Source organism: Achroia grisella, unplaced genomic scaffold (assembly GCF_030625045.1).
Source record: "Achroia grisella isolate CSIRO2021 unplaced genomic scaffold, CSIRO_AGI_Agris_v1 utg204, whole genome shotgun sequence".
Lineage (NCBI taxonomy): Eukaryota > Metazoa > Arthropoda > Insecta > Lepidoptera > Pyralidae > Achroia > Achroia grisella.
Genome location: NW_026712703.1, coordinates 3,028,801 through 3,154,325, shown reverse-complemented (window position 1 = coordinate 3,154,325; position 125,525 = coordinate 3,028,801). Strand labels below are relative to the sequence as shown.

At 31.3% G+C, this 125,525-nt stretch overlaps 9 protein-coding genes and 1 long non-coding RNA gene across 15 annotated transcripts; 6 read left to right on the top strand and 4 right to left on the bottom strand.

Annotated features, from left to right (window-relative positions):
- Positions 1 to 3,785: 3,785 nt before the first annotated feature.
- On the top strand, positions 3,786 to 11,836 carry LOC131842009 (ATP-dependent DNA helicase Q5-like). The gene is made up of 11 exons (XM_059190441.1): positions 3,786 to 4,173; positions 5,153 to 5,799; positions 5,952 to 6,057; positions 6,353 to 6,513; positions 6,803 to 6,993; positions 7,312 to 7,521; positions 7,696 to 7,900; positions 8,289 to 8,498; positions 9,114 to 9,270; positions 9,368 to 10,906; positions 11,594 to 11,836. Exons 1-11 carry the CDS (start codon positions 4,080 to 4,082, stop codon positions 11,692 to 11,694), a joined length of 3,621 nt encoding a protein of 1,206 aa, XP_059046424.1. The 5' UTR covers positions 3,786 to 4,079; the 3' UTR covers positions 11,695 to 11,836.
- A 519-nt stretch (positions 11,837 to 12,355) lies between these two features.
- LOC131841953 (condensin-2 complex subunit D3-like) lies at positions 12,356 to 32,717 on the bottom strand. 2 transcript variants are annotated; one of them, XM_059190362.1, is made up of 21 exons: positions 31,907 to 32,717; positions 30,817 to 30,977; positions 30,374 to 30,493; positions 30,107 to 30,250; positions 29,095 to 29,173; positions 28,621 to 28,775; positions 27,940 to 28,134; positions 27,295 to 27,444; positions 26,646 to 26,798; positions 26,350 to 26,531; positions 25,274 to 25,433; positions 24,892 to 25,021; positions 24,166 to 24,246; positions 23,601 to 23,744; positions 22,392 to 22,566; positions 21,793 to 21,942; positions 19,385 to 19,521; positions 18,764 to 18,979; positions 17,918 to 17,991; positions 17,286 to 17,423; positions 12,356 to 12,651 (listed from the first exon to the last, which is right to left on the bottom strand). In XM_059190362.1, exons 1-21 carry the CDS (start codon positions 32,556 to 32,558, stop codon positions 12,439 to 12,441), a joined length of 3,609 nt encoding a protein of 1,202 aa, XP_059046345.1. In that variant the 5' UTR covers positions 32,559 to 32,717; the 3' UTR covers positions 12,356 to 12,438. The 2 variants fall into 2 exon arrangements, 1 of the variants encoding a protein (XP_059046345.1); XR_009357474.1 differs by lacking the exons at positions 12,356 to 12,651; positions 17,286 to 17,423 and having other exon boundaries at positions 19,372 to 19,521.
- A 1,107-nt stretch (positions 32,718 to 33,824) lies between these two features.
- LOC131842033 (transmembrane protein 177) lies at positions 33,825 to 35,798 on the top strand. The gene is made up of 4 exons (XM_059190465.1): positions 33,825 to 34,091; positions 34,631 to 34,767; positions 34,864 to 34,955; positions 35,145 to 35,798. Exons 1-4 carry the CDS (start codon positions 33,934 to 33,936, stop codon positions 35,712 to 35,714), a joined length of 957 nt encoding a protein of 318 aa, XP_059046448.1. The 5' UTR covers positions 33,825 to 33,933; the 3' UTR covers positions 35,715 to 35,798.
- Positions 35,799 to 48,299: 12,501 nt separating this feature from the next.
- On the top strand, positions 48,300 to 51,514 carry LOC131842004 (lipase 1-like). The gene is made up of 5 exons (XM_059190436.1): positions 48,300 to 48,464; positions 49,212 to 49,416; positions 49,887 to 50,266; positions 50,373 to 50,531; positions 51,128 to 51,514. The coding sequence occupies exons 1-5, from the start codon at positions 48,300 to 48,302 to the stop codon at positions 51,512 to 51,514; spliced, it is 1,296 nt and encodes a 431-aa protein (XP_059046419.1).
- Positions 51,515 to 54,016: 2,502 nt separating this feature from the next.
- LOC131842038 (tetraspanin-13) lies at positions 54,017 to 62,701 on the top strand. 2 transcript variants are annotated; one of them, XM_059190471.1, is made up of 7 exons: positions 54,017 to 54,412; positions 56,024 to 56,191; positions 57,101 to 57,199; positions 57,439 to 57,564; positions 57,878 to 58,009; positions 59,322 to 59,437; positions 60,373 to 60,458. In XM_059190471.1, the coding sequence occupies exons 1-6, from the start codon at positions 54,353 to 54,355 to the stop codon at positions 59,394 to 59,396; spliced, it is 660 nt and encodes a 219-aa protein (XP_059046454.1). In that variant the 5' UTR covers positions 54,017 to 54,352; the 3' UTR covers positions 59,397 to 59,437; positions 60,373 to 60,458. The 2 variants fall into 2 exon arrangements, with proteins under 2 accessions (XP_059046454.1, XP_059046453.1); XM_059190470.1 differs by lacking the exon at positions 59,322 to 59,437 and having other exon boundaries at positions 60,373 to 62,701.
- An 812-nt stretch (positions 62,702 to 63,513) lies between these two features.
- Positions 63,514 to 81,999, top strand: LOC131841879 (uridine phosphorylase 1). Of its 3 annotated transcripts, none has more exons than XM_059190238.1 (10): positions 63,607 to 63,642; positions 71,903 to 72,081; positions 73,446 to 73,569; positions 73,967 to 74,128; positions 76,175 to 76,360; positions 76,587 to 76,725; positions 77,402 to 77,478; positions 78,203 to 78,319; positions 79,276 to 79,349; positions 80,156 to 81,999. In XM_059190238.1, exons 2-10 carry the CDS (start codon positions 71,909 to 71,911, stop codon positions 80,262 to 80,264), a joined length of 1,161 nt encoding a protein of 386 aa, XP_059046221.1. In that variant the 5' UTR covers positions 63,607 to 63,642; positions 71,903 to 71,908; the 3' UTR covers positions 80,265 to 81,999. The 3 variants fall into 3 exon arrangements, with proteins under 3 accessions (XP_059046222.1, XP_059046221.1, XP_059046220.1); XM_059190237.1 differs by lacking the exon at positions 63,607 to 63,642 and adding an exon at positions 69,681 to 69,899; XM_059190239.1 differs by lacking the exon at positions 71,903 to 72,081 and having other exon boundaries at positions 63,514 to 63,642.
- Positions 82,000 to 86,246: 4,247 nt separating this feature from the next.
- LOC131841877 (homeobox protein 4) lies at positions 86,247 to 99,235 on the bottom strand. Its single transcript, XM_059190236.1, has 2 exons — positions 98,907 to 99,235; positions 86,247 to 88,508 (listed from the first exon to the last, which is right to left on the bottom strand). The coding sequence occupies exons 1-2, from the start codon at positions 98,937 to 98,939 to the stop codon at positions 86,838 to 86,840; spliced, it is 1,704 nt and encodes a 567-aa protein (XP_059046219.1). The 5' UTR covers positions 98,940 to 99,235; the 3' UTR covers positions 86,247 to 86,837.
- Positions 95,725 to 100,351, top strand: LOC131841881 (uncharacterized). Of its 2 annotated transcripts, none has more exons than XR_009357468.1 (5): positions 95,725 to 95,794; positions 96,150 to 96,188; positions 96,587 to 96,774; positions 98,605 to 98,778; positions 100,261 to 100,351. It is a non-coding gene; the product is annotated as an uncharacterized LOC131841881 (long non-coding RNA). The 2 variants fall into 2 exon arrangements; XR_009357469.1 differs by having other exon boundaries at positions 96,150 to 96,192.
- LOC131841880 (uncharacterized) lies at positions 99,520 to 101,300 on the bottom strand. The gene is made up of 3 exons (XM_059190240.1): positions 101,233 to 101,300; positions 100,106 to 100,431; positions 99,520 to 99,674 (listed from the first exon to the last, which is right to left on the bottom strand). Exons 1-3 carry the CDS (start codon positions 101,273 to 101,275, stop codon positions 99,549 to 99,551), a joined length of 495 nt encoding a protein of 164 aa, XP_059046223.1. The 5' UTR covers positions 101,276 to 101,300; the 3' UTR covers positions 99,520 to 99,548.
- Positions 101,301 to 105,831: 4,531 nt separating this feature from the next.
- Positions 105,832 to 122,286, bottom strand: LOC131841996 (coiled-coil domain-containing protein 170). Its single transcript, XM_059190427.1, has 11 exons — positions 122,209 to 122,286; positions 119,233 to 119,322; positions 118,421 to 119,159; positions 118,153 to 118,325; positions 117,648 to 117,848; positions 116,862 to 117,005; positions 115,262 to 115,366; positions 113,518 to 113,685; positions 109,675 to 109,925; positions 109,096 to 109,293; positions 105,832 to 105,916 (listed from the first exon to the last, which is right to left on the bottom strand). Exons 1-11 carry the CDS (start codon positions 122,284 to 122,286, stop codon positions 105,832 to 105,834), a joined length of 2,232 nt encoding a protein of 743 aa, XP_059046410.1.
- Positions 122,287 to 125,525: the final 3,239 nt, after the last annotated feature.

Here is a 125,525-nt window from a genome sequence, read left to right as displayed (position 1 = left end):
TAATATAATTATATATCTTTAATAGTTAGTTATTGTTTAAATGACTCTTCTGTTACATTATTATTATACTATATTTAATATTATTTACATACCTCTAGCAGTTTGACCATCAATATTATTTATGTTTGTTATTAAACATTCAATATCATGTTTTAAAAACATATTTCTCGTGCATTTGATGAGGTGCGGCGGGTCTAATATTGTGACAACTTCATGTCCATCATGCACAAAATAAGGATTCTCTTTTGTGGAACCAAGGATATCAAGAGCCTTTATGTTGACTCTTGATAAGTCGCATACTGTCGCCACTACAACTAAACCTGTCTTCCAACATTCATGTAATATCTGAAAAGTAATAATATATTAAAAATACAATAATATTTACTATACATAATATAAGAAATTGATTAAAAGAATATTGTATGTAATATTAAAAAAAAAACATACTTCTTTAATTATGACTGATAATCTGTCTGAGGTTACAGACTTCCCAGAAAAATAAAATGATACTGGTTGCTTCCATTTTTTTCTTAAACCTGTCAACATGAACATTAAGGCATTACAAGCTATTTGATTTGTTCTGTTATGACTACCATGATCTTGGAATCCTTCAATAATATCTGTCTTCTCATTATAATACAGATGTTTTTTTATCGTCATTTCATCAAATACTAGAATACAAAGATTCTCATCCTCCAATTGGCCTTCAGCCATTCTCTTCAAACTTTCGAATACTTGTTTGTTAATGCCTGTTTTTAATGGTATTTTATTCAGCATCTTTTTTAATGTACTCTGACAGGGTAACGCAAACATTCTTCGTAAAAGTCTGTAGCATGCAGGTGACTTTTTGTACAATGTTAAAGCCATAATTTTTTGATCAACATTATATCGTCGACCTTTTAACTGTCTTTTACAATTTTGCAACTGGTTTTGCAACAATACTATAAATGTATTACTCAACTTCAAATCAGTCAATTTTTGAACATTTTCATTCTCACATATTTTTTCTAATTTGGCAGCTTTCTTTTTAGATTTTAAACTTTTGCGTAATCTACTTATCTCCTTAAAACTCTGACTGCAAATTTTATACAGTTTTTTCTCTCTAGCACTTAATTCAACAAACTTCTTAACATTTATATTTTTTAAAATTCCTGTGGATATTTTTTTGGTTTTAGATTTTGATAGATTAGTTACACAGGATGGTCCTGGTTGTGGACTTATTTCGCAAGTTACTTGTGCTACAGTTTCAATATTTAGTGCAACTTGATGAGAGCTATCTACTGCAACATTATCTTCAGTAGGCACTGAATACCTTCCTAATTGCTTTTTTGTAGTGTCGGTAAAACAAAAATCCTTGAAGTGTCTTTTACATAACACTTTATTGCTTTTAAAAAGTTTGGATAAATCATCCAGTGACGTCCAGTCTTGGTCTGGCCAACAAAAGTTAGCCCAAGCTCTTGCCCTGTAAAACAGTAATAATAATATAAATATTTTTATTTACAATTATATGTTTACTTTTTCTATCAAGTTTACATATGTTAGTTAATTTATTTGAACAAATTTAATCATTTAATAGAATAACCAAAATATTCAATGGTATTAGATTTTTTATTGTTACTGCTTTTATGATAACTATAAATTTTGGTTCTGGCCATTAACAGTTTTATCACTAAATTAAAATAATAAACTAATATAGAAAAATCTTTATGATAATTATTAGGAATTTTAATTTCAGTTTGTTAATATATCTTTTGAAAATATACTAATGTGTTTCATTAGCAAACTTAGTCATTTCTCCCTAAAACATGTCATTTAGGTTTCTATGTGAACAATTCAATTTCTTTTTATTAAAATTTTATGTATGTTACATAAGGGGAGGTGTGGGGGGGAGGGCGGCTTAAGAATTTTAGAAATGCAAATGTGGACATGGCACAAAAACGGTTGATTAAATTATTACTATATAGATATTACAATGGTATAACATACCCGGTAAATCATATCCAATTCGACTGTGAGGTGGAAAAATCAAATGTATGTATGTATAATAAAAGTTTACTATCATTTGGAATAATATTATAGTATAATTACATTATACTATAATATTATTGAAAATACTACCTGTACCCGTGGTTTTACCCGCTTGTTCTGATACATAGGTATATTATTGTAAAGTTTTATCAAAATCCGTTCAGTAGTTTTTGCGTGAAAAAGTAACAAACATCCATCCATCCATCTATCCATCCACACAAACAAATTTTCATGTTTATAATATTAATACGATAATAAGATGTGAAAGTCACCATACCGTCCGACATTTGTTATTCCAGGTTTAGGAAACCGGTGGAATGATAGTGCCCCATCCTGAATAGCAGTTATTCCACATTTAGCACACTTTCTATATGCATCCGTAGACATAGTTGATTATACCCAATATCCACAATATGAATAAATACAAGTCGTTGCAGCGAATCAATTCTAGCATACAAACAACTGCTATAATATTCAAAACATAAACACAAGAGCTAATTTATTCAACACAAGAAACAAGAAAAGAAACAATTTAAAAACTTTCGAAATGTAACGAACTTTCTAAAATGTGTTTTTTTAAATTAATATTACAACTTTGACTTTGACACTTCCATCGAAGCAAATAATCACTACGTTTGAACATGCTATTTTTGTTTATTACAAAAATAGCATGTTCATAACGTAGTGATTTCAGTAGTAAAAGTAAGTAAACAACATTTCAGTAGGTAATATAAGTTTCTTTGCTAATAAAGCATTTAGCGTGTAATCATTGCAAAATATATGCAAAAGTATGCAGTATTTTCTTTTTTTTCTAATAAATTAAAATTTAAAATATAGTAAATTGAAAAAAGTTATTTTTGATTATTAATTATTCCATTTCGCAAGTATTTTTGAAAATAACTTCAATAATCTACTAAAATAAACAACTTATTACGAAAGCGAAACCACAACGTAATGATACGCGTGGGTAAATGGAAATAATTTATTATATAAAAAACTGGTTCGCTGAGAGCTACTTCCTATCTTCATATTATATTTTTATCTCATAAGTTATTTAATGAAATTACATTATTTTGTGGAATTCCGCTACCATACAAATCTGAATTATATAAATCCATAAAGTAATGAAACGGACTTCAGCAAAATAACACCTAGTTCTATAAAGCAGTATACCATCGAATCCGAAATGGGTTCTAAAAAGCAAGAACCCATGAATATTTTTTTTTATAAACTGTCGTTCAATGTTATACTCTGTTAACATTCATTCATTGTCATTCATTGAATGTTGTTGATATTATTGCAAGAACTCAAGAGAAAACAGCACAGTTTTGTCATATTAGATGTAATTTTGTTCAACCGATCTACAATCATGATAAATGGTTTAAATAATGATTATATAAATAAATTATTATAGTTTAGTCACATTATTATTTAAATGTTAATTTAATTAGTTTAAGTATATTATACGTACATTACCCATGAAATTATTTCTTTTTTTTATTATAGCAATAGTTAATATTCCGCAACTCACACATAAGCAATTGTTCATTGTCAAAAACATCTGTATGAAAGACAAACACCCCTGGTGTGTATTAAGTGCGAACACAGCCAACATGAGAAAAATTTTTGTCAGAAATGACAGATATCTCAGATTTCAGTTATTGACAATGACATCAACGAATACAAGACTATATGCACTCTACTAAACTATTGGTTACCTTATCTAATAGCTGCCTTTACACGACACTTTTACGCTGGCGTGCGAATTTTTTGTGTAAATTAGTTTTCATTTCTGAAAAAAACATGGCTAAAAACCTACATCCCAGTCTTATTGGTCTGTGGTGGTCTGTGGCCGACCAGAAATAAAATCTGTGAAATGGTGTGAATTATGAATGAAAGTTTACTTTATTTGAGGTTGTAAATAAATAGAAATTCTTATCTTGTACCTTGAAACTAGTAAATAACACAAAATAGTATATATAGTGATGGTGCTTAATGTAAAGTACAAAATAAAATTCATTTATACGATATTTGTGTGAAAAAGAATTCAAATGGATAACGTCATCGAGAAATTAAATCATTATTTTGGCCATCGCAAATTTAAAAGTGAACTCCAGGAACAGGCTGTTAGAGCGATTGCTAGAGGTAAAATTATTTATATTAAACACAAAAGACTGTACTTGCTCTTGAAGTATATAATGTTTTCAATGTAATATATTTTAATAATATTTATAAATATTTTTTCTGTATATTTACCCCGTAAGAAATAGATTAGATTAAACATATCTATCAAAGATTATTTTATTCAAAAATACAATCCAATAAAGAAGTAATCAAGTAACACGTTTAAAATAATAATATGTTGTGAATTTCATATGAATTTATTAAAAATGTTTATAACAATATTTCATAATGATATAAAAAATAATGAGATTACGATAGAAACATTCTAAGGTAGAACTAGAATTTTCCTGACAAGACCATATACATATTACACTTGTACATTATTTCTGAAAGCTTTATATAAAGTTTAGACTTGGAAAATTATAAATTTGTCCTAACCTCATACTAAATGATAAAAAAAAATGATACCCACATATAAATAAAATGATAATGGTGTATAGAAGATCAAAAATCTCCTACTCATAAATGGATTCACATATAGTTAACAACCACAGTGGATCATCTCACATATTTCTATTCTAGACTGTTTGTTGTATCTTATACACAAATTTTACATTATCTTAACAGAAATAATATTTGGGTGTTCAGTATTGTGTAGGTGTATGTATAGTTATTAAAAAAATATATGGTTGTCATTTTAAAATTGATTTTTTTGATTGAATATATGTATTTAAAACAATGCCATTTGTATGTTTCTAGTTTAATACTCTATAAATTACTACAACAACTACTAGATATAATACTATACTATAAATATAAAAATGTGTACAGAAACTACAAAAAAAGCTTTAAAACTAATCATCTAAAATAACAAAATTAAACACAAAAAAGTTTTAGAATTAGTACAGTACTTACTTGCTCCTGAAGTGTATAATGTTTTGAATGTAATATTTTTGAATGATTGTATCCAAGATTATTTTTTTTATAATTTTCTGTGCAGGTGTCCATGATGTGTATGTATCAATGCCTACAGGTTCAGGTAAATCCTTATGCTTCCAATTACCTGCAATGTTGCAAGATAACAAAGTTGCAATTGTCTTTTCACCATTGCTGGCATTGATAAAAGACCAAATTGACCATTTGACAAAACTAAAGATTTCAGCTGAATCAATAAATTCAAAAATGACTTCTAAGGATAGAGAACGTGTTTTAAATGATCTAAGAAATATGAAACCTAATACCAAATTCCTTTATGTGACACCTGAACAAGCTGCAACTGGAACTTTTAAATGTCTCATTGAACATTTAGTCAAATACAAAAAAGTTTCCTATATAGTAGTAGATGAAGCTCACTGTGTAAGCGAGTGGGGCCATGATTTCCGTCCTGACTACTTGAAACTAGGCGATCTAAGAGAGAAATATAAAAGCATACCATGGGTAGCTCTTACTGCAACAGCTAGTGCAGAGGTTGCTAAAGATATACTATCAAACCTTAAGTTATTACAACCTGTGGCAAAATACAAAACACCTAGTTTTAGAAAGAATATTTTTTATGATATTATATATCAGAATTGTATAGATGATGAAATATCACATCTTTTAGAATTTTTAAAAAAAAGTTTGGGTGAAGATGAGAATGTTAAACCTGTAAGTAATTTTTTTTCTGTTTCAATAAAGAGATTAAGCTTGAGTATTTGTTTTTTTCAAATAACTTGATAATTGTGAGCTAGTACTAATAGTGGTAGTCAATTTGCTATTATTATTATCTAGTAAATAAATAAAGACATGTCATGTTCCAGAAAGATAAAAGTGCAGCTATTGTCTACTGTCGAACAAGAGATCAGACTGAAGAGTTGGCAAATATGCTTATGAAGAAGGGTTTAAATTCATTGGCTTACCATGGAGGTAATTTTTTGTCATAATAAATCATTAATCATTTGTAAAGGTGTATATATATATATATATATATATATTGTTTTTCATAATGGAATATTAATATTGAAAATATTATGGACAGGTGCAGTTTAATTTACTTTTTTCATTCAGTTTTATTCAATATATTGTTAAGAATTACAGTTGAAAAAGTGATAAGTTCTTACCATTGTTATAAGTCAAATGCTTGACGATCTTACAGCCATTAGGTTACAAACACTAAGAAAATAATATTTTAGAAAAATGTGAGATAATGTCAATTTCACAGGCATGAAATCATCAGAACGTATATCCGTTCAGGAGCAGTGGTCGCGTGGCGAGATTGCTTGTGTATGCGCAACTATATCATTTGGTATGGGAGTGGATAAAGCAAGCGTGAGGGCTGTCGCCCATTGGGGCATTGCCCAAAACGTTGCAGCATATTATCAGGTAAATATCATGAATATGAAATCATCATTTAATATTTTTGAAATTTAGCTTTAAAGATAAACTATACATTTTCATCATTTGTAATTTGTGAGTTAGTTCCCTATTGTACGATGGAGCGATTTATTTCCATCGAGCCAAAGGTTTTTTGTCCATTATTTCCTCCCGATCGAAAACTTCTAGCTTAGTGAAAGTCCACTATGGTTCAGAGGGTGGGTTGCGGTGTAGTATTCTCACAAACATGTAAAAAAAAGTCTTTTCCTCTCTATAGTAGGTAAATATTATTCTCTAGGAATCTGGACGAGCTGGACGAGATGGGAAACCTGCATTCTGTCGCATCTATTATTGTCTAAGGGAGCGTAATGCTGTTGATTTTTTGCTTAAAACTGAATTGGCCCGAGCGAAAACACCAGAACAGAAACAGCGATGTAAAAATGCATATAAAAGTTTCGAAATAATGGTGAAGTACTGCGAGGATGTTAAGTAAGTATAATTTATTTTTTCATATTACTAACTTAGGTGCCATAGTAGAGTCGGGGTGATACACGGTATCGGCGTTGGTTTGCATCTGCTAGGGTGGCAAGGGATGAGTGGTGAGAAAGCTAACCTGCTACCATTGGAGGTAAAGTGGTGTGCTAAACCGCTAGATGGCCTCTGCCATCATTTCAATTGACCGCTATGATTTCTAGAGCGGACCGCGTAGGGCTAAATTAACGTATTGTATTGCTAGCGATAGGCCCCATAGTCCCTATTTGTCCTATTACTAACAATCCCCTGCGCTACTGATGCTTATTGCGATAGATGCCGACATAAGACTTTCGCGGAGTACTTCGGCGAGGAACCACCGGCGTGCCGTGCGCGCTGCGACGCGTGCGCGGACGAGCGCGGAGTGCGGCGCGCGCTCGACCAGCACCAGCGCCGCGCCATGTCCTCGCACCTCGAGCGCGGCGGCTTCGTCTCGCACCAGGACGCCACCGACCTGTACGGCGGCGGCCGCGCCTCACACAACACGTAAGTACTTTTCCATCTTATCTTCATCGGTTGCAGGTGTGATTATTCTCGGACGTAGAGAAAAGTGAATACAGCCCACTTCCTATGTCAAAGGAAAAGTTTTATTTCCAAAGGATGATATGTACTACTATTAGAATTGATATTCCAATAATATGATTGAATTTAATTCAATAGAGAAACTGAATCATACTATGGCGTCGATAGCGGCGAGTCAGATGGAGAGAGCCGGCGTCGAGTTGCGCAGGAGACTAAATCACTTATAATGAAGGAGTTTGCTAACAGAAAAAAGAGCATTGAAAATGGAAAGGATAAACGATGTAATGATACAGAATCAGCCAAATATTCTAAGTGTAAAGCAGCAAGTAGTACAGGAACGAAGGTAATATTTTAATATCTAGATGTTTATCGTATACCTTATGGGGTAGACAGAGAATAATAAGACCGCTACCATAGTCAATCAGTTGACAAGTTGCCCTAGTGTAATGGTGCATTTGTTTACTACTCTCCGCATCATTGGAAATGCGCCAATCAGACGTATCGGAACGTTAGCCACATTTGGGCAACCTAATCAATGTCCGTACGGTATGTCATCGGCTTATGTGTAGTCAACAATTGACTCATGATTGACAACAATGGTGATAATATGTATGTTAGGAATTTAAAAGAACAAATTTTTTATATTGTACTTCTGGTTGTCATATTGAGTTTTCTTTGTAGTGTTCTACATTCTCTGTAGCTATTTTTGATATGTAAATTGATTTCTTCAGGTAAATGGATTAACTGTGGCAGGGCGCGAAGGTTATCTGTCTCTTCTAACTGATGCTTTAAATAATAATTTACAAAACATGGAAAACATAGATGTTCCTAACAATCGCTTAATGCGGCATGACGTGGAACAGTGCGCTGTACAATTGGAATATGAAATATTTTCTACAACTACAGTTATTACTCTCTACAGACGCTCAATGTCCAAATTGGTAAGAATATGTATTGGTATAAATAATTGTAATTAAAATTAAGACATATGTATAAAAACTATTTTACTTACGTAACATTGAAACAGATGTAATATATCTTATATCATTGAAATAAGAATATATAGGTACATATTAAATAAACTAAACTAACCAAACACTAATTTTTTCGACTCTTGTTATTGAATGTTTTCTTTTAAATGAATTTCTTTTGAGTAGTGTTATGTTCCAAAGCCTAATTGCAGTAACTGTCAATGAGTCAATGAATTAATATATATAATATGTAATAACCAAAGTTAAAACTGGAACTTGCCTTTAAGCGAAAAGCCAAATAAGAGAAAAAGAGTTATAACCTTGTGTGTACAGAATACTTAGCCTCTGAAGTAACGAATTGACAACCATTTAATTAGAAAGTAATAAAAAATGTACACAATAATTACAGTTGTGAAAAGACAGTCTAATTTGTTTAGATGCTGTTCCAAGATGCCTAAAAGATACTTCGATGTAATCAGAACGCGGATATTTGTAGAACAGAAATTACAACGATAAAGAACTTATGTTAGCAGAGGTAATGAGTAACGCAGCCTGATCATAAAAGAAAATTGCTTTATTTTTCAGATTTCATCAATAAAATCGTCTACACATCATCTTTTTCCGCAATTAAAAATGTTTGTGCCTAGTAAACGAAATACGCTTAGCGAATTCGTAGAAGAATTTGAATCAGAAAAAAAAACAAAACCTAAAGATTTTGTTGCAGCATCACAACTAGAAGCTGGTATGTATACGATTTCATCTATTAGTAAAATTATTTTATAATTGTTCAACTAATATTGAATATTTATTTTATAAAACTATATTGGTCTATATTTTAGCAAATATTGATGGTAAAAATGAAGCAAGACCTTTGTCAAAGGCAGATAAAGAAACAAAACGGAAAGCGAATTCTTTTAAAAGAGATCCTTTACAGCAAACAAAATTACAAAATTTTTTTAAAAAAAAATCTAATGAATATCCTAGTTCTACTACAGAAGAAAGTGAAGAAGAATCTAGTCTGGTTATAGACTTGGATACCGAAAATAAACACGATAATACTACATTAAAATTAGATGATACCATGAATTCGGACAAGAATCACAATAATACAACATTAAAATTATATGATACAAGTACTACAAAAGAAAATGAAGGAAAAACTTTTGTTATAAATATTACTCTACAAGGTGTACCTAGCATCAACAAGAATAAGGAAATTGATACAGAAAAAATGTTAAAATCGCCTAGAAATATAAATTCCACAGCTAAGAGAAAAATTAAAGCACTTTTTGGCGATTCATCTGAGAGTGATATTGAAACAGAAGAACAAAATGTATTGACAATCAATGAACATAGGCATAAAGTAGCTAACAAACATAATAATAAAATCAGTGCGAATTCACATCACAAGCGACATAAGAGTGATAAACACGATAATAGGAAAAAGGTAAATATTCAAGTTGAAAAGGAAACAAAAAATATAAAGCAAAAAGAGACTTCTCCATTATACAGAATAAAGACAGAAACAGAGACTGAAAAGAAATCAATAAATATAATGCAAAAGAAGCCCTCTTCGAAATATGAAAGCGAACAAGAAAATATTAAAACAGAAAAGGAAACAAAAGATTTAATGCAAAAGAAAACTTCTCCTTCATCATTATTTGGTGATTTATCGGGCAGTGAATCTGATAGTCAGTTAGTTATTGATGAAGGTATATTACAAACCAATGATTTGATCGACGATAATTCAATAAATGAACCTTCTTTAAAGATACCTGAAGAAAAGGATCAGAAATTCGAAGAGGCTTATAAATTAAGTGCTGAAGCTGATAAGGTACTAGAAACTTTGAAGCAATTTTCTGAAACTCCTAAAATGGATCAATGTAACAATATAAACTCAATTATAGCAAATGACAATAATTTAGAGTTGAAGAATGAAAACTATGAAAAACCACAGATAGCCGTTTGCAAAAATGCAGAGAATGTATGTCAGAATTCAAAACAATTGTCTAAAGCGGAGTCTATATCTGAGAGTAACATTGATGTAAATAACAAAGTTGTTACAATAGTATCACCACAATTATCTAGAGAGCATAAAGTATCTAAACATAGAAGTAATTTAAGCCTGACCAAAATAGTTAGAGAGAGACATTCATCGAAAAGAAACGAGAAATGTAGTAATAAAATTAAACCTGAGCGTAAGGCATCAAAACAGAAAAAAGGTTCATCAATAAAGAAAGCAGAGAAAGTTGATCTTGCAGGGTTAGTGGTGAAACTTCTTATGCCATACTATAAGAAGAAAAAGATAAGTAGTAGAGATCTGTTTAAAATAACAGCTCGCCATATAGTTCATCAACTATTGGCTATACAAGTTACTGGTTAGTATATTCAGTTAGATAATGTGAAGTTTTTTCGATTACTTTTGTTTGTAATGTCACAACATGAGTCATTCTGGTGTTATATAGACATTACATTATTGGGCTCATTAGAGTATCATGTATTCCGAAGGACTAACATCTCATGCCTCCATATCATGTAATTTTACGCTTTATCTCACCCTTGAACTGAAACACATTGTACAAAGAAAGCTGCTTGGCTGACATAGGTACCTATGCAGATGACTAGGTACAATGTCTTCTAGCCTTAGTTGATTAATGACAGAGTCGAAGTTGAATCAAATCGAAATTACAAATTACAAAATTACAAAAGTATCATTGGCAGAAAACCAATTAGTATATACTATGTAGCGCTTGTATAATTACAGCAGACCTGATGATTGTCGTGAACCTATTAAAACATTGAGACCAATACAAATATGCGTAATATTACTTTTGACATGAGCGTTATATGGATGGGAATAAAACATTTAGTTAGTGCTGTTTTATGGTGTTTATATTTTTTTGAGGTCTATTTCACAAACATATAATTTAATTATTTAACTTTAATCTCTAATTATATTATATAGTAAAATTTTACTAATTATATATTTGGACTAAATTATATTTTTTATTTCAATTCAAACACCATGTGCCTATCGCCTTCTAAATTAAACTATCATTTTCCAGAAGAAGCTGCTATAGATATTTTACTGAAAAAGGCATTCAGTAAAGAATTGAAAATTGAGAAAGAAGACGACTTAGCAGTTAAATTAGATTTAAGCAAGTGATACTAATATATAATGAATTATTTATTAAATGGCAAGTTCTAATGCCTAAAGATAATGTAAGTTTGTTAATTGCTTATAATTTTGTTTTATATTTTGATGTCACTTTTCATTTATGGTTTGATGGATTAAATCGAATACAAGAAATACATGTGAGAGTGTTTTACTAGTTGCATATATCTGTAAAATCAATATAGACTAATTATTAGACTGTCAATATGAAACAAAAAACAGTTAAACCAATTTGAAAACAGTTTTTATACATATCATTAACAAAATCGTAATTTTAGATCTCGTATCGTATCTAACCTACTTTTTGTTATGTTTATTATTGTTAGAATTTATCGTTGTTGTTCTCATTTGTATGGAAAAAGACATATTTTCTCGTTACGATTACGATCAAGTTGATTTCAATCATACTCATCGAATCGAGATTTCGAGACCATCTAATGCAAGGTGGTGCAGTGAGAAAAGAATAATTAATTAAAATACCCCAAGTAAATAATTAGCAACGTTAATATTCTAAATAAGGGTTGAAATGAAAAATATTTAAATTTATTTAAATATATATTTACTTTATAGAAGTATTTTGCAATTTCTCTAGAAATACCTATCTTTAAATATAGACTCAGATTAGTTTAGAAATATTACAATACTGAGCGTATTAATTAAATTTGTTTCGAGAATGGTCTCGTGACTTGACTATTATTGCACGTAGTAATACTTCTCCGGCGTGTCGGCTCGCTGCTAGATACGTAGCGCCCGTTTCTTGGGCGGTCGTGGGGTGTAGGTGACGGGGCGAGGGCGTCGCCGCGGGGCGCGGGGGGTGTCTGGCTCAGGAGGTGCCGATGACGTCACCAGGTTACGCATATTGCCGAACGAAGGTTCCAGGCCGATCGTCCCTTGGAACTGCTGCACGCGCTCCACCAGCTCCTCGTCGTTCTCTATCAGTTCTTCAATCTGTAGAATGGTGCACTTACTATAATCAGTGGGGATCAATGGCATAGTAGCCATTTTTAGTTCGAAAAACGGATTTAGATGGCGTCATTGGTATCGAATGGAATTCAACATTGTTTTGTAATCGTTTAAAACCCAAAACTATGTTTTTAAAAAGGTTTAATCTATTTTTAAAAAGTCATATATAGATGTTAAAATGAAATAATGCGTTTTGAAAAGTAATTTTCATATATTTACTCATTTTGTTGTTGCCCTGTATTTGTTTACAATTTAATCATTGCTAATTGGGGCTTATTGTTTCCAAAATACTTTCATAGATGGCGCTGTTTTCATTTGTATCACCGTATTTTAAATGTTTATTTTATATTTTCAAATAATAAGTACTTACTATACTATTATGATAAATTAAACATAAAAAAAGTTTAAGTAAATATAAAACAGCTAAACAAGAAAACCATATTATTCCAGTAATACTTATTTAGAAAGTGTTGCCATATTAAAAATAAATGCATAGATTTATCGATTTTTTCGAATAATCGATAACAGGATATTACAACGCATTATTCGATGGTGCTTTTAATTAGTCTTTGCAAACAGTAAAATTTCATCATTTTGTATTATACTCTTATTTGGAACGAATTGCAATGCATAATTTTTACTTGACGACGGCAAAATAGAGAGATTTTGACAGGTATGCAAGTACTATATATTTATCTGTTCGCTCATAACTTCGAAACTTGAAGAGGGAAATATTAATTAGATTGATCTGATACAAGTGTACTCTATTATATCAACCTCCACGCGGTCACCCTGGTAATTATAGCAATTAATGACATAAGTGACATAGTTCTTCTATTAAAAAAAATAAATACCTACTTATTGTAATTTAATGAACGAGAATTGAATGTGGTATAGAGTATATAAGGTCAGCTATACCTTTATGAAACCTCAATAAACAAGTGTTATATGGTATCTAAATTACTGACATTGATAGCTAAATATGAGGATCCTCGAATTTTTAAAAATACTCATAAGAAACTTTACAAATACTCGAATTTTGCTTTTGTAGAAGGATATTTTCAACCTTACTAAATTGTACAAGGTTTTGAAACGATAATCATTCATAATACTATGATATATTACTGATCCTAGTACCTACTATTCATGATAATTAGTTTTTTAATATCTCCATTCAAGGGTAGGTTATTAATAATTTATATTATTAGATTTCATCACAAATAAAAATATCGATTTAAAATCGTAGGTTGGTCCATATTTTTTTATTATATCGAAATGACAACGAGTACTGGCAACATAAATGAAATGTTAAATATATAAAATATAGGAATAAAAGAATAGGATAAACGACTTTAAGTCAAATACTTAAAACATATTTTCACTAGCATTGGATTTTTTCTCTTTTTTCATCATTTAAGTTAAGTAGGTACTTCAACTTTTGAATTGTCCCTGTTCAGAGTTCATTGAACTTCTTATTTTTTGTCAAACTCAATAATTTAAATGTGTCTAAGGACTACTACAAATATTTAGTAAACTATCGTGTCTTTGAGGATTATCTCATACCAGGTATAACTATAAGTTGTTAAAAACTTGCATATGTATGCGTGTGTATCTTTCATATTAAAATATAATAAACATAGGTACTTGGTGACCGCTTTAATGTGGTATTATTATGTTTTTATTATTGCTATGAATGTAACTTCAAAAAACTAACACTGATTTTATAATTTTTGATTGATTGAGAAAATACTGAAAATTATTAATCAAAATAAAGTACTAAACAGTAGTATTATTTTTATATTTTATTAGAACTGAATGAATATGATGTATGAATAATATGTTTATTGTACTAATAAGGTTACAGTTTAGTTACTTTCATGTAAATTCATTCATGTAAGTTCATGAAAATGTAACATGGTATATGATATTGTTTTCAGATTTTCCTGACATCAACAACTTAATACTGAACAAAGTTTAAACAAATAAGAGATGATATTCTAAATCTCCTAGTCATTCAGATGAAGATAAATAACATTTTTACTGTAAAGAACAGGAGTTCAAAAGAATAAGAAATATATATATATATATATATGAACATTTTACTGTATAAAATAATAATGCAAGTAAAAATAAGAGAAAAAAGCAGAAGAAAAATCTGTAAATTATTAATCACAATGCAATTAATAATATAATTAAATAAGTAAGAAAGCAACGGACTAGTGATGAGAAGAAATTCCAAGTAATTATATTATGTGTAACCGACTGCAAATAAGTTTATGATTTAAGCTCATGATTATTATTATATTGCTTCATCAACAAATCCAGGAATATTTTGTGTACCAGGAATTAAATATGAAATGATTTTGATGAAATATTATGTCTTGATATTGATTTATTTGGAATATACTATAAAAATAACAGAAGTGTTTGAAGTTTTAGTGGTATAACAGACAAGCAGTGAAAGAACTATTATTGTAAATTATTAACAATTGTTTATTCTGTGATTAATAAATTATTTAAAAGTGTTTTATTACCTGAAATGAAAATGTTATGATCTTCAAGTGTTGTGTTCATGCAATGTTAGTTTCACCTCATTCGATTTAAAATGTCAGGAATTATTTACTACATAATGATTTTGTATTAGATGGTAATCATATATATTTTTTAATGCAATGTGTATAATAATTCCCATTTACATCAAGAAACTTTGTGTAAATCTATATTTCTCTGTCTATAGACTTTGGTCGTGGAATACTAATAAGAAACAAAATCTAGAGACTAGTATATCACAGCATCCCAGAACCTTGTATTTAAGTCATATAAGGACTTAGTACCTACCTAATACTTGCTACTTTTTTAATCAATTAATTAATTTGATCTCAATCATCATGATGAACAATGATGATAATGTTGAGAATGCTGCCAATGATGAATTTTATGGTGGTCATAAATAAATACCACCGTCACTATCGTCAACAGTCATTATTGATCTCATCATCATCACCGTTACCCTCCTTCATCCATATTGTCAAAAGTTACTACCTACTATTATTAACTGAAATGGTAAATAAGCTGACGATCCATCCAACCACGACGCTATCCGCCGTACATACATACACATATATTATTAAACAGCATTACGTCATCATGTCGTGCCCGCTATATCCCGCATACGTTATCATTCCGGAGAACATAGATGTTATGTCCAAATATCCTGTAATTTCGCAGCTTAATTTCAACTGAATAACAACTTACATAAATACCAAAAAACTAGCAGTAAAGGCGTAGTTTGTAGATATCGAAGGTTCTACAAATAGGTATAACATCAAAATAAGTACCTACATGTCATTAGCACCGATGTAGTATCCCTGAAAGAACCTACATATAACAGATTGATGTTTTGCAGATATTATTTTCAGTTTTACAAATTGCCAGTTTACCATAATTAACTACATATTGAGAAATAATTATACACTGAAAATTATATGAGGTACCCATATGCACATCAATTGATTATAGCTAAAATCTATCACTATCACATAACAATTTAAATAAAAAAAACCGTATTAAAATCGGGCTATTCGTTAAGGAGCTATTGCTCCTTAACCGATAGCCCGATTTTAGTGCAGACGCGTTACGACATATCTTCGTCGGGAGAAAAAAAGTAGGCATGTAAAAAAGTAACTGTAACATAGTACATAGATACATAGATACATAGGTAGCCGTGTCTGTAGACTGTCAGCGAACAATATTATACCTACATTGAATTTTCGATTGTACCCAATCAGGAGTTCGATACAGTTATATATCTATTATGTACGTATCTTTGCAAAACAGATGTCATGTAGACCGAATTCTCTGCCATCTATTTTCATGCTTTGTTACTAAGCACCCACTAGTAATCCAAACTGCTTCAGATATAGCGACATCTAGCGCCTACGGCGGCGAAATAAAATAGCCCGAAGAATAGCCCGAGTTAGGAAGGAACCATTTTCTTGTATGGGATGGGGTATCTGTATGTAATATTATATTATCTGTGCTATAATTGTATTTTGAAAGTAACATTTATTAATTTAATACATACTTTAAACAGAGTATTAAATTAATAAATTACTTTAACAAAACCAAATTCAGACATGGTAGAGCTTAACATGGGGATTACACAATATAGATAAACAAATGAGAAAAATTTTCAATCCATTTATCACTTTCTTTTACAAAATACTTAAAAATAATGTTGCTACTGTATTATAATAAACTAGCAATACAATATGCATTCCTAGTTTATTATAGGTACACCATTACACATATATTATAACCCATTGATAACAGTTTACTAAAAAAAAACGATAAAAATGCAAATTTGTTTTAAGAAATTGCTGAAAATTTTGAAAATATATTCCCATGGAGAATGTTGCGTTTTATCAGCGACAGGATCTATAATTATTACGGCCGTGCCAAACGAAGACGGGTCTCTAGCATGTATATGTTGTCGCCGTCAGAGCCGGTTAGATTCGATACCTCCAGCACCGGCATAGACGCTTACAAGTATAGTGTACTTTTTAGAGAGGTTCGTTTGAAAATTTCCACAGATTAAAAAAAAAGCATGTATAAGTTACCTCGTGACGGTAGTCGTTGAGCAGGTCAGTGGCGATGCGCACGAGGGACATGATCAGCTGTCCGCCGCGCGGACGCATACGCGCGTACAGCTGCAGAACCGACGGGACCACCACCTCCGCTACCGTGCGTTTCATTTTCTGACCATAGACAATGTTAACAGTAAAAAGGACGACATTGAGATAGAATCTTCTCTTACTAATATTATATACGCGAAAGTTTGTGAGTATGAATGGATGTTTGTTACCCTTTCACGCAAAAACCACTAAACGTATTTTTATGAAACTTTACAGTAATATATAATAGCTTACACATCAGAATAAGGCATAGGGTATAAACCTAGGGCACAGCTAGTGAAACCTATTTACAATTTTTACAACCATATCTACAATTTAAACCATAAATTCCAAATACGTTTTGTTTTTGTTAATAATCAGGTAATTACCATAATAATATTTTATGTTAATTATCAAACAAAGTTTATAAATAGACTTGTTCCTCCTTCTAAATCCTTGAAATGGTATTTGATCAAAAATGTTGAATCAATTTCTGATGGGACGGCTAATAAAATAATGTGACTTAGTTTGTTATTCTTAACAGATTATTTCTAGGAAAACAAGTATAATAGACTTACATGAGATACGATATTAGTAGTGACTCGTTCTTGCAGGTCATCAATATCGGCATCTCCCGTGTTTTGTGGTTTCTCTGTGAATTAAATGTTTACGGTTTTGTTACACTGTGCATTTAATTGTTAAATAATAATTGAAAAGTTAAAGAGTAAAATATAAAATTTATTGGTGACTGGTAAAATGGAATTAATGAAAACACACGGTAAGGTAAGTGTCGAATGTAAACTGTATTTGGTTAGGTCTAATTTATGCATTATGAATAATCTTATTAATGCTCACGGCGAACGAGTGCAATGTGCGTAAACGAAACATGCAAAATGAGCTCTAAACCAAGAATTGCGTAAATAATTCAATTGACATTATGATACATTTTAAATTTACTTTGCATAGATTTACAGGTAAAAATGGACACGCATTCACAATTATAACGCTGTATTCACAGTATTAATTTATTTATACTGTGTACATCATAGTTTAATTTGCGCTCAAAAACAGAATACGCAAGGCGTGTAGTAATTTTTTTTTTTTACTTAAGTTTTTGAAACGTGCTCAATTACCAAATAACAGGACCGATCATCGCAATTTTGTAAGCACTGTGGTATTTATAATATATCGATTATACCCATCACATACAAAAAAAGGATAGGAATGATAATGGAATGGTGCATCCGCCTGCACTAGGAGTATACACTGGCGGGACACCAATGTAGGACGATAATATGAAAAAGAAGAGATGTCAGTCAGCTTATCATGACCAGGTAGTTATCATCCAGTTTTTCACTGCGAACTGCATACTAGTGAAGCGACCAACATTTATTCCTTGGCTAGGGGTGAATGTGAGTACTGACTTGGTAATTTCATCCTGGGCCCGCAGAGCAGCGTGATGGCATCGAGCAGCGCGGCTTCTAGCGCTGGCGGAAGGTCATCGGCCTCGTCCAGCGAGTCGGCCGCGTGCTGCAGCACCTCTCGCGCCAGCCGGCACTGCACGTTCAGTTTCTGCACCAGCGACAGTCGCTGCAGCATCACGTCGTAGATCAGCTGCCGCGCGTCGAACGTGATGCTCTCTGTCCAAATTTATATAAAATGTTTTTGTTGTACGCTATCACTTGACTGACAACTTTTAAGTATAGAAATAGAGGATCATTTCGTATTATAGACACCGATTAAAAATTTAGATAAATTTAATAACTTACCTTTAAAATTTCAACTTGCAAAATGTACAACAAAATGTAAAAGATTTGTTTAAAAGGGCAACAGGCAAGTTTTTTGCTCAATCTACATTCCGAAGGAACACCAGAATAAAAATAGAAACAATCGACTATTCTAAAGTGCTTAATATTAAATTGAATTAATAACGATTATTTCTATTAATTTTTCAATCCAAGTTTTTTTAATTTACGTTTTAAAATTGTTCTGCCCTGATCTACGAAGAAATCCATCAGTTCACTATACGTACAGGTCTAACCTACCATTCCCTTCTTTGTTATAATGCAAGACACAGTCGACGAAGTGGTAGTAGATAGTTTCGGCGGTGAGGCAGCTGGTGACGTAGTACTCCGCCGGCTCACGTACATCGTGGTCGTCGTCCGCCAGTAGTGCGCAATATCTGCACATATTTGACTGATAGCGTCATTGTAGCTTATTAAATTCATTGTACAATCCTTTTTGGAACATGGAACAATATAAGTTTTCATTCAATCAAAGTTTCGCTACTCTTACCTTAAGAATAGTTATCTAGTAGACTGTTCATCATTAATCAAGTCATAATCATTGAATTGTACAAATAAATTTAACTTCTTTAGCAAGCCAACAACAATTTTAATAAACTATCTAAAACTGTCAATTTCCATCTATTTTTTAATAATATTAAATCAGCGAGCAAAAATTTATCTACCATGTATAAGGTAAAGGGCCATATTATGAAACACCTTTTGAGTAGGAGTTGAATATTTTAAACATTGAATTTTTCTAAGTTAACAGTTTGCCTGATATCTACTGAAGTGATAATAATTATTATCAAGTGAGTTTTAGTTGAAAATGCTAATAAATTGAATAAAATAAAAGATAAGGGTGTTCCATCGGGAATGTCCCAAATTATGGAACTCAAAATGAACTGAACTGCTCACATTAAAAACATTTTTCCATTTCCATTTTTTCTTAATTTTAAATTCAAATCAAATATTAATTCATCACCTACATTACGCTTCAAAATATCAGTTAAATTTAGTCAATTTAAATTACTACTTTCATTAATACCTGACTGAGCTTCGGTAACCATTTATACTATAATTTCATACAGTAATTACCTCAGGAATGGCTGCTTTGTTGAGACTGGGTACTGGTATTTATCAGAGGAGAATTTTTATTAGAAGAATGACAATCATTGTTAAGTGTCATGTAATCATTAGTTTTATTATTCGACTTGATTATTAATCAAATTATTTTCTTACTGTTCTAGTCTTTTTCTCTAAAAATTAAAATTTACCAACGTCACTTCTTTGACAGTTGGTTTATTTATTTCATGAAAACCAACCAATATCAAATTATAAAAATTATACCAAACAATCAAGAATAAAAATAACAATATAAAATAAGTCTATAGAATAAAGATATCAAATTCTATAAAAAAAAATGTACCTACAAAAATTATTAAAAACATCTTATTTTAAAAACATCTATAAAAATGTGATATGTAGGTACTTCGTAAATATTTTGAATAAAATAAAGTGCTATTAATTTTTTCTGGCAGGTTTTCTACTTAAGTATATGTTTTAATTAATATAAAACAATATTTATCATCCAGCTTATTCATTTTTGAGGTTAGTTTTTCATTTTCATGGAATTTTCCAATCTATGTACTTATCTAAACGCAAATTTTTAGAAATATAAACTGTTCTAACATGAATTGCTTTGTTATAATTAATTACAATAATAACAATGATTAACACGAAATTAACTAAATATTGTCCACTTGTTGCTGTTTTATAATTACGGACAACTTAGAAAATCGAATGTGAGGGGGACGTGGAACACTGAATATACTGTTCCATAAATACGGTCTGTTTAGAAATTTTTGCGCAATTATGAAACACCTAAATAAAAAATAAATACCTTATTAAAATATTTTAAATTCATTATCAATCAGTAGATTATAAGTCAAACTTTTGATTGACATGTTTCAAGTATTTTTGAATCATTGACAAATATTTCAAATTGTTAAAACAATTGTGATGACACGTGTCATTCTCTAAATCTAAAAGACAGTCTTTCATGCAACCTGACACGGGCATTTCATCTATATTTTTTTCTATACATTTTAAGGTGTTTACAAAAATAAATTAATTTAATCAATAAATAGGTTATTAAAGATCATAAAGATACTATTATAAATACTCAATACGGTAGAAATTATTTGTAATTCAGATTTTTATCACTTGTTTCATAAACTAGTACAATGTTCCATAATATGACCCTTTACCTTATATTTTGTATAAATTATTTATGTTTCTGTACTCTTGTTCTTATTCTAATTTTATATGCGGTGATGTCAAATTTAACACAATTAATCTGTGTCTGTGTCTATGTGTGTTGTTACTTGTGAAGCCTGTCATTGGCTTAGTGTGTTTTTATATTGATTCAACATGTGTATAGTTAGCCTTGGGTTTCCTATCTAATAAAGTTTGTGAGTATGGATGGATGTTTGTTACTCTTTCACATAGGCTATAATTTAAAAAGATATTATGTAAATTGGGCGATATAGAATGATATAGATGAAGTAGCGCGAGTCAGCTAGCTAGTAGTAATAAATAAACTAAAAAGCATAAAAATGCTACAAAATAGTAAGAATTGGAACTAGAAGTAATAACCGATTAATTACCGATAGTAAAGCGGCGTGCGCAGGCGCAGGAACCCGGCCAGCAACAGCCGCGTGAGCGAGCGCGCGGCCGCCCTGCGCAGCGCCGCCGGCGCCTCCGCCGCCACGCACCCGCACACCGTCTCCAGCAGCGGCTCCACGATGCACGTGTATCTGTTACATATATATCGCTGATTAAATGCCAAAGGGCCACAACGCAAAAAAGAAAGCGGAAAGCTGTCTCATCACAAGAAGAATAAGCAAGAAACTTTGCGTGTTGCTCTTTTAAACAATCCTTGTAAGTTCACATTTTACAATTCGAAACGTGTGAATACAAACTACCAACCAGCACTAATTTATTTAGGCTCAAATATAAAAACACAATAAGATTAAATCAGTGATAAGAGCAGACCAGTCCCTACAAGCAGCACTCGTTCACGAGTATGACGGATGAGCCAGCCATCACAGCACTCGACCATATTTTAGGGAGCCCAATGACCCGGCCCACCACGCCGCCACATGCCTGGACATTTTAGTGAGCATGACATGAGTTTATTATATGGTAGTCAGGAACATTTCGCCTCGTTATTAAAAAAAAAGTAGAGGGAGCGGACGTGATGTACCTGGTGCATATGTCTGTGAGGGCGAGTAGCGCGTTGATGCGAGCTGGCAGCGGCGCGGCGGCGTCGGGCAGCAGCGCGGCGAGGCGCGGCGCGACGGCGGTGGCGGCCGTCCGCGACCGCACGCACAGCCGCCCCGCGCCCGCCACGCACGCGCCGCGCTGCTCCGGGCCCCACGCTGTACACGATAAAGCCCAATTTACAATGCGATACTAGTGGCGCTCCCAGCTCCATGCTGTATATGATAAAGCCCAATTTACAATACGAAACTAGTGGCGCTCCGAGCTCCACGCTGTACACTTTAAAGCGCAATATAAAATACAATACTAGTGGCGCTCCGAGCTCCACGCTGTACACTTTAAAGCGCAATATAAAATACTATACTAGTGGCGCTCCGAGCTCCACGCTGTACACTTTAAAGCGCAATATAAAATACAATACTAGTGGCGCTCCGAGCTCCACGCTGTACACTTTAAAGCACAATATAAAATACAATACTAGTGGCGCTCCGAGCTCCAGGCTGTACACTTTAAAGCGCAATATAAAATACTATACTAGTGGCGCTCCGAGCTCCACGCTGTACACTTTAAAGCGCAATATAAAATACTATACTAGTGGCGCTCCGAGCTCCACGATGCTACGTTAAAGCCGAATTTACAGTACGAAACTAATGGCTAGAATCATGTAACTTGTTGCAGTCCTTGGTAACTTGGTTAAATTAGCGCGCTGCCTAATGGCTGGCACACGCTGCAGTTAGTTCTAAATTTGATAAAAATAATAGCATGTGGTGCGGTTATGGAATATAATTTCACTATTTGCGTTTATAAAGGACGCTTGCTTTATGAGCTGCTTTATATGGAAACCCTGAGAAATTAGAACCACTTTAAGAACAAGTTGAAAAAAGTGACAGTAAGAGTATTGCTGTGATATTATTATGTGAATATTATTATTCTATGCATCATCATTCCATATATTGTTATGACTTTTCGAACTAATTAGCCACGTGTGGTATGCAATTTAATTCCATGTGTTCTGTATTAACATAAAGTATAAACAAATATTAAAGCAATTCTAAAAAGGCTTTATTTGTTAAAGAAAGGATGATAGGGAAAAAGTAATAATATAAATAATCTAACGCGGTTCATAAGCGGCTAAAATCACTAAAATGTCCTACATGAATAAATTATTTTTGATTTCATTTGAAGGCAATACCTGGTGGAGGATCAGAGAGAGCGTCAAGGAAGAGCTTGAGTAAGCTAGAAGACGGTGGCACCGGCGCCACTAATGACAAGTCTGCCGCTCGCATCCACTCCTCCATCTCGCCACCTGGTCCACCCTCCAGAGCTTGTTTCTCCGCTGGCAACAATTCAACATATTTGAGTAACACAATTTGTACTGAAATACACAAACACTGTTTTGCCACGTCTTTATTAAAAATATTCTGTACTGTAAAGTTTTCACACATTAATGTTAATGTGTGAAAATTTACAGTTTACATAGTATACTCACAGAATTATTGTTAATGTTACACACTAATTTCAATTATTTCTCCCTCATATTTTTAATTAGTAGTGAAATTCAGCAATTATCCTATAAAGGAATCTATAAATTGCATCCCTAATAACAGTGATAATTTGTTGAAGTTAATTATTGTACAATACCATGTAGCTATTAAATTGTTATATATAATTAAGTTGTTCATGTAGTTCTATATGATAATATTCATTTAAATTGTGTAAATTTTAAAGTGATAACATAATCATATATCAATACTCACATAATTGCATTAATTCAGTTGCCCATTGTAGATTATCAGGATCTAACTGCGCGGCAAGAGCAGCACACGCGATGCGGCATCCTGCAATATTAAATAGTTACTTATTAAATGAGATATAATTATATTATTTTACTAATTAGACATCAAAGTGAGTAAATTTTATGTATAATTTAAGATAATTAATAATAATTACTATAAAATAAGGTAACTATATTATATTTTTCATACTTATTATTAGACGAAATTAGAATGAGTGTAATTATATATTTAGTAGTTTATTTTTTATGACTTACAATTGAAATTAATATATGTACAAGAGAATAATATGTATTATATTTTTCGGAGGCTCAACGAAAGATAGCAAAACAGTATTCAGACTGCTGGTGGTGGTCAAGTTCTGGAGTGTATCACAGAACAAAGAAGTAGATAGACAGATAATGGCAAATTACTCACATAACCACTATCGCCAACACGCACACTTCCACGTACACGCCAACATAGGTACTTCTCATGTCATTTTTAGCAACTCAAAAAACATACATAAACTAAATGTACTTAGCCAACCAAATAAAAATAATACTTCGTGTCATGAAACACCCGCGGCACTGGAACGCAGATCGAATTGTGTTATAACGCGTAGTATTGGCACGCGGGTTGCGTCCCCAAATATTTGTATCTACTTTTTGTTCTGTGGAGTGTATAATAAATATGTAAGAGGTAGGTGACCGTCTGCGTCTCCGGCGGCGAGTCGCTGCACGAGGTGGTCTCGGAGCGCGTGGCGGGCTGCGGCGGCCGTCCAGCGCGCCCACACGCTCGCCAGCTCCAGCGCCAGCGGCAGAAGCCGCGCGTCGCGCCACTGTCACCACACAAACCTTACAATAGCTGCCTTTACATATAAAATTTGCACATGACAGAGCGTACGTGTACCGTCAGCCTATTCGCGCGTTACAAAGCTATGCTCATTTCAATACAATTTCATAATGTAATATCGGCTTTATATACTTGGTGAGATCACATTATCAGTTCTAATATAGGTAAATAAATAATTTATGAAAACCAATGACTGCTAAAACTATAATATAATACACATACATATATAAGAAGATACCTTCGTGTCATCAGCAAGTTTGTAATAGTAGTCGAGTACAAAACTGATGTCCGAGTAGTCGACCAAGCGCGCGATGCTTGTAAGTAGCACCAGACAATGTAGGTCGCGCTCGTCGCTCGCAGTCCCCAGGTGCGTGCTTAACATGTCTACCAGCCGGTGACTGTTCATTGGAAAAAAAATATTTGAAGCTTATGTTCATTTTGCACATTTAGAAACTATGTAGGAGAATTTAATGAACGTAAGTTAAGTTTCGTCTTTGTTAGACTTCATCTAGAAGTCTTCTTCACAATGAGTACGGCGCGTTCGTTATAGCGTAGCGTAGCGAAAGTAGTACATAGGTCATTAAATTCCCGTACATAGCAAAAACTACTAATTTTAATTGAAGTGTAAAACCTACTACAGTGGTTGTCGTACTGTAGTAACTGACTAACAGTATGTAACAGATGTTATAATAATAAAATAAGCATGTAAATAAGGTACAAAATATTATTAAGTTATTCTGGCTTCTCTGCTAGTCTATGAGTCTTTGCTCTTTACTTGGACGTACTGCGGAGTGAATACACTGGAATAACTCGTCTTCGCCTGTTAGTGTAAAAGCAGCAGTCTGTTGCAGGCGGGGAATATAATTAACAGCGTCTAATTCCCGGTGGGCCGACTTTGGCCAATATTGATGCTCTCATTACACTTTCATTAATAATAGTTGATGGTCGTTCTCTGGCCCTTCCGGTCCGGTACGGGTTTCGAGCATAAGCTGAGCCGTATTAATAACAGATGTTTTTAAATAGAATTAGTAAACCGAAAGCAAGTTACAGTATTCATGAATCTAAATAAATGTATATAGGAAGTAAAGTGGAAAATAAAATGTTTATTGAAATCTTCATACAAACTGGCCCTTTACGTGATCAATTTGGTCTCAAGTTTAAAATTACGCGTACGACAATGCAGAGAAGCTCGATAATTATTGTACAGGTCTGTAGTCGGTATGTTTTAGTCTCTTTTTGTAATATGTGATATGAGTCGATCTTGAAGTTTACTTTGGTGATCACTTTCTTTTTGTAATTGAAAAGATTTCATACTTGATGCAATTAGAACTTTTAGTCAAACAGGTGCAGGCCTTCTGGAGGTGTCTCCGCATGTTGTGGCGGGTGATGCCAGCAAGGAACATCCAAGGCAAAGGGTCTTCTATGTCTGTGATCTCATACTTCTGCAGACGATCGATCAATATTTGTTGTATGAGATTGACTACCTGCTCTTGAACCTGTTTAAATATATGTACACGTTGGTTATTTTAAACATTTTCGTGCTTTAAAATGCACACACTCATTATGAATCATAATCATCATATCATAATCAGAATCATAATCAACGTTACCTTATTTTCGGGGTCTGACAGTTGATGCATGGGTCCAGAAAGGAACGCGTCAATCATAGGGTCACTAGGTGATTGTACGACAAGTTCGCCAAGTGCGGTGATTGCTGCCGATCGCACCAGGATGCTCGCGTCGCGACACAGACCCACAAGAATCTACAAGATAAGACTATTTGATATACACATTTCTAAATATAAAGCTGGTAACGTGAAACTTTTGTCGGCGCCAATGTTCAATTTAAGCTCTCTTAAGCTCGCAATGATATTATAGGGTGCATCTCATCTCAGTCCTCCAAAGTAAAACTAAAACTTTTACTCTAAAGTTTGTTTTTACTGACTGACTGAGGACTGAGATGATATGTACCCTATAATATCATTGCCGTATCTCACCGTTCAACCGAAATATACTTTACAAAACAAGATGCCTCGCGATATAAATGGGGATGATGTTGAGTCAATATTACCGGCAGCAGCCGATGGAGCAGCAGCACGATGGCGCGCCACACGGCCGCATATTGAATATACTGTGTAGTGTGCCTAGCAGTAGGGAGGTCCGTACCCCGAGATCGGCGGCGAATGCAACGCGCGCCGCGCGGCACGGTTGCATTGCGAATATACTGCGTAGTGCACGTGGTAGTAGCGAGGTGCGTACCCCTAGATCGGCGGCGGACGGCGGCGAGCGGCGCGCCAGCAGACGCTGCAACAGCGCTACGGCGGCGCGCCGCACCGCAGCACGCTCGTCGGACACGCAGCGCGCGCTCACAGCCATCAGTCGCGACACCGCTCCAGTCCCGTTCAACTCCTGTCACATATGCCTGATTACTTTTTTTTTAATTAGGGCGTATACAAAATTTAAAATATAAGAACTGAATAAATGTATTCAAATTAAATATAAATCAATTCTATGAGGATTTCTTCCAAAATTCAGTGTTAGGTACCTATCTAGGTCTAAATCTTCTACTATACGTCGAGGGCGGCATACGTATCAATCTACACCGAGCTGTACGTATATATATTATAAAAAGTGTTTTTTGTTAAAGACGTAAGGAAGACTTTGTTTGGTAAAATATCAAAATATATGAATTTTTTTTTCAACAAAACTACCAACAACAGTCATTTGTTTTTTATTTTTATATTGTTTTTTAATATTAATATGTATCATTACGTATTTTTTTCGCACTACAAACAAAGTCATTCAATGTGTGATCACATTTTATTTCTAAAATATAATTTTATATTTCTAAACAGTAGTGCTTACATTATATTGGTAATTCTATGGCTTTATGTGGTGACATACCTCGATCGCTTGATGCATGGCGGGGCGGTCGCTAGCGAGGCAGTCGGCGAGCATAACGAGCGCCCGCGTGCGTAGCGTGCCCGAAACATCGGCGACGCGCTCGTACACGGCACGCAACAGGCTGGCCAGTGGCACCGTGTGTGCGCGCGCGCTCAGCAGTTCTGCCACCTCCTCCTCCGTCATTTCATGCTCGTCCTAACATTTAATGTATTGATACGCTAGTGAACCTAGTTCAGACCATAAGACTTTTTGTAAATAGAAAAATAAACGGCATTGCATTAACAAAGTCCAATATTATTCTGTTATATGCAATAGTGTGATAATCAATGCAATTTGTAACGTGTTTGTGTATTTATATCTGTAATTAAGATGATATATTACTTCATAATAATATAACGGCTCAAACAATAGCTGCTATGACACATTCTTTCACGCGCGATTACGATTCATGAACTCTCGCAGAGTTGGTGTCGTGCGTCATTTTTCTCGTTTACGTGCTAATTCTTTTCTGCGTGAAAACGGATTCGCGCGTGAAAGAGCGTACGTATTAAGGCAAAGAACAGTTAATTTAAACATTTATCAATACATCTGTATAAATACAAGAAGGCTTAAAAATATTACTATGTCAAAAATAGAATAGAATTTATATGTATTATAGTAGTTATTTAGGAAAATACGTACAACTTCTTTCTCTGCACTCGGTAACTTTTGGCTGTTTTCATCATCGGTTGACATAGCTGCCAGTTGATTATCAGCTATGTCTACTGGATTTTTGTGCATTTCATCAAGAGCTTCATTTTGGGGTTGCTGTTCAGTAGTAGGTTGCAATGAATTATCTTAAAGATGGAAAACAGTAAAAAAATTGTTGAGAAAGTCTTTTGATATTATATCTTCTTGTCTTTTGAGATTATAGTATAAAGTTTTCTTATGTTCTATAATCAAAACTATAAAAAAAAAATTATGTATTATTTACAATTATCACTTCACTCTCTACAACTCATAACCATGAAATCGAACTCGCGATCTTTGGAGGTTAGGTGAATTAAACTACTACATTGCCGAAGCCATTTTATGATGTAATATTACTAATACTCATGCATTTTTAGTTATAAATTATTCTTTCTGGTTAATAAAAAAAAATATTACTACTCTCACCTGAGTTGTCTGTCTCCATCACGGGTTCTTTAGATTTAGCTTCTTCAGGGTCATTACTCAGTAATTTAGAGAGCATTTCCTAAAAAACAATCAGTCGTTAAAACTTACAATGTGTAAGTCAGGTCAGTTAGCCCCTCGTGGCGAATGCATTGGAAATTGCCATAATCGTGTCCAGCGTGGAGGTCAACCTAACACTTATCTGTGCTTTATCGTTCTATTTATATTGTAACTAACATATAGTCATCATCACCACCATCAGCCCAGTCCTATGGGACTGCAATTGGTACGCACCTTGGGAGACCTTCTACGTACCTTAAGAGAAAGGCTGAAGATTGTGCCCACTGACGTCAGTGGGCTAAATCTTCAGCCCATCTCTTCCTGTTATTACCCGCAATCCTACGTATGTCGTCGCTCCACCTGTCTGCGGGGAGTAACCGCGTTTTAGCAAACGTAGTGTAGTTACAACGTTTGCTAAATCGCGGTCTCCACTCTAGATCACATCTACTCCAGCGAGCATCGGTTCTGCGACAGATATGACCAGCCTGTAACTTCAACTTTCAAAAACAAAGAACTATGTCGGTGACCTTCTTTGGCGAATCACTCCGTATTGAATTTGATCCTTCAGAGAAACTTCAAGCATTGCTCTTTCCATAGCTCGTTGAGAGTTGGTAGGCCGACTCGCTGACGAAACGACTGCGTTTCATTAGCGTGCACGTTTCGGCTCCGTAATTAGTAATAACGGATAGGATGCACTGATTATACCTTATACCTTTGTTTTAAGGCTTTGTGGAAGCAACGACGAGAGACTTTTCCAAAAAATATAGTAGTGAACGATAAATATCTATCCATTATAGAAAAAAAAATACAAACATAGTCTGCTTGAAGTAGTTCAGTATCTGACGCAAAAAATGACAATACTCAGGGAGCTAAATCATAGTATATGTGTAGGTAGGTGGTCAAGCATGGTATATGGTTACAAAATTGGAGCTATAAGTACAATATATATACATACCATTGCAATTTGACGATGGGAGACTTTTGAAGTAGTGGACAGTTTTATTATCCATTTAACAAAGTTACTATATGACTTCTGGGGAAGTAAACTCATTAATCCAATGATTAATGAAACACGAGCTGCGCGAACTTCTGCACGCTCCTATAAACATAATAAAGTTATTAACTAGAAGTAATTAATTGAGTGTATAATTTTATTTATTTTACATAAAATAATTAACAAATTTAAGAACGAGCCATTCTTCATTTTATTTAATGTACTCACCAAACCATCTAAAGTATAGCACAGATGTTGCAGTAATATAGTGTATCCAGGTAATGCTGATTTCCCATATCTACTTAGAAGTAAACCAGAATATGTGACATAAGATGCTCTTATAAGGTTCTAAAAATATATTACAAATGTTAATAAAAGGTTATAATAAATAAATAAAATGAGTCTATGGAAAAAAAAATCTTTTATATCTCTAAGAAGCAAATTATGTATAGTTTCCTAATATGCTTGCTAATTTCGCCTTAACACAAAGAACATTCATTTTATTTAAAGTCTAGTACAAATTTCCACTGCACTCAACCTCTTATTGAGACAGAGTTACAAATTTATCCTATATAAATAAAAGAGTATTGTAATTTTCTTAGGCAGTAGGTAACTACTAATAAAGACAGTTAATAAGTTAATGATCATATTTAGTTCATAAATTATCTTACATTAGCATTCCTACAGTCCATTGATGCTGCTACTAATTTTGGAAGAATACATTTGAACACCAATTGTATTGCATTTTTATTTGGATCTCCATTGGCTTCACATATCAATACATCTATCAACTCATAAATTACTCTAGATATATTCCCTAGTTCAATTTTGTCTGAAAATAAGTGGTTTTATTAATTTAGTAATAATAATATCATAAAAAAGGAAAAGTTATCTATAGACATATACTCACACCTGTAAAATATAAATGTATTCTGGCCCATATAACTTTATAAAAAAATATGTACTAAATATAATAATAATATCTCAGGACATTCCCACAGCATCATTAAATCCCAATTTAAACAGAATTGGGTGTGGGCTGGGTCTGTTATGGGTACTAAACAGCTGATACAAATACTTAGATACATTTTTTTGTAAATAGAAATATACATACATATAAAATATCCAGATTGATACAAATAACCATGGTCACGAATAAAAATGTTTATGCACAGCCAGGAATCAAACACCAATTTTTGGGGTAATGCATCCTAGATCCCTGAAGCAGCCAAATTACAAATAAATATATGAACTTAGTGTTGTTCATATATTTATTTGTAATTTGGCTGTGTAAATGTGTGGTTCCCCCTTAAAAATATTCTGTATGATTAGTCATACAGAATATTTTTAAGGGGGAACCACATAGATGTTAAACTGATAAGGTACATTGTTAGTAATAGGGTAAATATTCTTTATTACTAACAAGGCCTTTTAAATTACATTGACTTGAAATTTTCAAAACTTTAACAGCTAGCTGAACTATGATTGGGGCCAGAAATTTCAATGTATGTCTATGTGATATAATATTAACTACATGCACATGGAATTTCTGGCCATTTGTTTTTGGTCTGTGTATTTTTTAGATGAGTAATATAATTAGGTAGGCATCTAAGTAGATTTAGCCCAGGGCCCCACAAATTCACCATCCGCCCCTGCGTATTCCACCTTACCATACATTGCTTTGAAATAAAGACCTTAAATTCCTACCACCAAAAGCTACATATTAAAAATCATAAATGTCTCATAATAGAGTATACTAACCTACATTCAGTTTGTTAACAATGGCACCTCCAGTTATATCAACTAAATTACTTAAAATGTCCTCAAAGTTCATGTCATTAGGGTTTAGTTGTAAATTTTTTATTATAGCTTGCAAATCAAGAACAAAGTGTCTTAATTCCCTTATGACCGAATTAACTTCTCTTGTTAGCTCTTTTGTGTTATAATAGCTATCTTCATTATCACACATCGCTTTTGGGAAGCCAAGGCAGCCAAGAGAATGTGCAAATAATTGAGAATGATAAATATGGTATGCTTTATATCCAGGTACAAATAATAATTTGTAATATAAACGAGATGCTAGCAAGGCATTATTTCTGTATTCCTTAGTTAGTATATTTCTACTACCATAGTCAATGTGATAAGCTATAATAGCGAGCAGTTTTTCATGCATCACATGATTGGAGAGTGTAGCCCAAGATTTATCATCAGAATTTGTTGTATTGAGCCAGTCATCAAAAGATTTCATTATACTTTGAAATACTGCTTTAATATCAAGTGACTCCAATATACTTTCATATTCAGGGGGAATATCACCAAATTCTAGAAACTCTGAATAATAAATTGCCTGTACCCATTCGTCACTAAGAGTGTCTAAATGTAATGCATTCAATTCGTTGATAACATTCATCATTGTTACTCATTGAAATATCAAGAATTACAAGTTAATTATTGTTAAAAAAAATACACAACATTACTATTGAAAAGAGAAAAATTGGAAATATAAATAATACAAATATTTAAATTAAACAATTTTAAATTGACAACTTAAAAGAAAAGACAATTTATTGGGGAATTGTAAACAAAAAATTCAGATTACAACTATGGCACAGAGGCCACAGACTATGTCTACCATAGAGTTGATGCTCATTTTTATGTTATGCCATAGTAGAAAGAAATTAGCCTAAAATAAAAATAAAACAAACCCCTAGAAGTAAAAAATTAAGATAAATTAAACAATCGTCAAGATTTTCATGAAATGTTAAAAAATAAAAATAAACTTTGTGGGACTTTAGGCAACAATATTAGTAATTAAAAGCGTAGTAGATTATTTTTAAAAGTATAATATTGTAGAGCATATAAAGCAAATCGATCATTGAGATAATACATAATTTTGCTCAAAATTTGGGAGCAATAGGTTGTACGCCCGACAGTCAACACGACAGTATGGTTATGTAATATTATGTTATCTGTGGTATGGTAGTGGAAAATGACATAACTACTGAATTACTGATGTCTCGTGCCATTCACTCATGCTTCACCATTCGTGATGCCATAATGTAGAGATGCGATTATCGATTATTATCGAGAAGATATCGATTACATTTTTAGTGGATCAATATATTATAATCTAATTGTGCCCGCGGTTTGATCCGCGTTAAATTTCAATAAAATAATATAAGTTATGTGTTCTTATGCATAAGTCACATCAAAAACCGTTCAGTAGTTTTTGTGTAAAAGAGAAACAAATATTCATACTTACACACTATCACATTGTAAAAATCGATTATAGACAAAATAATATTTTTTTGTTGGAATAATAATAAATATCAAGAAGATTATTTGTCACATTACTATTCTTATATTGCTTACAATATTATATTACATTAGTAAAAAGAATAAATCTAGAAAAGAATTATTTTTTATTACCAAAAGTCTGCCTTATGTTTTCTGCGGAATTTATATTACAATATCTATTCTTTTATTCGCTTTTGAATTTTATATAATTCAGTAGGCTTGTTTTTTAAGCCATTTAGATAAATATTGGAGGACAAAAAATACTGAAAAATGTATTAATTTGTTACATTATTAAAATTGATTAAATATTATCCAATATTTTGGTGAATACAATCGATGTTTTCGTAATCGATTACAGTTACATCCTTATTGACATCCTGCTCATGCTCAGGATATCATGTTCTAAGTACAAAATTATTGAAGTGTAACTTGTTTTTATTTATAAATTAATTACTGGATGCATGTAGAAAGTCTATTGTATTAAATCCAAAATGGTAACAAAACGCTCAATATCGTGGTTTTTAACGGATTCGGGTAGAAAGTTTTCTTACGCAGTAGTCACTGGAACTGGTATAGCATTGACTACCGCAAAATTTGCACCTCACACTTTCTTGCTAGATAAATATAAAGACTTTGTTCACTATTACAGGTGACTCGATTGTTTTTATTTATAAGAAATACATATGGAATTTATTATACGTTCCCTTGTAATTTTCAATTTGTGTTAGCAGGAGCCAGTGCCAAATAAATGCTTATAGATTAGATAGATTCATTAAGAGATCTCAGAAAGTATGTATTAGAGTACATGTGTATGAATATAACATTACTGTTTTATTCAAACGAAGCCACCAGTCTGATAAATAACTTAAAAATAAAATTCAGTTAAAATATAGTGTAAATATATTTCAATATTTATCTATGGATAGGATACTATCACATGGAAGTAAACTATAATATAACTTTTCAAAAGTTATTAATTTCAAAAAAGTCTATTTCATTTTTATTATACAATGAGCAACTATTGACATTTGTGTTCTATTTTTTAAAACTTTTATTTTAATTATCTGTCACTAGGTGCTGTTTATTGTTTCATTTAATTAAATAATAATAGAAGTGTAATATATAGACTTATAAAATTTTGCTACTTTTGCTTACCAATCAGTAATATTAACAATGCAATTGTTTCAGTAATGGGCAGCCCGTTGAATTACCAAAGAATCTATGTGATCAATATCAAAAGTGTCTAGATGTACTTAAAGTTCCAGATATACACAGGAAATATCTGTCACCATTTAGTGTATTTGGATATGATCTATTTCATGCTGGTAAGATTTGTATAAAATTATGCATTGTATGTTAATATAAAAAATATTGTATTTTTTAATATGTACTTTATATCTCTTTAAATTGCTTTATTACAGGCAGTACAAGCTCAAAATTTGGTGGCGCTATAGGAATACCTGTTAATTTTTCATACAAATCTCTAGTTGATTTAGAAAATCATGGTATAGAGGTAAAATTAATTTTTATTAGTTTTAACTAATTTGTGATCTATTGTATATGCCAAAAGGGGTGTTTTTTCAGGGAACGCCAGAATTTTTGACATAGCATTGAGACTTAGAAATCGCTCCATCAGTTTTTCACTCTATATATTTTTTGTATGTGATATGTTATACGAAAATAATAATACTGATTGTTACAGGTTAATTTAAAGAAAGTAGACTGGTCTTCTGAAACTGGAAAGAAATTAGCAGATGCCCTTATTTTACCAGACAAAGTCAAAGAATTTGCAATATGTAGGGAAATATTAATGACTCAAAATAAAAAAGTGTTTTATGAGTCTGCATATCCATTTACATGTGTGTTCTTTGTATATAATCTGGCTCAGTATATTTGTCGTAAATATAACTTTTATGCTGCTCCTACAATTATTAGGGCTACATTATACAGTATTTTAGGCGTTTTTGGATTAGGATCCTATTTTCTTATGAAAGATGTAACAGAGGTATATTATGAAACTGAAGTCGATAAAAAGTTGTGTGAGTTAGGACCAGAATTTATTGAAAGTGGAGTAACATTTTATAATAAACTACTACAAAGGAACCAGGCCTTAAGGGAGCTTATGGGAAAAGAGGGAGAAAATAAATATAGTAAGTTGGGTAATGAAAATTTTGGCATCCGGCAACCTCGCTTGGCATTAGTGCATCGAAAACAGTTCTTTGAAGAGAGATTGTGTGAGTATAAAGAAATCGAAAACACCAAGCAAGAATAAGATTGAATAACTCAACATTAAAATGATTTAAGAGTGTGAAGTATATTTTTATTGTTAATTTAATTTAATAGTGAAATTTAATAGACAGCAATTTATTGTTATATATTCTTTTTATAATTTGACCTTATAACTTTCCTAGAACTTATCCTGTCTTCTTTTTTTGAAACTATGTCAATGTTGTTAATCGCAGTGCGGAGGCATTGCAAACTCGTAGAAGAACTTATGAAGCGGATAAAGCACGGATATGACTTCGTTGTAATTTCTATCCACGTTTAAATTAGATAGGAAATTGATTTAATATCGAGATTTATCAAATAATTTTATTCCAATTATTTTATTGTAATTGTACCTTAAATTTTCCGAAAATTTATATTATCTACATGAAGCGTAGCAATAGGGGGGGAGGATCATGGCTCGAGAAGATAGAAACTAACAATCTTTACAGTTTAACAAATTTTTATTCAATTTAAGAAATTATTACGTGAGCGAGATTCGTATGGTAAAGGCTGATGTAAGGCAGTGAAATTATTGTATTGTATATGTAATTTTACCACCTATTTAACTGCATATTGTAACTACACAAATATTTAGTTTAGTTAGTATATTCGTGGAACTTTCTTTCATGATACATGTTACCTACTATGGGGTCTTGCGGTGTCACTCATTTACCTACCTAAATTCAAGAAAAGCCTTCTATGTTAATTTGTTACCTATATGATTTACTAGCTGTGCCCGCGACTTTGTACACGTGGAATAATGACCTTTTTGTTTATTTAGGCAAACTATTTTATAAATAAGACATGTACCATATATACATATATTTTAATAAGCTACTTGGAGTGTCTGACAGCTTATTAAAATTGTTGACGTAACTGAGGAGATAACTAACAGAAATGAGGAGATCTGCAGAAGAACCAGAGTGACCAACATAGCCTGAAGAATTGGTGACTGAAGTGGCAATGGGCAGGGCACATAGCTCATGGGGCAATAAAGTCCTCGAGTGGTGACCACGGACCGGAAGACGCAGCGTGGGAAGGCCTCCAGCAAGGTGGACCGACGATCTGGTCAATATCGCTGGAAGGCATTGGATGCGAGCAGCTCAGGACTGATCGTCGTGGAGATCTTTGACATAGGCCTCCCATGTCCAGTAGTGGACGTCTTCCGGGATGAGATGATGATGATGATGATAAAGTTAACTAAATTCGAAATTAATCTAATTTTGACGAATGAAATAAAAAACAATTCTTGAAAAAAAATTTGTAGACTTTCAAGCCAAAGAAACTTTCATCCCCTATTTTATTTTAGACTTTTAGGGTATAATTTGTACAAACTTTGAATGTTGAACTGAACTATTACAACTGAAATAAATATAAATAAATATTATATTTAATTCAATTTTAACAGTCTAAAAAATAAGTTTCAAGCTACTAGCTTTAAAAATGACGATTCTTCCATACAAGCTTTTATCTCCCCTTTCAATTCCTTATCTTATACTTAATATCTTACTTTTTCGCTTTAAAAAGTAGTCCGTCGTAGTAGTCTTCAATGTCCTATCTCAGGACACAAACTAGCTGTGTACCAAATTTCATTTAAATTGGTTCAGTAGTTTTGCCGTGAAAGCGCAACAGACAGGCGAAGTTATTTTCTCATTTATAATGTTAGTAAGGATTTGTATAGTATCCATTTAAAATATTAACGACAAAGGAAAATATAAATATCTTCACAATTGCATTCTCATGATCATGAGTAATATTTGTAGGATATAAAGTTAAGGATATAAAATTATACGATAACCAAAAGTATTATTACTGTATTTTTTTAACGTAATTATTAATATAATTTCTTTTTCATATTTTCTTTTATTAACCAATGTAAAAAACTTCTTTACATATATGGCAAGTCATAACATACAGTAATTCATATTTATATAAATTCAATCTAATTACAATTACATTAATAAGTAGATTTACATTAATTAACAAAATTACATTAATTAAATACACAACATAATTAATAACAGAATATTACGACGAATTACGACATAATTAAATTTAATATATACCTAATTGCAAGAGAGTTTGCAGGTACAGTCAATTGAAAAAATTTATCTACACAATATGACGAACCTGCTTTACCCTTCGTTACCCATATTATCATCATCGATATGAATCCGTGATATAATAAATAATAATAAACCGGACAATTTACATAGCGCTACTTAGTTCCAAATTAAGCAGAGCTTGTACCATTGTATTAAACAATTGATAGAATTACTCATAATTTGTTTTTGTAAATATATAGGTACATAAAATGCACAAAAAGCACGCAGACAAATATAAAAAGTGATACCTACTTTTCAATATAAATATTTGTGCCGTGCGAGATTCGAGGTAGCGAACATCAGAAGCGTGGCGTTATACTAAACAGCTAGACCTTCGTCGAAGAAGTCATGTGCACTGTTTTCTTAATGGATGACAATAGCACGGTGCACCTGCAAACCCTATCGGTGAAGTCATGAAGTCAGATCCGTTAGCCCATCGTGTTTAATTTACAACACGATGGGCTAACGGATCATCGTGATCTAATATGGTAATTTTTAATAATGTCTCTATATTCCTAACAATATATACCCGGTGAAGTTAGTAGTGGTAGTATTGTAATAGGCAAACTACAAAGGGGCCATTTACCCCCCATCCCACTTGTCAGCAAAAGTAGGCAAAGTTATTAACCCTTCCCCCATGCTTACGTAAACAGTTTTCAATTAATGTATTGTTTTTTAGCAAAGACGGTCTGAGGGATGACACTCGTGTAAAAAAGTAAATAACTACCGATCACGTAATCATCTAGACTCTACGGGGGTGTCATCCAAAATAAAGTAAAGATAACTTTTTTGTTTGTAAACCGATTGCAATAAAGCACAACATTTTAAATGAAGCTTACCACAATATAATAAATAAATAGCAACTAAACCGATTAAGATATTCCTGAGATTTACGCACCAAAGCAATACAATTAGACAGGCTTACAATTTATTATTATTTTTGTACACCGGAACCTGCGAACAGAGCAATGTAAGGTAGAAGACCAAGAGATTGAGATAGCTTGACAGAATATTAATTTACGTATCCAAATTTCTATATTACTCGAGTTTATAAAAATGGAGTTACCTTCTACATTATTATTATTATTATTAGTTAGTTTTATAAATACAAAGTTGGCACCTGTACATGTACAAACTAAGTAGGTAGATATCAACATAATAATTTCCGTATGATTGCATTGGTACAATGAAATAATATATATTAATATTAGCAGTTATTAAAATTATAGTGCATTATAATTATTTATATAACGCAAATATAATTAAATATTCGCATTATATAAATAATTATAATGCAAAAGAATGTAAAGATTGCGATTCGGTTTTGAATAAGTTGAGTAGTCTTTGCAACTTGCTAGTTTAGACACATCGATCTAAGTGGTTATTATGACTATATACATGTGCCTTGTATATTAATTAAAAAGGAGATTAATCTTAAAGAAGACATAAATTATTTAAAGGCGAATATCCTGCATAGCCTATCAGCAAAATTGCTGCGTATGTAGTTAAAGTACATACGTGTCCCAGTTATAGTTAGGAAAGACATGTTCCCGTCTTTCCTAACTATAACTGGCTCTTTCAAGTTCAAGAACAAAAAAGATAAAAAATAATACCCTCTACTAAATTGTATTTTGGTATGTTTATTTACCTATATCTTCTAGTTTTTAGTATCTACTTGCAATGGTAGGATTTACTCTCAAAGCACAATTAGGTAACACCCAGCAGTCAATATTTAATAGAAATAGAATAACAATTTATATTATATTTAAAAAAAGTTGTTATGTAGTAGTTATTAGGAAACTAATGTTTGTATAAATAATGATAGATAAATAATTGAGCGACCTTTTGCAGTTAGTTATTATGTGGTCATTATATATGCTATAGCTGTTTTGTGACATATCCTGCGCTTGCTCAACAAAGACTCCCTCCCGCCGAATTGCTGCGATGGTATCAAAACAAAAGCCCCATGGAGAAATTAATTTCAAAAGATATACTGGATGCCATGCTCGAGGTGGTGAGTGACTTTATTCACAAGCATATCTTTATTGTATATAGGAAAATATAAAAAGAGGCTAGCTCTGATTACCTGCCTCCTCTAAACATAGTTTAATTATAGGAGGCAGGCAATCAGAGACAAACTATAAAATATTTGAAGTATACATAGATTTTTTAACGTTGATACTAAATTATAAATTTTAAAAATGTGTATGGAGATTAGGATAAAGCATTTTATTTGAGTCGTGTACAATGATATCTACTATTATTAAATATTTAGTGTAAAAATTCTTTAAGGAATAAGTTGGTTTAAAAAAACTATTTAGTAATATTGTGTAAATTTCTTAATTGGTTTCATCATTTAAATACGTCATTTAGAACCATCCGTAACGGAAGACGAAAGGGCTGGAATGTAACTTCTCATCAATAAAAAGTCTATGGTGTCTCCGCTAGTCTTTATGTTGGGTAGATGCTATCATTTTTTTCTATAATAATTACAGTACATCTGTTTACCTAAGTGAAACCAAAGTTGTGTCGTGAATGGGACACAACACACAGTAATCTATTTGATATTTAGTTAGAGGTACGGGAAAAATGAATTCGTTATTATCTGAGTATAGACTTAGGTATCGTTGTCTGATTATAGGTATTTTGTTTTTTAATTGATCACGGATGAATAACAGGTGTTGCTTGTTATCTCCAAAGCCATTTTGTATGAACGAATTTTAAGATTAACACCTGTTGTATAAGGGATTAATTTCGGTAGGTATACTACTAATTATTTTTATCTGCCGTGTGATAAATATAATTCATATCAATGTCTACATAGGTAGACATAAAGACAATGTTACAGACATTTCCTAGTTTTTATAGTTAAATTTATTGGGTACCTACCTATATATTAAATTCAGAATCACATAATTTAGACATTTAATAAAAAGTATATATTTTGAAATGGAGATCATAATTATTATCTAAGGATATAATTACAAAAAAAGGAAGGATCCATATCCACAGAAATAAAAAAAAAGAATATCATTATTTGGTGTTTTAGTTTAGACAATTAACTATTGATTGTTGTCTCTAGTTCTATAGCTTAGTGTCGTAGACAATAGGTACAGATATTAACTCTTTATAGCGATCAAATACACAAAGAATAAAAATACTGTTTTTTCCCCGTTTGGAAGTGTCGGTATAAGAAAAGGCGGGCTTATCGCTATAAGCAATGTCTTGCAGACAACGTGGTAGATAATTTATTAAAAGTAAACGCAACTGCATTTGTGGAAGATATAGATGACATTCTTGCAGTGTAGGTATATATATTATTTATGTACCTATTGAGTATATCAAAATTCCGTAGTAATTTCTCAGTAAATAATAGGGTAAATGGTTATCACCATTCACACCATTCACATTCACCATCTGTATATACAAACGTAAACAGACGTATCCTTGTAGTATGCTACTGCCTTGTTTGTTAAAAAATACTATTTGTATATTTAGCCTGGTCTTGTAATGAAAAATGGGTATCCTGCAGAAGTTCACATAGTAGTTACAGAGGACGGCTATATTTTAGAATTGCATTATATTCCTTATGGCCGAAATAGCAGTATTATATATTTAAATAGACTTGTGGTTTTAATCAATTCATGGCCTTTTTGATCTTCAGCAGATTTTCTTATTCCTGGCCCTGAGAATTCAATAGGTATAATAACTGTATTATACGCTTTATTTATTCCTTACTTTCTTAAATATGTTGTATATGTAAAAATGCAGGTTACTTATGCTTATGTTCGCCAAATTTTATTTTTTACAAAATCCAACTCAAGAATAAATTGTCTTATTTATTATACCTATTTATTATGAATAGATGAAGTATTTTTGATAGGAACACAGGTGTCATGCCAATCGATGTAATATTAATAGATAAAAATTAAGTATGTTCTTCGTATGTACATATATCTACTAAGTGAATTAGTATTTCCCCACGTTTACTTTCTTGTTTCTTACTTTATTGCCGATTTTTATGTATTAGGTACTCTTATTTCAATGTTTAAAAGAAAACAAGCAAGGCCAACCTACTCTGGTAGGTATAGTAATTTACGGCCCAATGACATTGGATTGTGCAGTATAGTATAGCACCTTTTTATGCTATACACATATTTCGTGTACAATTTAAGAGTATAAACAAGTGCGTTTAAACTGTAATTTCTTGATCAACGTAAATTAACTGATATTACTATCGATTTATCTAGTTTAGTCTTGATTAAGTTTCAGAAGAATGGTATAAAAATGAATTAGATCGAAACCGAACCTAAGAGGAGTGTAATCTCAATAGACCTGCTAGCCCACTGGCTTCACTATGCTTTGCTTATATACCCTTACTGAAAACTAAGGGCCCTATGAGAGATCACCCATATCAATTTGATAATTTTGGTTAATTGTGTTTATCGTCTGTTTTTTAAGTATTTCATAATTCTACATATGCATCCAAATATTTTTACTAACTGTGTCTTCTTTTTCGTCTTAGCGTATCTTCTTGCCGATGCCGGTTTCGATGTATGGCTTGGTAATTGTCGCGGCAACTACTATTCCAGGAAACATGTGACATTAAATTCTGATTCTCCTCAAACACGAGCTCAGTTCTGGAGATTTAGTTGGCATGAAATGGATACCAAGGACTTGCCGGCGATGATTGACTACATTTTAGAAAATCGCGAAAACCACGCCTACATTACATTGGTCAATCACAGCATATTGATTATTGGTCATCTATAGCATTTTTGTGATGGGAGCTCTTTTACCTCAATACATTAATAAGATAATTTCAATGCATGCATATGGCTCTTTTGCGTATTTACGGTATATGGAAGGAAGATGGTTTATACCAAGTAGTCCCTATTTAAGAATGGCGGAGGTAAAAAGACGAATCACTTTTTTTCTTTTACAAACCTACACTCGAGAGCAATGAATTCGGGTCACTTAAAAAATCCTACATATCTTGGAAACTAGGAATGCTAGCTTAATGATATAAATTGCGTCTAATAGACAATATAATACCTCTTAAATAGAAGTAATAAAAATTATAAGTCACTACATTTTATTTATTAAAAATTACATAATAAAAAAAAAAACGGCCGATCACGCTGTAAAACAAAAATAGGAAACATGACATTTATGTACAACAATATGATTTTCTCGAATTTTAATACATTGTATTGCTATCCTCGTGCTTCCATTACTGCGTTTACCTGGTTTGGCATGCTGTACACCAAGTTCTTTATACGATTTTGGGAAATATTCTCCCATTCCTTTGTGAGAGCAATTTTGAGCTCACGAAGCGTAATTGGGGGAGGGTTTCGTTGTTTTACGCATCTCCCTAGCTCGTCCCAAGCATGCTCCATAGGGTTAATATCTGGGCTCTGTGCTGACCACTCCATATGAGTAATGTTCATCTCTTGTAGGTAGTCATTCACAATTATACCTGTATGAAGTCGGGGATTGTCATGCATAAAAATATCATCCTCACCCAAATAAACCACAAATGGCCCAACGTGTTCATTAAGGATTTCTTCCACATATCTTACGCTGGTTAAAGAGCCGTTTTCTATGAACATCAGTTCTGTGCGACTCTCAGATGAAATTCAGGCCGACACGAGTATAGACCCACCACCGTAGCCTACCTTTTCTTCTATGCATACTTGCTTGAATCTTTCCCCTGGTCATCTATATACTCTGTGTTTTCCATCGTGCTGTAGAGCATAAATTTTTATCGTCGGAGAATGTAACTTTCAACCAATCATAATGGCATAGAAATGGTATTTTAGACATGAAAAATACAAAATTATCATTAAATCTCATTCTATCATGAAGTTATTGTTATAATAAACGTAATTTATTATACCACTTCAAGGAGTATCGAATCTTCACTGTCGTATTTTATGGAGAAAAATGTAGTGTTTTAATTATGCAATAATTAGCTAATTTGAAGTTAAACTGGTGTTAAATCCAAAACAATTGTACCATCTATGAATCAGGTAAAGCGCGTGTCGGGTTAGACAGTTAAGTTATTATATAAACATCATTATTATGTATTTTCTACTAAGGTTTCTTCTATTATCATAGCATAAGTCGAAAATTACGCAACCCGTACAACATATTAATGATTTGTTTTGCATACAAATATCTTTTATTTGATGTTGACCCCACATTATGTACTAAAATAAAATAATAACAATAATACTGAATAAAATTAATGCTTACCTGTAGTATTGTGTGTGTATTTGTTTGGCTGAATGGGCATAAAAACAACAGCTGCTGGTGATTTAATTTTCAGATTTCAGATAAGTATATCTCTACTATTTAAATGTTGTGTGACTCAGAAGTAATTAATGTGTAGTTAATGTTTTTCCGTATTTTTAATAAATACCAATTTTATAAGAAAATAAATACCTAATTCTTATGTATACCTACTCTTAATCCAGTTATACAAAACTGAAATAAATAGGTACCTATTAGAAATATTGCTAGCTAAGGAGGACTTATCTCTAATAGAGATTTCTTTCAGTCAACCTAAAATATTGTGATATAGTTTCTTAAGAATTTGTAGAACATGTCTGTATGGTATTTTTTTTTAATCCTATAGGAGCTGCAGAAGTAATGTTGCTATAATAATCAAGCTATCTTCAACGAATGCCCATTTTTGGGATTTATCTATATAAAAAAGAAGCAGTTTGACATAAGAAAGCAGATACCTATACATACAATGGAAATTAACACACAGTATATGAATATCATTGGTGCCAAAAAATATTGACTTCAAAAGTTAACAAGTATGATTATGTTTTAATAAGATCTATGTTTTACTAGTAGTATCTGCCACGTAGTACACATAAATTAATTGAATTTAATATTACGGTTACATCTTCATTATCATCATCTGACAAATTCGCACAAACATCTGATTTACAACCTAAATACCGAATCGAGGAGATTAGTCCTATAGAAATATAGATAAGTATTGCTGTGAAAAGTAAGGTAGGAAAACTAAAAAAATACAATTGAATATATACCCTAACTTCCTTATTTTTTTTAAGTTGGTTGTTAACTAAAAGTACGTTGGTAATATAGGCACTAGTGTTACTTACATAACTTCGTGAACACTGTAAAACCTGTTAGACAGAAGTATGACTAATGGATTTATGAATGATAAATAAAATAAATTGTAAATTGACTAATCAAACGATCTAGAACGATAAAAACGAATGAAAGACGTGAGTAATATCAATGTAAACAATATAATTAGATGAATAATTTTTGTAAAAACTCCCAGGCGGCACCTCTTCCACCTTAGCAGCTTGGGATTAGGTACTTTACATCTATGAATTTCGAGTGCTGCTTTTAGGGACTGGTCTGTTCTTAACACTACGACTGATAATATCTTTTTGCATATTTATATTTGACTTTAATAAACTAGTGCTGGTTGTTAGTTTGTATTCACACGTTTCGACTTGTAAATGTAAACTTACAAGGATTATTTAAAAGAGCAACACACAAGTTTCTTGCTCGTTCTTCTTGTGATGAGACAGCTTTCCCAACGAGCGGTAGATAAAAAAAATTGTTATGACTGTTCAAAAGTGCTTAAATTAAGTTTATTTGAATAAATTATTTTCTATTCTATTCTATATGTATACATATCCTTTTTTAAATTTTATATTTGTACCCGGTAGGTCTGAGAATAAGTTGTTATCTACCTATACCCGTGTTAAGAGTGGCCAGCTACAAAAAAGTTTTTTATTTTGGATTTTTTTATGATGTCCCAAATCAACTAAATTTTCACCTTTGCATCAACGACACTTACTTTTAATAGCGATTTAATTTACATGGCTAAACAACGTTGCCGGGTCAACCCATTTATTTATAATATTTTACAGTTTACTTATTTTTCTAGTTGATTCGAACAATTGAAAAAAATTCGTGGCTGTATAATCTAGCACCCCCATGGGTTAAGTGGATTCATTAGAAAAGATTAATACAGATATTGTAAGATTAAGATACTCCCTCTACTTACTTGATAATTTATCGACCATAAATGTCTGTCAAAGCCGTGCAAAATAAAAAGGCTATAAAACATTTTATCTAGCTATCGACCGAATAGATTTATATTGCGTATAGATTTATGTCGCAAGTAACAACTAGTATTTACAATAAAATAATTATGGCTATAAATCTTTTTCCACATTTTTCAAATGTACATATATAGGTTATTATTAGTTGATCTTTCAAGTCAAGAGCGAATAGATACTACTACTGTCTTAGACCATAAGGGATTGTTAGTGATGTGGACTACTAATCCTATTGCTAGCAATGTACCATGTCAGATTGACTTCCACGCGGTTCCCCCTGGAAAAAATCGTGATATATTCCCTGTGAATTATCACAATGGAATCACTAACCTGACTTCATGTTCATCTTATCATCGAGTAAATTATTGGTGCACCATTCCATTATCATCCAATAAAAAAACAGCTTAGACCACAACATTAACATCTGGTGAGATGAGCGGTCAATTTTAAAAATTCTAATAATACTTTTTTAGGGTCTGGTTTATCGTACCTACTGTGTAGGAACGTTCAGAAAAGCTTTAGAATATTGGATTTGAACTTTTTTCAGTTGCTCTTAACTTTACTTACACTATACACTTGAAAATATATAAGATTATTATTATAAGCTGTTATTTCCTAAATTGTTAATAACTTTATTGCTCATAAATACTACAATAATATACCTAATAAAATAATCTAGTCTTAAGTTATTATCGACCGATATAAAATCTTCGAATTTGGGTAATTATTACCCATGAACAAAACTTTTGATTTTATAAATTTTATTTATGGAATGCATATTGTCGGCAACAGTCATCAACGTGTATATTTTTATGTGCACGGCACCATGAATGTCACGATATCATGTGACGTTCGTACGCCCTTATTTGCAGTCATTATAGAGGACTAATCTATCATTCGGAATCATACATTTTGCAGTAACATTATAGGGTGCAGGTAAATGATTGCTGCTTTGTGACTGAAATAGTTGACACAGAGGTATCTTGTACCCATCATGCAGACTTTCAAAGTGTTTCAAAGTGCAGTATACGTAGGTAGAGAACCAAAATCACCCTATTTTAGTTTACAGGATGCGGGGGAGACCCATTGGTGTATTTAGGTTATATTCGAAAACTACACGAGATTTTCCCTGCAACACTGTTGGTCAGCATATTCTCTATGTATCTATTTTGCTGACTCGGTCTTTCAAGGGATACACTAAGGCAAGGGGATCCACTATAGAAGTGGATCCCCTTGCCTTAGTGTATCCCTTGAAGATAAATATTATTTTATTTGGCAACGATTTTCATTTCTTTAATATCTGCACTTATATGACATTTAACAATGGATTTAAAAATTCTTTTACATAGAGACGAAATATATATTCTAATATTGGAATATCATAGAGCTGTATGGTACAGATAAAAAATCCAATTCACTATTTATTTACAATTTTTACTTATTAGGTACTCGACATGGTCATATGTCTTATTTAAACGGGTTTTCTTTTTTCCTAATATGACTTCTATCGTGATTGACAGAGATTCTCTAATATATTAGAATATAAAGTTAGGTTAATAATTATAATTACTACACCACACCGGGCGTTTGAGAGCAACAGATGGCGACAGCTGATCGACAAGATTATGTAGAGTCGCGATTCTCAACGGTGAGGCAACGATCAAGCAACAATTATTATAAACAGCGTAGCTCTATATTCTAAAGGGTCACTCCCGTGACATGGTGATGCTCTTAAGTGTTAATTAAATATGTTATGCAATACGGATGGACGTTAGGAGAAAATTATTATAGGAGGGGAAAAGGAATTAGTTAGGAGAAATTATCGACCGTTTTAAACTTTTTTCACGGTTGTTTACAATTATATATCTACATGAAATGTTATATTTTGTTTTCGACACAGAGTCGAAATATCAGGAACTCTTAATGAATATTATCGTGGTAAACAGCCTATTTATATAATGTGTAGACATAGAGAGTTGATGTTCTTTGTGTGTTATAAACGAGGATGCATGAATACTATCAAACATTCAGTTACAAAGTTACAAAAGTCATAGGAAACAACAATAGTAAACCATATTGATTAGAAAAAAGACATCTAGGTACATTGCGTATCGTTGTTTGTTACACGCAGAGGAAAAAATAAATAAATAGAGAACCTTCTTTTTTTAGAAGACGGTTGAAAAATAGATTAATTAGGTAATCGACCGGTCTATCGGGTAGGTAAGATTAGACATTTAGACATGACTTTATCCAGCTTGCATACATTTTTATCATCAATAAGTGACGTGCTATTTTATCTTTACATTCAGTATATAAATACGGTTCATTTGCTTACTATTCAAAAAGCAGACAAAAAAAATTGTCATGTGGAAAGCGGGCGCTTTGATTGTAGCGATCGTGTGCGCTAGCGTAACACCTGGCCTCGCGCGCCGTTCTCCAAATGCAGACCTCGTAGAAGAGTACTTCTCGAAAGACCCTGAGTTTGGACGATACTCTAACAATCTTCTGGAGGATGCTTTGCTTGATGTGGTAAGTCATTAATAAAAAAGTAATAATATTAATTAATTTTTATTAAAATTCGATTAGTTATTCTCTGCGGCATGTGTCGAGCCTAATATCGAAACCGTGGTACTCATGGTAATTTTAATAATTTTAATAATGCATGTATTTCTGCATTATTAAATTATAGTTACAAAATCGTTTACTTCTCTTTTAAGAGATTGTACTAAAATTATAATTCAGTTCTGTTCTCTTAATGCTGTTACAGAAAATAGTTTTATGACTTCTTCATCTGATTTTATCTACAAAGGTATATATTTGATTAAAGTGTTATTTTACAGAAATCATTTAGTTTACTTAAAAGATTTCTATTTTTTTAATTACGCTGCTATAGGCATGATTAAGAATGTTTAGGTTTCCGCACTGAATGTTTGTAGTGATTGCTCTCTCACAAATTAGACAATATAGCGGAATTAAACAAAATATGTAATATAAATCCATTAAGTAATATAGTAATTTAGCATAAGTATAAATAAACTATTAGTTACCTCTATAATTTTAGTATATAATTCATTAATGAAAAAAAATGATTAAGTATTATCTCTGGCGACAAATCAATTTTTTTTTCTATATTTTCATCTATCCGTCGATATTTCTATGTCAATGGATAAATTTAGTCGTTTAGTAATAATGGAAAACAAATATCACAAAAAATTTCACATTTTTTATATTAGTTAGACACATTGCCATTTGTTTATTATTGATGTTTACTTTCAGCCTGGTTTAATAGAAAAATATGGGTATCCAGTAGAAATACACAATGTAATTACGGAAGATGGTTATGTTCTCGAACTTCACCGAATTCCTCATGGCCGTGACCAGTACAATGTACGTGACCCAAACAAACCGATAGTCTTAGTTCAGCACGGGCTCTGTTCATCCTCCGCTGATTTTGTTGTTATGGGACCAGGGGCCGCATTAGGTAATTAACATGCAAAGTATTTAATAACATATTATTGCTATTAGGGTCTGACCAAAACTGTATATTGAAAATATTTGTTTTAATTTTTTGTAATTGGAATGGCAAAAGAATCTGACAGAAGAACTTGGTGGTAAACAGTAATCGTCGTTCATTTACATAAACAGCATCGCGGACATCAGTTTACCATTCGTGTTGCCGTTTGAGAGGACTAACAATAAGATGTCTCCTAGTTGTTCTGTAATTTCACTTTTAGCCGGTTTATTTTTAATTTAATTGTTTATTTCAGTTATAGGGTCAGAGTTGGCATAATTATTCTTTATATTAATTGGTTTATTGTTCAAAAAGCTCCCATAATAATGTAATAAATCTCTTATCTATGTGCCAACACCAAGGTCTGGGGTAGAGGTCCGGTTTATTTTGACATAAATATATACGGATTAATTCATATTAATAAATTTTCACTTTTTCAGCTTATATATTTGCTGAGGCTGGATTCGATGTATGGCTGGGAAATGCACGTGGAAACTATTATTCTAGAAGGCATTTGACTTTGGATCCAGATGGTAGATCACTTTTGGGGAGAAATAATTTCTGGGCTTTCAGTTGGGAAGAGATTGGAAGCAAAGACTTGCCCGCAATGATTGATCACATTTTAGAGACAACAGGAAAACCACGTTTACATTACATAGGGCATTCTCAAGGAACCACAGCATTTTTTGTAATGGGATCACTGCGCCCAGAATACAATGATAAAATAATCTCTATGCAAGCCTATGCTCCAGTCGCTTACATGCAGCACAATGAGAATCGGATATTTGGAGCTCTTGCACCTTACTCAAACAGCATTGAGGTAAATAAAAAATAATTTATATCACTTAAATATATATGTAAAATAATTCATATATATATTTAAGTATATTATGAATACAGCTTTTTTTACGTTTTATTTGTTTTAGACTTTTGCCAGTTTATTGGGATTCAACGAGATAGTAGCAAGAAGGCCATTTTATGCTTGGGTGGGACGGAAGTTCTGTTCCGACGAATCTATTTCCCAGATTCTTTGTTCTCATTTTCTATTTTTGGTTGGTGGAAGAAATGAAGATTTACATAATGCGGTAAGTTGATATACCATACCATTATTTAATTGTTGTGATATTGTGTTTGACATAAACCTAATTTTCTATTCTTAAACGAAAAATAATAATTTAAGTTGGTTAAATTTATGTTTAAAGGTACACTATGTAATATCTATATATCAGAATAGTACCTAACCCCTTAACATAAAGAAAACAATACTAGGTAACAAACTATACGCTAAATCTCCTATTACCTACTTTAGAAGATTTAATAGGGCTTAATTTTTACATTTCCTTTGCTAGAATGATTACGCATCTCTAATTTAATACTAGATTAGATTTCTGGTAAATAGTTTAATGCAAGGCAGATATCAAGTATTTATAAAACCATTGAAATATTTCTTAAAACAGCTAGGTGCTTGTACCTAATGATTTTGAATTAATTTGCCACTTAATCAAGTTGTTTGTGTTTTGTTGATTATATGTTCATAGACAGGCAGAAAATATAGAATTAAATCTCTTGGTGTAAAAATTCAGTAGTGACATGACCAACAAGCGGTTACATTGCCTTTCCAACAACAAATATAGTAAATTTATTTAACGAAATTTTCATTTTTCGTAATATTTATTTTCAGACAATGCTTCCTCTTAAGTTAGCACACACACCTGCTGGTATTTCAATCCGACAAATTGCACACTACGGTCAGCTTATCCACAAGGACTACTTTAGGCGGTACGACCATGGCCGCGCATCGAATCTACTTACGTATGGACAAACTAGGCCTCCTCTTTTAGATTTGTCACTAGTTACAGCACCAGTGTATCTGCATTATGCCGAAGTAGATCCATTTGCAGCGTTGCCTGACGTTGAAAGACTTTGGAGCGAACTGGGACGGCCCGCGCAAAAAATTTTAGTCCCACATAAATTCTTTACTCATCTTGATTTCATGTGGGGAACTGAAGCTAAAAATTTATTATATGACAAAACAATTGATATACTGAAATCTACAGGAGATTTGTAAATGCAATAAACCCTTGTTATTTTGTAAGATAAAGACTTCACGATTGTACCTACTTATTTTATATTTTTGTAATAATAAATATATAAATAGAATGAACTCTTTTTAATTAAATGATTTTGAAAATTTTACTTGATGGTTAATACTTTTTTAATACCTTATTTATAAAGAAAAATATTTATAATATTTTATATTGCGTGATTATGAGTTCTATAACTAAAAGCGTTTACGCGCCACATAATATCGTACATAGTCGTAATTGATCAGGCGTTAAGATCTATTCTATTTATGTAAAATTGGTTTACTTCTCCTAGAGACTCAAATGTAGAATTCGACTAAACAAATTAGCGTCGAGAGCGCGATATGAGGTAGAAATTAGAAGGTCCTGACATCAGGGAAACTGAAATTTGTGTTATTGGATGTAATGAATGTGAGTGTGTATGCGTGTGTTATTTCGATGTATATTTTAACAGTTTAGTTAGTGCCACCTCTTGATATATTATTTTATATCGCAATAGTTAAAGAATAATTCGGCAAGTAGGAACATAGTGAACATTAGGTACCTACCTGGCTATGCTCTAATTTAGGCCATTACAGTAGGTAAATGTTTGTGCTAACACGATCTACAAATATACGTGCAATATAATTTAAATTCTTCTTCTAAGGTCTATAAGCAAAAATACAGTTAGTTTTTGCGACGGAATTTACTCAATAATTCATTTATCGGATTAAAATATGTTAACATTTAATTAGGCACTTACACTTTATTAAGTAGATTGTATGGAAACAATAAGTGTCAACTTAAATGATAATTTATATTAATAGAACATACACAGTCTGTAGTGGAAATTAAATTACTGATTAATACTTAGCTTTTATCAGATAGTTTTCGATACGACCTGTCTATATGTGTACTTTCGTATTTTGATAAGGGTAGGTTTGATATTAGACAATAATTACTGACATTTCATATTAAAATTTCCATTATTATTTTATTTCAGTATCTTTACAAGCCACTTTTTTGAGTACAAGTGTCTAGCGTAATAGTAGGTATTAATGCTTTTATCTTTACACATTTTTAGTAACCTACGGTAATAGAAGTTTTGCGTTTTTTCAACATTTGATACAGTCACATTTTCCGACAGTTGAGATCTCTGTGGGCATTTCTAAAAAAACAATAGAGACTTAAGTTTAGCCTATAACTCTATGGTTATCAAGGTTATAGACCCTGAGCATTATTTATAAGCCTGCTTTGTGTCTAATCTACCAATATAGCGATATGTTGCTACCCTGTATATATAGGCGTTATGTGGACAATACAACCCACTTTATGGCTTACCTAATAGCATGTAATTAAAATAATCATCATGCCTTGGGCCTTTACACAATGTAGGGCTTACAATCCTTCAGTAAAATAAAATATATTAAATATAATATGGACTTCGGTTCAGTATAATTTCATATATCGACTAGCTGCCTGGTGGCTATTCTTTTATCACAACAAACCAGGGCACTGACCTCAATCAGTATTTTCAACATCATGTCGATTATTTGACTGTGCGATTTTAATCTATATTTAGTAATCACCATATTTGGACTTGCAGTTCTTCTTATAAATTAAATATTGTGTTCTAGTTGAATCATAATATGTATAACCCAGTCAGCACTACATATTTAGATTTGGGACGTATAGTCCTCACTTCTAATATCTCACTAAATAATCGTTTTTTATTCTGATTATGTGGATAATCATATTTATAAAACAAACAATAATTATAGCCTAGCTCCATTTTACAAACACGTAATACTTAAGTCACATAATATATATATATATATATATATATATATATATATATATATATATATATATATATATATATATATATATATATTAAATAACGAGTCCAGTGGTGGCTATGTATAAATATATATAATCAATACAGTTTAGAGTTTAGTTTAACTTATTAAAAAAATCGTGGTTGTGACGGTTAAACCAAAATTGAATATAAAAATAACGAGTCCAGTGGTGGCTATGTATAAATATATATAATCAATACAGTTTAGAGTTTAGTTTAACTTATTAAAAAAATCGTGGTTGTGACGGTTAAACCAAAATTGAATATAAAAATGAAAGAGGTTTAAATCCAGCCACCCGGGGATACTGAAAAGAGTGATAGTAACAAAATTAAAATAGACTTGAACTAACTTAAGAAGTAATGTCATTCTTGGAGACATTTTTTTTTAGTTTCTTGTATTATTTGAGGTTATTCATTTCTTGTATTATTTAATGTTATTTTACATGAGGTTTTATTTTATTTATTTCTATAGTAGTGTCGCAAGCCCGACTATTCAATTTTTTTTACTTTGAATATTTCCGTTCAAAAGGATTCAGCCTATACAGCCATAAGACTATTCTAATTCATTGCGTGCCTGACAGTACTTGTCACTTAGTGTCAAGTCAATCAAAATGCCAACGAGGTATCTGTCAGTCATTTTACATCGTATGGAATTAATGGATTTATTTGTTGCAGACTTGCATCAAATTTGTAATTTCTTTAAATCTCTGTGTTCCTGTTCCGATGGTCTTGAAAATTGTTATCAATAAAATATTAATGAAGGCACCTAATATTTTTTTATCAGTTGGATTCTAAACATCTGTTTATTGTGGTCTATTTTACATTTCAATACATAAAAATGGACAATTCTATAAAGCTGTGACTCTGTGAGATTTCGGAAATAAAGAGCAGATAAAAAGTGGAACACTCGTATCGTGAATCCGCTTTTGCAGATAAAACCAGTACCGTACAGATATTTTTGTATATTTTTAATTAACGAATCAAAATGTGTGGAGGGTTCACTTGTTCTAAAAATGCTTTAATTGCATTAAATGTACTGTATGTGGTAAGTCTATTCATGTTTTCCACTATAAATGTATAAATATTAATTTAATTGATTGTACTTATATGCATATGTTTGTCTTTGTTTCACTTGTCACTTACACATCTCAATAGTAACATTGAAATGTGAAATTAATAAAAAATTACAGTTACCTAAAATATAAAATAAAAACACATACAAAGTTATTCTCTGAAAAGAATAATTTAGTATCAGTTTTTATTAACCTGAATTTATTTTAAATTAAAGGATATTGGTATTGATATATATAGAATCTATAATAATGTTGCCTACTAATCTGCTTTTTATTACAATTCTTTATGGACATTAAAATACCAACTTTTTCCAAATTACACATATATCATTACTATATGTTTATCATAAGTATTATCTTTGGGAATGCTTGGTTGTAAACAACCATTTAAAAAGGTGAATAACAAAGCTTTAATCACAGATTAATATTTTTAGTATTGATATCTTACTACCCCATCTGAGTTAACATTAACAATAGTGTATGTGTATATTGTGTATATCCATAAAAAATGATACTTATAAAAATCTATTGCTTGAAAAAAATAGTTTTGGATGTTTTAACAATTACATTTTATCACAAATGTTTATTGTCCATGCCATCATTTAGTGTTTGGCAGCTTGTTTAAGTTAGGCTGCATTATGTCCATATGTATATGGATCCTATATGATACACTCCATCTAGTAAGCACTTGGTATACATGTGAAGTGGTTGTCATATATTTTTAGTCACAATCTGTTCATTTGTTGTTACACACTGATTAACACTAAATAATACTACATATAAGTACTTATAAAATATCTATAGTTTGGACATAATTTAAATTTTATGAGTTTATTAAATAATGTGCATTTATTCTGAACTGCAAATACTCATATGCATATTGCATAATTTATACTTGTAAATTATGCACTAAATACTTTAAATATGTGGTTCATAAGTAAGGTAAACTTAAACCTTCATGTAAAATTAAACCCAGCGAAAGCAAAGAAGCAAAATTGGACAAAATAATATTTTTCTCATTTTTCATTTACAAAAAAGAACTATTCAAGCAATGGTACATGTACTACCCTGGGGATCTTGCAAAACATATTTTGCTTAGCTAGAAATTTTAACTCTACCTAGCCTGTATTTATTAGTACTTTTACCAGACTTGAAAAAAGATATGATTAAAAATGAAACTGTGGAACACACACAGACACACGCAGAAGACAAGGAAAAGAAATTTGAAAGATTACCTTTCAAATTTCTTTGTTTCTTAGTCCTAAAGTAGTGGAGCACTGTCCATAATATCAAGCTATACAGCTTGATATTATGGACAGTGCTCATGTAATAATTTGTCCGATGGAGAATGCCCGTGGATATAATGGACATTCAAAGCATGTCAATGTTCAAAAATAAATTTATGTTATGGTTACTGAACAAAAATAATAATAGGGCAAATCAATATTTTTTATGAATTTATATTTATGTTGAAACACAATTATATTCTTTATATGAATAAATGACTATGACTATGACTAATCAGCCTCTATGTATCTTGCATATATGTTTATTAAATCCATTCATAAATCTTTTATATTCAGGTGGTAGCATCTATCCTGATCTCAGTGGCAGTATATGGACAAGCATCATCTGTGGGTGGTAATCTGCCCATAGTGGGTGGAATCCTTGCCTGTGGAGTTTTTCTTATTTTAATATCATTGTTGGGATTGGCTGGAGCTGTGAAACATCATCAAGTGATGTTATTCTTTGTATCCTTTTTAAATAAAAAGAGCAAATAAAAAGAGAAAGAATATGTAATATTTATACTATAAGCAAGATCAACAAAATTATTTGACAACTGACTAATGTTTATGATTACAACATATAAAATATTGGATAAAGATGAAACATTATATTTTCCATATAAATTGTTTTTGTTATCAAACCTAATAATAATATGATTGATAATAATAAGATGATAATAATATGTTGAGTATGTTCATTTGGAATGGTTTCATAATGATTATCATGATCACTGTTGTAACATATTACAAAATATGCATTCAATGTTTATATGAAATACTTGTAATCATAAACTTCACGCAAACTTTGGTAAGGACCAGATAGAATCCTAGTCTCTTTACTTACATTAATATAGACTGACAATGAGAATGATAACTAAGTTCGATTTTATTTCTAAAGAGACTATACTTTCAGGGCATAATATACATTACCTAATAGATGTTGTACCTTGGCTATCTAAACACATAGATAGCAAAGGAGGCGATTGTTAGTAATGCAGATCAATGGTCTAGTTGGTAGTAATGTATTCTGTCGGATCGATTTCCGCGCGGTCGTCTCTGGAAACCGATAGTTTATAATGAGATCAAGTAATTACAATGGAAACATCTAAATGCTTCTTGGTTCCATTAATAAATATTGGTCACACGGAAGAATGATTTAGTATACAATTACAATGCCGCCAATATAAGGCAGATTAGTATCGACTTTACTTTCCCTAAAACCTAATAATTGTACTTTTTTCTCTCATACAACATTCTAGGGGTGAACAGTAATATAGTACATTACAAACAATACATTGTTTTCTTACTCCGTCATAATACAGAGTACAGTAGTAATATGATTAATTGAAATAATTTCATTAACAATAACATCAGTACATGGTGATTCTATTTCTTCTTTTCCTGGTTCAGTTTTCTGTTGCGTGTGCTTGTCTTGCTGTCAACTCTGACCAACAGGAAACAATTGCTCAACAGGTAACAATATTAATAACTTTTACTACCGAATTCTGGTAATGTCTATATTGTATGTCGATTTTGAAAAGCAATGAAACAAAATACTTAGTTTACGAATGATTGGTTATTTTTTAACAGGAACATTTTTTTATAGTTTGCATGTTATTGTGTCTATTTTGTAGGTCTCCAATAAAAAGTATATAGATATTATTATTTTATTATTGGTTTTTAAATAATATAGGTATTCTTTTTATATTAAGGGTTGGAAAAAAGTGAACAAGGATGTAAAGGAACAGGTTCAAGAAAGATTCCAGTGTTGTGGCTTCCAATCCAGTATACAACCAGTGAATAGCACTGATGATAATCCTTCTTGTGAACTTGTTCATGTAAGTATACAACTGTCATTGCATACATATTTATTTCTTGAGACTGTAAACAGTATCTATCTGTATTTTTTAGTAAAATATCTTGTCATGCCATTAAAGTTGCCATAAGTCGTATAGTTAACTGACCAGATGATATATTATTATGATTGAGAAGTCATTGAAAAATAGTGTACTGTTATATTTTAGTAATGGTAATGGTTTTTGTTTTAAACTATAATTCATAAATTTTATGAGTACTCCTTATACCTTTTGTTCCGCTTTAATTAATATTTATTTTTTTCTTAGTTTAATATTTAAATATTGTATTTTCCAGAAAATATGTTGTAATAATATGCACAACGTCCCTAACTGCAAATGTGAGCCTTGTATGGAAAAACTAAAGGAAACTATTGATAATGCATTCAAACTGTGTGGTGGGATTGGATTATTCTTCAGTTTCACGGAGGTATGTTGGTCGCAATAAAATGACTCCTTATCGATACATTTATAGTAGCTATCTCATATGTAGATAAAGCGATGAATTAGAACATTATACAAATATGCGTAACTGGGAAATACATAAAAATTTCCTTAAATAAACCTTATCATGTGTACATAGCCAAAATAATAATTACACTGAGACGTAACGAAGAATACAGAGATACCAGTGTCTTATTATTTACGAAGATTAAAAAAAGCAGAACCATAATAGTAGATTTTTTTATTATTAATATTAGTTTCTATTTATACAATTCCCTTCTGCTTCAGAGTGCACCTGCTATTGTAACTTATATTTAGTATAGTGTATGGGCACGAATATAATTACTTACTGTTGATTTTAAGTAATAATAATGTGCATTTCCGCAGTCTGTGTTAAATCAGACTTTCCAAATATTTATTATTGCAATTATTTAAGCATGGAATAGAATGAATAAAGAAAAAAGTTGCTGATTCAAAAATTCTTTTTTAACCTCTTATTTTTTATACAATTACAATTTAAATTATAACTTAATGCATTCAAATGTGAAAATTCAAAAATTTAATTAAATAAGTATATAATACTTCTATGTAGAAATGAAAAACACATAGCTTCAGATTTATGTTCCTGTGGGAAATGCATGCTGTTAATATCTATTCGCAGACAGACATGTTAATGAATGGAAGTAGTATTATCTAATGTTTGCTCATGGGACCATGAGGGACCATTCATCAACTACCTGTCATGGATTATAGCGTCATCTACTTCCGAATTCATCTTTTTATTAAATACTTGCTTTGTACTGAAAGAGATAATTGTATAAAATAGTTGTTTTTTGTAACTAAAATACATTAAGTCTGCTATTAACAATTTCATTACCATAGTACTGCGCAGAACAGTAAAACTAGCTATATCGGCGAAGTACATTAAATAAATTGCATATGAACATTTTATGCAAAGAAATTAGCACATACTGCAATTGCAACGTATTATTGTTATACAATGATAAAAATGCAATTTGATCAGTATATACTTTGAGTGCTATGGCTATCCTATCTGTATTGTTTGGCTCAGGCTTTTAATTGTGTTGTTATAAGTGTCGAAAATTAATGTAAGTAAAGGGAATTAACAATGTTTTGTGTTATTTAAAAACCTGGCATATAACAATAACAGAATAATGTACTATACTCTGTACATACATACAATTTTACATCCTGTGCCTGTTGTAAATAGTTGCTGCTTTTGAGTTGGTGTCTCAATTTCTGCCTTAGTGACTAACAGATGGCCGATTACTTTACAGTTTCTGGGTGTATGGTTGACAGTAAGATATCGTAACCAAAAGGACCCGCGAGCTAACCCCAGTGCATTTCTGTGAATTAACTGATGATTGGGACTTACAGCATTTTATCACTTGAGGTGGATTGATGTTACGCGTCTGTCATTTGCTTAGGGCTTATGCCAAAACCGCGGGACGTCCAGTGAGAGCAGTCATATAGAATAACTTTATTGGTGAATGTCTAGCGAGTAGTCTTCCATACTTGTTACGTATTTAGGTTGAAGTTAGCGCCCGAGTAATTTTAATATTGTGTGTTTGATATTGCCTTCACTACGCGGTGAGGTGCGTAAATTGCAATCTCAAATATTATGATTACCAAAATTCTTGTTTCAACATTACTATGGTCTCATATTGACGTCCTGCGTTGCATGCGCAAGGTTCCACGCAAGTGTCGCTACATGTTATCTAACACGGTCATGCATGAGGTGTTTTTAATAAAAAAGAATTTAATGCTTGTCAATCATTTCATAACATCTATTTTAGCATCATATCGTTTTGTGTGTAATTTATTCATTACAATCGCTTTATTATGCGTGAATATGTGTTATAGTACATTAATGTAACAATATTGTTTTATCCATATTCTGTTTAGTTCTTCCTATCATAATTATGATGTTTATAGTTTTTGATAACTATTTGATATTTTGGCTGCCTATATAGTAGAAGTTGAAATTTTGTTATATATAATAGGGTTTGTCTGCCCATACCTATTATAATAGTAGTAGTACATGCAGAAGATTTTAATTAAAAGTTTTAACATGAAGTGCTTGATGACGCCTAGCGGCTGAGAGGCTCTTGTTTACAATATTTCGGTTGCTCAGGTATCATCACAGTGTGTAATTATAGAAGAAGAATTGGGGCTGTTGACGCTTTTCATATAAATGTATTGTGTATAGAGGCATGTTTTTTAACCAAATTCCATTGCTCGATGTATTTTGCAGCATGTTTCATATAATTGTGCATCTATTTGTATAACTTGTATATTTAATCTATGTATATCTGACTTAATTTGCAGTTATTCGCAGTCTGGCTTGCTCGGCGTTACCGCAACCAGCCGGACCCTAACTACAAGGAGCCACATGCTGTATTCCCTAGGCAAAATTACCTTTACTGAGTGTCATTCCCTGTATTCCAATTAGTTAACTGCGTGTAATGATTTCCTGTGATTCTCTTGACTGATGTACTCTATTATGTACACGTGTTTATGTATTTATTAGCTATTTCGAAATGGAGTCATGAACTATTCCTATAATATGAATCAAACTAAATATCATAAAACCATCAGTCTAGTTTAATTTTATGGGGAAACTTAACTAATCATGACAAAAATGCTATAGACTGGTTTCATCGTCTTTGATAAAAAAAAAAGAGTTACAGAACAAAAAAGTACGTAGATAGTGTCGTAAGTTAAAATATAATATGAGCGATATAATAGGAACGCAGTTTTGTTTCGTTTCGGACGTATTCTATAAATGTATTGTATTGGTTGGTTTAGGAATAGTATTATATCAATACATAAATATTTGCTCAATTTCTTCACTGATTCATGGAATTGTAAAAATAGCATCATTCTTGTAAATATTATGTCTATACTTGCACAATTTCATCAAGTGACACCTTGGTAATATATTTTATTATTTAGAAGTACATTACGTTACTGAATATAGGATGTAAAAACTTGAATACCATTGACGATTTAATTTTAATAAAATATAGGAAAATATTGTACTCAGTTTAGAAATCATCAAATGAGAATATTTTTGGAACACGATTCTTAAAATAATATTTTATAGTGTAATTTGATCACCGTTACGTATTATAAGATCAAATTTATCAAATATTTGTCAGGTTTACAAATAATTACGTTACAGTAAAAAATTATTTACAATCATAAGTAGTTCCAAGTGTGTTATTTTCATTTAAGTATATCTATTGCCAATGAAAACAGGAAATCTGATTAAGTTAATATTAACAAGTAATTATATGAGGCTCGATTTATCGTGATTTTTAGTGAATATTTAGAAACAATTAATTAGTGTGCTCGTTACTTTTATTCTATCGCGATATCCATTATGAGGTATTGTAAGTAATTTGAGGACCTATTTCACTGGATCTCAGTGCTTTTTTTCTTAATACTATACAATTTAACTATTGCATATTCTTGCGAGTCAAATGAGATGTTGTACGTTCATCTACTAGTCAGTAGTATAATTATTTTAGCATAATATTGCTTTAAACGCTCCTTTACTTAGCATTATATCCTGGGTATCTTCCATGTATGTTAGTAAAAATCTATCATTAGCCATTGGTATGTAATGCATTATTGTGAGCTGTGTGTTTCTATATAGTATTTTTTTTATCCAGATAATATCGACATAGAACTAACTGGTCAAAACTGAATTTAAACCTGAAGAACTGATAACAAGGCTATTCTATTCTTTTGAAATAGAAATTTGCCTATTGCCATATTGTATATGGTAACACGTCTCCACAGCACTTAGGATAATGTTGAAATAATGAAACGGACAATTGTATAATTTTATACATCTATTTAGAAAATTGTTTCAGACATTGAAGACTTTTATCATATATAGTAAAAGGTGCTTATTATTCTAAAGTTAATTACTTTTGTGAGTTAGCTGATTTCCTCTTCGCTCGATTGAAACTTTCTTACACTTGTCATAAAATTTGATGAAATGAGATAAGAAATGAATTTGTGAATACAGTGCTCTAGTGACATTTGTTCAGGATTAGAATTATTTAAGGAAATAATTTTAATTTGTAATTTGATACATAGTTGTAGGTTTATTTTACACACTAATGACGTGCTTCAAATTTTAGCTTTAATATTATTTTTTCTACAACTATATACCTACAATTTATTACTTGGTAAAAAATCCTTAATGGATATTTACCAAGTAATAAATTGTATCAAATTAAATAAATTGAATCATATTTTAGATAATGTTTCTGTTTATTCTTATATATTAAACTATTAAATTTAACCGTTCCTAAAGTACATTTATGTTACAATATAATTTATTGAGAACCTACCTGCAAACGCATCCTTAAATGATTTCTTTTTATATTACATAATATTAATTAATTTAAAGGTACAAAAAGATATATAATAATTTACAAACTCACTGTTAGCTATGTAATAAAATATTGATGAAATTAAACTATTCTTAATAATTGTAATGTAATCATATCAACTGCTGTAGATAAGGTCTTCAATCTTTACCATTATGACATATATATACTTAGTTTTTTTCTCACAATGTACAGTGTACCTGTTGATGTTCATGCTATTTACTTCTGAAATAAAGTGTGTAAGCATTGAATTAAGCTCGTTTCATTACATTGTCGCTGTGTTTGTTGAGAATTAGGGAAACAATTGTGTTGACTATAAAAGTAAAAAAAATTATTTCAGATATTTTTTCAATTTACCCGACATGTTAGGTACACCATTTTCTAAATGAACTGTACTTAGTATTTTGTTTTCAAAAAACATGAAAATCTGAGTTACATATTCATTTTTTGTTGCAATTTTTTTATTTATATCTAATATGTCTTGAATAATAATTAATGAAGCATTTTGTATTAAGTACGCGATTACATAGTGATCTCTATGACTCCATCCGCGCCTTGTCTTATCTTTTCTTTCGGTTACTACAAAGCGTAGTATTAGAACGCTAGTAATATTAGCGCAAAGTATTAGCAACCAACATCATCATCAGATGGACAGATTTAGGTACATTGTGGATAAATAGGTATATAAATAATAGTTAGGTCTATCTAAGTAATTAACAATTAATAACTTTTTTATTAAAAAAAAATTTTACCTATCATTAATATAATGAATAGACTAAAAAATGTTGGTTATAGCTTTTATTAATTTTGTAGAGTTGTTTTTTTAGCGCTATTTATTGGAACTATACAGATACCTCTTGAAAATACAAACTATTTTCGAAAAAAAAAATCTTTTCCTTATCCTTACAATGTGTAGTTATAACTGTACATAGTAGATACATCTACTATCAAGCGGCAGTGTCCACGCGCAAAGCCTCTGCGCAAGTGTCACGTCCCGCCCGCGCCCTGTCGAGGCTGGGTGGGAAACCCTTGTTGACAGCAAACAGTCGCCCTTAGCCTGTTTTTGCCGTAACACCCATCGATCCACGCCGTTTTGTACAACGAATATCGGTCAGAACGTTAATTCTTAGATATAGTGTGTAGTGTCAGTGCTGCTTACGATGTCCTTCGATAAAGATGAACTCCGTGATGAGTAAGTACCACACGAATCACCAATGTTAAATGATTTTTTGTCGACGCCCGATGTCTGCATATTGGGTAGGTACTAACGATATGGTTAAGTAAATTAATTATTTGTCAATAGGGATAGGCATCTACCAGACCCTTAATTATCTAAAAAGACTTAAACACTGACTCATGTAGTCTTAAATTTAAATTACCTAGTGCATTAGATACGTACATTTCCTACTTAAAAAATATAATTATAAAAGGTGCTAGGCAAAGACTTTCGGTAAGTATTATTATACATTTAACTACAACTTATAGATAATATGCAATAGAAAAGAGCTACAGGTATGTTACGTGCCTAGATGCCTGCTATCTAGCTAGAACACGGCAACCTTTGAAATGACAAAGAATAAAGTGTTCTATCACAAACATTAATCCTTACTAACACCCAATACGCGTGGACCTCCCCATCTATTGGTAACCTAATTTTTCTTGTAGGTACTCGTGTTAAAATAAGTATTCTTACCACGTAGCCTGTGTTAGAGATCCGACTTGACATTTAATTTCGTATCTCAATAATATTTATTTAAAAAACGGAGGATGTATCAGAATTAAACTTAAGTATTTACTAAAGTTATAAAATTATTATACATCAAATATTTTATTAGGATAAAAAGTGATCCAGTTATGGGACGATTCTCGTTTCATTCGATATAATCGGGAAATCGAGATAATGTAAGCTTGCCGTTGAGAAATAACTGATTCGACATTTTGAGAAACGAACTTGATTTTCACTTGGAATAATGTTATGTTCGACTTTCTTTTGAATTCGCGAGAACGGCACCATAATCTGGGATTTACCGCAACCAATTTTATTGAAAGGAAAGATGAAAAATTCATTTCTCTACACTAGTCACATGTTATTTACAATGAATAATGTATTAATTGGAAAATGAAATTAATCAGTAGGTACCATACACATTATACACACTAATGAGTGGAGTGACGCCATTTATGGTAAAAAGTATATCTTGGGCCGCTGTGTCAAACGTACGCTGTGGTAAGAACCCATACGGTTACGCTCTTTATTTTGTGTTATGGCGTGTCACACGACTGCTCATAGAGTACCTACCTATTCAAATAAGGTTTTGTATCGTGCCCTTATATCTATTGTGTGCATGGGCCAGCGGGGAGGGGACTGGTAAATCTATATGCTTTTCTATGAAATATTAAGTGTTACAATGCGTTAACATATATATATATATATAAGCTGCGGCCAAGTCATCTCATGTATTGATTCCGAGATCATTAAACGGAAAGGTTCAGATACTAATAATATTTTCGTTACGTGTCGTCTTTAGAATTGACGGAGATACATATACCTATCTATAATTTTTCTAAACAAGAAGTCTAACAACTTATCATGAATGTAGGCAGCTGGTAAAATCCATACAATGTTGAGTTAACAAAAGAGAGGTCTCATTTTAATTAATACAAACTTACTTGTGAAATTCTGCAAGCTAACAAAGGTTTGACGGTTACGGCAGTTGTGCAACGACGCCGTCGGCCCTTTTATGCTATACAAACGTCTTTTGTTGATTCGCCCTGTTGATCTAATGAATATAAAATGATAAAGGAATAAATATAAATTCGTGGAAATAAAGCATGTACAAATTGCTGTATTTGATATAAAATGGAGGTGAGTATCAAGGTATATTCCAGTGTTTACGAATAACCATAATTACCTAGTAGGTGTAGGTATGTAGGTACATACTATTGTAAGAAAGTAAAAATTGAACAATGTAATTACTTTTATTGTTTTTGCACAAACATCGCGACATTCGATACATTACCTAGTCGATATATCGAAACTCGTTTAGAGTAACATATAAGAATACTTGTAGATGTAGAGATAGAATTGGATTAATCTTACTAAAGCTGAGGTGCCTGCGAATGTGCTATAGGCTGTATATTTAAGGCGATTTGTAATCGATCTCAAAATACGTATATTTCTGCTTACAGCAATTTTGATATAAGGTACCTGGGTCGAATATGGCCACGTTAAGGTTTGACACAATAACGTATTTTATAACAATGAAAAGATACAAATAAATATTTATTTGATAACGTATTTATTTAGGTAGGTAATATATCGCGGGCACGGAAAAACCTAGAAACGGATAGGTTAGAATTTGTGTTAATTTTTTTAAAAGTTGGGAATATGGCCATATTTCCGACAGTGTATGTGAATATGGCCAGGTGATGGCCATATTAATAGTATGAACTGACTATCAAGGTAATTTCTATTTGCAAGGGAACTTAGTGCTATAAATAAAATTAATTTATTGAAACAACATGTTTTATCTAATATAGGAACAAAAAAAAAGACATCTCAGAACAAAAATAATCTTTTACATTAGTAATTAAGTAACTAATTGCTGTAATAACACAATTTGAAACCACATTATCTTAAGTTTGCACTCAGTCTGAATCTTAATATTTCAGTCTTCACTCGCATTTCACGCAAATAAAGATTTCTTTATCATTGGATGTAATGTCCAACACATTCTTTATGGACGTATGAAGCACATTTGATGCAAAGTCTCATGTCGGCGACTTCATCTCTATCACAAACAAAACAATACCAACTTTCTTGGGTACGAGACGCCAGCTCCTTTTATTTCTGATTACTAAGAAGTGCTTTCCTTCCTAATTTGGATTTACTTTTCTTTTTCTCTGTAAGATATCGTCGAAGTGTTCGTCTGGGAACTTTAGTGTTTGGCAGCAGATAAACCCCCGCAACAACCTTCATTTCACCAATTTTGAAGACTGCTATTGCTGATTTCATATCAGATTCTGACCAATTTCCTCTGATCTGTTTTGTATGTATGTATCATGGAGCCATATTCTGCAAGGAAAAAGAAATAAATAAAATTGAGAAAAACAACAACAAAACAAAGCAGTAGGTGCCCAAAATATGGCCACTGGTCATATTTTCAGTCGTACTCGATATTTCACTTAAAAGATAAAAACTAATACTATACAAAAGGAAGCTTGAGAATGAACATATACATATGAAGTATGAATACTAATGACAAAAATAGATTAAATGCTCTTAAGTAAAAGTCAACAAAAACAAAGAAAATCATCGAAGCTTACAAGTGAATATTTGTATCCGTGAGACGTGGTTTCACTTCGACTACCATTGCGTGGCTAACGGGGCTGCAGGGAAGATGGCAGCGACGCCTGAGCATTACTCACACATAACGTATATAAATAAAACTAGCTGTACCCGCGACTTCGTCCGCGTAAAATAGTGAACTTGACTAAATAATGAAAAAAATATTTAATGATCTAACCCAATAAAAGCCAAATGAAAAAGTTTCATCATTTCATCTTCAAAAATGATACTTTCATACATAACTAACATACATAACTCTTTCAACCCCTTATACTTCTTTTCTTAATATATATTTAATAATTAGGCTAAAAATTAAACTTCAAGCTTCTAGCTTTAAAAACGACAATATTTGCATGTAAACATATGACTCTCTTTTAAATTCCTTACAACCCATTTTTCTTTATTTATATTTAATCAACAGCCTAAAAATCAGTTTCAGGCTTCGAAAATGGCGATATATCTATACAACCTTGCACCTTTCAATCCCCTTACAACCCTTTTCCACAATAAAAAATAGGGTCTTCTAGATTATATGTTCTAAATTTCATTTAAATCGGTTCAGTAGTTTTGGCATGTAAGCGAGATCGAGAGTTATAATATTAGTGAGGTATATAATAAATAAACCCAAAAAAGCCAATGAAAACAGTTTGATCGTTCTAGTTTAAAAAGTCATGAATGTACATAAAAATTTTGATCCCCTATTTTATTGTACACCCTTAAGGGTAAAATTATTACAAACTATGAATCATCATCTCATCATCTTATATTTTAGGTTGGTCAATCATCACCAACCTAAAATATAAGTTTCAAGCTTCTAGCTTTAAAAATGACGATTCTTAAGTACAACCGTGTTTTTTTAACGTCAGGAATAAATCTTCGTAGAGGCCCACCGGCTTAGGGGCCAAATGGGGACTGCCGGATTCATATCGGCCAAAAACCTGACGACTATTCCTCCTCGAACATCGGTTAGCCGCAGCGCAGTACCAGCAACGTGGCGATGGCTCGACACATCTCGCGGTCTTGTGGCCGCCCTGACCACGGCGATAGCACCTATCGCTGCAGTCTTCCCCTGCAGTACACCGTTGGCCTACGTGTCCCCTGAGCAAGCACCTTACCTTAATCCGACCCGCCTGGATTAGGGTTTAGGCTGCTGCAACCGGGCATCGCACCCAGTTTGAGCCCACGCCGGAGGGAGTGCACCGGACCTCGCCCGCCTGTATGCTTGTATCCGCGCATCCTCCCACTCGCGGCAACGACGTTCTCAGATGTTACTGAGTCGTCCAGATCACATAGTCTCAGCTCAGCCGATTTCTCCGGCCTGGTGACCCGGACCTTTTCTACTGGCAAGATCACTAACCTTGCGGCTAGTGAGTTCGCTTTGTCGCCGGCGCCTGGCACTTTTAGGTTGCGACATCCAGTCACACCCAGCCAGAACCGTAGGTCGGACAACCTCGTATGCATGGCATGTACCCTTTCAACCCCTTATAACCCTTCTATCGCTTCCAAAAGTATCCTATGTGCTTTCTCAAGATCTAGACTAATTGTGTACCAAATTTCACTTATATCTGTTCAGTAGTTTTGGCGTGTAAGTGAGACTGACAGGCAGACAGAATTACTTTTACAGTTATAATATTAGTAAGGTATTTAATAAACTAACTAAATTCAATAGAAAAGTTTCATAGATCTGGCTCCAAAAATGGCGAATTTACCTAAAATCTTTCATCCCCTATTTTATTTTACCCCCTTAAGGGTAATTTTATACAAATTTTGAATGTCATATTCATTTATATTTAATCAACAGCCTCAAAAATAGGTTTCAAGCTCCTGGCTTCCAAAAAGACGAATTTACATAAAAACTTTCATCTCCTATTTTATTTAAGCTCTTAAGGCTAACATTTTTATAAACTTTGATGGCCTATTTATTTATATTTAATCAACAGCCTCAAAAATAAGTTTCAAGCTTCTAGCTTCAAAATGACGAATTTACAATAAAACTTTCATCCCCTATTTTATTTTACCCCCTTAAGGGTAATATTTTTATAAAATTTCATGGCTTATTTATTTATATTTAATCAACACCCTCGAAAATAAGTTTCAATCTTCTAGCTTCAATAATAACGAATTTACATAAAAAATATCCCCTAATTTATTTAACCCCCTTAGGGGTAACATTTTTAAAAACTTTGTATGTCATATTTATTTATATTTAATTAGCAGCCTCAAAAATAAGTTTCAAGCTTCTACCTTCAAAAATGACGATTCTTCCATACAATCTTTCAACCCCATACAACCCTTTTTTCGCATTAAAAAGTATATGTCTTTTCTCAGGGTCTACACTATCTGTGTACCAAATTTCATTTAAATCGGTTCAGTAGTTTTGGCGTGAAAGCGAGACAGACAGACAGACAGAGTTAGTTTCGCATTTATGATATTAGTAAGGAAGTAAGGATTTTAAATGGCGCCATAGTTTTGGTCCTGTAGGGGTATAGTCATATTTTCAGGCTGGTCATATTCGACCCAAGGTACCTTATATGTAAAAAACATAATAATTGATACCTATTTGATACCTGTAATAGGTATCAAGTATTATGTTTTAAGTTATTTATATATCAAAATTTCCCGATTCTTATTTAACTTTATATTGAGCTAAATAATAAATAAGAACAATATATTTGTAGAAAGATTATACAAATGTAACAACGGAACGACCATGAAGAACTCAATTGTTGTAATGTTATCGTTAATAACAATAACTGCAATATGATCTTGGTTACTTCCAAGTACCTACTACCTACGCAGTCGTTCTGTTAAAATCGCTTGAGTGTTTGCTAGGTTTCTTTTATTGTACAGTGTGTAATATCACGATAGTTCGCGGCCAATGGATGACGACTTCGCACGTTATGTCAGACGACATTCAGTTGCGTACGATTCATCATTCCAACGTATGTTATTGCTATTAATTGTGGTAGTAAACTACTCGGTATTTGAAAGCTGATGCGACAGTACGTTATAAAGAGTCAGTGCTTGTTCTGTGTGTGATTGTTGTTTATTTATTTATGGTATATGGTGAAAATATTTCCGCGTAATATTTGTGCTTGAAAGTAAGTAATACAAGGACTACAAGGACAACTACATAATATATATAATTAACATTCAGAGATTTTATTTGCGATTTAGCTTTTAAAGAAAACAAGAGACCATAAATGTTTTATGTTCAGGTATAACAAAATTTAATGACATGTTATGTACAAATATTATTATATAAAAAGTCTTTTAATAAGTATGTAGTAATTTTAGCTATAATATAGTAATAGAATTAATGTAGTAAATAATTCTTGTACTGACTATTTATAGGCAGAAAAAATAATGTTACTAATAATTTACATTTAGGAATCTGTCATTTGCCTTGAAAAAGTACCTAAAGTATGAAACTTTTTTACTTAATTGCATTATTGCTATATTATGCGTAACTACTTCCGTAAAGCAAAACTGCCGAATCCGATTTTAAATATTCATTAGTTTCAAACAGTGACTATGGAAGTTTTGACGTTTTGAGTTTTACGATTGACCCTTGGGTCAATCGTTTATTTATCAAATAATATTCTATGTCTAAGTAAAATATAGAATAGAATTAATCTACATTCTAGATACAATATTTCTACGTAAATCAAGTTGGGTCGTACAGGGTCATAGGATAAACTACAAATTGAGCATGATTTATTGTGCTAATAAGTGACATTTGGTTACAAATATAACAATAAAAAACATAATAAATTAAAATAGTTAGAGGAATATTTTTATTTTGTTTTCGGGTATGGCGAAAGCCAAAAAGAAGAGAAAGGAAACCCCTATTTTAGGGTATTTCGCCAGACAGGAATATTAAAAATACGTAGCTATTTTTATACCCAAATATATAGGTATAAACAAATAGATTAAATTTTTAGCAATGTCAAATCAAAAACATAAGATAGGTTTATATTTGGTACTATAAATTATTAATTTACACTTCTGATATAAAATATATCCATTTTTTGGTTGAAATAGGATATAAAAAATAACGGTATTGTATTAATTTTATTTATAAAAGAAAATATACAGCAGTTTCCAAATTTGATATCTTGGAATCTAGGATTTTGAGTTTCAGTGTGTGTCTATAATCGATATTATTACGACTACTGAAGATCCTTATGAAAAAACTGGATTATTTGCAATAGATGTGTCATATATCTACGTAAAAATGTCTGACGTAACTATTTTATAAATAAGTTTATTTTTTTATCAATAAATTTTATTATTCTTCTTTTCCCTAAATTGTCAGTGACATGCTCATAAAATATTCCAGTAATTTTGTTAGGTACAACAACACCTTTACAAACAACTTTTCTGCAATTCGTTATCATAAGCAAAATTGTCTGTTAGTAAAAAACACTTATTGCTCACTTATCATGGATCGTGTAAACATAATAGATACTTAGTGTGTATCACCTTTGACATATCGCAGCTGCAACTCTCAGTTTATTCACGTATATTTGTCAACTGAAATGACTTAACATAACCTTGAGCGGATTATTTGTTTGTAAATAACGCGTGTGGTTTTTCTGAGTTAAACTTGAGTGTCAGATAGCTATCTATTGATAATTTTTACCAAATAAATATAATAAGATGAATCATGTAACCTTATGTTAATAGTTAATGTCCACATGAGACAACTGAATATTGAAATAATAATTTTCCGAGATTAGATATGTGTCTTCCAATTCATTGCATTTAATTTATTTCTAAACCAGAAATATAAATTATTTATTCAGCAGGTTCAATGGAGTGGTCACTTCTTTCTATATATGTTCAATTATATATCATGTAAAATATATTTCTAACTCTTCTGTAATAGAAACACGAAAAATAAACCAAATTAATCAAATACGGCGGTATACTTATTCCCTGAGGGTTTGAATGGCTGTCCGCATGCATTCAAATCCTCAATTAGTAAGGAGGAAGTCAGGTATTTTCATATGGACGTCGGTAGTTTAGAATACATGCGACTACCCGATTTGTGACCAACAGTCGTGAAGATATTTTTTATTATTTGATATTGCCTGATTAGTTGACAATGCCGTGTAACTGCGAAATGGATGCGGCAAGTGGCTGCAGAGAACATAATGTTGCGTGCGAGGCGAAGCTGGATAGTTTACCTGGAGAGCTCAATGAGCGTCGTCCGCACAGGAGAACGTATGACGCCGACGAAACCGAACCTGTTGCCGATAATGAAGAATATATTGTTAGGTTATTTATTTTTATTTTACTTTTTCTTTATGGTGCTGGAACTACGTTCATTTTTTTGGCCATTTACATCTGTAGGTTTTACTTTCGTGAGTACCTGAGTAGTAGTTAAGTATAAATACTTAGACGGACAGGACCTATACCTATATTTAGTTAGGTACGCACTAAGTATATTTAAACCTCGGAGCTGCAGATTACAGAAATGTCATGTTTTTTCTTTTTTTAAAATTTAAGCAATTTGAATTAAAATGAACAGAATTCGGTTCTAATATTAGGTAGAGCCTTAAATGAAAGGTGAGAGTCATAAAAGAAATGAGTAGATATAACGATGTAAAGTATGATGATGAGACACGTAGGTATAAAGTATGATAGACATACATATGAGTGAGTAGATAGACAATACAACTAGCTGTATGAAAGCTAGCTCTGGTTCTAGTTATATGAAAACGACCCGTTTCACTACTAAACTCATGCATTGATTGTACAAAAACTATTTATAGATGTCGAACTCACTACGGTATTAGAATGCTATCTGCAATGCTGTTTTTATCTATACAATTATAAATTTTGTTAAATCAAGTAGACGATTCAGAACAGATAGTTAAAATATAGTTTAGGATATAAAAGTCATGATTATGTGCTTTAGCTATCTATAGGATATAAAAGGGTTAGCTCATATATGTTATGTAAAACCTGCCATTGAACATGCACCGCTGCATTATGTAATTCTGTTGATATGAATTCTCGTTAGCAGCAGATTAAAATTAAACAATTAGCAATGTAATAACAAATAATAGTTACGATAAAGTTAACATGCTCAGTGTCGTGATCCTAAACATCTTAATGATAAACCTTTCCGTTACTTTATTTGAAAAAAATATTACTAAATCCTAAATTAAATAATAGTAATATAGAATAAGGCATATACTAACAAATTAACCTGCATATGAATGCACTAATTGTTAAATTTTAATCAAATATATTACAGGTGTTGTGTCTATAATATATAACATAACTTCGATTGAGAGTGTCATGGCCATAGGTTGGCATCATGGCAATAGATTACTATCTAGACTTAGGCCAAATAGGCGTAAGTAGAAAAAAGTACAGCTTATATTTCTGACTAACTCTCTGGTGAGGTAAACAATAATAATATACATACTAAAAATAAATCTGAGAGACGGCAGTAGGCTGGCCCCCTGTCTTCAAATATGCCTGCCCAGATATGTTGGTGACCATGATTGATTGTGAAGGAGACAGATGTAGATTGCGTTTACCATGATATCTACAGTTGACAATGTTTTCGATTGACTGTCCACATTAGTCTTAACGTATGTGTTGATACATGTCTTCCTAATTCTCAACAGGTATCCCGATGGAACAGTCCGACTACGTAATCCTAACATCGAGCTCATGGATCAGGATATCCTATACCATCTGGCTCTTGGCAGTGGATCTCATGATCTCGTGGAGATGTTTGGTGACGTAAAGGTACGTAATAAAACTACCAAAATCTTAAGTATAAATAACAAATATTGTATTAAACGTATTTTTTCTTGGCTTTTATATATAGTGTAACAAAACATGATAATGAAAGTAGAGTTTTATATATATAAATATATGCTGATGAAAAATGTGTATAAAATTGTTTATTTGTATTTCTAAACGATATTATTGAAGAAATGTATTAGTGTTTCTTATTTTACTTCGCTAATGTAATAAAGTTTTGTAGGTCAATAGCAAATGTACACAAATAAGGGACTCTACATTATCTTATCACACTGATGTCATCAATTTGTAAACAGAAATTGTGAATGTACTAGAGGTTAATAATATCTACGGCTATCAGTTACAGCAATAATGTACAGATATATATTTTTGTCCATAGTTTGTGTGCATGGGTGGGACCCCAAAGCGTATGGAACAATTTGCGTATACGATCATGGCCGAGATCGGCCATAAGCTACCTTGTGGTACCACTCTACAGGATATCAGTCAGTTCTCCTACCGGTACTCGATGTATAAAGTAGGCCCTGTGCTTTCCATTAGTGTAAGTATGCATCACATGTCTACAGATTAATTATTACATCCGTTTCCTTTAGAGGAATGACGTATAATGTAATTAGCATTGTTTAAAAAAGTACGTTGTGAATGTAACTTATTCACAACGAAGTATTTTCGATGACGACGTCTATGAGGTTGTAAAATGTCTTCTTTACTATCGAGTAAACAACAGTTCTTACAACCCCATCACGGATAACAGTTTTGTGGGTATATTATTACCGTTATTTCCCTGTATATAAACGCCGCGTCATTAATATTAAATAGCGATGACGTAGTTTCTCAAATTTATGCTTTAAATTTTATAAAATATGACAGTTATTTTGTTATTAAATATTTATTGATAACATATATATATATTTTAATCTTTTATGTATTTATTTATATTTTCACATGTATTTAGCTAATAAATGTATATATATATTTAAAGAGTATTGTATTTAAATTTTATAATGGAATTATATAGATTTTATATTTATATGTATTAACATAGATTTATATATCTAAGTCAGTACTTAGATATATAATACAATTATTATGAGGGAAATCTGTAATGTCACTAACATTTCGAGTGGAGGACGTGACGTACGCACACAGTGTAGTTGTATGCAAACATTTGATAATGCCTTGAGGGTACAATCGATTACGCACATAAAATTTTAACAATAAGTTATCGAAGAGTATGTACGAGTCTTTTATATTAATGGGAAATTCTATTAAAAGTCCCATTAATGTCCAGAATTGACAAACATTCTTTATTTATTCAGTTCGTAAGTACTTATTTAGTTAGTAAAAGTACTTTTAATAAATCGGGATGTTGATTTATAAGTCGCAAAATAACATGTAGGTATATACAACAGTATGCATGTATTTTTTACCATATGTAGGTGCTTTTGGCTAACATGGATGTCTTTTGTGGGAAAAAAATATAACTATCACAGTGCAAATATATCTGTAATCGAGTATTTTTATATTAACTTTACTGACCTTCACTTTTTATGTATTATTATGACTACTTATAGTTATAAAAATATATTGTTATGCTTGGCAACGATATTGTTACCAAATAAATATCACCAGAATTATATAAATTATTTATGCGCTATGCAAATTACATCCAGTAATACAAAAATACCTCTTGCTAGAATATTTCTTCGTTTCATTTATAGCGTGATGTCACGCTAATTAATAAGAATCAAGTACTACACATTTAAAGAAAAATAACCTTGTTATTATTTTTACAGTAATATGCTATGAAAATAATAACATGCTTACTTTTCCCTTGTTAATGAAGCTTCAAAGTTATTATTCTCGTTTCCAATAGTATCAAAAATTGATTTGCTTTTAAGTAAAGTAAGACCTTCAATTCTAGATAGAAATTACGGACCAATCACATTACAATACGTCATTTTTCACTTATTTATAATTTTGAATTACATGCTAGCAATGTTTTAATTTTATATATATTTTGATCATGAATGAACTGGAAAGGTAGTAAATAACGAGATGAATGCGAACAGGGATGAATGGAAGAGGAAAACATATTACGCCGAATAAATATGATGAGGAAGAAGAAGATGTGTCTTTTGTGATCGATCAATATTATATATTTTTTTTAAGTTAACTAAAATATATCGTTGTTGTTACCACAAAACAGAGGTTGCTGCAAACTAATGTTAGGTTAAGAATCTTGCTTAAATATAGTACGTAGGTTTAATGTTTGTTTAAGATGTTAAGGATTTTTTTATTGTGCATTGTTTTTATTTCTTTAAACATGGTTAGTCAACTTTCTACAAATAATATCTAATAGATTCAAATTAATAGACACACTGTTCGCCATAATATTATTCACGGAATCACAGCCTAGGCTTTTAGTTTCTATACAATTATGTAAATTGTATATGTAAATATTTTCTTATCCACATCTGAGCAATTTATTAAACAAAGGTACAGTTGTTAGTATATGTAACTATAGTTTATAATAAAATTGAGTGTCACCATAGAAATTGATTTATTTTTGTGTACATGATTTTAGCACGGTATGGGTATACCTTCAGTGGGGATATTGCTCCATGAAGTCATTAAGCTGATGTATCACGCTCGGGTCCGGGATCCCGTTTTCTTTAGAATCGGTACATGTGGTGGTATTGGCTACGAAGGCGGCACCGTAGTAATATCTGAAGAAGCAGTAGATGGAGCATTGAAGAATGTGCTTGAAGTGGTATGTTGTCGAAATTATTCACAGTTTACCTAATTTCCCGTGTCTCATGTTATATAACTAAAAAAAGTTATGTTGTCATTAAAAAGTTTTCACCAGATGTAACAGTTTGATAATGAAATAAGTATTAAAGTTTACTCCAAATTAAAAAAAAACTCTTAAAATGTGACTCTACAAATTAGATCTATCAAGAAAGAGATTGTTAAGAATTATATTGTTGCGATTTCAGACTGTTTTAGGCAAAAGCGTGCAGCGTCCTGCAAAACTCGATCGACGTCTAGCCCGGGAGCTGAAAGGATTGGCTGATCCGGAAGATCCGTATGATACTGTTACCGGCAAGACAATGTGCACTTATGATTTTTATGAAGGTATGATTTGAACTCTTTGTATAATATAATTTTTCCCGTAAAGATCATACAATGTCAAGTTCAAGACGGCCTCAATACTTCATATACTTACAATGTTTCTGGCGTTATAGGCGGCGTTCTACCTTCAGGGAAGTCGAATAGTTGTTTGTCTGTCTTATGGCCTTAAATAATTAAGGAAATACTGAGTGAAGACTGAATGCAGAAGTTGATAATGAGTGACCAGACATTCATTTTGAACTGAATTTTAAACAAGGAAATCTTTATAATTGCATTTTTACATCTTTGCCTACTTTATGAAAGCTATATGTTATAATTAAAACTATGTTATAATTATTCTATTGTCTAAGATAAGGGGATAATGTTTCATTATTTGTTGCTTATCTATATAACTTATTGTTAAACACATTTTCTTCTAATTTTAAAAACATGTATTACATTTGCACTCATGTAGGTACTGTATATAGCTATTAGGTCTGCCGATAATTATTTCTCAACCGCTAGTTTAATTTCATGTACATAAAAGGTTTTTATTACACACGTTAGTGGAGTCTTGTGTTTGATAAAGTACAGGTATTTTGTTAAATTTTCGGCTACGGCTACGACATAGAAATTAACTGAAGCTTAAATAGCTTCGGTTTACTTCAATGACGTGTGAATGTTTATTTTAATCTTTCAGGTCAAGGCCGATTAGATGGTGCATTTTGTGACTTCACTGAGGCAGACAAAATGGAGTACTTAGAAGGTATTCACAAGGTATGAATTGCTCTAAATAATCTCATGTATGTTTAGCAAATGGTAATCCTTAACTTTACATAGTCACAAAATTAAGGCTTCGAACATTGCTGGGGTATGACGGTAGAGAACGATATATAATACATATTTCATAGACTGCAATTTTGCCCTATGGACCGGACTATAATATTTTATAGAGATTGTAATTTTCGCCTATGGACATGACATGACAACGTTGAGATTATAGAATATCTGTTTTATTATGTCATCGCTCACTGATATGTTGATACTTCTATTCTTAATTTGATTTTACTAAACTGAATTATGTTGATTCACTTGGAGAATTTTTTGACATAATATATCTAGCTATGTCTATTCTCAGGATATTAAATATGATATGGAGATAGTTCATGACATATTTTTAAAAATACATTCAGTCCTTTAATTCTGAAAATGTAACTACACTATTGTATTACTAAAATATATTTTTTACGGCTTTGTTATATTTGTTTATTCATTATTATTTCATGGAATAGGGACATAATACTCTTTGTTTTTTTACTAAGTCAACATGACTACAAGTAGACGGATTAACGTTCAACCAAAGTACCTTTGAGTATTGTTTTTTTCTAATATGAATAAGTATTCATTAAAAGTGCACAAAGCAGGTATTATTTGGCATATTTTTATTAAAATGATTATTTTTTATTGTATTTATTACGTAGAATATTGTATACATTCGTAGGCGGGTGTGGTGAACATCGAGATGGAGTCGCTGGCGTTCGCTGCCTTGACTCATCACGCCGGCATCAAAGCGGCAGTCGTTTGTGTGACGCTCCTCGACAGGTTGAAGGGTGACCAGGTACATCTAATTTATATTATTATTTCATATACTCGAATCAAAACACGTATGAATAATGTTTGTACGGTAAATAGTTATTTATCAAAAGTGTTCTATTTAATGTAGAACTAATTATTTTTTATAGATTCGCTGATGATACGAAAAATACATTTATAAATATTAGTGATTGCATGTCTGAACATGTGGTCGATATAATAACTCTATAAAAACATATTGAAATATAAGATGAAAGGAACAATTAAGGTTTTAAGAAACAAACTTCACTTCTTCTTCTTCCTTCTATCTTTACATTCTCTCCCTCGTACTGTGCAGAGCGGGACGATAGAACTGGACGGTGGTGTGTTGGAGGTGGTAGAACCTTATAACAACTTAAAATAGTAATTGTTAAATTCACATGAAACAAGAAGCTCACTATTGTAATTCTAAGCTTCTAAATAAATAAAGAAAATAAAATTGTGTGTGGGACTGTGTGTACTGTGCAGCCAACGATTATGGTAATTATAGTAGTAACAGTACCTATATTTTAAAGTATATTTCGTATCAAAGTATGTATGGTAGCAGAAGGCTAAAAATACGAAATATCGTGCCAACCAGCGGCCCGAATGTAAGGAGTCCTATACAAATGAAATTGACGGAAATATCGTCACATTGTTATTTAGTTACTGGTAACATATGATATCAAGAAATCGTATACCAATAACACGGAGCAAGTAACCACTACATTTTAACCTATAGCTATTATTGTATTATATTATTATTGTTATACTATTGTAGTATTATCTTATCTGAGCTAAAACTAAATATTGTTTTGAGTCAATTTGTGTCTGATGTTATAATTATTTTTCTCAAATACTCACAGCAATAATAATACGTTGAATAATCAAGTAAAACTTTTGAGGTCAACCCTAAATGTCGTGAACTTAGATATTTTATTCTTTTATATTTATTATTTATAGGTATTAGCTCCGAAAGAAGTTCTAGACGAATGGCAACAACGTCCGACGAAACTTGTTTGTCGCTACATTAAAAGGTAATAATATTGCTTAAATATTTTATATAGTTTGAAGAATGTACTTGTCTGTAATATAGTTCTAATGCTGTTGTATTTTTACTATTATAATGAAATTAATTTTGCACATTGATATAGTAGGTATCGAAATCGTTTGGCTGATTTGTGTCTAAATATTTAATCTGAATATTTATGCATATAATACAGTTTTCAACTAATACTTTAGATATTTCATTAATATTGCCTTTTGAGTCATTTACTTTTTAGCTTATCTTTATTGTGTTCGAATTATAAAGTGGATTCTGAAATTTTTAGAGTAATCTTTTATTGTCAACTTCTACTACAAACTACTTACTGTTATGCTATTGTTCTATTTACTTTTTTTTAAATGTTTATTTCACCTAATATATACTGTCCCTGGTGGCATGAAACTACAGGTAATACGAGCGTCGCATATTGGAGTATTGTCCGTGACAATCTTTAGATAAATAAGCGACAATTATCGCTTATAACGTATAATAAGGTGGTTCGTCAGTTCTTCAGTAGTCTAGCGGTTTAGCACATCGCCTTAATTCTGATGGTCGCGGGCTCGATTCCTCGCACGGCACAAACATTTGTATTCATGAGTATGATTTGTATTAGTCTGGGTATTTTTTATGTATAATATTTGTAGCAGTAATGTATATTGTATATAGTATCCATAACACAAGCTTTAATTGCTTAACTTGAGTCTAGACAGCGTTGTCTGAATTGTCCTGAGATAATTTATATTATTTTAAATTTTTATTACATAAAAAAATAGATCAAATGTTTTGGTTACTTCACAGATACCTTCAAATGAAGGGACGCCTGTCATTAGATGGGCACGGCTCGGTTGCAGTAAAGAGTCCCCGCCGTTTCAAGCTGGTGCAGCAGGAATCGGAGAACTACGATTAATGCGACAACTCACATTTTGTATCCCAGTAGCAATTTCATATGCTTATGTGAATATGTATTATTGGTTACGCTTGTTATAAGATTAGATTAGAAGTGAAAAAAATGTTTAACGGCTTATTTTGTTAAACGTTGAGTTTTGTACTTAATCTCGAAGTACCTACAATTTTAATGTTAATAATACATTTTATAAATTAATAGGAACTACCAAAAATTATTCAATGACAATGGTAAAATGCATAAATATTAAATGACATTCTGGTGGCCTAGACATAATATAAAACGATAAGTATGGTATGTACTGGGTTAATTGTAGAGTACCAAGCCAGAACTGCAACAAGACACAAATATAAAAATAAATATGGAAATTTTCTTAATAGAGAGGTTAAGTTTACTTTGGATAAAGATTTCAAAAAATTTTTTCGACATTCCACTTTACTTTTTGTATACTTTACATTAGTTTCATGAATATAATCAGAGACGTTCAGATTGTTATACTCTATACGATAAATTTTGTAGGTATATGAAGAGAAAATGGATAATAGGTATGTTATAAGTAGATACGGGGACATCTAATACTACATGAACTGCAGCCGCAACCGACTCCTGTTTATGTAGTGCATTATTCAGCACAAAAGGATTCACATAATGTGGTTGACGTTACGAGGTAACAGGAAAGTCATAAATCAAAAATAGTAATAATGTTTATTGAAATGCCTAGTGTAGTGTCTAAGTCACCAAGTGTTTTCCAGCTGATAGATATATTTATGATTTTACCATAGCCTGCTCAAGGTTTGATTCTTTGACTTCTATATGACTCTCTAGACAATTTGTTATAGGTACTACAAATTTTGAAACTTGTTGATACATATGTATCCATGTATTGTCGGTTTCACTACGCATCATGTATATCACTGCCTGTATAGTTTTAATAGCGTAGTGGAATATCTACAATAATTGTTTTGAAATTAATTTGCTTGGTAACGTTTGATGTTCAGTATCGTAATAAGTAACTATTGCCACTGCTAATATTTGTGTTAAAAATAGTATTTATGTGGATATACATAGGCGGAATTATTTTTAATGTTAAATAATATCTAGGAAATATTTGAGTGTATGTTTAACATTTGAAAATCGATATTTCACTTGATGTTTGTTCACGGTCCTTTCTTCTCTTGGTAAATTTGCTATTCACTTTTAAAAGTTGATATACTATTGTATTTTATATATTATATTTAGCTTCAAGACGAATTGTAGGTTTTTAATATTATTGTGATGCATATTGCAGTATATTTATACAGCTCATGTTTATTTTAATATTATAAATGCAAAAGTATGTTTCTTCGTATGTTATGCTTTAAACACTTAACGGCTTAACCAAGTGGCATTAACTTTGACATATATGTATGTTGGATGGTATAGATCATAGGCGCATAGACTTTGTATGCCGGTTAATCATATTTAGAAAAATAATAAACTAAAAAAAATTATCAACTCCTAAGGTTTACAGTTTTTATAGCTTTTGCTGTATTAGATGGAATGACAGAATAAATATGCCCATCATAAATGTTTTAGGTATTTATTCTGTGATGCGTGTGATGATAAAACTTTACATGAAACCAGAATTATTTAGACATTTCATTCAAAATTAAACTTGGTCTGATTGGTATAGTTGTTCTTCAGGTATTCCATATTTATTATACCGTTTGGATTTACCACCACTAGTAAAAGATATCACTATCAGCATAATTAGATATATCTATATACCTAATAATGCGGTAGAATCTATAATTATTTTCAAATATATGTAGTATCTAGCTTGAGAATAGATTTTAAACATGATAAGCTACTAAAGCTTAATGTGCTTAGGAATTGTAAGAACTTATAAATTAAAAAGTGTGTTCGTAGGTAAAATTTTTTATATTTACAAATATTTTCTTTAAGTATTTTTGTTTTTGATGATAAAACGGTAATTTATGTATTATTCAATATCCTCAGTTTACACCTTGATATATATCTATATATATAGGTATACATATTATCATAATGAATGAAATTTCAATTTTGAAGTACTATAAGTACTTCATAATTGAAATTATATTCATATATATACAATATGTACTTATTTTGAATAATCTATCAGTTATAAAAGTTTTTGACACACTTATAAAACCAACTACCTGACGTGCGTCAGCTACCTTTGTCTGCATCAAATCTTCCCAGTTTAAAATGCAACACTTTAAATTGCAGCTCCGCTCTTTTTGGCCGTAGCCTGTTTATTACCTAGTTGACTATTTTTTCCCTAAGACTTATCTAAGAACATTTATACTAAAATTTATCAAAATTCTGCTGTATAATTGTTAAGGAGTAACACACAGATATAGTTAATTTGAGAGACTCTTGTTATATGTTTAAATTTACTTCGCTCTATCAATACATAAATCAGGAAACTATTTACTGAAAATGAACTAAGTATTTAATTATCTTGATATTTATTCTTACATCTTTTACTTTAAACTCTTATTGTCCTAAAAGAAACATAACTAGGTATCTAACAACCATGAATAGCTGTGAACTGTAAACGGAGGTAGGTAAAATGATGTACATTATGAACTCATAGTCTTTATTACATCACAGAAACTGGCTCAATACCTACCAAGACAGTGACAAAATTGTCATAAATACCTAAATGTAATGTACAGTAATGGATTTATATATTACATTTAGAACATGTCCTTAACTATTTAACCTTAAGACAGTCCGCTTAAGACGATCTAGTAAATTCATGTGTCAACTGACTTTTATTTTTTTACAACTATTATTTCGTTACTTTTTGACTTAACTACTGAGGTTACAACTGACAATTTCTTTAGACTTGATTCTTCTAGGAAATTTAAAGATACATGTTAAGCAAAGTTTGAGAAAACAAAATGTGTTTAAAAACGAACGCAATATGTAGGTTGCGGAAACTGCTCGGCTCCATTTAGTTTACCATATCAGTGATACAGAAAAGGGGCGATATCAAAAAAGAATCCGGTGGATTTCAGCATATCAATGCGAAAGTGGATACTTATTATGAGAATGCTTATTTCCTATTAGCTGCATCTATTGCTGGTATTGAAAATGTATGCATTTCTAAATATTAATAACATTAGGTATATCAATACTAAGTAATTGTAAAGCGTAGGTACCTATATATAAGTTAGTCAATCATGCTATAAATGTATGGTTTAAGGCTTGATACAGTCTTTTTGCGGTTACAATTCAATCAGATTTTCTAAAATGTATCAAAGTAATATGTTGATGTAATTTTACACTTATTACTTATAACTCTTTTTAATCACTTTATTGATCTAATATCACATGTGTTTACTCTTTGTATAAAATTAAGTCTATACCTAAGTATTTTTGTCTGTATGTACCGTGTATCTATGTATGAACTTTATTCCGCATACCTAATTTTTTATTAGCAAAATTTTGCGTTATGAATACTCGAATATAATGAGTCGCCGTGTGAATAATGTTGTAATAAGTAACGAACATTGGCGAATATAATAAGTAACGAACATATATAGGTAAGTAGTGAAGTCTAAGTATTTTTTTATTTTATTTTATCATATTTTCTGACTTTGTTTTTAGTTATTTATAATTCGTCGGCCTATAGGTATTTGCTGCAACGATTTGATTTTTCTTTGAGTTAATGTGATTTTCTTGTGCGGTTGTAATAACGCCACTTTTTTCCGCATTCTTTTCTAATGGATAGTTTCAAATAATTTCTATTATACATTACATAAGTTATGGGCAGGTACGCAAAAGAAGCGTATAAATAATATCAAATATTTATGCATATAATATCATTATTCAAGCTACCCTTTTTTTCATTATTAGCTGCATTATAGTGTCTAATAAGTGATGTTAATTGTATTTAGTTTAGCTTGCATTAGAAAATTTTGTGATAAAAATAGATATTTATTAAACTATTAGGTACTATAAAATAAGCCAAGGACCATGACGTACAACACATTCGTCGGCCATGATTGTAGATATATAATAATATAGACCCCCAAATTGTTGAAACGTTAGTTTGTTTTATTGATGAGAATGGGAAAAATATTTATACTCATCTTGTTGTTAGGAACATGTTAAATCTTTTTTGTAAAAATATTTCAGATGTTAAAAATATTAATGAAACATTACTATGATATAAATCTTATAAACATGTACTCTCAGGCCGATAGAAATATTGTTTGTCAGGATGAGTAACTGTATGCCATGTGCTTCCACCAGTGTTGAAATTGTTGTTAATTAGGTAATGCACGAAGTGTTGTTAAAAAGTTTCTTTAATGTAAATATTTAAAATACTTTATGATATTTATTTTTTTATAAATATTTTCTTTCTTCCACCCATATCGTCGATTCTCCAGATATCTTAAATATCTAAAATAGAAAGCATACGAAAACAAACATATTGACATTGTGGAATAATGCTTAGGTATAAAGTTATAATATTTTGTAAGACTAGCATTTTGAATTAAAATTCACCTTTCTTTGAAGGTGTTGTACCAACTTCATACATATCTGATATTCGAATTGATATGCCAACAAGTTTATATGTAAGTTATGAAAGTCTTAGCCAAATTTTATCCTTAGGTCGAGTTCATATTTGGTTTGAGAGCAAATTCTACTTAAAACTTTCGCAGGACAATATGTTGTGTAAAGGTACTAGTTACCTGAACAGGTCATACATAATTTTTATTTGAATATGTGTTTTATAATGAAAGTATTAGAATAATTTATAATTATTTCAGTATGGCAGAACAATGCAATTTTAACTGACAAAAATGATTCATAATCAATACAGCATACATTTTAAGAATATTTAATTTATTATTGTTACGACATACTAGTTGATATATTCATTATTAAAGATTGCAAGTTATATAAGAATTCTAGACAAAATATACAATAATGAATATGTAATAATGAGTAATATCGATATTTAATATTATTCGATATCGTTAAGAAATAATATGCCACATTTTAAAGTTAAACGTCTGCTGTTGATTAGGATTAAGGATGAAACGATGACCTAGTAATTAACCCATAGGAAACTTTAAATATTTGTATACATAAGTTTCTAAAAAGGTAAAACTTGAATATTATACTTAATTACCTAATGATGATGTTATCGTTATTATAATCGAATAAATACAATCCATCGATCCTGTTAAAATAATCTATTATGGGTAATAAAATATGAATATAATATTTCGAGGGAATATAGTGGCAAATAGATTTTTGTTTGCCAAGTGCACCACTTGCGGTCTCCCCTCCCATCGTTCTCCCGATCGATCCAATTCAAACGCGGGTCGAAATTACTACGGCCTGAACCGAGGTTCAACCATCAAGAAGAAGTTGACCTTCATTCGCTCCATAAGTTCTCTCGCGGGTTTGGAGTGCCATCTGCACTCGCTCCCTATCATCCGGTTAGCTGCGGGCAACAGCATTTGTGTAGTCCGGAAAAAAACTACTTGCGGTTATGCATGGCAACAATTGCACGTATGGAACTTTTTTAGTGATGTATTGAACTTTCTTAATAACTAAGCTGATTACTTTAGAATATTTTTTGGTTTAGACTCTATTTTACGTCCTCTAATTTCCTAATAAGGAAATGTTTGTGCATAAAAGGATTTTCATTTTATTATAAGCCAATGAAACTGTAATTACCTATGGATTTTTATATATTTAAGAAACATGTATTTATTATATATTATCTCTTTAATATAATAGATTTTTTCAATTATAGTGACAGGATATGTTGCAATATAAACCTACTATAAGCTGTACAAAATGAATGTCAACATTGTATTCTATCCAACGTGACATTACAATTCATAGATGTGCATGTAATTATCAAATCTGTTACTAATTTGTGGAAAATTAAGTGTCATATCATTTGAAATTTTTAAAGAAACATTTAAAGAATATATTCCTCAATATTTATTCATATTTTTATGTACATACCTACATAAAAATTACAATAAGATTAAAATGCCTATTGTTAACTTAATATTCTAAAACAAAGAGTATAGAAACATTTTCGATCATGGCACCACATTCCTTCTAAATATGTTAAATATAAGAAGGAATACATAACAAACTATCAGCCAACCTTTTTTCTTTTCCGGTATCAAAGACTCAAAATGGGGTAGAACCGAATTAAATGTTTTGTACAGAAATTATATCCAAGTGACATAATACAAAAATTATGTACTGATATACATGTATATGCTATTACATGTTTACCTTGTTATTTTTTAGTTATTTTATGGAAAATAAATGGATTGCAAAATCTTTCATTCTCTGAAAGATTTTGCAGAAGTAAATGGAAAATCAATTATCAATTATAAAGTCAGTCTTAAATAAAATACATTTGTTTAAACTGTGAAGTACTTTGCATTGTTGGCTATTTATATATATAATATGGTACATACATATTAATAAATGAGCAAATAAGTGTTGTGTTTTTTTATTCAACTATTAAATAAGTTCCTATAATTATCCTGACTATTAACTTCACTTAAGCTGTAGGAACTTCATTAGAGCGTCATATATGAGACGGGGACTAGCGTCACTATCTGCCGTGTACCTGACGCCTCTAAGTGCTCCGTCTTCATTTCTTACCACTCCATATTCACCTACTATAAAACCATCTGAAGTCCTTTCTTCTACTCTATACTTTTTGTATTGTCTTCCTTCTACAACATATCCTACTTTACAATTATCTTGTTTACATTTTTCTGTAGTTGTCTCTTGAACACCATGTATGCGACCTTCACTCAAAACACTAATTTTCTCATCTACTTCATAATTTTTCTCTGGTTGGTGTTCTAGTACCGAGTGTCTCATAATTATATCTGAGGGATTAGTAATTGTTGTTACTGGAGTAGTATTATCGGTGCTCGTGACGTCTACTGGAGTAGGTTGCCAAGGAGAGTAATTTGGAGGAACGCTTGGAGGTAAATGTAGCGATGCGGGTTCACTGTAAAATTTTGCTGGTTCGCTGTAAATTTTTGCAGGTTCGCTATAAATTTTAGCTGGTTCACTGTAAATTTTGGCTGGTTCGCTATATACTTTGGCGGGTTCACTGTAAAATTTAGCAGGTTCGCTATATATCTTAGCGGGTTCACTGTAAACTTTTGGCGGATCATAAAATGTTTGTAAATTTCCGTGAGTAGTATCTGAATTTTTGTTTACGTCTCTAGATTCATCGTAATTATTTTGATTGGGCGCATCATGCACTATATTAAAGCTAACAGTTGTCAGACTTGCGCTGTTCCCTCTTTCATTACGAGGTTTATTTCTTAGACCTTGTATGTAATTATTCGATGGTGGTACTATTGGTACTGATCTGGCGATAGGTACGTTTTCATTGTTTTTATTATTTTTGTCATTAATTTCTAAAACTGCCTTAATTGACGATTCAGCAATAGAATCATCCGATTCGTTGTAGTTTGAATTGTGTGTTTCAAATTGATATGGATCACGTACTATAATGTTCTTTTTATTAACATCGTTATTCAATGATCGAGTCAGTGATCGAGCAATTGGTACGTTTTCGTTATTCCTGCCAATTTCACTGTTGATATCGTAATGGTGTTCTAATATCGAGTCACTACTATAATTCCTACTTTTATTATCAGTTTTGTAGTCGTTCTGTTCATAATTATGATCCGTTGTTAGAATGTCTGCTGGGGTATCTCGGTCATCATTATAATTATCTTTATGACGATGAAACTCTTCGGAATGTTTTTTTATATTATACTGAATTGGGTGAATATTTTCTTCATTATATAGTCCTTGTAACTCTTTCTTTGCATTGAGTTGTTTAATAAATTCTATGTTAGCACCAATAAGACTAGCTGGTGCATTACTAGAAGTTTCCAGTACTGTATTCCTTACATTTTCTGAATTACTTATTTTTGTCGTAGGATCTGTGGTGGATATTATAGGTTCGTTATAGGTATAGCCAGTACTTTCAAAATTATTTGGCACATGCTTTCCTTTCTGCCTGCCTACAGCCACTGACGATGTAATTCTTACAGATATGACTTGTTCATTATGAGGATAAGCAGTGTTCTCATACTTTGGTATATTTTGAGTGTTGTGGTCATATTCAGAATTTACTTGTTTTTCATCCAGTTCAATATGGACAGGCCACGGTGTAACGAGAACACATTGCAGGATCTGTAAGACAAAATAATTCATTATTGTAAGTGCCAAAATATTTTATTTCGTGTTTATAACCAAGAAACATTAAAAAAATAATTTATGTACAAAATAAAAATGTATGTAGGTACCTAATATTATTGTTAGTTTGGTAGTTTATTATACATAATTAGGAAATAATTATGTAAGGTACTATGGTACATATGGTATTTGACTGATATAAGTAAGTGGCGGTATTTTACATTAATTACCAAACAAAACATTAATTGTAACTTTTTACATTCGTAATTGAAATACCTCGGCGACACGTTCCGGATACTTGAACACGGACATTCGCCTTAACTTGTCAGTGTAAAAAGTTAATACGTCAGTCTGACCTATGAGATATGTGGAACTGGTTAGCACTAACTACATTGTGCTACATTTGTTTAAAGTCATTACCTGGTCACTCTTTCACACACGTTTACACGGAATCGATTTCATTACCCTAGTGGTTTTAGGTTTAGTACATGTTCATATTACTTTCTAATAGTCCCGATGTCAAACAACAAACTTATTATTGATAAGTATACCTATTTATTATTATTATTAACTATTTGAGAATTGCGAAAGGAAGCTTAAGTATGGTTTTCTAATGCAAGTGTAAAATATGTAATGCAAAGTTGTAGATTTAAATTTATTTTATATAATAACTATTAGTAACAGCATTACCCACATAACACTAATCCTATAGATGCTTGTATATTCTCAAACACATCTTTTTGACCTCTTTTATTGATACCTCAATAAGTGAAATAAGTAATAAATATAAAAAAAAACGTGATTGATAATGTCACAAAAGTTAACAATGTATGTTATTACCTACACATACACATTGCTAAAAGAATGTACCAATCGGCGCGTAAGTTTTTTTTGAATTGAAAATTACTTCATGCAGTTCTAATTTATTTAAATGGAATGGATTAGTATCGTATATGTTAATTATAATAATTAACATTGAAGTGCGACGGGGCGTTTACAAATTGAGGAGCGGAAACAGTTCAGCAGAGCGGCAGACAGCGACGGTGGATTGCGAGCGTGATGCTGGTGCGGGCGGTATATCGGCTGTCTGCTTAGGGTTGTGCTATTATGCATAAAAATTGATTATTAATGATTTTAATGTGTTACGTTTGTTTGTTTACAATTAAATAAAAAAACAATCGATTTTTGTAATAACAAAAAACAGAATCATTTTTATAGAATATTTAAAACTGTTTTGACGTCTCTTAGCCTGTCAGTGTACCTACAGTCCTTATTTGTAAGCAAAAGATTTACTAGAATATTAATATTAATTATAAAAATATATCGATATTATAACAAAAATATTTTTTTCCATTATAGATGATTTTTTCACATCCCTACTGATGACGTGATAAATAAATATTAAGTACGCGACCATGATAGCGCTCCAGATGTAGCTACCAATAAATGTTCTAATTATCACGTAAAGTATTTTTATTAAAAAAAATTTACATGCAAATCGTGCAAATTACTAGCTGTATCCATAGACATCGTTTGGGTTTAGTCTAAATTTTTCTAATTGTTTTTGGTTCGACCGTCGTGGCTTAGCGTGAAATTAAATAGGCCTCCTTTTATTTATGATATTTTAATGATAAGAATTGGGGTATCATAAATAAAATAATCTTTATATCCATCCAATAGAGCGTTCAAACAAACCCGTCAGTTTTATTTGTTGCTACAGATAATGTGTGTATTATTTGCGGTTTAGAGTGAGTGAATTTAGACTATAAAATATCTCAAGGTATGATGTACGATGCTTTATTCATTCAGAAATTAAAAGGTTTTGCCAAAGACTGCTAAAATTACTAATTAATTATTATGCAACGTACCAACGATTTATACGCATTGGTAGATATATAGGATTGCACATCCAGATGTGTTAATCTAAGCAGTATTATTTATAAATTATGTAGGTACTAGCATCATAACGAATTAACAAATCACATACAACAGTTAATATTTAATTTGTCTGATTTATCCAAGTTCATTTATTTTGTATATATCTCTCTCTATATTGAATGTATAAAATATAAATAAGTAAATATGCTGTATATATAAACCTCGGAATTAGAAATTACAGCCAAATGTGAAAAATGTTTCGAATCAAATTATTTGTTTAGATGGCTTTAAATTAGCAGAAAAGGTTTTTTACATCTAATGCCTTAATAATTGCAATCGATATGAATTCATATTGATTTTGGTTATTACAAAATAAATACTAACTGAGTAGGTACACATTTGACCTATCTGCCTATCGTAGGCAGCCGCCTACGATAGGCAGATAGGATATAATCAAATTTTTAATAAATAAAATAATCATTGATTTGATTACATGGATTGGTAGCCACCAATCCATGTAATCAAATCAATGATTATATTTCTATTATACAATATACATTAACCTTTCTCATTGAAAATTGGTAACGTAGACACGTGTGACCTTATAAGCAAAAATTCAATTCAATTAACTGTCAAAGTAAGAGATAGGTAATATGCAATAATTAAAAAATAATATTACGTATTTAGAATTTATTTCAATGCAGTGAATTATACTTACTACCGACCTACCGATTACTTACTACTTGCGGTGGGAAACAAGTGTTGTATTTATGCTTTGTTTTAATGTAGCTAACCGTCAAATTAAATGTAAACAAGAATGACATTGCTTCAAAGCTGTAAAATTTTTCACGAGATCCTGATATCACAAATTATAATAACACATATATAAGAGACAAGTCCAAGTTGTCTTATTTTTGAACAGCATTTCAATACAGTGACAGTAAATGAATGTAAGGTTTTTTCTACAAGAAACTACAGTGGTACCTATATGGTTTCACGATTGATGTAGCAAAAATTAAAAGTATGTAAACGTACCCACACATTATTTTAATACGTAGATAAGTCAGTAAGGCACGCCCTGTAGGTTTGAAGGTAGCCATGCGGCAGCCTACAAACTAGTCTTGTGCATAATAGTTCACGAGCCAATATATTTCGACATTGCGAACTATATCGTTCTTTTAGTTTATTCGCTGCAATAGAAAAGTGATGATCAACAAAAACAGCAAATATAATTTATCACCAAGGTTATATCACATCACATCAGATTCGTGCAATGTATTATATTATCTCAACTTTTTATTTGCACCAATGTGTCTTATATGCCTCACATCAGAAAAATGTTATTTTTTTTATGATCATAGTTTTTTTTTCTCTATCTACATTTATATCATACATTTAAGTAATTTGCAAGTAACAAAGACTGATTGATTGTAGGTATCATTCGGTATAATAGAGGTCACCTCTCAACTCACACCTCAACACCTGTATCTTTATTTTATATACAATAATATTACCTTATATTATTTCACCAAAAGATCTAAATAGCGAGAAATCTGCGAACTAGTTGGTGTAGTTCGTATTTGGGAGTATTCTTCGAAACTAGTTCGCTCGAGAACTACATAAGAATACGATTAACGCCACACGCCACGAGCCGGTGTCGTGGCAGTGAAACGCGAAGGCCGCCAACATATTTCTTTTTTGCATTTAACTGGAGCATCGAAACATTGTTAATAATAATGTAACATCTAACGACACCCGAAACATGAATAATTGCTTTCCTAATTAAAACTCTAATAGACATGTATAGTAATTAATGGTTATTTATCGAATACTTTATTAATCAAATTTAAATTTATCAATTGGTATCGACGCAAATTTGTATTGAGTTTATTTATAGACTAAATAGTTTATTAAATCAAATTAATAAATATTTAGTGTCATACCAACGTATTAACGTTGAATTAATTAAATTTACTACTGTATTTGCTTTAGAAATGAGGGGTCCCTACCAAATAAAGTAACAATGTAATAATATTTTTTATTTTTCATTTCAAATATATGAGTAACAAGTAGGTAGGTACGTAGTTTCCGGAAATTGTTCATCATTACCGGTGAATAGGTATGGCATTCAATTAAAAATTAGGTACCTACGATATTTTAATCGAGCCTCACGATTTTTTCATTAAAGGTTAGCAGAAATAAATAGATACTTACACTTATAATAGGTAGTTTTATTTATTTATACTATTGAATATCTAGAATTCTGGTCCATGACAATACTTTTTAAAAAAGGATTCGGTCATCTCAATTTAAAGCTACAAGACACTTAGTTACGTTTTTATGTAGTTACTGCGGAATGCGTAGTTGTTAATGATTTTATTTCGTTACGATTCAATAGTGTTCCACTATGTGGCAGGCCATAATAATACATAATATTTCACCCGGTTGGACTATTATTAGGGACGATGACAATTGTGATTCTACCTACGTTAATGGTATGTACGGAGGCAGGACATAAGTGCGAGTAAAACTTCGTTGCTTCTACACCAAACAACGTATTTTGATGTAGATTTCATTACCGATTACATATTTTTAATACAGAAGATTTCAATAATTGCGTCTTAATTGTTACCAATGGTATAAATGGTAACATAAATTTAATAGTTTGTTTGTTATAGTTTCAGCTTCATTAACACATATGAACCTTTTATACCGGTCAGTTTATGGCAGTGTGACTGAATATACGACGACAAACTAGATTATGTTTTTGACTGATTCTCCAGTAATGAAAATATCGATGGATGTATTTAGTGAAATGAGGATATATTAAGAGTTGCGGTTTCCACGACATTGAAAACTGATGACAATGACACCTGTGCCTACCACATTTGGTATAACAGTCGTGTTATATTTTTTTTTAATATTGTATTAAATTAATGTAGGTAAATTCAATCGCACTTGCTAATATTCAATAAATAGATACAGTCTACAGGTATATCTACTTGTAGACTCAATGATTAATATCAGAATTAATCATTGAGATAATAAGTTAATAACGGATCAAAGTTATTGGTATTGGAATACTGACTGAGATTGCTATTAGAAACGATTTTCTTGTTATAACTACGCCCTTCCTGTACTAATTGCTATATCCTACCACAGACCAATCTCAGTGATTATAATTTGAAGCCAATAGATGTGAATGATATTCGTTGCGCATAATTAAATTAACAATAATTTTATCATTTTCTTGTAACAATCCTATACTATAAAATTCTTATTTCTTACATTGCAACCGACTGTTGGTTTCTAAGATTTTAATTATATGTAAGCATGCTACATAAAGAATTTGCCAAAACACGGTAAGACAACGGATGCAACGTAATCCTACCTACAGATACATAATTCATATAAAAATGTATATCTATATCTATGTCGCTATACACGTTATAGTAATTAAAAATAGTCTTGAAAAATTTTATTTGGTTTTCTGCAGACACTCCGGTCTATAGGAAAAAACAAATGAAATAGATTAGAAATATAAGAAATAGGTTTTTGATTTAGTAATTTTTAGAGTCTTTATGTAAAATTTTAGTAGATCTAATTGTTTCTACTATTGTTTGTGTTTACAAAAGTACAATCATATTTTTTTTCAGTAGAAATAATTAGATACGTATAAGTTATCATATCTCACGAATTTGTCAATGAAATGAAAGAAATCTCGATTTAATGTAATATATTCCTAAAATACCTATTAGATGAAAAATTATTAATCATGAAAAAAATTAAAGGAACAAACGAACAAACAGAGAGATACATATTCAGACCTCGGTGGTCTAACAGTTTCCTCGCACGTTTCAAACATTTGTATTCATAAAAATGTGTGTTCGTATAAGTCTAGTTGTTTTCTACGTATATTACGTAGTACAAACTTACGAAAAAATTTGTTGTCCAGTACCCATTGCACAAGCTCTGCTTAGCTTGGGATTAGATGGCGCTGTGTGAATTATCCAGGGTTATTATCATTTTATTATTAAATGTGGATGGTTGCCGGCATGATATATTATATTTTATTAGCTACCTTCAATATGTGCTTTGTACAAGTCGCTATCGGCTGTATAGGCCTACAGGGTGAGGCGAGTAAACCAGTTCTGATTTACCAGATCGTGCGGTATTTTAAAGTCGGATGCAAATAAATTGTGCCATGATAAAGAACTTGAGAATACAAAGGATAAACGGATCTATATATGCTAAGGTTTATTTATAAAGTAGATATGTCTAAGAACCTGATTTTTAAGATGTATTTGTCTGAGGAAGACATGGCATACTTATTATAATATTTTAATTGTATGTTACTTTTCGTTGTGTTTTTAATATTTTGATTCTGCTGAATAATTGGTAGTTTGTATTCATACTTTAAACTTAATAATATAAAGTTACAAAATTTTTTTTTAAAAGAGCAACATTTAAATGTCTTTATCGTTCTTCTCGTGATGAAAAAGCTTTCCGAATGAGCTGTAGATAAACAAAAGTGAAAGATATTCACAAGTGTTTTTGAATAAATTATTGATTTTCCATTCTACTCTACACTTCTTCGCACTAAAAATCCTATTAGGTAGGTAATTTCAATACTAGATAGACAATTAGGCCTGACAAAGTGGAATCTCTAAGCAGAGAACACGAAGAGAGACAACTCATGAGTTTATAGTTATGAGCGTTACAGTATACATGACTCCTTATTTGCTAATAGGAAATAGCAATTATACAAAATATATACCTATACTTATATGTGTATATACAATATAAGTTGTATTGATATGACATTAATTTACAAATTAAGATTTTGCGCAGTAACTATTATATCTATGCTTTGTTAGCTGTTCTGAGAGTTCCTAATATTTCTTTCTATATTTAAGTACAATACTACGTGTTATTCTGATGTGAAAGCTTATTACTGTATAGTTTTATCAAAATTCGTTCACGAGTGAATGTGAAAGAGTAACAAATATCCATCCTTCCATCTATACTCAGAAACTTTCGAGTATCTAATATTAGTAAGGTATAGACAAACTTTGTACCGTAGAATTGTAGAAATGAACTGTCGGGTTTTTTGTAACCTTGTCAAGTTCACTTGGTATGTAGGTGTGCTAAAATATATCGGAAGGAGTTTATATATTGTCGCACTGGTAATATGGGTGTGGCAAACAAGTAATATGAAATATAATATACCATTCACTGTCAATTGTATAATAGAATATGAATAGTGTTTTTGGGAAACTTCATTTTATTTATTTCACTACAGACAACAAATTTAATTTCTATAAATTATTAAATTAATTTTTATATTATATACCTACTTGTACACATAATAATATAAAGATAATAGAATATAATACTAGATAACAGTAGGTATATATAAATATATTGTAAGTTTAGCAAAAACAATGCGAAATTAATAAGAGAGTATAATTTTTAATTGAAAAAACATTGAATCAAAATCTATCGAATGAAAATATCGAGCAGAATCTCTAAAATCAAATATGGCCTATGTTTCCTCTTCTTTGAAATCGGTTGATTATGTTTAATAAGAATAAAAATAAACCTTAACCATGCATGCACCGTTTGCATCAGGAAGTTATCTGCTGTGGCTTCAACTAGATCACTTTTTCTTAGTCACCGATCAAGTTTATGTAAATATCACGGTGGCATTTATTAACTACGTCTGCTGTGTTTTATTTGCTGTTCTTTTTTGTTTTGCAGCGATGGTGAAGATTAACGAGAGCTGTTCACATATTGGAAGTAGGTAAATGTAAAATACGATTAAGATCTCAGATGTTTAAGACATTTTATACATTTTTAACATAGTTCATTGTTCACATACTGCTGTATCAAAAGCTTATCTATTTATCTATTGCTATCGGCACACGCAACTGAGTTAGGTACTTGTAATAAGCATAGGTTCTACATAATACCTAATAGACAGGTCGTTTACGAGATATACTCCTAATTTTTAGTTTGTGAATTGATTGCAATCAGATACACCCTAATTGCTACGGAATGCTTGCTACAATATATTAGAAAAACCACATACAAATCCATAAAGCTGTTTCTGATATTAGTATTCTCATTTTTTTTTTAAACTCATGAATACAAGTGTTTCGTATACCTACTTATAATTTTTATCGTTTTCTGTACAGACACAAGTATATTTAGTATTTTAGTATTACTTGAAGATTATAAGATGCGAAAGAGCTGGAGTCAATCTATTATGGTGGATGCACTAGGAATCAACCAGGATGGTTTTCATGGAGACCCTGAGGAGGGTGGAGGCAGACCTTTTATTGCTAGTATTGCTAGCAATAGGACTATTTCGTGCCTTACTGGAGTAAGTACTACGTGGAGTATTTTGTCGCTTCTTACAAGTTAAAAAATAAATCATAACCAAATATAAATTTAAAAGGATGTAGTGAAATATTTGATAGCTCTTTAATCATAGTTTTTTGTTATATTCTTTTTTGGAGCAATCGATTATTATGATATCGCTGTTACTAGTTACATTTTAAATATTTCTGTATTTTTTCTTACAAACCCTCCCTCACACATTAGGTACAAGGCAAAAGACCTTTTATGAAAATGGAGGTTAAAACAATAAGTAACATAATTGTGGATAGACAAGTTAAAAATAGACTGCAGAATAAAAGAGTAATGATAATAATAAGGTAGAGTGATGATTTAGAAATCATATTAGAAACCAAAACCAATTACTGTAGGACAATACATATATGGGTACCTACTATTTATCTAGGGAAAGATCGGGTATATTGTCACATTTGGATCGTATTATTAGACAGGAATGGTATGTCAAGGTGTGACAAAACTATTTGTCTAATTATTATAACTATGAAGGACAAAGTATACGATTCAATATTTTATTAAAAGTTTTTTAACCATGCTGTCATCTGACAATTATGTACATAGAAGTCGCTGTTTTCGTCTGTACCTCTTCAAAACCACGCAACAGACTTTGATACGTTTGTCACTACCATTTTGGGAGTTTATGCTAGAAAATTCATAATTATAATACAGGTATATGATAAACTTATAACACTGCAGTTTACCCGTGCGAACCTGGGGTGGGTCGTTAGTAATTAATATCAAAAGATGAAAAAGAATGGTGATACCGCTATGACTAGTTTACATACATATTTTACTATACCATTTCCTTTTCAAGATAACGCCAAAACTATTAGTAAGATCTTAATGAATGTTATGTGGAAACACATGACAAGTACCAGCTTTAAAATACAAAACAATAATTAAAATCGGTTCACATACAAATAAGAAAACATACAGTCGAATTAAGAACGTCATTATTTTTAAGAGCCGGTTGGAAAGTAATCATAGTATGAATTAGCAGGCAGAGGGTTCTTAATAAGAGTGTGTTTTGATTTACTTCTGTACGTGTAACAAATATACACCTTTAATTAATATGATTAGAACCCTGTTGGTATAGATTAGATATTATATTATTTTAAATAGGTACTGGCATAATATGAGCTAAGTAACAAAGAGATCTATAATTATTGCAGATTTTTGTTTTAAGAACCCTTATATCAGGAATTTTTGCAATATGCATTCCTGTTAATACATCCTATGTTGTTAGAATATCCTCACACCATATTTTGTAAAATAGTAATAATTTTTTTTTATTATGGTTAGGTTCTAAATAATGAAAATGAATAGAAAAGTAATGAAAATTTCTAATCTATGACATTTATACATAATTTCTGATATATAATATAACACTGTGATAGATACATGAATGAATATAAAAAGTCGTAATACAATTCATATATTTTTGTTATGAATCCTAAAATACGTTTATATTCCTCTATAATATTTAAAATGTATTTATAGCAAGGGTTATTTCTGTTGTTTAGTAATCGTTATTTATTAACAGTGAATAAAATTTATGTAGGTAAAGGTGGACCTGAAACTATGAACTGCTAGAAGCTGTTTAGGAATTGCTGTAATGGATATTGGCATACTTAGGTGTATATAAATGACAAACAACTTATGTAGTCACTTTAAAATTATTAGGCAAGCATCTATTCTGATAGCTATTTGACTTCTCTAATAGTATTATATTATGTACATTATTGTACTATTTGTGTTGTACTTAGCATATGAATATGTTTGTTATTACTATTTTCAGAAATTAGAGCAAATATGAACTACTCATGCCAGTATAAACTTCGTAATAACGGATGCAATGATAAAGATTTTTTTCATTAAAATCTACAAAATATTCTTTTGGATTAGTTTACGTTGGAATTTGCTATGTTTCGTGAATAGTATAACATACCTAATATTTCCGGCCAGGAAATAAGTGAGTATATAAATATAAAGAACTGTTCAACGATGAGTAGATGTTATGTTAATATTTGTTATTAAATTGGAATACATTAATTTATAGATATTATTGTATACTAAAATGAATAACTATCAAGAACGTACCAGAAAAAAAATCCATGAATAGATGTTAATCATCTCGTCTTATAACAATAGGTGTACACCTCCAGAAATACACTCGCCAATTCTATTGTATTGAAAGAGACATGTCCACTTTTTCGGGTATTACTAATAAGATCATCTTAATGTAAATTACTGAGGAACGGTTAAATTCTGTTTATTTTTTTATTTATATTTGGCGGCTTCCGATACACTGTGCACAACTAAGCGAAACCTTCTAAATCGTTATTCAAAATTTCGAATTGGAAAAGCGATTTGCTTCTAGTACACGAGTGCCCTGCGCGCGCGCCGCATTCGACTACAACACCCAGCACTACTACTGACCTTGCCAATTAAGATTTTATTTTATTAATGCACTTTCTTATGACAATCATATCAGGTTGTAGCAGTCCAGCGGAGAACCAGACCGCGTACAAAATGATACACAAGACAAAGGGTTCTGTTAATACACAGCAAATTTATTGAAATAATTATTAGTAAACTTCAATAACGTGAATAATTTAAAAAGAGACATAAATGTTGCCTGCAATTAATTCAACACTTTGTTCTTTTTTTTAAAAGAAGATAATGAGAATTAATTAATAATTGGATACGTCCTGCGTTTTAATGGTACTGATTATGTGAAAATTAATGTCCGTAATAAGGGTCGTGTTCGTATTGCTGACCTCCGTAGTGCTGAACAGGAGCGGGGTACTGGGGCGCAATATAGTGCGGCGCCGGCGGATACACCGGCTCGTATTGTGGGTATGAGGCCTGGAAGTGATAACACAAATTGATTTACTAATAAAAAACACGTCATGGTAAGGATGGGATGGGGTCACACTTCTCAATGCCTACTGGTCTAAATTAGCATTAAATCAGATTTCAAATATTTTGAGAGATTCACAAGTCTAAATCGTGTGAATGGTACTATATAATATATTTAAGATATTTATTTCAAAAGCGATAGACCGTTATTTTCATGACAAATTAATATACATGAACTAAGGATAAAAAAGGATACACTGTGACGCCCGTGACAGCACACTTGTCCCGTAATTTCACTCTACAACTCCTTTTGCTAGCTACTTACTTACTTTATTTAGTTACAGAAATAACTGCGACAGAATTACTTTTGCAATAAAATATCACTATGACATAAAATTATTTATTGAATATTATGTAGGTAATATAACATTCCTCACCTGGTATACATACGGTTTCTTTTTGTCGTACGTATCGTGATGATGATTTTTTAATGGTTTTAAATGATTCTCCAGAAGATCTTTCACTTTTAGTCTGGTATCTAGCATATTCGCAGCCAGTGCTTTATCGAATGCTTTTAGTTCCTTGATCTTAGCTTTCAGAGCCCACACGCCGTCCTTCATGAGATCCAGCTTGCCAAGAGGGAGGTCCTCGGAGTACTGGTATTCGTCGTTATTATATGCTGGGGTGTCATATGCAGCACGGAATAAATGTTGCTCTTCGTCGTCCAAATCTGAATATCGCGGCACTATATGTCTTGATAATACTGTTTGTTAATATAGAAAATAAATTTATAAAGCTGTATAATAATAAATAACGGTTTTATTTTAATTAGTAAATTTAAGGTAGAATATTTGTATAATATACTTCACTTCTGTAACTATAATTTTTTTTGATAGAAAATGAAAGTAAGGATGATGATTTTCTTTACCAGTAATTCGTTTCACAAAAGAAAATAAAAACACCAAAAATGTATATCTCTTTTCAATAGAAAAGAGATATATATTTTTGAATCATAATTTATTATTATTTATAATAATAAATAATAATAAATTATGATTCGGAATTATTCAAGTCATCCAATACAAAAAACATGATAGCGAATTGAGAATCTCCTTTCTAAAGTCGGTCGAATAAATTACTTTATGTCAATTTAAGTAGTAAGTCTTCTGAACACATTGTATACATGGTGGACGTATTGCCAGATGGGACCCGTCAACTGTCGCGCTGATCGTCGATAATAATAATAATAATAATATATATATATATATACGAGTAGATATTATTATATTATATGTATGTGGGTACTATCAATAGAGAATAATTATTCAATTATTTTTAAAGGAAAATACAAAAATTTTATGATGTATTTAATTGACATATATAATACTAATATTATTTACAGAATAATAAAATTTGCAGTGAATAACCGATTTTTTAAATATTAATTATTATGTAAGTAGTAAATTCCTAATTGAATGTGCTATTACGGTAACCGCATGGTGATAATAGGTATTTCTCTGTAACTTTTTCGATTTTTATTGAAACAATAAAATGATATACTTACCGGGACTGAAGATAAGAACAAAATAAAATATTTCGTAGGACATTTCTTTTAGTAATGTTAAAAAAACTAATTTTGACACACGAGCTGATTAACCAATATGATGAATAACCAATTACTAAATTGATTCGTTTTAGACTTGAGTTTAAATATGTAAGTCATATTGAAATTTTAAACTACCCTCAATTAAACTTCTATGTGATCTCCGCTCATGCGATTGCTTACAAAATTGCTGTGCTAAAAAGAGTAAGTATCACAGATTTACATAAAAATATTTTGTTTCTGGCTAACCTTTATTTGATAAGAACCTGCAAAGAACCCCATTCGTATTTTTATTTCAATATTACCTGTATGTTATTTACTCCATCAGTCACATTCAATAACCATATTATTATTATGAGTTACTGGATATAGGTACCTATAGGTATAATTAATTAGGATGTAATTGATGTTATCAAAACCAATCTTAATTTTTTTTTAATTAGGTATTTCGGTTTTGATATATTAAGATGTCAAAGATTTGGTTACACAAAACAAAATAGGTACTTAAAGTCGTATAAAAAATAAACAGGTTTAGAAATTGTAGCATGTACCTAATAAAAAATAAAACTACAGATTCTATACGTAGTAGTATGCATTCATTTTTATTTAATGATTAATTATCCTTAATAATTTATTATGAGGTGTACTTATATATTCCCTTTCAGATGCGAAACTATTTTATTGAATCATATTTGTACAGTGATATCTGGGAGTCGCGGTTTCATGTTATCATGATCGTTATTTGCGTGACCTTTACAGTGTTCGTATATTTTATCGATAATAATATAACAACACTAAAGTACCATGAACTATTATATGAAGTACATAATCATATTATAATTCATTGAAATAAATTAGGTATAATCCATAACCGAATTGTGTACCTAGACATATTTTGTAATGTGATCTATCTGTATTTATATTAAATTTCGTTTAAAGTCTAATTATTGAGATGGGATTAAATCACAAAGATACAAAAATACTGAAAGGAAGCTCGGATGTAACTTAATTTCTTAAATTTAAATTGGATATTTTTAACTGTACTGTTTCTAGGACATATTTATTGAAAAGCAAAAAGTAATAATAATATATGGTAATATTAACACATATATTTGTATTCTAGATTTTTTTAAATGATGATTATGGTATATTGCACCAGTATGATTTACAGCTTTTGTAAGATATGTTTCGGTTGAAGGGTGAGATAAGGCAGTGAAATTACAGGTTACGGGTGACTTCTTAGTTTTCTGAGGCTCTGATGGCGTTACTAAGGAAGTAATGTCTGTAGTATTGTTGTGTCAGGTGCATTAGACCTGTAGCATTACGAATACATTGAAATATTGTGCATGCACTTTTACAAAGTTCGCTACCTAGACTCATATAGACAAGGATGGAATGGAAGGATATTATAGGCAGTGATCAAGTATATAGGCAACGGTTCCTATTTACAATTAGGTGGGCCGTTAGCTTCTTTGCCGTACATATAAAAATATAACAGAATTTGGGAGGTTGATGATCGCTCTTATGTAGCATTCTCTTTTCAAGACCTCGACGTCATTACAACTTTATTAGCATAATACGTTTGACACAAGTTCAATCAGCCATGAATTGCTTAGGTGACATAATTATATGTTAAAGTAGTTAAACTAGTTTATTAATTACTGTCAACCTATTTACTTCATTATGCCGTCTCATAGCTAATTGTGTGGTTATGTCTATATACTCATCTCATAGCATGTCATGGCGGACATTATAGCAATTAAATTCGGCCTGATTGAACTCAGGCCTTTTCATTTCGGTCTAAGTTAAGGAGGTCTAAGATATTATGAGATGTGATCTGTAATTTCAATTCCTTATGTGGAAGAGCCACGAACCGAAACAGTTTACAAAGCAGCTTAGCGGCTGATATAGGTGGACAAAGGCGTGACGACTTTTTACAAAGTCTCTCACGGGTACATATGTAGTACCTATACTAAAACATTGTATTAGATTTTCTGACTACTAAAACGAGGGTTATATTTTTACTGAATATAAATATATATGCAAACCAATTTGGCTATATTACCGGTTTTGAAATGATTATCATTGAATAAATAATGCTTATTTTGATTTCAATATTTCTCAGTGTGATATTGACTTTAATAAAGGCTACTGATACTATTAATGCCTACTATTATATTTAGGTGTAATTACAAATATTATAAAGTATGTATTTACCTACTACATTAAAATCACTTTTTTGCATTTAATTAAAACTCTAATACGACTATAATAAATTGCGTGTACCTACTTGTTGTAATAAATAGATATTTTGTTAGGATAATAATTATTTTAATCACTTAACATAAACATATGCTTGAAATACATATATGAACATTATAATTAACAAACGCTAACATATAATTTTACAATGTAAAGGAGGTACTTATAATAGATTGAACACATTTTGATTTATTTTTATTTACTTACTAAAATAATTATTTAATTACAAGAGACAGCTGACTAGTTCCAGTAACCGGAAATGTTTAAACTAATTACTATTATTAAGCGTATGAGATATCTACATATTAAATATGTACAGTAAATTTTAGTATATGACCAGATTATATTAGATTGGGTATTTCCAGGTGATGACAGAGTAAAAATTGAATTGCTGCCATTGTTGCGCGAATGGGGTTTCATGCTGGAAAAAATGTGCATGTAAATATAAACAAAGGAACGAGAAACAACGCGCTCCGCCAGCCGCGCATTCCCGCGATCTTCAATCGTGCGTGCTTTAGCGCCTATTTTTATTAATTAATTATCATTACAAAATGGCGGACATTTAACAGTGGAGCAAAGACATAATTGTAAAGTTATTGATAGTTTATTATTAATAAACCGTAAATTAACCGTATTTTTGGAAAATAACATCTGTAAAGGAAAGGTTAAAATATAATGATATGAAATGGAATATATGCGCTAAAAAGTGAACAAAAATAATAGTCCAATACAATTCCTAAATAAAGAATGTGTCGTCTAAATACAGCTAATGTAGTTTTTTCATGTCTAGAATTTTTGAACAAGAGCTGAACTTGAAGAATAAAACACAAATAGACTGATGTCTAAGAAAAAAAGTCGAACTAAAACTCAATACCGAACCGTGGCCATGGCAGCGTAGTATCTAATGGGAACCTGAACACATTCTCTAATGAAGAGCGATTCCTGCCCAGCAATGGAATAGATTGGTTGGGATTCTGTTTATACAAAAAATCTACTTGATTACAGATTTATATCTTAAATATATTAAAATTCTGATATTAATTATAATCGATTATTGATTTTGATTAAAGTAATTCAATCAACAATATAAAAGTTTACATTACGGTAGTACACATTCTAATAAATAAGCGTCGCCTATTTCATACAAACAGATAAAGGAGAACTTACATTTAACTATCGGTATATATTGGTTTTATTTATACAACAGTAGTGACAATCAAACATTTGAAGGTCATCGAATAAATTATAGACGCCTGAACAGGGGTGTGTCTGGTGTGCGTTGTCGACCCTTAACTTGAGATTACTAAGAAGATAACACCTGCGTACCTATTTGTAACAAATAATACCTATAATTATACAATACGTTATTTAGAGAAAAAACGAATTCTGAATATAGCATAAACTATTTTCTAAGAGTTACTATATTATATATATACTATGCTTAATTATAGCAACGAGTATTTTATAGGTTCGTGGCCTATTTCGGTTAGCGCTTATTCAAGATAAGCTTTTCATATAATAAATTAATTAATAAAATTGTACTAATCATAATCATATTTTAGCAAAAATCTTTTGCAATATTTTTATATTAAACTTACCCGAGGTGTTTCATTACTGGGTAATTATATAAAAAACCTTCTTTTTAGGTAGGTATAGGTAATAATAATCTCACTAAAAACATAATACAAGATACAGGAAGCTGCCGCTACCACCGCATCTAGCCATAGACCTGTGTGTACACCAAGTACCTATACGAGTATAATTTTTAGTAAAGAGGCTGCAGTACTTACACTTACTTCTTTAGGAACGCTTGATGAAATAGGGTTGACTTCTGTTTTTAACAACATAATAATATATATGATTAGTATGGTTAAGTTGGCGGGGCTCAAGTGAAGTATAGTATGATCCTCATATGATTTATACTATGAAGTTAGGTAGTTAATCCATCGTGGTGACAAGAGGAGTTTAACATGACGGCTTCCAGGGGAGACTGTGTGGAAAACTACTTGACTGCTGTGGGCTTATAAGTACAAATCTATATTACTAACAATTAACACCCCCAGAGACTTCACTTTAGATAGGTAGCCGATAGTTGAGGTATATTCTAAAACCGCACTATAAAATTATAAAAACCTTTACGCCAACCCTAAATCAATATAGTGATATACTCGTAGATAGAAAGATGACTTGTAGTCTTTGATTATCTTAAAAAATATATCAATGATTGTTCAATTAGTGGCGAGTAATGTCACGATGCTCTGCGGGGTCCCTCTAGAAGCGGGCGCGGCGCCGTGATTGTCACAAGGCGGCGCGACTTTTGTACAATTCATCGTCGAGGTCGAACGCTGGGTCTGCGTACCCAGAGTCATCGTAGCGCAATGACCTGAAACAGGGTTGTCAATAGGAGTCCAGCAATTGAGACACGGATTTTCAATTGTTATACAATAAAAGCGTAATGTGTAGACAAAATCACGAGAAAATCACGCTTTGAAATTTCAATATCGACTTTTTAATTACCTATTTTAAGATATGATAACTAGTAAAATAATAGTTCAACAACGTTGTCTTCAGTAATGTTCAGTCCAGGTTTCTAACTAAATACAGTAATGTGAATATCACAGACTGCATTCTTTTTTAGTTTATCCAATTTCTTAAGAAAAGTATCTTACTTATTTGTTTCTTACAATGAAATGAAATAACAATCAATTACGGACGATACAAATTAAAAGGTCAAATTAACGATAAAATTTAAAATAATTACGATATTAAGGGATACCCTGGGTGAGGCCAAAATTACCCCGTCACTATACGGATGCAAATCATTTATCTGTGTATGTTTGATTCGACGTCAGAAATCATGTCGTGTATACAAGATAATCGCATTCCATAAATGAGCTGCAATCATGTTCTTTCACATCTTACAAATAAGGTGTACCTAAAGAGTTTAAAGTCATTTATCCAGCGTCAGTTTTACTTGACACTATATTAATTTTGACCAAGGGACATAGGCATTTTACATGAATCAAAGTACCTACTATTCATAAATATATATGTGGGAATTTTTCATAGCCCTTAATACACAACAATTATGTTGCTATATCAGTTTATTACTTTACAAAAATATTTTTCTAACATATAATAATATATCTACATATTAATAAGAAACAAAAACTACTGTACTCCTTTTTATAAAACATTGCACGGACGGAGGAGTATCAAATGCATACTTATAGGTTATATAGTGAAGGAGTGAAGAATCCCAATATTTTTAAATTACTGCATAATAAATACATTAAATACTTAATAATAAAAATGTTACACACTAACCATGTACTTAACAAACACATGTTTATATGTGCATGCATGTATATACTTTTGTTTATTGCCTGTGTGACTGCCAGTGCTTGTGATTATAGAAGTATAGTTTTTGAAAAGAACCTTAATAATACTCAAAGTTATATTTTAAATAAATTACCATCGAATTTCAACCACTAGTCCTTACTAATATTATAAATGCGAAAGTAACTCTGTCTGTCTGTCTGTCTGTCTGTCTCGCTTTCACGCCAAAACTACTGAACAGATTTAAATGAAATTTGGTAACCATATAGTCTAGACGCCGAGGAAGGACATAGGCTACTTTTTAATGCGAAAAAAGGGTTGTAAGTGGTTGAAAATGGTAATGCAAGGTTATCTTTATGCGGTTGAATACACACTTATTATAATAATGGCTTAACTAAAAAATTTGATATTTTGGAAAGTCTACTTTATAATTGTGTTATTAAGTCTATTTTCAAAAATTTTTAATTTCTGAATTACACCAGTATTGTACTAGATATGCGACTTATTAACGCTCATATGTCATAAATAAACATATATGTCATTTGTATAAGCAGCGCGCGCAACTGATTATTGTCAATCCGTTGTCTGCTTATGAATTTAAATGAATAAACGTTTGCTCTGCAATTTTATTTTATAAATACATAAATATAATCCTGGTATAGCCTATAACTGATGACCCTGCTCTTGGACAAGAGCGTAAGAACATATTATTAATATTTTTGAAGAATAAAACAACATATAATATTAAAAATGTTGTCAATACATATGAACAACATTTCCTTGGAAGAAACAACATCTACCGTTCCATCCGAGCTATTCAGGTTCGGAATACGCGTTTCTCCATTCTGGCCAGTAGAGTCAGAGATATGGTTCGCGCAAGTAGAGGGATAGTTTGCAATTTAGAATATCACATCTATTATTTTGATTTAACAAAATTTTATTATGTTATTGGCCAACTGGACCACCAATTTTCAAAAGAATTTAAAGAAATGTTCAAAATGTTTATTAAATATAAATAAATATGACATTTAAATTTGTAAATATCACATTGTCACCATTCAAGGGGTAAAATAAAATAGCAGATAAAAGTTTTTATGGAAATTCGTCATATTTGAAGCTAGAACGATGAAGCTTTTTTCTTACGCTTTTTTGGGTCAGTTTATTTAATAAATACCTTACTAATATTATGAAAGTGAAAGTGACTCTGTCTGTCTGTCTTAAAAGCCAAAACTTCTGAACTGATTTAAATGAAATTTAAAGTCTAGATCTTGAGATAGGACATAGGTTACTTTTTAATGCTAAAAAGGGTTATAAGAGACTGAAAGAGGAATTTTTTAAAAGTTTAAACTTCAATCTTATTTTTTTGCGTATTGATTAAATATAATTAACGAAAATGGGTTGTAAGGGTCAAAATGGGAGTTAAAATGTTGTATGCATGTATTGTCATTTTTTAAAGCTAGAAACTTGAAACCCATTTTTTAGGCTGTTGAGAAAATATCAGTACCTACCGCCACAGGACTCAGCCATAAATGGTTACAGTATAGCGACATCTTATCATTGGTACATGATGACACTAATATAAGTAGCATTAAAAAAAACAAGAAAAAGGGTTATAAGGGGTTGAAAGGGGAGATGTAATGTATGTATGGTATGTATGGAAGTATCTTCATTTTAAAGATAGTAGTTTGAAACATAGTTTTTGGCTGTTGATTGAATTGTATGGAATTATGTATGGAAATTTCATTTTTGAAGCTAGAACGATGAAACTTTTTTATTGGGTTAGATTATTAATATAGATTTTTTATTATTTGCTCAAGGTCACTATTTTCGCGGACGAAGTCGCGGGTACAGCTAGTTTAATATATAATAACATTTACAAGGCTATGTGGTTATACTTGGTATAGTAAGCCGAGATACAGTGGAAAATTGTAAACTATTTTTAAAACTTGATACGAACTGTGCTATCATTTGCTATGACTTAATTATTGACCATTGTGTTTTATAATTAAAATAGTTGACTTTAATAGGTATTTCCTATATGTACTACTAATATTTATAAATGTTCTTCTGCTGTCAGGACAGTTAGGTAACTATAGCTGGTTGGATTAACTTTATGAGTGTAAAGATGCAATTTTATAAATCGTCCTGCCGTCTTAAACATTTCAAGGAGCTTACATGGTTATTAATGAATACTTTACATTAGTATATAATTATCGATATTACCTTTCCGGCGTTCTGGTTCTGCATCTGGAAGGCGGTGGTGAACGGGAGGAAGCGCGCAGTAGTGCAGGATCATCATATCTTCGCGACACCACAGTGAAATCATGATGAGCGTCGATCAACTTTTGGAGTCTGGATACCATCTCGAAGTCCGATACCGAAGCTGGTACCAATATTCCGAGGAGCTTAGCGATGGAATGCCTACATAAATATTGAAACTGTATCATTATGTAATTTTTAATGAATTTGGATATTTAATATATCAGGTTGCTATTAATAAATCTCAATGAAACAGATTCAAACAATGTACAATTTTGCAATTGCCTATGGTATATTTTTTGGGCTATTATCATTAATAGCCCAAAAAATATTCCATAGGCAATATATCCAAACCCATTGATATTTATCTATTACGATTGAGAATTGTTAGCAATATATCAGCTTCTATATCAGGCCTCTGACATATTAAGACTTCATCTCACACCTAGTTCACATCAGAAAACATCTAAATTTATTACCCTAATTTCGGTAGTATGTGTGCAATGAATTCATTTTCAAATTTGTCAATAAATAAATGATTACCTAAAGCTGAGTAACTGAGCTTCTCGTCTCTGGCATTCAGCAAGGAGTTCTTTGGTTCTAGCCAAGTCATCCCTCAGCATTGAAATCTGGTGTTCAGTCGTATTGCGTTCTTGTTCAAATGTTTCACCGGTCGCTCTGACTTGGTCTTTTAGTACATTCACTTTGCGGTTATATCGCGCCCGTAAAAGATCTGCCTCGTCTAGTTTCTTTTGTAAATCCTCGACTTTGCGTGCGCGTTCCAGAGATGTTATCTGATATTAAAATATTTTTAATGGGTGTAAAAATACATTTATTCTCTTATAGAGATACTTATACAATAATATGTATACCTATGCACATTTAAATTATATAGACGACTGAGCTTTGAAATACTATTTAAAACTGTAAACGACCACAGCACACGCGCACACATTCACTTCTAAGGAAAATATTGTTTAAAACATTGAATAAAAATATATTACGAAAAGGTAAATTTACTTTATCTATTTACAAAATAATATCTTTAGAAATAAATATTGTTAGGTTTGTGCATTAAAAATTCACATAATATAAAGTTAAATATATATATATATACATTCACATAATATAAAGTTAAATATGTATATATATATATATTATTTTTTATTATTAAACAGTGATTAAACTAAACGCTACAATATTTTATAAAGATTAGGTTTCAATCAATAAATACAACAACAATACGCATGATAAAGATAAAGTTTTATTATCTACATTTTGTGGAAATAATATTATTTAATTTAATAGAATCAAAGCATAAACGCATAAATCTGGATGAGGCCTGCATTTCGCGTCAATCAAAAGTCGACTTTCGTATGTTACAGAATATACTCATGTTAGAATTTTTATACAGTCCAGATTAAATCAACTGCGTTATGAATGCTTCTGTATCACCTATTTAGTACTTTAGTTATTATAAACTGTAATATATGGATAACGTAGCATGGGATCTAGGGATATGGAGAATGTTTCACTGAATGTTTCAGAATCACAAATTTAATTAACTTTAGTGTAACATTTTACATACTTGCGGCCAACTAGTATAATAAAATCGTAACGAGGTGAAAACTATTTTTTTTATTATGTTTTAAGGTTTCACGTAATTAAGGTACATCCGCAGAATATTTTGTTTTTTATGGGTTACATAATAGGTATATTGAACATAAAGGCTAAACCTGAGAAAAATACGACATAGAGTTTTAAGTTAAGAAATTATATTTTGTCAGCATTAAACCATCTACAATTAATTAATTATTCCTAGTCCAATTTATTGTTGTATTGTTTCTTTTCCTTGTGTATTGATATGTATGTCTTACTTTCTTTGTCATGAAGTCCATGAAATGGCATCATAAGAGGAGAAGTTTCATTCAGATAACATTTTTTTGTCTTTATGTCGTTTTATGTCCGTTTGGTTTCATTCCGTATTTCAATAGCATAAACGTGCTTAATATAAAATGTCACGAAATATCATATAAGTGACAAGTTTCTGTTTATTTTAATTTTCCTTTATTATAATTTATTGTATAACATTGCATATCTTCTAAGAAATAACTAGTTTAATGTGACCAATAGCACGATTACCTCGATCTTGATCAATGGTTCTCAAAGAAATCAGATTTTGTTTGATCTTTGAAGTGAACGAACGGCTATTTATAGTGAAATTATATTATTAAGATCATGAGGGAAATTTACCTTTTACTGATTTAAGATTTACTAATACTTATATTAATAAAATAAAACAAAGTTTTCGTTCCTGAAAATAAAGGTTACATGCTTCACTGTTATATAATGAAATCAGACATTTTTAATATAATAAATACGCCAGCTCTTGAAAAAGCCGTTTTTAATATTTTAATACTAGAAGGAACTACAATATACATTTGAGAACCTATGGGCTAGACAGTCATGCCTTTTAATCGTGACCGGAGAAACAAGGTGTTCTACCGTGGGTTCAGATATCGAGGCCTCTGCCACATTCCAATTGGATGTTACACTTTGAGTTATATACAATTAATTATTTTTGATATACCTACATCTCTTTTTAATACAATTGTATAAAAATATTATTATTGTTATGCATTCATTGTTTTAGAATTCGTATATAATATATTATACATACGAACGTAGTTTCGGAGATAATTTCTTATTAATTAATAAGTAATTGTACAACAGATAATTTATTAACCACAAAATATGAAAAAAAAGTAATAATTATTCAAGTCTCAGTTTTCTTATTTTAAAACTTAGTCTAGTCTGTATCTTTTTAAATTCAAAATTACTTAAATGAGAGGATATATTTATACCTAGTTTATAATAATATATTATGTTATAAACATACGTTTTCGTATTCTATAGATTTTTTTATTTTACTTGCCTAGTCAAACAAAATAGAAACTAGAATTTTAATTTATTAAATTTTCCGTTCTTTGATTGCACTTGTACATACTTTTAGTAATACCCTAAAAGGCGAAACCGGTCTAGTAAAATAAAAAAGATAATCTGCGAATAAGGACGTATGGGTTTATAAAATGCATTCAAAGTTCCACAAAGGCTAACAGTTACTAGTAATGATGTAGTTCCAAATTTCTTTCTTTTTTGCAACAAATTATATAAAAAAGACAATATTTTTTTGCATTATTTTAAAATAGAATATTTCTATCCGATCTCCATTTAATACGAAAATAATCTAATTACTCACATACATTATGACCTAGTATTAATAAGCCAACTAAAGTACAAACAAAAATGGGGATATTTATAGACAAAATAAGGCTTTCTTCTAGTGAATATATTATTTTTATTCAAACGTACAAATGCATATAATTTTGTTAGCGAATTACAATAGCTTAATACGAATGAGATCACGTTTATCTTGAGAAAATTATTTTAACCTTGCTCGTAAATTATTCCAGTAAATCCACTATACCTATGCTTTGGAATTTTAATGTTAAAGCTTACAACTGAGTGTTTAGATTGTATTTCTTATACTTCCTTGAGAAATTATTAAATAGAGTTATAGATAGCTGTAGATATATTTATTTAGGCTATTTGTAATCAATGCTTTTGAATTTAGAAATAAAGTATTAAAACAGATTGTAGTTCAAAGATTTGTAAAACCTAACTTTTTTATGTGTAACTGGAATGGCAATTAAGTCCATTCTCCATTTGATTTAATATTACGTTGTAATGTCTCCTTATCCTGTAACATATGTTACAGTTCAACTAAGGCATATTATACATAAGCATAGCAAGTTTATTAAACATATAGCCTTCAAATGATATAGGTGAAATAGGACGTATCCACGCAGGCGATATTGTATAAAATCTCCCTCGGTTTACTTTTTAAATAAGTTGAATAAGCTATGTCCTATATATATATTTTTAGGTTAAAATTTGGTAGTTATTACACCAAACGCTACTTCTGATTTATATTGCAGTTAGTATAGTTTAGAATTTAGTTAGTATAATGAAGGGATCTCTTACTAATATTAAAAACGCAGAAGTTTGTGCGTGTAGATGGATGGATAGGTGTTTATTACTCTTTCACGAAAAACTACTGAATGGATTTTATTAAAACTTTAAAACAATAATATTCCTTCACCATCAGAATAACATATAGGATCAGAATCACATCAGATTACATCAAAAGGAATAATAAATTTCACGTAGGTGAAACCGCAGACACAGATTGTATAATAAATTTTGTCTTTACCTGTGTTAATAATAATTAACAAAAAACAATATTTTATAATCTGTTCTCATATTCTCTATAAATTTTTTTTAATAGAAGTTTTGTCAAGAGTTTGTAATGGGTGTTAAATTTACCTTGTACTCGGCTGCATCTGCCAGTTGTGCATTGAGATCTCGTATCTGAGCGCGAGCGTCGCTCAGCTGCACAGCTAGTTTGTCGCATTGCCGAGCCAGCTTCTTGCTGCGCGTCACTCCTTCATCTCGTTCTGCTTGCAGCACAGCACGAACGCGGGACCCTTCCTCCTGATTATAGTATATGAACCATTAAATAACTACTGTTTGTTTGCGCACATCTAAATTTGGCGTTTGATCGGTTCGGTCGATCTCGGATCCGCGGATCGTCACTAATTGAAGTATGAGTAGCTTGTTAGTTGCATTAGTAGTTTATATTAAATTAGATGACCCATCTGATGGAAAGTGGCAATCGTTGACTACATGAACAGTATTGCCATTCTTGAAAAATGATAAGATGATATGCCTACGTACCCTGTAATTTCACTTACATATCGTTGTTTTTGAGTTGAGTTTGCTCAACTATGAAGACAATAAAAAAAAGATAATCTGACAATTAGAGGACTATCAAGTCATCGTACTTAGAGTTATATAATATTGTATTACAATCGGACGGGCTGTAGGATGGAAAATTTTGATGTAAATGAGGTATACTAGGGATGTCCTGTGGCGAAATATCCAAGGTGTTGTTCATTTATACAGGCGAGGGGTACCAACTTCAATACTTGGCAACCGTCAGCCAGTCTCTCATGTTTGTAGTTATATAAGAAAAATCTATTACTAAGACTAAATATTCTGCATGGGTACCATTTTGATACCATATATATTATAGTAGACATGGTAAGCTTTATTTAACTATCTTATTTATTGGCGGGGTTCGTATTGGCGACAATGAAAAGAGAGACAGCATATTAAACCGCTGCATAATCAAGGTCGCCCACTAATATTTATAAGTGATACTTGAGTACACACATTAGGTAATTCTAATTTGTTAATATTAAAAACTCATTAATATAGTAATGAATCTGGCGACTAATGATAAGAATAGGTAATCTAACTATATGTTTTAAAAGCAAATACGTATCTACATCAATTTCCTTATTTAGACAATGCAAAAACCTTATCGTTAGATCGTGCGTAACGTTAAAATCACGAATGTCTGTAATAATGTGTGTAAAATTAGATACAAGTTAAGTTTAAATTAAGGACAAAAGTACGTCTCATTTACGTAGTGTGCATATCTTTATCTAGGTTCTGATATATCTATTATTAAATAGTTTTATTAAGAAAATACTATGTAATGTCCTGTACTTCTTACGACAGATAAAATTGCTAAGGAAAATATTTTTAATTACTGCATATTTCCACCAGTATTGCGATGAGAATTATTTTTTAAACATGTAAATTAATTACTATGTAATTTCTTACTCTTCGATCAAACGTGTGAATTTAGAAGACTCTGTGACGTATGATACTTAACCTACGTATCTGCCAACTCCCATGTAAAATACGTACCTACTTATTCAGAACATAGAACGGTTGACATCACCAATTTTTATAGTTATTTTTTATTTTAATAAGGTAATATAGTATAAGTGTGTATGAAATAATAATTGCAATCAATACATAAGTTATAAAAAAAACAATTAATATATTTCCCAAATTTACGGAGAGTCTACCACTTAGGTAAACATAAATTTTACATAGGTATATGTCATGTATGTGGCAAAGAAATGGAACAGTTTTTTCTTACTTCCACATATAAATAGGCAAGAAGTTCTAAGTATTCTATTGTAGACTGACTGACCTGAATGCTCAGCTTTCGTCGCAATAAATCTAAATGCAAGTCTTTCCTCTGCAGTTGCTCCCTAAGGATTCTTATTCTTCGTTGCAATTGATATACGACAGCAGTCTGGAATAATTATAATAACATAAATGTGAAGGAAAACATAAGACATTTATTAAAAATATGAACCTGGAAGTGTATAAATGTAGTGAGTTACTATAAATACTTTATACCTACCTGATTATAACCGTTAAACTGCTGTGATCTCAATACGTTAAAAATAAAGAATAAATTTGAACAATAAGCATGAACAGTGAGTGAAAATGCCAATACATTTATACTAACAATAAATTAAACACGACCAAAAATAAAATAGGATGTATGTAGGTACCTACGAACAATACTAAATGTCAGGTGTTTATAATAGGCGTACTATATTTAACAATATGCTGTATAACTTTATTTTTACTTTTCAGTGATGATTAATTACTGATAATTAAGTTGAATTACAAAGAGTGTATTATTAATAATTGGTGCAGTCAGTATCTATAGATATAGGTAGGTACGTATATTATTTTCAATAGTGTTTAGTAGGCATCTATTAGCAGACAACACTATTTACTCGAAAGTAAATATTAACCTACTTGAATGTCATGCCAAATCCGAATGATAGAAATCTTACTTCTTTAAGATAAGGCAAATCATGGAATGACCTTTCTCTGCGCAGTCTCGGCAGTGTGCCGTAGTATCCGTAATATAGCATCTAAATACATAAAAGACACTGATTAGCACACAATACAATACTCAAACATAAATATGTACATAAATAATAAATATTCTGAATAAAAGGCGTAGGCTAAATAAAAAACATAACTGAACACGTATATTAAAGCAACTTCCTCTAGTTGTGATCACAGGATGTTGTTTTTAATAGCTATTGTTGGAAGGTTTTAGAAATTATTAAAAACCCAATACGCATAAAATGATCTCTCTTGATTTATAAAATCAAAAATGGAATGTAAAGGTCATCAAAAAACATGATGTGATCAAGTATAGTATACAAAAGAAAATTGGAGTATCATTTATGAAATATATTTGAAAATCAAATTAAAAACGTGAAGTAAAGGAAACCTATATTTTGGATTCGAATCATAATTTTTAATGGAACGTATTTTGATCAATAAATATAAAGGTTGAAGTCGATTATGGAGGTGGAACCGATGTGTAATTTTATAAAATACATTCAAGATTTACTATACATCCTGAACGCCTACCATTATTACCACGGTCAAATTGTTTATTAAATAGGTACTTAATAAAGACTTGAATATAAATCGAACTCGCACTTAATGGTCAATATTACAATTATTATAAAGTTACGTCTTTAACAAAAATATATGTGTCTAACAAAAGTGTACCTGTGTTTCATTGTTCAATGGAGATATAATAGTGTGTTTGTATTATGATCATAATGTAATAAATTGTTGTTAATATAACTCTCATTATTTCTTTTTTCTAATAATTAAACAGAAGTGAGTATTAAATATAGTATTAACAACATCCTGTAGACCACAGCTATCATTTCCCGTAATGTACCGGCTACTGCATCGTAACAGCTGACCTTGTCAACAATTTTATCACTCTCGAGCCTCGCCAGTTGCTCTGCACGGTGGATAATGGATTCGGTGTGTAGCTCTATGCCAATATCCTGGGTCAACTCATCCATATTTAGCGTTCTGCCCAGGCGCTCAAGGAATGCTACAAACTGTAACAATAAAACATTTAACGCGAATCATTGTTTCCGCGTTCTTGTTAGCCATTGATGTTATTAAAATGGATTGCTGTAACTGTCATGTGGCACATTAAAGTTTAAAGTAGTTTTTAATGGTAATTTTAATTATTTCAATAATATCAATTTGTTTTTTAATGTATATCGTACAGGTAAAGTTTAGGAAACTAGATCGTATAATTACAGCAAATCAAGATAATTTGATATCATAATAACTAATAACTGACTTTGCTTTAAATGACATTTCCTTTATTAATATGTTATATACGAAATAAATATTTAATTTAAAATAAATTGTATAATAAATACACTATATTGCATTGAAATGTACTTTAGTATAAAATATAAATATACATTTGTACATCCGTTGAGTATGATGAACATTTAATAACTTTAATCAAGTAATAATAATCATAAATAAATAAATAGAATCCCGTAGTTGTGAATATGCCAAAAGAGAAACAATGGTTTACAAAATAAACAAAAATGTTTTTATATCATTTGATTATTCATTGTTGCATATAATTATTTTTATCTGTAGTGTTACAATTAGATATGGTAAAAACAATAACATAACAAGATTATAAAATAAATGAAATTTATAAATAAATAACTTACGTTAGCTTTGTCCTTCCGCAAACTGTCTCGAGAAAGTTCGACGGCATTGAGTTCAGACTCGAGTTTGTGCACTTTGGCTTCGAGCATATTACGCTCGTCTTCAAGTATGCGCACTCTTGTCGTAGCCTGATCATGTAGATGTGCCGTTCTGCTTAGCTGCTGGGATTCAGAGCCTAACTTATCGCGAAGTGCATCTAATTGCTATTGATTAAAATAAAATAGTCAATGTAATGTCTTATGCTATAATTACTTATGCTTATAAAATAAAATAATAACTTATTTATTATGAAGATTGGGAATGTTTTAGAAAATATAGAGATTTTTAAATATATCCAATGATACATGCTTAATTAGACGATAATTAAATACAGGTAGGCACCTTTTTATATGTAAGACAATAAAATAATGACCATTAGGGCGTTAATTAAAAAAGCGATTAAAGGCATGTATATAATATATTAAGCAATTTGCAAAGTCATGTTGGTGTATTTTATAGATAACTTACCACAGTGCGGTCTTTATTTTCACTTAATATTTCACGTATTCTGTCTTTTATTGTGCTCTCATGTGCCTCAACAAAACGAGTAGGCAAACTGAGCAAGATTGCAAGCGATTCCATAGTATTTCGAAATTCCGTTTGGAGTCTTTGATATTTTTCCTCACGGTGCCTCAAATCCTCTGAAAAAAACTAATTATCATAGTATCTCTGCTTTTACGAAAATCAATTTTTTTTTTAAATAAGTACCTATACCTAGTTGTTACTCATAACGTACCTTTTAGTTGCACTATTATAGATTCATTCTGATTTACGTTATCTGTAACAACGTTTAAATTCTTGGAACAATGCGATAATTTGTCTCTTGCTTCAAGAAGTTCTCGTTCTATAACTCTGTTTTGCACAGTTAATGATTCCTTTTCTTGTTTGAGCCTTTCGATATCTAAAATATGCGAAGATAACTGTCGTTGTAGCATATCTTTGTCCGTGTTTGATCTTTCCAAAGCATCTCTGCAACTCCTTAAATCCTGTTCTACGCTCGATAAGTTCTCTGTTGTGTTCATGCACTTATTCTTTAATCTTGTGATTTCTTGTACAAGTTCTGCGGCTTTTATAATCAAAGTTTCAGGAGAATGTGTATGTGTAGTGTCACAAAAATCAAAATCAAGTGCGGACGATAATCTACGAACCAGGTCGTGAAATTGGCAACGTGCATTTTCTTTCTGCTGCTCTTCATTATTGCACTCCAATTCAAGGGATCTTAATTTTTTTTCCAAGTCTTTTATTTTCTCTTCACAGTAGCGATTGTCTCTTTGTAAAGTTTGCACAGTAAGATCAGTTCTACCTTGGGATGCATGTAAATTTCTCTGTATTTCTTCGTAATCTTGTAGTTTCTTTTTAAGGGATGATATGATAGCATTTTGTCGTGCATTTTGTTCACGAAGGTGGTCTATTTCAACCTGTTGTTCTAATATTCGTTGATCGCGGGAAAGCATTTGATTTTTTAAATCACTATTCTGGAAAATACCTTTAAAGAATAAGTAAACGAATAAATAAAGTAATAACGGTTTATTGTGAAATAAAACTCACTTCAGATAACAATTTATCCCGTTTATATTGTAGAGCAGCAAGATCACTTCTTAAAGCTGTGATTACGTCATTACCAACATCTGCATCCATCTGTAAATTATATATTTGTTTAATAAACCCAAAATAGGAACGTTGTCTCCGAAATAACTTCCGTAAGACTATTTTTACAATTACTGATACAATATTCAGATACTATAAAAGTATAAAATGCATTAGACTATATATTTTGTCAAGGACATAATTTGTCAAGGAAGATTGCAAAATAAGGAAGATGTAAAAATTTACTCTAATAGTAACTTACAAAACTTCATGATACTGCTTTTATTTGACGTATGTATGATGAGATTTGAAAAAGGACAGTTTGATTTGGCGTGCAAAAGACGACTACTGGTAATAAGTGCTCTGAAATGTAGCGTGATACGGGTCGCTATTTCAAGTCACGATATCTTCATGCTCACTATGCCAACTTACATTGGTTATTTGCATGAAACTGGGGAGAGTTCCCCACCAAATTGTTATTTCGTTTAGCTTATTGATTGGATAACGAGGTCGCGACGTTTTTGAGTTACTACGACTGAATAAGGAGCGTACCATTGAAATATAAAAACCTTTTTAAAAGGAGGGATGAAGCTATGACCTGCATGTTATTTATAGTTAGCTATGTTTATGTCTTAGAGAAATCGGTACGAGGTACGGGATTGCCCTTCGTGCATTCATATTAAGGAATGTATCTACAAAGTGTATGTATATACCTACATATATATATTGATTTAGTGGGATCATAAGCATTGGAGCATTTTAGAGAGGAAATATTTATATAGAAAAAGATGGTAATGCTAGATTTTTTTTAGTTGGTACTTATTTAATAGGTATAATTTTTAAACTTGTAGTGATCTTGATGAGTGTTTTTGGAAGTGGAAAATGATAAGAATTTAGTCGGTAGGTATGACTTTAAAAGTATTTGTCTCATAAGGCCATGCAATTGGATAACAATTGTCGTGCCAAGTTCATGAAAATATTTCTGTTAACATAATTTAATTTAATGAAGGCCATGATTATTATAATATTATATTATTAATTAGTATAGGTTATGTCACATAGTTGTGTTATCTACGTGTGTTAAAAGATTAACATCTTCAGATCAACATCAGTCCGCCTTTTTCAAATCTATTTTTAATTTTAGTATTATGTGTAGGTATAAATTCTATATGTGTGTAGTGTAATAAACCTATATACTTATAGAGTATTTTTTTTTATAAAAATCGATAAGCAAATGTTACTGTAGTGATTATGAGCATATGTTTAGGTAATTAACATATATCCGCTCTTTGTCGTGTATGTCCACTCTACTGTATCCGAGACTTTGTTTTCTCGGCGAGTGACAACTATACAGGCAGAGGAAAATATATGTAATTTACTGTATACGGTTATCTGTGTAACGAAGTAACAATAAAACGTGCCTCTAAAATATTGTAAGAACCAACTAGGGGAATAAAATAAGATTAATTATTCTTCTTAGGGAATAAAACATATCCTACGTCTGATGTCTAGCATTTACACAACTTATATATTCGTATGTAGACAATGACCTAAATATTACGGCTGATAGGGATACTGATCTCACAGCGCAGAGAAATAATGTGGATTAAAAGCTAGGCAATTGTATCTATATGTACACAGGATTTCTATAAAATATTGATACATAACAATAAGTAGATTACACAATAATTAATAAAAATGAATTAGTAATAGGAACTATTGACAATTCAAATTAATTCATTGTTGATCTCCACAAGGTTGCCCCCTGGAAAATATCGTAGGTAATTCCTGGTTCATTCTTCATGTTTGACTAAATTACAAGACTTTATGTTCATTTATATATTGTCAATATGTAGGTATATATTGGCTGGAAACCAATGGAAAGTGATAGGTAGGTACCTACGGTTAGCTTAGTCGGATGCACAATTCCATATTTATGAAAAAAAAAAAAATTGAAAAGATCGATGGATTGGTAGGTATTGCAGGCATTCATGGGTCTTGAGGTGTCGTAATAGTACAACTGATATGAATACTTATATACATTTTTTTTCTAAATACATATATATACCTAATATACATAGAAACCACCCAGACCGATACAAACAATCATAGTTATGAATACTAATGCTTGCACCGTGAGAGGAATCGAATTCGCTACCATCGGAAGTAAAGCGGTGTGCTAAATCGCTAGATCACCGAGGCTAAATGCAACCCAAGATTAGTTTTGCGAACGGGTATCTTGCAAGACATCTTTATTCTTATTCTACTTCACCAAGGACCGGTAAATTACACTGGTAATATTGTCTGTAGCCAATTAAATAATCACAATCAGTCTACACAATAGTTATACACATAATAATATAATCTTAATAATAGTATAAACGCGAAAGTTTGTAAGTATGGATGTTTGTTACTATTTCACGCAAAGACTACTGAACGGATTTTGACGAAACTTTACAGTAATATAGCATATTAATGAGAATAACCTATAGGCTATATCTTATATTGAAATTTAAAGCAGGTGACCCGCGGGCATTGCTAGTAGGTATATAGTTTTATATAACTACATAGATAATTAACAAATAATATATAGTTAATATAAAGTTGCATTATTTATCTACTAAACGTATTCTTAAAAAATATGTATAAAACACAGAAAAACAATAGACTAATTCATCTTGATTTGAGAACCACATAATTTTGGCAGTCAGTTGAAAACGTAGCAGACACAACATTGACCATAGAAATAATCAAATAATATCATTATTATTGACAATGACAACATTATTTCTTGAAGTAATTTAAGTTGTAATTTAGTATTTATATTACATATCTTCAAAAAGTAGCATAGGTATTTTGAATTATATGATACGTAGGTTATTGAAATTATGTAAACATTGTTTTGGAAATACGATTTAAAAGGTTCTTTTGGCTTACCTCGGTGGGACTTTTACTGCACAGTGCCTCAAAAACTTTCCAATCTTCGGCTTCTTCTTTCGCCTTATCCTCGTCCATCACTGCAATTATTTATACGGTATGTTTCAGGGGTACACACTGTCTGACCGCCGTTGCTATGAACAGTGTCTACGTCAACAAGAAAATCGATTTTACTTTCACGTTTCATTGTGTGGAAAACTTTTATCAGTGTTTTGTATATTTCAACTTCTATAGAAAACGGGTTGAAAAAAGTTTATTTTGATAAATGGTATTCATGATAGATGAATAATGTGTTGTTGTGGTACTGAATTGATCTATTGGCATTTATGAATAGTAGGTAGCTAGCTACCTATCTGACCATGTAGGTAATTTTGTTAAGATTAACATATAAAAAAATGCTACGTAAATGCAAAATCTAACCAGTTTTCAGTTCACAGACAAACTAGATATTATCCGTTGAAAATTACATCCAGGAAGAGTAAACAGGAAACGGAAGTCGTAATATTGTGTGCCGTTAAGAAATATTTTTCTGTTATCGTTGGTATGCGATTTACATTCCAGTTAAAAAAAATCTATGAAAAACTGTTAGCTTAGAAAACGTTTAATTTAAACAGATAGTCTATTATTATGATGATAATAAGATAAAAAAAGAAGTTGTCTGTGAGTAATGGATTACGATTTTTTTTTATATTTTAGAGACATTATTATTATTAAACTAGCTACTCACCTCGGCTTTGCCGGTTGTACAAGTATTATTCATGTAAACCTTCCTATTGAATCACTCTATCTATTAAAAAAAACCGCATCAAAATCCGTTGGATAGTTTAAAGATTTAAGCATACCTACATAGGGCCGGACAGACAACGACAGCGACTTTGTTTTATAATATGTAATAATGATAATGATACAAAATTTAAGAAAGTTATAATTTTTGTCAATGGATTGTAATATAACGCTAACGATGTACGCTGGCGGGGTACCAGTGGAGTTTGACGAGTGGATAGGACGAGTTTTATATGATAACGTAACGTAACGTAACTGTAGGTCAGTTACGTTACGTTATGTTATCATATAACGTAACGTAATAAAGTTAGGTCAGTTAGTCCATCTTGGCGACTTTTTTTATGCCACGATGGTAGCATACAAGCATATGGCCCATCCGCTGGTAAAATGTCAATACAATTTCACCAGGAATAAGTCGTCGGTTATCAAGTGAGACCCATGAAAGGTCGGCCTGATATGGTAGGGAGAGTGAGGTTTGTTAATAATATGGACTAATAACCCTATTGCTAGCAATGTACCATGTCATGTTGGCTCTGAAAACCATTTGGATGAGCCAACTGACCTGACTTCATGCTCATTTTATCATCCTTCACAGGCGCCCCGCCAATGTAAACCGTCTGCAGCAGGCGGGTGCATCATTCTGTTATCATACATAATCCCTGACATGGTATATTGCTAGCATGAGTATATTCATTGCTAACAATACCCTTTCCCCCTGGAATGGCCATGATGGGCTAATAAAATGTTAAGTGAATTTAAAATAATACACTGTAGATGTAGGTAATAAATAATAATTTTATTTCTTGTATATATATATACATAAGTACATACACATAGGTGCAATTTATAAATATTACTTCTGTATCATAATTAAAAAATAAAATTGTATCAGGCTCAAACAATTTCTTTAGCAATCCAAAGCTATGCTTTGGGTCAGATATAGGATATAAAAATAAACTATATAAAATAAAAAGATCCTTTAAATCTTATATTATTATTAATAATAATTAAATTAAATAATAGTTTCAGAGGTTGTTTGTAGATAGGTTGTTTTGTTTTTAACAGAATGTTTAAGAGAATTTGGCATTAACAAAATCTAAGGAAAGCGACTATAAATTTCATATCAGCAATTGATAATGAGTGTACCAAAAGATCAATATGGTTTTTACATATAAATATAATGCAAACTCAAACATAAATATATAATCTTGGAGAATATACATATGTATTTTAAGTATTAAATACTAAATTCTTCTGGATCCGGTCAGATTTTCTTTGCTGGGGCAGGTGGATGTTCGGTTAAAATTCAGCTAATTCATTTGCTTTGAAATTCAATGCTGAAATTAAAAATAAAACTGTTAACAACTGGTAACAACTACTAGGAATTTTGCACTTTTGAAAAAAAAAAGATAACTTAGTATATATTATACATTTGTATCATAAAATACTCACAAATACAAGTACATATTTATGTACTTGTATTTCTATGATTTCTATGAATATTATGTATACGTAAACTATAGAAGAATTTCTATTAGTTGTTTAGTACCCATGTCACAAGCTCCGATTGGATGGTGCTCTGTGAATTGTTCTAGGTTAATTTATTTATGGCATCTGCTACATTCACATTAATTCACATGCATATACTTTTTGGTACATCATGTGGATACATATAGTTTATTGACTTGATAGCATGAGAAGTTACAAGGATTTATTATGTACATATATGAATAATGAAAATATTTATTTTATTAATTTGTGTTATTTTATAGAAGCCCATAATAATATAAATCCATTAAATATTCACAAGTCCTCACTCCGTTACAGATATATCAACATTAGTAATCTATACATATAAATAAAATTGGAGTGACTGTCTGTAATATTGAACTAACCGTTTTTTACTATATGCATATGAATATAAATATGGTATATACGCCAAAATAACATTTTTTACAATTTTTGTCTGTTTGTTCCGGTTAATCTTTGAAATGGCTGGACCGATTTTAACGGGACTTTTATTGGCTGTTAGCTGGTGTAGTAATGAGTAACTTAGGCTACTTCAATTTTAGAAAAATCCTTTTAGTTTAGTTTAGTTTAGTTTCATTTATTGACCAATGTAAAAAACATCTTTACATATATGGTAAGTCATAATATACAATAATGATATTTATAAAATTTAAATTCGATTACAATTATATTATTAAATAAAATAAAATAAATTAATTACGTACACAATACACGGTATAAACAATTATAATACGTCATAATAATGTTTAAAAATCATGATTACGGTATAATTATATAATTACATTTTGAGTCATATATTCTGTTATATTATAAAAAGGATGTTTTTCAAAATAATGTTTTATTTTCAATTTAAATTCTTTTGAAGGTAATTGTCTGATAGTAATAGGTAGCTTATTATACATTTTTATTTTTAAAGTAATGCCTTGTTTAAAAGTTTTATCCAGTCTTGTTTTTGGCAATTGTATATTATCTTTATTTCGCGTGTGGTAATTATGATTATCTGA

What these genes read in the sequence shown, in the direction of transcription:
- LOC131842009 (XM_059190441.1), top strand. Translation starts at nt 4,080, where the DNA reads ATGGATAACGTCATCGAGAAATTAAATCATTATTTTGGCCATCGCAAA. An exon ending in ACGTTGCAGCATATTATCAG is followed by an intron (nt 6,514 to 6,802) that starts GTAAATATCATG and finishes ATTATTCTCTAG; the next exon opens with GAATCTGGACGAGCTGGACG. An exon ending in AGCATCACAACTAGAAGCTG is followed by an intron (nt 9,271 to 9,367) that starts GTATGTATACGA and finishes TCTATATTTTAG; the next exon opens with CAAATATTGATGGTAAAAAT.
- LOC131841953 (XM_059190362.1), bottom strand. Translation starts at nt 32,558, where the DNA reads ATGATGAATGTTATCAACGAATTGAATGCATTACATTTAGACACTCTT. An exon ending in TGGACTGTAGGAATGCTAAT is followed by an intron (nt 30,494 to 30,816) that starts GTAAGATAATTT and finishes ATATATTTTTAG; the next exon opens with AACCTTATAAGAGCATCTTA. An exon ending in CGCACGCCGCTTTACTATCG is followed by an intron (nt 19,522 to 21,792) that starts GTAATTAATCGG and finishes AAATATGTGCAG; the next exon opens with ATATTGCGCACTACTGGCGG.
- LOC131842033 (XM_059190465.1), top strand. Translation starts at nt 33,934, where the DNA reads ATGGTAACAAAACGCTCAATATCGTGGTTTTTAACGGATTCGGGTAGA. An exon ending in GACTTTGTTCACTATTACAG is followed by an intron (nt 34,092 to 34,630) that starts GTGACTCGATTG and finishes CAATTGTTTCAG; the next exon opens with TAATGGGCAGCCCGTTGAAT. An exon ending in ATATGATCTATTTCATGCTG is followed by an intron (nt 34,768 to 34,863) that starts GTAAGATTTGTA and finishes GCTTTATTACAG; the next exon opens with GCAGTACAAGCTCAAAATTT.
- LOC131842004 (XM_059190436.1), top strand. Translation starts at nt 48,300, where the DNA reads ATGTGGAAAGCGGGCGCTTTGATTGTAGCGATCGTGTGCGCTAGCGTA. An exon ending in GGGACCAGGGGCCGCATTAG is followed by an intron (nt 49,417 to 49,886) that starts GTAATTAACATG and finishes TCACTTTTTCAG; the next exon opens with CTTATATATTTGCTGAGGCT. An exon ending in ATGAAGATTTACATAATGCG is followed by an intron (nt 50,532 to 51,127) that starts GTAAGTTGATAT and finishes ATTTATTTTCAG; the next exon opens with ACAATGCTTCCTCTTAAGTT.
- LOC131842038 (XM_059190470.1), top strand. Translation starts at nt 54,353, where the DNA reads ATGTGTGGAGGGTTCACTTGTTCTAAAAATGCTTTAATTGCATTAAAT. An exon ending in ATCAAGTGATGTTATTCTTT is followed by an intron (nt 56,192 to 57,100) that starts GTATCCTTTTTA and finishes CAATAACATCAG; the next exon opens with TACATGGTGATTCTATTTCT. An exon ending in AGGAAACAATTGCTCAACAG is followed by an intron (nt 57,200 to 57,438) that starts GTAACAATATTA and finishes TTTTATATTAAG; the next exon opens with GGTTGGAAAAAAGTGAACAA.
- LOC131841879 (XM_059190238.1), top strand. Translation starts at nt 71,909, where the DNA reads ATGCCGTGTAACTGCGAAATGGATGCGGCAAGTGGCTGCAGAGAACAT. An exon ending in AGATGTTTGGTGACGTAAAG is followed by an intron (nt 73,570 to 73,966) that starts GTACGTAATAAA and finishes TTTTGTCCATAG; the next exon opens with TTTGTGTGCATGGGTGGGAC. An exon ending in ACTTAGAAGGTATTCACAAG is followed by an intron (nt 77,479 to 78,202) that starts GTATGAATTGCT and finishes ATACATTCGTAG; the next exon opens with GCGGGTGTGGTGAACATCGA.
- LOC131841877 (XM_059190236.1), bottom strand. Translation starts at nt 98,939, where the DNA reads ATGATTAACATCTATTCATGGATTTTTTTTCTG. An exon ending in ATTCATGGATTTTTTTTCTG is followed by an intron (nt 88,509 to 98,906) that starts GTACGTTCTTGA and finishes TTTGTCTTACAG; the next exon opens with ATCCTGCAATGTGTTCTCGT.
- LOC131841880 (XM_059190240.1), bottom strand. Translation starts at nt 101,275, where the DNA reads ATGTCCTACGAAATATTTTATTTTGTTCTTATCTTCAGTCCCG. An exon ending in TGTTCTTATCTTCAGTCCCG is followed by an intron (nt 100,432 to 101,232) that starts GTAAGTATATCA and finishes ATTAACAAACAG; the next exon opens with TATTATCAAGACATATAGTG. An exon ending in AGAAACCGTATGTATACCAG is followed by an intron (nt 99,675 to 100,105) that starts GTGAGGAATGTT and finishes TATCACTTCCAG; the next exon opens with GCCTCATACCCACAATACGA.
- LOC131841996 (XM_059190427.1), bottom strand. Translation starts at nt 122,286, where the DNA reads ATGGACGAGGATAAGGCGAAAGAAGAAGCCGAAGATTGGAAAGTTTTT. An exon ending in GACGAAAGCTGAGCATTCAG is followed by an intron (nt 113,686 to 115,261) that starts GTCAGTCAGTCT and finishes TACTATAATCAG; the next exon opens with GAGGAAGGGTCCCGCGTTCG. An exon ending in CAGATGCAGCCGAGTACAAG is followed by an intron (nt 109,926 to 113,517) that starts GTAAATTTAACA and finishes TTTTAATATCAG; the next exon opens with ATAACATCTCTGGAACGCGC.